Source organism: Myotis nattereri (assembly GCF_964212035.1).
Source record: "Myotis nattereri genome assembly, chromosome: 9".
In the NCBI taxonomy this organism is placed as follows: domain Eukaryota; kingdom Metazoa; phylum Chordata; class Mammalia; order Chiroptera; family Vespertilionidae; genus Myotis; species Myotis nattereri.
This window is the reverse complement of record NC_138084.1, coordinates 20,522,992-20,667,170: the sequence shown is the minus strand read 5'-3', so window position 1 is coordinate 20,667,170 and position 144,179 is coordinate 20,522,992. Positions and strand designations below refer to the sequence as shown.

At 38.6% G+C, this 144,179-nt stretch overlaps 4 protein-coding genes across 4 annotated transcripts in view; 1 reads left to right on the top strand and 3 right to left on the bottom strand.

The window, feature by feature from the left end:
* LOC308524027 (membrane-spanning 4-domains subfamily A member 8-like) overlaps positions 1–3,690 on the top strand; it is a gene marked incomplete at both ends in the record, with an annotated part of 13,683 nt that extends 9,993 nt beyond the window's left edge. Inside the window, 2 exons of the mRNA XM_081098164.1 lie at positions 3,300–3,413; positions 3,586–3,690. Coding sequence (XP_080954290.1) covers positions 3,300–3,413; positions 3,586–3,690 — 219 coding nt within the window. The remainder of the gene's footprint in view (positions 1–3,299; positions 3,414–3,585) is intronic.
* Positions 3,691–54,545: 50,855 nt separating this feature from the next.
* On the bottom strand, positions 54,546–87,657 carry MS4A13 (membrane spanning 4-domains A13; the record flags this gene model as incomplete). Its single annotated transcript, XM_081100230.1, has 7 exons — positions 54,546–54,712; positions 59,322–59,376; positions 73,017–73,112; positions 79,885–80,004; positions 84,405–84,461; positions 84,873–85,013; positions 87,604–87,657. The coding sequence occupies 7 exons, from the start codon at positions 87,655–87,657 to the stop codon at positions 54,546–54,548; spliced, it is 690 nt and encodes a 229-aa protein (XP_080956356.1).
* Positions 87,658–97,853: 10,196 nt separating this feature from the next.
* On the bottom strand, positions 97,854–112,741 carry MS4A1 (membrane spanning 4-domains A1). The gene is made up of 7 exons (XM_081098933.1): positions 112,540–112,741; positions 105,711–105,885; positions 105,160–105,279; positions 103,650–103,706; positions 101,885–102,112; positions 100,568–100,669; positions 97,854–99,669 (listed from the first exon to the last, which is right to left on the bottom strand). The coding sequence occupies exons 2-7, from the start codon at positions 105,867–105,869 to the stop codon at positions 99,448–99,450; spliced, it is 888 nt and encodes a 295-aa protein (XP_080955059.1). The 5' UTR covers positions 105,870–105,885; positions 112,540–112,741; the 3' UTR covers positions 97,854–99,447.
* Positions 112,742–118,829: 6,088 nt separating this feature from the next.
* Positions 118,830–127,164, bottom strand: LOC308525392 (membrane-spanning 4-domains subfamily A member 5-like; the record flags this gene model as incomplete). Its single annotated transcript, XM_081100229.1, has 5 exons — positions 126,896–127,164; positions 124,297–124,425; positions 121,928–121,984; positions 120,482–120,634; positions 118,830–118,940 (listed from the first exon to the last, which is right to left on the bottom strand). Exons 1-5 carry the CDS (start codon positions 127,046–127,048, stop codon positions 118,830–118,832), a joined length of 603 nt encoding a protein of 200 aa, XP_080956355.1. The 5' UTR covers positions 127,049–127,164.
* Between the last annotated feature and the right edge of the window lie 17,015 nt (positions 127,165–144,179).

Genomic DNA, 144,179 nt, shown 5'->3' with positions numbered 1-144,179 from the left:
GCAGCCATAGAAATGTATAAATGAATGTGCCATCCCATACCAGTGCTATAAAGTAGAAATGTAATGTAATCCTCGAATGTGACTTTACATTTTCTAGTCTCTGTATTAGAAAGTGAAAAAATAAGAGGTGAAATTAATCTTAATAATACATTTATTTGACCCAAAAAATCCAAAATGTCATTTTAATATGTATTAAAAACTATCAATTCAATATTTTGTGTTTTGGGGGCCACATCGTTGAAGTCCAGTGTGTATTTTACATTTACAATGCATCTCGAGTCCTCGGGAGCCACTTGGCTACTAGATGGGAGATTGCAGCTATAGATGAGTCTTCATGTAAAACCAGTGTCTCTTTCTGCACAGCAGCCCTGTCCTCTCTGCCCATCCACGGTTATTACTCCACGTGTTTCTCTCTTCTCCCTAATCCCCACCTCCCTTCTACATCATTGTGTGCCGTTTGCTACAGCTTTTCCATCAGCATCTGAATACACGTTTGTTTTCTTTCATCCTAAAAAACAAACCAACCTTCTCTCAGTTACTGTAGCTATCCTCCCATTTCTCTTTCCCTCTCTGCAGTAAAGTCCTTAAAACAATTATCTACCTCACAGTCTCCAATTCTCTCCTCTCATAATCTCTTAAACCCACTATTATTAATCTCTTAAACCCACTATAGGCATACTTTCAGCCTCACTTCTCCAAAAGCCTCCTCTGCTCAAAGTCCCCAATCATTCTTCCTCTTTGGTGGATTTCCCAGTGGCTTTCAGGCCCTGATGCTGTTGTTCCTGCACCCATACTGGTTGCTCTCTTCTCTGTCCCTTTTGCTGGTTTCCCCAATTTCTCACGCTCATTCCCCAATCTTCTTCTGTTTCTCTCTCTACTCCCTGCCCTGGCAGTGTCATTCAGTCTGGTGACTTAAAACACTTTCTCTATGACAATGACTTCAAATGCATAGTTTCCCGTAAAACATCTCTCACAAACTTCAGTCTCTTGTATCCAGTTGTCCACACACCATCTTGAAATTAACCTATCCAAAGCTAATCTCCAGATTTTACTTCCCAAACCTTCTCTCAGGTTGCCTTTTCCAGGTTGATGGCAACTGCATCCATGCAGTTGCTCAGGACAAAAACCTGGTGAAATCATTGACCCAATCTCTGTTTCCTGCATCTCCCAGGAAACTCTTCAGGGAATCCTGCTGGTTTCACCTTTGAGCATCCAGAATCCAGTCACTTTAACCAGTTTGTCAGTCACCAAACTGGCTAGAGCCACCACCACCTGACTTCTAATCTCAGTTCTGCCAATTTCTGATAGGAACTCTTCCATTCTGGCCACCCCCACACTTTTGGCCTCACTCCAGAAGAAGGAGGGCTGGACTTCAACATAGCTTAGCAAAAGATGACCCAAGGGACAGGGTGCTCGAAGATCTCAACAAGCGTTAATAATACTCTCCAAATAATAACTAAGCTGCTTGAGGAACCCTTCTTCCTCGTGGGAGGGTGTTTTTTATTTTATTTTTCAATTACTGTTGATATACAATACTATATTAGTTTCAGGTATACAGCATAAGGATTAGACAGATATAACTTATGAGGTGACTACATACTCTATATTGTACTTTAATTTACCTCCCTGTGACTATTTTTATAACTCCCTATTTGTGCTTATTAATAACCTTCACCATTTTCACCCATCCCCCCAGCCCTCCTCCTATTAGAAGCTTTCTTTATAAAACTGTTTTTGTTTAAAAAACAGATTTGAAAAGGACCAGCATCATTTGTAAAGGCTCCTCCTCCCCATGCTTCTGTGATTCCTTGACTAAGGCATCACCATCCTGCAGTTCCCTTTGCCTAGACACCAACCCCACATCATTGAATCTTCTACTGAGAATGAATCTGTGTCTCCTCGTGCCCCAAGGCACTATTTTTGGCTCTTTTCTAGCTCTTACTAAGTCTGATTTAAATTATGACTACCTCCATCTGTATCTGCCTCCCTCACCAGATTTTGCCTCTTGGGATGCTTTCTCAATCTTTCGTAGCAAGCAGATGTTTAATAAGTGCTTGATAAATTGAGAGGGAAGAGAAGGAAAGTGCTAAGGAGGGGTCTCTCCACGAGGGAGGATTCTCTGAGCAGGCAGCTATCACCAATGCCATTTTAAAAATCATAATTGACAAACATTTGTTTGGTGCCTACTGTGTGCCATACACTTTCACTTTCATATATATTTTTTTAATATATATTTTATTGATTTTTTCGCAGAGAGGAAGGGAGAGGGATAGAGAGTTAGAAGCATTGATGAGAGAGAAACATCGATCAGCTGCCTCCTGCACACTCCTCACTGGGGATGTGCCCGCAACCAAGGTACATGACCTTGACCGGAATCGAACCTGGGACCCCTTGGTCCGCAGGCCGATGCTCTATCCACTGAGCCAAACCGGTTAGGGCTCACTTTCATATTTATTCTCTCCTGTAGTTGGAATCCAAATGGTTATTGAGGTCATTCATCTCTTTTCCTTTCTTGATTAAGGTGGATTTCTACCTAAACTCACCCCCTGATACAGTGGAAGATCCCATTTTCCTGAGCATTGTTGGAGAACAGCAAAGGAAGGGCTTAGATGTCTCCTGGTGCTCACCTGAAATTGACTACTGCTGAATTAATTCCATTTAAGGATCTTTTTACTGACTGTTTACCCAAGTTAAAGACAGTCCCAATTGCTTCTCTCCTCCAAATGCCACAGTCACAAGCCAGGAAGATTGTTTTAGTAACTGACTTTCTCTACAGGTTCGGAGGAATAGTGGAGGTAACTACTGATGCCTGGAGGTTAGACATCCCTGCTTTGTAATGTGTTAATTTCTCATAAGATACCTTTCTTTGCAGATTCCACTTTCCCTTCATGTTTCTAAGTCCCGTCTTTCTCCTCTATTTCTTTGCTCTTTCTGAGGACTGCCCATACTCCCAAATTTCTATTCACTTCCTACACGAAACAGTTTCACTCTTTTACTACTTACTCCAGACCCCATCTTTAGTTCTTGTGCCCTGTACCTGAAAGAAATCATTAACGCGTTTCCCTAAACAATGACTATTCTTTTCCTTAGAACAACACAGGCAGTAAGTGTTAAAATAACTCTTTTACAAACACACTTGACCCTCACAAAACCTGGTGAGATCATTTCTCCATGAGGCTGAGATGAGGTTAGAGGTCTTCCTTAAAGCCCTAACCATGGTCCATTGCAGAGCCATGCTTTGAGCCAGACCTCACACTCCCGGGCAGCCCTCATGATGTCCGTGTTCCTCCTGGTTTCAGGTCTCTGGAGTAGCTACTTCTGCCGTGCTGTTCGTCTTTATCCTCCTGGAGTTCTGCATTGCCTGCATGTCTGCCCACTTTGGCTGCAAACTGGTCCACTATTCACATAACAACGTGAGTTTTTAGGATCCTCAGTGGGTGGAAAGATGCCCCAAAGAGTATGAGAACTAATGAGGTTGTCTGGCTACCCCTTCCCACGCAGGTGCACAGGGAATCCCAGAATGTCTAAAGGCCTTTGTGCATACATAGTTTGCACTAATGCACCTCCTGTGCCTGTCTTTTTCAGGGTACTGTGGTCTTCCAAACTGTCTACGTGACAAACCCAGCGGCCAATGCAGAACCAGTGAACTCACCACCGTCTTATTCCAGTGAGGTCCAGGATTCCAAATAAGCCAAAAGTTCTAGAAGCATCGTTCCCTGGAACCAAAATAGAACTCCCTTTCTGGGCTTCTGAAACTCACCTTCTTCCTTCCCTGACAAACTAAGTAAAATGTCTTTCCAGCTGTTGGCACCTTGGACTTCATTCATTTCAGCTTGGTTAATCATGCTGTTCCTCCATTTAAAAGGAGACAGGACTTTAAAGTGGATTTGAGCAAGAGGTCCTCCCTAGGACATCCACCTGTGGGAAGTCCAGTGCACATATTCATGTGCTTACCTGTGTGAGCTTATGAGCTAGTGAAATAAATGTCTAGACAACCCCAGCTTCATTCTCCCAATCATTCACTCACTGAATAAAAGTGCACTGAGCATTTGATATGTTCAAAACTCTATTCATGGCAGGAAGAGGGTGAACATGGAACATGCAAAGTCCTTGACTTCAAGGAACTTCTGCCTCACAAGAGAAGACTATGCAAGCAGTTTTCTTTAACAATAAAGGCAGAATGTGGGGATAGTACAGAGAGATCAGAGAGGGAAATGATTTATTCTGGCAGTGAAGGGGGAAGCAGAAAACAAGCCTGGTTGAGGAGGCAGCATTTGTTGGAACATTAAAGGAGGTAGTGTGGTTTTTATATTGTTGTTTTTTAGTGCAATAACAAACCACAATTTTGAGAAGAACTTTAGAGAGAGTCATCCACTAAAATTATTAGGGTTTTTTTATATGCTGTTAGCACCAGTGCAATGTTAATCAAGAATAAACATTGTCTTAAGTTATCTTCCAAAGTTATGAGGCTATTGTATCTTCATTAAGTAAAGGATAGTGACTCATTTAAAGAGAAATGGTTATATCTTTAACTTCTAAATTTGCACACTTTCATTTACATATTGTTATCCATAATGGCCAACTGGCTCCCTAAATGTTATGTGCAAATAATAGAAATAATCTCTCAATTCCAGGTGCCATCATATTTTCCTCTGCTACATAGCCTGGCAATGACTTATTATTTTATTACTAAATACAAACTTATTTTACTAAAAAGTATTTTTAGTCTCTGACTTTACCTAAGAAGTTTCCTCTCAATAGCTTGCTGTTCATAGCTCTGTCTTTTTCTGCACCTACATCTTTTCTGATTAGAGAGCCTTAGGCTGCCTATCATCTAGTCAGGAATGGCTGAGGTTCCAAGGCCTCCAGTGCATTTTCTAGAACTTAACAGGCCTTAGGAAATGACAGTCAACAAAAATGACAGATGGAGCAAGTAATAAGCTGATTTAGACCAGCCCTCCACCTATCTGTTTTGTAAGCTGAGCCCAATATTAGTACACTGAGCTCCCCATAAGGGGTTGGCTTATTTGGACCATTCATGGAAGGCTGGATTGTCTGAGTAAGTCTGGCCCTGTCTCCTATTGTTGCCTCTCACTGCCCCATCCAATTTGACATCTTCTCTCTCCGCAGATCTCCAATCCTCCATGTTGATCTTACACCCTTTGCTCAGAGCCTCCTTCCTGACTTTCTGACCTCTGAGTTAACATAGACACTCCAGATGTGTCTTACCTCCTACATGTGCATCATCTCAGAGAAAGCATCTTCTAACACACCTGGTGCTTCTCCAGAGAGGGATACCTCCCACCTGCGCTGCTGAAATCACCATGGGGCTAGCTGGAAAAGGGTCCCTTTCTTATCCTACTACCTACTCTATTAGTTCTGTGTAGTAGGCCCTTATCCCCAAAGGCTCATTCATCAACTTGAGGTGATAGCTCACTGCCTCCACCCAGTAGGCAATAAAATTGTGTGCTTGTTCTGCATCATCGCACAAGTCATTACTCTGCACACATCCCTTTACTCCAATTCTCTTTAAAACAATGACACATAAAAGCTAGAAGAGACCTTGGAGTTCTCTGGATAAATGCAAACCCCGAGGTACAGCGGGCAGAAATATTCCCAGGTTATCAAGCCAGCTAGGAGCACAGGCAAGACCAAAACTCCAGGAGGCCAGTCCAGGGCTCCTTGAAGAAGCAGAGACGTGGTGGGAAAAGCAATGTGATTAAGGTCAGAAGACAGGTTTTTGTTTTGTTTGTTTTGTTTTGTTTTGTGTGTTTTTTCACCTTAGCAAACACTACTCTCAATCTTACTTTCTCCAACACCTTCATTCCTCATTCCAAAGACAATGCCATCAATGCCACACACACACACACACACACACACACACACACACACACACACCCCAATGTTGCCAAGCTCAATGGTTCTTTTTCTTTCCTTATCTTTCTTGACCTCTGCAGGATTTGACCCAACAATCCACTCTTAATTTAAAACAGTCTCCTGATTCTGCTCCAGTGTCTCCACATGCCCTCCTCATTCTTCTACAATAGCTCCTCTTTCTCCTCTTGTGCCTCAAGCTTTGCTCCCCAATATGGCACTTCCCTTGGTCCTCTTCTAATTTTACATACTCATTTCTGGGGACTTGAGATTCAAATGTGCTAATCAGGGCACGAAAATACTGCAAAGTATCTATACCACTATCCAACTAGGCCTTGGTTCCCAGGACCCATCAACAACCAATTGGGATTTCTTATGAAAGAGGTTGTCCTATATCCTGCCTCATATGCTGCCACTCTTATTCACCAGTAGGAAGCCCTAGCCAAAGCAATCAGACAAGAAGAAAAAATAAAAGGTATTCAAATTGGGTTAGAAGGAGTAAAACTGTCCTTACTTGAGATAACATAGTACTCTATTAGAGAACCCTAAGGAATCCAACAAAAAACTACTAGAACTGATAAATGAATTCAGTAAAGTAGCAGGACATAAATATACAGAAATCAGTTGTATTTTTATACACCAATAGTGAACTGACAGAAAGGGAAATGAAGAAAACATTCCCATTCATAATTGATTAAAAAAGAATAAAAACCTAGAAATAAATTTAACCAAGGATGTAAAAGTTCTCTTTGCAAAATATTATAAGACACCAAAGAAATAAATTGAAGAAGATCCAAATAAGTGGAAACACATATCGTGTTCATGGATTGAAAGAATTAACATCATTAAAATGTCCATACTACCCAAAGCAATCTATAAATTTGATGCAATTCCTATAAAGACACCAATGTCTCACTGTACTAGAGGCTGGGAGTCCTAAATGAAGATGCTGGTGAGGTCATGCTCCCTCTAAAACCTATAGGAGAAAAAGCCTTCCTTTTGTCTTCCTAGCTTCTGTAAAGTTGCCCGCAATTTTTGGCATTTCTTGGCTAGTAGTTGTATCACTCCAGTCCTCCATCTTCATGTGATGTTTCTCCTACATGTCTCTACTCCATCTTCCCACTATATATGCCCCTCTCTGTATCTAAATTTCCCCTTTATTAGGACACCAGTCACATTAGAATACGGCCCACCTGTTTATCTAATTTTACCTCTATAAAGACTCCATGTCCAAATAAGGTCATATTCTGAGGTACTGGGGAATAGGACTCTAAAATATCCTTTTTAGGGGACCCAATTCTACCCATAACAGCACTCCGCAGAAAGCTCTCAAGTGATTTTTTTGAACTTAGAATGTTGGGCATATCTTCTGCTTTCAAAGGTGGACTCTCGTCAGCAGTTCTTAGAAAATAGGAAACAGTGCATCAGGCCTCCTATAGCATCATGCTACAGATATAATGATCAGAGTTAATAAGGGATAAATAATAATAACTTATTAAGGGATTACCATAAGCTAAGTGCTGTTCTAAGTCCTTTAAATGTAATATTGTCATTTAATCCTTGCATCCACTCTGTGGGCTAAGGACTATTACTTCTGTTTTGTAGGTGAAATAAAAGCACAGGGAGAGCAATAATCTTGCTATTGCTACATTGGCATTATGCCTGCTTCCAAACTCAGGGTATTTCCTTCTTTCAGATGGACCCCCTTCACTCAGGCCAATCTCCTCTCACTTGAAATAAAGTGGGCATTCAACTTGACCGTCCTGCGTTCCTCCAACTGACTGTATTTATCCATGTCAACTCAGAATAGCTTTGAAATAAAAGAGTCAATGTGTGGTCAAATTGCACTCTTTATTGAAGAAGTAGGAAAAAGGAGTGCCAGAAAGGACTTCATTAGAATGCATTTCTCATGAGGTAGCTTGAAAAAAATTACAATTCTTCACTAATTCACAATTAATCTTTTGTTCTTGAATGGAGTCACACTGGTTCTTTGTAAATTATGAAGTGGTGGAGGTGTGGCATTCCGACAGTGAGAAACCTGGAGTGAGGTAAGTGATAGAACATTGATCGTTATTACACTCTAAAATAAGAGCCTTGCCCTGAGCTTTTGAATCAAAACAAGATAAAGTAACAGCAACAAACAATTAAACAAACATGTAAACTTAGAATGTGACCAGTTGAAACCATAATGAAAAGATCGCACCTGCTCTGTCCTGGGGGAGCCAAAGGCCCATCAAATCTATAGCCCATCAGAAACCAGCGGTCTTGATAGATTACAATAACCATATTAAATTAAAATATTGCTCTACATAAAATGACTTTACATTTTGCTGGACTCTAGTGAGTCCAAAATTCCTCTTGGGTTCTCTAACTTCATGTTCTAGGTCAGAAGGAGAAATATCTGAACAACCATTGGAGTGGAGAGCTACCTGGCTCACATTTAAGATTTTGGGGCGTCATTGCAGAAGGCATTCTAATGGAAACAGTGTCATTTTCTTTTCCTGAGTAAAACTCTTGTGTTTTTTCTTTTCGTGTTTTGTTTTTAAGTTCATAGCTGAGCGTTAGCACAGACAGACACACACACACAAACCTGAATGTGCATAGACATTTTGAAGAATTTTATAATTAAGTGAAATACAGATCAGTATTTAAACCTAAGCTCAATAGTTATTGTATATGTATAGCAATATAGGGATTAGAAATAAAGGAGATGCAGTTTATGAAACTAATTTTAATGAAACTAAGACCTATGCTATCTAGCAACATCAAATGTGAAACTGATATATAAAACATCAGTAAACTTCCTAAATATCTTTCAAGTGTATCCTCTTCTCTTTATTTTTTGTTGTTCAAGTTTTAGGTACTCAGCACTAGGCTGTCATGTGGCCTGTTGGGGCAAACACCTAATTATCCTTATCTCTAGCCTTATTTTTCTCCAATTCTATCTCTATTTTGCTGAATCTTGGGGACACTATGATTGACTCTTTCAAAACTACTCTACTCCACATTTATCTAAATCCTCATGGCAGCCCTATCCCCTTTGCCATTATTCAGTTCAGAGATGGGCTAGTGTGAGGCAACTGGGCCAATGGGAGGTAAAGAGAGGCTTTCTTTTGGCTTCTGAGAAAGAGAAGCTAGTTTCTCCTGCTGGATGTGAACCAGGAGGTATGCTGTCCTAGCCATTTTATGATCTCCAGGTAATACAGCCTTATAAAGCTGAAAATAGCAGGGGAAAACAGAAAGAATTTATAACATCAGTCACCTTCTGAATCGGTTGAGCCAGAAATACCCCCTGCTTATAGACTTGCTGTTATAAGAGATGACATATTTTGATTATGTAATTTGCTGCAGAAAATATTCTAATGGAAACAACTACATAACCATAAAGTCTGATCAAGCAACATTGCTGTAAAAAACACTTCAACAGCACTCCTGGCATTTCCAGACTAAATTACAAATTCTTTAGTAAGGTGATTGAGCCTCAGTATGATTTGGCCTCAATTTGCTTCTCCAGCTTCATTTTCCATCACCCTCCTCTACATACTATTCTATAGGAATTCCACCAAACATACTATTCTTCTGGCTCCAGGCCTAGTTTTAGTTGACTTACCAATATTCACCCTTTTTTGGGGGGGGGGGCGATTAATAATTTTAAAATACTTTAAACAAACTGTATAGGTAAAGAAATAAGATTATCAGCCATTATAATCATAATCCTCTAAAGTCTTGGGGTTCATTCTTGGTGGTGTACATTGTATGGGTTTGGACAAATGTATAATGACATATATTCATTCTTATAGTATCACGAAGAGTATTTTCAGTGCCATAAAATTTTTCTGTTCTCTGTCTCTTCATATCTCCATCCTCTGGGAAACCACTGATTGTTTTATTCCAGAAAAAGTAAAAATCTCCATAGTTTTGTCTTTACCAGATATCACGTAACCGGAATCATACTGTATGTCCTTTTCCAATTGGTTTATTTCACTTAGTAATATGCATTTAAGGTTCCTCCTTGTCTTTTTATGGCCTGATAGCTGATTTATTTTTAGCACTGAATAATAGTCTATTGTCTGGATGGAGCACAATTTGTTTATCCATTCACCTACTGAATGACATCTTGTTGCTTCCAAGTTTTTGGCAGTTATGAATGAACTGCTATAAACATCCATGTGCAGGGTTTTGTGTAAACATAATTTTTCATTTCTTTTGCATAAATACCAAGGAGCACAATTGTAGATTGTATGTTAAGAGTATGGTTAGTTCTGTAAGAAACCCATCAAATTGTCTTCCAACGTGGTTGTACCATTTTCGTTCCCACCAGCAATGAATGAGAGTGCCTGTTGTTCTGTATCCTCTCCAGTTTTTGGTGTTGTCAGTGTTCCAGATTTTGACCTTTTCAAATTGTGGATGACAGTCATTTTATTTTTTAAAGACCAATTTGGCTATTTTGTGTCCTTTCCATTTTTGTATAAATACTAGGATAAGCTTATAAAAACATCAGCCGAGATTTGGTTGAGCTTGTCTGGAATTTTAGGTTAGTTTGGGACATATTATCAACCAGACATGAAGTCTTCTGATCCATAAACATGGGATGTTTTTCCATTTGTTTAAATCTTCTTTAAAATTTCTCTCAATAATGTCCCTTAGTTTCTGATGGACAAAACCATGTTGAAAAACATGGTTTTTTTTTAGTTTTTTTAGCACTCTTATAATAGTTGATTTAAAATCACTTTTTCTTAGTAAGTCCAACATCTAGACTTCCTCAGATACAAATTGTATTGGTTGCTTTTCCCCTGTGTTTAGGCCATCATTTTCTGTTTCTTTGCATATTTCATAATTTCTTTTGTTAAAAACTACATATTTAAACATATTTAAAAGAATATAATGTGGCACTGTTGAAAATCAGATCCTCCCAGGGATTGTTTTTTGTTGTTGTTTTTGTCATACTATTTAGTGGCTTTCCTGAACTAATTGTATAAAATCTTCACATTTGTCATGTGTGGGCATTGATGTCTCTGCTGTGTTAGCTTGGTCGTCATTACATAATTGGACATAAATTTCCTTAACTGCCTTGAACCAATAAGCTTCCCAGTTTTTGCTGAGAAGCTGTATGTGTGGTAAATCTTTAAAGCTCTGGAAGACAGTTTACACCTCTGCCTTAGCCATGGCTCCCTGCTTCCAGATAGCCTCAGGTCAGCCAGAGGTGGCAGATGAGGGCATTCTCAGGTTTTTATTGGGCATGCAAACATCCTTGCATATGCACATCACCTTTTTATTTCTAGGTATTGTCATAGTTTCAAAGTTCCCTACGGACATCCAGGGGAAAAGTTGTTCACAATGACTGAGCTCTGAGTGAGGTCAAATTAAGAAGAGCCTTGCCAGTAGGAATTTCCAGGGAGCTACCAGACAAATCAATACCAATTCTCTTGGAATAAGTTTTCTGTTGTTGTTTGTTTGTTTTTTTAGTGGAGGGGGTGGGGGGCACAACTCCAATTTCATCCCCTTTCCAATCCTCATGAGATTGTTAGGTTGGTATTTTTCACAGGTACTGTTGATTCATTTAAAGCAGCGGTTCTCAACCTGTGGGTCGCGACCCTTTTGGGGATCGAACGACCCTTTCACAGGAGTTGCCTAAGACCATCGGAAAACACATATATAATTACATATTGTTTTTGTGATTAATCACTATACTTTAATTATGTTCAATTTGTAACAATGAAATTGGGGGTCACCACAACATGAGGAACTGTATTAAAGGGTTGCGGCATTAGGAAGGTTGAGAACCACTGATTTAAAGGGAAAAGGGGAATGGGAGTGGAGAAAATTACAACACAAAAAAGCTCACTGTTCTTATCAAGAATCAGCCATTCTTTTTTCTCAAGTGCTCATTGGATTGTTGCAAGTCTTTGATTAATTTCCAGAGTCCTGAAAAAGTTGATTTTGACAACTTTTGCCAGTGTCCTCATTTACTTTATGAGGGAATGGATTCTATTCTTCTATTCCAGGAGTACTCTCCTAACGGCCCTCCAAAACTTTTATTTTCTGACGGCATCTGAAGATCTCAAACTTTGGAAACCAACATTCCATAACTAAATTTGAATTAGCATTCATTGTCCCCATATTACAGGTATGACCTGTGAAACTCCTCAGTCTCTGTACATTTCCTCTATTAATCTCCTAGGAAATGTAAGTTTAAAAGACATAATTCTTTCTTGTAGTTTTGCCTAGGTTGTTTGACTTCAGTTTTACACAGTATCAAGCAAGAAACATTTCCATACATTTTCAGGTTACTTTAGTTTAGAAGTAATACTTCTGTTCTCCAATTCTAGCCAAACTCTAGTCCCTCAGAGAAGGTTCTTAACAGAAACTGTTTTATCCTGATCTTAAAACCAGAAGCAAAATTACTCACTCTCGTCACAATATTCTGTATGGTGCAATGCTTTCACAATCCAGTTGATAAGTAAGCCTGCAATGATCATTTCTGAGATGGCGCTGAAGAGTAAAAACTGTAAAAGCATACTACCAGCCATCTGAATCAAAAAGGAAAGAAATATTCCTCATATAATTAACCATTTAAAAATTATACAAGAACCACATTTATTGAATATTTACATATATACCACGTATTATGTTAAGCACTTTGATTCTAGCAACGCCCTACAAATTGGATACTTTTAAGGAATAATAGGAAATGTTACACATGACAAGACTGAAAAGTACCGAAATAACCTATTATACCATGGGCTATTGGAAGTCTTCAGGATCTGGTACTGAGTGTTCATTATTTTTGTTTTGTTTTTCTGTTCTTTCTTTTGCTGATCAGAGGATGATTGCAGGTTCTATTTTCTTTTAACTTATGCATTATAAAGATTATTATACGTAATGGATGGAACCATTCTCTCTCTCTTTGCACATTTCTACCATGGCCCAAAGTAGGAGTTTCTGTTCTCTTAGAAAAGAATGGCTTTGGTGCTTCCCAAAGCTCTTCACTTACAGATCCTCAGGTGAGAAGCAGGGATTTTTCTAATTGGTGATTTTGAGAGAAGGAACCCATTCCTCTGGGTTCTCTTTTTTTCCAGAATGGTTTGTATTTATGACCTCAAGTTCTCCTTAACATCTGATAACTGTCTGGTCCTAGCATAGGGAGGCCGATGGTCTATCTGTAACTAGGTGGATGAGATTAATTCATGAGGGGCGGTACCAGCAAGCTCATTTGGCCAAAGATTTAAGACTTGTTCTCCAACTGTAATAATCAACAATAAAGCAGATAGTTTTATCTACATCTGCTTGATTCTTGTATTTTATCTCAGTTGGTTCTGAACATGGGAGAAGAGTGGATGGCTAGTTATTGGCCTCCTATACTAGTTTTCTAAGGCTGCTGTAATAAAATGTCACAACTGGGTGACTTAACACAACTGAAAGTTATTGTATCAAAGTTCTGGAGGGTAAAAGTCAAAAACCTTTAGAGGAGAAGTCTTGCTTGCCTCTTTCAACTTCTGGTAGTTATGGCTTGTAGAAGCAAGAACTCCAGTCTCTGCCTCTATGTGTACATGGCAATCTTCCTTCTGTGTCTGTGTCCAAATTTCCCTCTTCTTATCGGAACACCAGTTATACAGGATTAATGGCCTACCCTACCCAATATGACCTAATTTTAACTAATTACATCTTCAAAGATCCCAGTCCTAAATAATGACACCTTTTGAGGCACCATGGGTTAGGACATCCATATATCTTTTTGGGATATGCAAACTGAGTTTTAAATATCCCCATGGCAAATATTTGGAGGAAATTCAGTTTCTTCTTATATTTCTATGCCAAAGATGGTTTATAAGTTTGGTTGCCTTTTCCATATCTTGCTCACTACAACATACATCATTCACCATAGTTTTTTCATTTATATCTAAAATGTTTTGATCTAGTTATTATTAAACTTGGTACTTACATGTGACCAAACATAGTCATTACTTGTTGACTGGTAAGTTAAACATGCAATAGTTAATATAACCGTGCCAATTGCAGCAAAACAGAAACTTATGATGTTCATAATAATGGCAGCAACGAACTGTAATTGACATAAAAAGAAAAACAACGAATCATGAGCAACATAAACTTTTTTTCTTTTTTTAATCCTCACTTGAGGATATTTTTCCATTGATTTTTAGGTAGAGTAAAAGAGAGGAAGGGAGGGAGGGAGAGAAACATCAAAGTGAGAGAAAAACATCGATTGGTTGCCTACCGCATATACCTGCACCCCAACTGAGGCTGGGGGATGGAACCTGCAACCCAGGTACATGCCCTTGATGGGGAATCGAACCTGTGACCCTTTGGTGTTCAGGCTGACACTAACCACTAAGCAACACCAGCCAGGGCAGCATAAACAGTTTTGGTGAAGCAATCAGTCTGTTGTGTTGAATAGAATATTCAAGTTGAAATTTTTTATTTGATTTTCTAGAATCTTACTGTTAGGTTGGAGAGAGCCCAGGATCAGATACATACAGATGTGTGACGAAATAATGGACTCTCCCTGGAATTTCAAACAGATCAGCTTGCCAGACACAGATACCAGCTCCTCCCTGGTATCCACAACAACCCCCACACAGATACTGCCTCCTTCCTGAATACCCTGTCAACCCCCTGCGGCGGGAGCTTAATCAGCTCATGTCCCCGCCCCTCACTCAACCGCAGTATAAAACAGAGTGCCCCCCTCCCTGTTGGTGCGAATTCACTGGCTCCACCTTTGGGCTGGTGGGTCTTGCCCAGGGGACGCAGAATAAAACTTTCTCCTTTCCTATTCTCTGACCAGCTTGGTTCTCCTTATTCTCTGCACCACCTCCTGAGCCACCTAACACTTACTGTGGTTGATATCAGGATGTTGCCTGAACTCTAGCACCCAATAGGATAAAAACATTTTTTCACATAAAGTATTTCTTTATTTATTTGCCGGGCTGGCATGGCTTAGTGGTTGAGCTCAAAATATGAACCAGGTACCATTGATCAGGGTACCTGCCCGGGTTGCAGGCGCAATCCCCATTGTGGGGCATGCAGGAGGCAGTCAATCAATGATTCTCTCTCATCACTGGTGTTTCTATCTCCCTCTCCTTCTCCCTTCCTCTCTGAAATAAATAAAAATATATTTTAGAAAATAAAGTATCTATTTAACAAATAATTATACAGTGCCTACAACATGCTACACATTGTGCAAGGAATTAAGCTCAGCATCCTACTCAGAATCCTGCAATCTAATATGTGAGAAAAAATAACAAATTTAATTTAATAGCACTTAATAAATATTATATGGATAAGCTTCAAGTCTAAGATTTGTGTCATTCTTACTCCAGTAATGTCGCTTTACTAATTAATACTTTTCCATAATTTCCAACTGCCCAGAAAACAGCATCCACAGTCTTGAATGGCACTGAGTACTCACTGAGTACTGAGGGCCTTGCATAAGTTGCACACGGAGGCTGTGCCCCTTTGAGAAGAGGCAGCATGTATTTTGTATGTATGTGTGGGGGATAGTTACATTTTAAAGATTTTTTTTTTTTTGTAGTGGGAAGAAGGATATGATTTGATAGTGGTCAACCAAAGGAAAGGACTTATGTGGACATGTTAATTTTTGCTTGTCACTGGTCTAGTTTTTATAACAGAAGTTTATCAAGCTTCTACTGTAAATACAGAGGAGGGAAGTCCTCCCTCTCTTGAATCACTAAGAGCCAGGGCTAGGCCATGGTCAGTAAAAGAGGTCAATTCTCCTTCTAAGGATTGTGAACCTTGAGCAAGTACCTTAAACAAGGTGAAATTTAGTCCTAAAAGAGGCAGCTGTGATGCTATGCAATGGGAGCCTTGGGTGGTAGAGGGAAGCTATGATGTTTAGTGATGGTAACAATCTGGCCATATTCTCCTTATAGCTATTGTACTTCTTTGCTTTCTGTTTCTGGCTCACTGGAATTTCCTCAAATCCTATTTACTTCCTAAGCCTGGGCCTTCGCCTTTTGTAGATACTATGAGCCTAGCATCTTCCCAATAGATCTTTGACACATCCAGATTTAGTTCATAATGATGGACAAAATGGACAAAGTATACTATTCAAGAGAGAACAGTGTATACACGATCTCAGAAGCATGGGAAAGCACATCTTCAGGAAAATATCTGGTATTTGGTGGGGCTGAAATGTGAAGCATGAAGGAGAGTTGGATTGAATGTGGCTAGAGAAGTGGGTAGGGGATAAATTATAAAGAATCTAGAATGCTGTGCTAAGGATTTCAGTTTTATCTTTATGAATATGTAGATCTATGCTGTTGGGAGCATCAGCTAGAAAGACTCTTCCTCAATATAAAGTGAGGTTGTGGTAGGTTACAGAACATGCACACTGATAAAATGCCTCTGCACACTTACCCTAGGTCCATTTATGAGATGAGAGAGGCTTTTGAACCAGGATCATAAAGATATTTACATTTCCCCAAATCCTAATAAGAATTAATATAGCGTGTCCCCAAAAATCTATACACACTTTAACAGCTGATAACTTATATAATTTTCACTTCTTTTCAAGTTTAACTGATTTGAAATAATGGGTGAAATAATGGGTGAAGTCAGACTAAGCTTTGAACAAAGAAAATGTATCCGAATGTGCCATTAGACATTTTTTATGGGGATACATAAAAGATAAAGTTTATGGCACAAAACCAAACAGTTGATGAACTGAGGGCACACAAATATCAAACAAAATGATTCTTGATGTTTGTGATACCTTGATGTTTGCTTTGAATCATCAGCAGTGAGTGGACCAGAGCAGTCATCAGTTAGAAAACAAGCATTGACAAAAAAAAATAAATAAATAAAAATAAATTATTCATTTCTGTAGATTCTTTTAAATTTTGAAAATGAACTGTATGTTAATAAACACTGACTTTATAATCATTCAGAGTATGTGTACATTTTTTCTGGGACATCCTGTATACAACATTATTACTTTTGAAAGTTTTTCCTTCCAGCATGAGAGTATAAGCACTCTGTAGACCAACTCCCCAGCCAAACTTGTACAAATTTAAAAAAAAAACAAAAAACAAAAAACCAAAACAACAAAAAATTCCCAATTATTTAAAATCTCTGGAAACAGTCATAAGAGTATACAGGAAATGAAGAAACATTTATTCAAGTGATGTACCAAAACTCAGTAAAATCTGTTGGGAGTCTGAGGTATCTGAAACAAGATGTACTAGTAGACCCTCCAGCCCCCTGTCAATCCAACAAGGCCGGTCAGGTTGGTGCAGCCAAGAACACAAGGCTCCCTTTCCCCTCTGATCCTGCTTAGAGTGCTATCTTCCCTGGAGAGGAAGGTTGTCTAATTAGCATTTCTAATCTTGCTCCCAGCTACCTGTTGCTGAGGCTATATCCCAGTGAGTGCAGCTAAGAGAGGGGGCAAGGGACCTAAATAGATACTTTGTGAAAGAAGATATAAGGAAGGCCAAGAGACATATGAAAACATGTGCAAAGTGACTAATCATCTGAGAGATGCACATCAAAACGACAATGCGGTACCATCTCACACCTGTCAGAATGGCTATCATCAACAAATCAACAAAGGATAAGTGCTGGTGAGGACGTGGAGAAAAAGGAACCCTTGTGCACTGCTGGTGGGAATGCAGACTGGTAACAGCCATTGTGGAGAACAGTATGGAGTTTCCTCAAAAAACTAAAAATAGAACTCCCATTTGACCCAGTGATCCCACTTCTAGGAATATATGCCAAGAAACTAGAAACACCAATCAGAAAGTATATATGCATCCCTATGTTCATAGTAACACAATTCACTATAGCTAAGATTTGGAATCAGCCTAAGTGCCCATCAGTAGAGGAGTGGATTAAAAAACTGTGGTACATCTACACAATAGAATACTACGCTGAGGTAAAAAAAGAAGGAATTCTTATCATTTGCAACAGCATGGATGGAACTGGAGAGCATTATGCTAAGTGAAATAAGCCAGTCAGAGAAAGATAAATATCATATGATCTCACTCATTTATGAAATACAATGAACAACATAAACTGATGAACCAAAACAGATCCAGAGACAGAGAAGCATGGATCAAACCTCAGATAGAAGGTAGGGGAGGGTGGAGGTAAGAGGGAGAGATCAACCAAAAGACTTGTATACATGCATATAAGCATAAGCAATGGATGCAGACAACAGGAGGTGAGAGTGAGGGCAGGATTGGGGGGAGGGGAGCAATGGGGAAATAAAGACACCTATGTAATACCTTAATCAATAAAGAAAAAAAATAAGTTAAAAAAGAAAGTGACAATATAATACACAGAATAGAAAAATGTTTGCAAATCATATATCTGAGAGACTTGTATCTAGAATATGTAAAAACTCTTAAAACTGAATAATAAAAAAACAAATAACCATTAAAAGTAGGCAAAGCACTTGAATCAACATTTCTCCAAAGAAATAGAAATGGCTAATAAGCATATTAAAACGTACTTGCATATCACTAGCCATCAGCGATATGCACACCCATACCACAATAAAATGCCACTTTAAACTTCCTAGGATGGCTAAAGTCAAAGCTCAGATGATAACAAATGTTGTGAGGATATGGAGAAATAGGAAACCTCATATAAGTGCTGGTGGGAATATAAAATATTGTAGTCACTTTGGAAAAATAGTCTGTCATTTTCTCTAACAATTAAACAGTCACCACATTCCCCAGTAATTCAACCCTAGTTATATATCCCAAGTAATTGAAAACATATTCAAATAAAAATTGTATACAAATATTTATAGCAGCATCCTAACATATAAAAACCCTGGGTCTGTCACATCCACAATGACCAGAGACTCGACCTAATGCCCAGGCTATATGCGCAGCAGGCTCAGGTGGGTGAGGACTTGTGGTAGCAGATGCGGGGACAGGGAAGGTGGGGCTGGCACTCACACTCACTCACAACTGCATACACGCATAGACACCCACAGTGCCCACCAGCTCACAGCCTTTTCTCCCTTTCTTTTCCTCCCTCCCAGCTCACTCTTGGAGTCTTTCTCAGAATGAGTAAACAAAACAGACTGGACCTGAAGAGGCCTGGATGGAAGGAAGGGTGGGCAGAGGGTGGACTGGCCCCCACAGGCCCCGCCCCCGCCCAGCCAGGAAAGAGGAAGAGGGAGACAGGGAGGCAGGGAGGCCTAGAGGACTGCTGAGAACAACAAAAAGAGACAGAGACTGGGCAAGATCAGGCCGGCAGGGGAGGGCAGTTGGGGGCAACCAGGCCAGCAGGGGAAGGCATTTGAGGGCAGTTAGGGGTGATCAGACAGGCAGAGGCAGTTGGGGGGAGATCAGGCCAGCAGGGGAGAGCAGTTGGGGGCGAGATTAGGCCGGCAGGGGAGAGCAGTTAGGAGCCATCAGGCAGGCAGAGGCAGGTAGGGGTGATCAGGCAGGCAGGTGAGTGGTTAGGAGCCAGCGGTCCAGATTGTGAGAGGGATGTCTGACTGCCGGTTTAGGCCCGATCCTCCAAGGGGTCCCCGATTGGAGAGGGTGCAGGCTGAGCTGAGAGAACCCTCCCGCCCCCTGCATGAATTTCATGCACTTGGCCACTAGTTATTTATAATAGCCAAAGTTGGAATCAACCCAAATATCCATCAGCTGATGAATGGATAAGCAAAATGCAGTATAGCTGTACAATGGAATATTATTTAGCCCTAGAAAGGATGGGGTACTGATATATGTTACAATATGGATGGACCTTGAAAAAATTATGCTAAATAAAAGAAGCCATTTATGAAAAATTACATATTATATAATTCCTTTTCTATGAAATGTCCAGAAAGGGCAAATCTCTGGTGATAGAAAATAGATTAGTGGTTTTCTTGAGCTGGGAAGAATGGGAAGTTATAGTATGAGGTGTGATAGCTAAATGGTACAGGGTTGCTTCCTGAGTTACTGAAAATATTCTAAAATTAACTATGGTGATATTTGCACATATCTGTGAATATGCTAAAAATTAATGAACCGAACACTTAAATAAACAGAATTAAGGTAGTAAATTTTTACCTAGGTGGCAAAAGATTTCCCCAGTATAACATGAAAATAAATAGGTATGTTTTCAGGAAATAAAACTTGGTGAACTCAAATATTTTGACCCAAATAAGGGGCCAACTAATGTTTATTACTGTTAAGTTTTTTTTTAATTTAGTGTAAAAATCCCATACACCTTACATTTATTTTCTGCTTCAATTTGAAAACAGACACATTCATAAAATATAAATGACACTGTACTCTCAACACAATGTTAAGACAAAAAACTTTTCAACTAAAATAATTTTCTCCTCTTCTTCCTATTCTGCATGTTAGTATGCCCTCATTTTTGTTTCTCTTTTCTTCTTTCCTATTTCCCCTCCACTGAAGATATTGACAAATCTCATTGCTTTAAATATCACCTTCATGTCTAAGATTCTCAATTCAGTCCTTCCAGTTGCTCAAAACAAACGCTTTATTTTAATCCCTGACTCCTCTTTTTTTCACAACATGCACCCATTAAGAAGCCCTGTTGGCACTACTTTCAAATACATCCATAAACCAAGCATTTATCATTCCCTCCACTGCATCTACCCTGGCCCAAACCATCATCTTTTACCTACCTGACTATAATGGCCCTGTAACTGGCCTCCCTGCTTTTAACCTTGCCCCCCTTACAATTATCAGAGAATTTCAGTCAGAATGGTCCTATTAAAATGCACACTTCATCATGTCACTCCTCAAAATATTCTCCTACTTCCCTTAGAGCAAAAGCTGGTCTAAAAGCCCACACATGATCTGGTCCCCATAGCACAGGGACTTCATGTCCTACTATTGTTCCCTGAGCTACTCTACTATGGACACACTGACCTCCCTGCCAGAACATGCCAGACATGTTCTCACGTTAGGGCTTTTTAAATGGCTGATTCCTTTACTTGGACTGCTGTTCCCTCTGATATCTGCAGAGCTATCTTTCTCCCTCAAGCTTTGTTCAATAAGACAGACCATCAAACTTTAGGGAGGGGAGGGGAGGGTGGGAGGAGGGGTTAAGAGATCAACAAAAGGACTTGTATGTATGCATATAAGCATAACCAATGGACACAGACAGTAGGGGGGTGAGGGCCTGTGCTGGAGGTTGGAGTGGGCGGGGAGTGGAATGGGGGGAAAAGGAGACATATGTAATACTTTCAGCAATAAAGAATTTTTTTTAAAAAAAGACTGATTTGGATAATTTTAGTTCAACACATAGCCCACTAATGGCAGCCCCCTTTTCTTTCCTTTTTTCCCCATGGAAGCTATCATCTTCTGACACACTTTCATTTCCTTATTATCATCTTTACTTGTCTTAATACCCCTCTTAGAATATATGCTCCACAGCGGCAATAAATCTTTGTTTGCTCATTGACGTATCCTATGTGCCCAGAACATGCCTCAAACTCAAAAAATACTTTTTAAATGAAATTATTGGAATTTAGGTACATTGGATACAGCAGATACAATAGGGTACCTAAGTATAACAGAATATTATGCTGCCACTAGAATGATTTTTCTTAAGCATTTTTCATGACTTGGTAAATAATTATAATTGCTTTCATTTTGTGGACTTGAGCCACATTGGTTTGGAAATGTTCTGGACAAGCATCCTTGGTACAGATGAGTCTCTGTGTTTCTGTGAGGAAAGATGTCAAGTGTTTCTAGAGAAGAAAATAGAATTGCCTTGTGTGAAACAAGAAGAGGACTTTATTTTTCCTTCTTGAGGTGGTATGAGAAAAGGGAAAAGGAGGGCAGAAAATAGAGTGATGTTGGAGTTTGTGGAGAGAATTACAAGTGGAGCAAGATCATGTCCAGAACTTGGAAATTAGTTGTAATCTTCTACCATTCCTCAAGTATAAGACCAAACACTTTTTGAAAAGGGGCCAAGCTTATTCACACCTGTTTTCTTGGAAGTTGTGAAGGGAAATTGGGACAGTATGTGCAAATACGGAAACCAAACTATGAGACTGTTGGTTCCAGAAATTGGCAAAATCACAATGGGGCTTCATGACCTTAAAGGTCAACTGTATTTATATCTCTGGGGGAAAAGTAACACCAGGTAGCACCTGGGTTACATATACCCTATGTTTGTAAATATGTTGGAGAAACAAGCTTAGGAAAAGGACTAGAATAGAAAATGATGTCAACGGTGGCTGCGTAGGTGATGGTAGAAGTGAAAAAAAAAAAAAAAAGAAAGATATATAAACTGAATGCCCTTAATTATAGCCAGCAAGCTGCTGCTGAGTGAAATAGCTTTTTGTGTCTCTTTGATCCCATCCTTTTGAAAAAATAAAAACGTGGACCTTTTGCTGAATTATGAAACAAAATTTCTTCAGTTTCTTCTTTTACCCGTTCCTAAAAGTACCTTGTTTCTCTCAGTAGGTTTTGCTAAGCAGAACTCGCTGTGAGCCAGGGAGGATTCTTTGTGCTTGTTTACTCATTTAATCCAACAACCCTTGAGGTAGGTACTATTATTGACCACATTTTTTTTTTTTCATATGAGAAGAGTGAAGCACGGAGTAAAGTAATTTGCCCATGTTCACACAGCCAGAGGTTGGGGAGTCAGAATTTGAATCCAGGCAATCTACCCCCAAAGCTGTGATCCTAACCATAAGGGGAGAAGTTCTAAAAGAGAAAGTGACTGTCCTTTGTTGGATGTATTTTAATGATATATGACTTGTATTTTAATGATATTCTCTAGACCTGGGTGCTGAAGGCAATTCTCTTTTCAAATATTATTTTGTCTTATCCCCTTCCCCAGCTAAACACTGATATGCTAGGCTTACCCTACCTAATTCCCTTTCCATTGCTTTGACTCCAGGTCAGAATTTTGTGCAGTTATATATACCCCTTTAGATAGCTTAAAATGACTTATTCCATCAAAACCCTCACATCTGACACCTTATAAAATCTATTCCTCACACTGCGTCCTCAACACCCATTGACAAAGAATACACTGGAGTGCATCCTTATAAAAATTAAATGATTTTTTTAACCAACCACAACATTTAGAAAAGTCCCCCCACCACCACCACCACTCCCCCTCAAAAAAAGTGAGCTAAGAAGCAATAATTTCTTCTGCTCAGTTTGTGTGTAGTAATCTTTTTATCTTTGGCATTGCTCCAAACAGTCCACCATACCAAGCCTCGTGTAGGGTGCCTCTGTGCTTCCACGCTGGTAGATCCCGAGTTGATGAACTGTGGATAGAAACAGGCATTTGTAAACACCCATTCTTGTTGATGGTCCCCCAAACAAGTACTTTTCCTAGTGCCAGTGGCGTTCTTGAGATCTGAAGGATCAGTGAATTCTCTGAAGAAAATGGTTTTAATGATTTCAGTTCTCTGGCAACCACTAGTACGCTCTCTAAGAAATGGAGTCACCATTTCTTTGTCATGGAGATGAAAAAGGTTAAAGTCTCCAGTCCTTAATGAAACCTTTGGTGATTGGACTTAGGGCTATTTCACAGCGATTTTATGAGAAACACGCTATAGGTACTTCACTTGCTCTGATTATCATTTGTTAAGCTCATGGCCTAAATTATTAGAAAGTAATTCCTAGTGGCTAGTGGGGAGACTCTCACTTGCAAAACCTTTCCCCCCCATACTTTTGTAGAAAAAGAAATTCATCAATAGAAAACAGTTTTCAGAAAGTATGTGATCTGCAGAATGACAGGATGACTTCCACAAACATCATATCCTAAGTGCTATCACCAGTTGAAAGGATTGTTGTTTCTGGTATGTCAATAATGTAATTGTTTTCCCCAGATCTTATATCTTCAATCTGCTTACAGCACTAACAAAAGATGACTCATCTGAAGGACACTGAGAATCTTTTGGTCCAGGAAAACGAGATCCTGTCATGGAAACAGAAGTACTTTAGCCTGATTTTTTAAAATTCTGACACTTTGTTGCTGAGTCACTCTGTAAAAGTTACTAACATTTCCTAAGTCTTGGTTTCCTCATTTGTAAAATTGGGATCAATAACAGCTATCTCTTACACGCTCTCACCCCCTCCTTTTGTAAAAGTGGATTCCACAGTAAAATGAGTTCCTTAGAGTCAGAGATTGGGTCTTCAGCCTTTGCTTGATCTCTTGAGTAATCCACTTAATACATTAGGAAAAAAATAAATAAATGAATTGAAGTCAAGAATACCACAGTTTACTCACAAATGGCACTGTCGAAAATGTGTAAATGAGGGTAACAGGTACAGGGACATAACCAGTTTCTGGTATATTCTCTTCGAAAAACAGACGAAACCAGAGAAACCCCAGGGCACAGTGAATCAGGGCAATAATTATTTGCACAGCCTGTGAGAAGGGAAAACCATCATTATCACTCAAGTCAAGTCTATAACAGATCATGGAAAGGTCACGGGGATGTCCAGTTTACCATGGTATTTCTGAAGCAGTGATGCAAGAATTACATGCCAGGGAGGACCCAAGTTGGGTAATGAAAGGGTGGCTGCAATAGGGTGGCAGGGTCTCCACATTTATTTAAACAGGGAGTATTTGTTTTTGTTTCATAGTAACCTTCAGAGATAATATTTAATTTTCTAGTTGGTTCTAGTTAAGGAAAAAGCAGAGGCCTATTTGAGTGTTTGGCTTAGGGGAACAAATGACTAAAAAGAGAGCTGCTGGATCTGGGGATCCTGACACCCCCCTCTTTCCTGCAGTTGTTTCTATGAGGCCAACTCCCATTGGTGACTCAGTTCTTATTTCCTCCACCAAAGCAAACTAGGTACTTTTTCACCTTGCCTTCCTTTTCTCTCCCTCTCTCATCTGGCACTTAGATTTTGGTTCTCTTTTGCTATGCCCATTCCCACTCCCTGTGCTGACTTTTGTATCCAGTCTTGACCACAGTTGTAGGTTTTGTTAAAAAAAGCATCAAGGAAGGCTCTCTAATAACCTCTGGCATTCTATAACTCTCATGTGAAGTGTTCTCAGGGGCTACCCATGGAGCTGGGCTTCATTCTCCAGGTGGATAGGAGCCATATAAACACACCAGTGATAAGGGTACCAGCAACCACTGAAGCAGGCAGAGATCAGACTTTTGTTCTAGCCAGGCCTCCACATTATGGAGGGCAATCTGTCTTACTTGTGATTCAGTGATTTAAATATTAATCTCATCCAAAAACACCCAAAATAATGTAACCAAATTTACCTCGTGGCCCAGGTAAGTCGACGTAAAATTAACCATCACAGAAAGTCAAGAAGTGCCTTTTGGGTAATTACGCCTCTCCCTTGAAGACTATCCTGACCTTGAAGCAGCACAAAACCATGTATTTATTGGTGACTTCTGCCTCAATCTGGTACATAGGAGATGAAAATTTGGGATGGGATTGGATGGACTTGCCTGCTACTGCCACACTCTTCAGTTTTAGCTTCTTTTTAGGGCATTAATACACTAACATACTCTGAGTTCAGTGAAGGACTCAGGAAGGTTTTAGTAGGAGAAACTAACAGAAGATCCTTAAACCCTTCATCCTCTGTTAGGTGATAGATCTTACTGGATAGGTCATGCAGCGGTTCTCAACCTGTGGGTCGCGACCCCTTTGGCGGTCGAACGACCCTTTCACAGGGTTCACCTAAGACCATCCTGCATATCAGATATTTATTTTATGATTCATAACAGTAGCAACATTACAGTTATAAAGTAGCAACGAAAATAATTTTATGGTTGGGTCACAACATGAGGAACTGTATTTAAAGGACCAGAAGGTTGAGAAGCACTGGGCCAGTGGGTGGTCAGGGACAGGCCTATACCTTTTTACACATGTTGACATCACCACTCTCCAGGCCAGATAAGAAAATAAAAAGTTCCCTGGCTGGTTTGGCTCACTAGATAGAGCGTCAGCCTGGGGACTGAGGGTCCCAGGTTTGATTCCAGTCAAGGGCATGTACCTTGGTTGCGGGCGCATCCACAGTAGGAGATGTGCAGGAAGCAGCTGATTGATGCTTCTCTCTCATCGATGTTTCTAACTCTCTATCCCTCTCCCTTCCTCTCTGTAAAAAATCAATAAAATATATATATTTTTTAAAAAAGCAAGTAATCCAGTCCTAAAACACCATGGTAATAGGAGATGGGGTAGAGAAACCACTAGTCCCTTGCCCTTGCTATATATGAGGCCTTACTGCATTAAGGTATGCCCTGCATTCTGGCAGTGGTGATAATCATAAACTTGAAATGTTGGGAACTTTCCTAGTACAAGCTTTAATCTTTCTGGTTTAGATAAAAATATGAGCCAAGGTCCCACACATAGTGGTGGCTAATACAAAAGGGGATAGCATTCTAAGGTTGAGGAAAAGTGAGAGGGAGAACACTGATGCTGAATATTATCTCCTTGAGCTAAATAATGGGAGAGCTTGTTGAGAACACAATGTTACAAATGGCCACTGGCCACAGAGCCCCTGTGTCTACAACCACTCCTGGTCTTGGGCCCATTCTCTGCCTGACAACCTCATTTATGATCTATAAGCTTGTTTCAAACTGTTTACAAACAAAGGCAGAAAATGGATCTCCCATGCATAAGCAATCTCAGAGTGTATTTGCTAGAATCTTAGGTAGGTTGTGATGATGCTGAACTATTCAGTAATGGTTTGTGGATTTATAATTTGTGTCCAGTTTGCTCTAGCCTGACTGGCATCCCCTCAGAACACTTTCATCAACTTTCCTTCCTAAGAGCTCATTTGTAGATGTGGCCTCTTCTCTTTTATATTGGGAAGATGCAACACTCATCATTTATTAACCCAAGTAATACATAGTTCCTTACCCCCATTGCTCTGCCATCCTCTCTTAAGATGTATATTCTTGGCATTTTAATTCAGAAATTATACATAAAATATGAAGAATGAATGGACTCCTTTTCTGTAGAGAAATATAGAGAAAAGCAGTACTAATTATTTTTTAGATAAAGCATTTAATATTACAGCCTCTGCTACATAGCTATTAACTTCCTGTCAAAACCCAAGAGCTACTTCTCAGATTTTTATGCTTCCATCATGGTCATTAAATGAGACTGAGTAGATAATTTTTGATGTAGGTACCCCACTCCCATTATTTTCTCCTTATCTAGGAATTAACTTGCTTCCCTAGATCCTCAGGGACATCCATGTTTGATTTCCTGGTTGCCATGTGTGATCTTCATAAGAATGTCTCTCAATCTAGTCATAGTTGATTGGAGAAGGCATAGGTATCTGATTAACTGAACCAATCATATTTCCCATTGTATTTAGCACTAAGACAATACATTCCCAATCTGGGCTTGTCTCTCGAACAAGACGTAATAGCATTGCCACATTCCACCTTTTGGAAAGAAGAGTGGAGGAACACCCAGAGTAAAGAAGTGGGGGGAGAGCACTCCCTAAAAATTCTGGTGGTTTTCATTTCCCTGACTCTAATTGCTTTTTTAGGCCTGTCTATGAGACACACTGCATCTTTAAAATAAATTCCCCTTTATTTTGTTAGAACTCATGTAAGAGGAAGTACATAAAGTGAGAGGTTTCCTAGTGTTCCAGAATAATGACTGAGTTTTAAAGCCTGGGACAAAAGGCAGTGTTTTGCATCTTAAGTTCATAAAATTCCCAGAGGTTGTGGCTAGTGGCCCTCTCCAAGGGCTTATTGATAGGCGATGGTTCAGGGAAGTAGATATGGTCAATTGAATTACCGTCCCTAATTATTCTTTCCCCTTTGCCTGTTAGAAATTATACACTTTCACATGTTGCTTTGTGACTTGCAGTGTCCCCTTTCCACTCCATGGAAGGATAATTTCTCTACCATGCTGGTATAATTCTCACTGGAGGATATTTTTTACCATTAATTTCTATGGAGAGTGGAAGGAAGGAAGGGAGGGAGGGAGAGAGAGAGAGAGAGAGAGAGAGAGAGAGAGAGAGAGAGAGAGATCAATTAGCTTGCAACCGAGGTACTTGCCCTTGACTAGAAATCAAAGCTGTGACCCTTTGATCCGTAGGCTGATGCTCTAACCACAGAGCAAAACTGGCCAGGGCTGGATTTAGCCTTCTAACATGCTTTGACTGATACAATGTGAGAACATGACACATACCACGTCTGAACCAAAATCTTATGAGATATTGTAAATTTTTATCAATTTTCGTGCTCATTCCCCTCTGTTGTGAGAATATTACTTCCCAGGAAATTGCTATATTTTAGTATGGATTGCAGAATAAAGGCACATGGAGTAGACCCAAACTTGCCATAAAAAAGAAGAAAACCTTGCCATTTGTGACATGGATGAAACTGGAGATGCATTATGATAAATAAAATAAACTAGAGAGAAAAAGACAAATACTATATGGCAGGGGTCCTCAAACTACGGCCCGCGGACCACATGCAAATACAAATATTGTATTTGTTCCCGTTTTGTTTTTTTACTTCAAAATAAGATATGTGCAGTGTGCATAGGAATTTGTTCATAGTTTTTTTTAAAAACTATAGTCCGGCCCTCCAACGGTCTGAGGGACGGTGAACTGGCCCCCTGTTTAAAAAGTTTGAGGACCCCTGTTATATTGTATTACTTACATGTAGCACATTTTTTTAAAAGTCAAACTCATAGAAACCATGTAAAATGGTGGTTGCCAGGGGCTGTATTGATAGGGGAAATACATAGATGTTCATCAAAAGTTACAACTTTCAGTTATAAGATGAATACACTTTCAGATCTAATGTACAGCATGGTGATTGTAATTAATAAAACTGTATTATATACTTGAAATTTGCTAAGAAAGTAGAGCTTAAGTGTTCTTAAAATATCATTACTTGATAGCGGTAATCATTACACAAAATGAACCTATATAAAATCATTATATTGTACATTTTAAACATAATTGTATTCATCAGTTATATCTCAATAATGCTGGGGAAAAGTTTTTCGTTTTTTTAACATATTTTTATTGATTTCAGAGAAGGAGAGGAAGTGAGAGATAGAAATATCAATGATGAGAGAGAATCATTGATTGGCTGCCTCCTGCACACTGTCTACTGGGGATCAAGCCCGCAATCCAGGCATGTGCCCTTGACTAGAATCAAACCTGGGACCCTTGAGTCCACAGGCCAACACTCTATCCACTGAGCCAAATGGGCCAGGCAAGTTTTTTGTTTTTATGAAGGCCAGTATATGTCTTTTTTCTTTTGTTGCTTGTGCTTTTGGTGTTATATTTAAGAAACCTATGTCTAATTCAAGGTCATGAAGATTTATGCCTATGTTTTCTTTTAGGTATTTCATATTTTTAACTCTTACATTTTTAGGTCTTTGATCCAAATGGTGCAGTATGAATTGAAATGAATTCTCTTGCATATGAATATCCAGTTTTCTCAGCACTATTTTTTTGCCTCATTAAATGGTCTTGTCATTCATCTAAAATCAAACGACCATAGACTCCTGTACTTATTTTTGAACTCTCAATTCTGTTCTATTGACTTATATGTCTTTCTTTATGGCAGTACTACACTATTTTGATAGCTTTGTAGTATGTTTTAAAACTGGGAAGTATGAGTCCTTCACTTGGTATGTTGTTTTGGTTAATCAGCCTCCCTTGCCATCCATATGAATTTTAGGATTATTTTTGCCAAGTTCTGCAAGAAAAAGCAGTTGGGATTTTGATAGAGATTACATTTAATCTGTAGATCAATCTGGAAATAGTGCATCCTAACCATATTAAATTTTCCAATCCATTGAACACAGGAAATGTTTGAATTTATGCTAGTCTTCCTTTCTTTCAACAATTTTGTTTTTTTAAGTGTACAAGTCTTGCACCAATTTTATTAAATAAATTTATTCCTAAGTATTTTGTCCTTTTGGTTGTTAATGTAAATGTAATTGTTTTCTTAATGTCGTTTTTAGATTGTTCAATACCAGTGTATATCAATACAAGTGATTATTGTGCATTGATCTCACATCTGGAGAGCTTTTGAATGTATTTATTAACGTGTGTGTGTGTGTGTGTGTGTGTGTGTGTGTGTGTGAATTCTTTAGGGTTTTCTCTATATAAGATCATGTCGTATGCTACTAAAGATAGTATTACTTCTTACTTTCTGTATAAATGCATTATTGAACTCCCAGTAAATGTTAAATAGAAGTGAAGAGAGTGGACATCTTGTCTTGTTCCTGATCTTAGGAAGAAAACTTTCAGTCACTCACCTTTAAGTATAATGTTGTGGTTTGCCATACATATCATTTATCAGGTTGAGAAAGTCCCTTGCTATTCCTGGTATGTTGAACATTTTTATCATTTAAGGCTTATTAGATTTTCACAAATGCATTTTCTGCATATCAATATCAATTTAAATGATTGTGTGTTTCCCCCCCTTCGTTATCTTAATACAGTATATTACATGGACTGGTTTTCATATATCCAGCCACCTTTGCATTAGTGGGATTAATCTTGTTTGGTCATGGTGTATAACCCTTTTAATGCATTCCTAGACTTGGTTTGATATCCCAGCACTGGGATAGTTCTGAGTTAGGTGAGACAAAGGTGGGTCCTTTGAGCAGATCCTCCAGTAAACCACCAGACAGGTAAAAGAAATAGCCAAACTTTTCTGAGGATAGATTTGTTCTGCTTCCTATGGCATTTGGTACTAGGAATGTAGACTATTTTCAAGGCCATTGATAAGCTGGGGAATGGAGAATGGGAATAAGGTAAGCTAAAATTCTAAAAAAGGTGCTTAGCAAGATTCAGTTGTGTTTTCTTGGTTAAGTATTCCCTTCTTGTAAGTTTCCATTATTTTCCAGAATTGGGAGACAGTTGATTCTGACAGTTTTTGTCAGTTATTCGTGCTTGGTGTTCCCTACTGTGCCATTTTAAATGATGTCACATCTATCCATGTCTTTTTAAATTAGTCTCACTGCCATAAGATTCATATCCAGAAGTGAGCATCATGGGTTCCCATATGCTCACTGTATTTCAGCTTTCCTTTAATTTCTGTAAGCTCTCCATTTGCTGCACTGGGCTTTTGCCCTATTTTCAATGTAAACTGCTGTTTTTCAGTGGAATTAAAATGGTGTCTAGAAACCTGATAGATGCGTCATTAAACTTGGATATGCTCACTGCTTCCTTCCAACCTTCTCCCCTTTACCCTTCTTTCCTCAAAGCCAACCTAGCTTGACCACTCAACCAACCAACCAACCAACCAACCAACCAAAATATACAGAAGTTAAAAATGAAATCTGTGACTATGTTGAGGAGTAGGTGCAGAGGTGCAGCGCTAGAAATGAGCAAAAAGCTAAGAGATCAGTAGCTGAGTTGACGTGGGGTTCATTCTTTTGCTTGGATTATTGCAAAAGTCTGTAGTTTGATCTTCTTTCCTCCAACATTTCATTATTCCTTTCTTGGCCCTTTACCCCATTTCCTGTATTTCAGTCACAGCAATCTTTTAAATCTAATGATATGACTTAGGAGATTCCCCACTGTCTTTAAATAGTGTCTAAACATTCAGTAGCCTTTCATGATGTGCCCTTTGGTTTCCTTTGCAACCCAATTTCTCAAACCACACTCCAGCGATTTCTGATTAGTTTCAGTTCCACCAATGGGCCATATGTTGTTGGTTGTTTTTTTTGTTTTGTTTTGTTTTTGTATGTTTGTATCATATTTTTTATTGTAGACTTTAAACCCTGTGTATGGTATTTCATGGCATTTTAGGTAATAGATATGAATATATGGGTTCATGCCATTCATGAAATTAATATTAAAGAAAGAAAAAATTAGAAAAGTGTTTGGTATGTAGTAGTGAGCAGTGCATGTAGCCCTGGTTGAATTATTATTAGTACTGTCCTAAAGAGCAAGTTAAAACTCCAGGTAACTTTTCATTAAATTTGGATGGTATGTCTGGAATCGAGTGACTTAATCTAAACTATGGTGAATTAATAAAATTCCCTTTAGGGACCCAGGAGACACACCTCAATGTGATAAACAGTGATCATGTAAAATAGCTGAAACCCAGATTCAAGAGGATCTCATATGGAGATCTGAAGCATTAGGATGAAAAGAGAAAATAATCAGTGTCTCAAACAAGAACCCAGATTGGGTGTATACTGAAAACTGCAGGTCTTGGTTTATAATGTTACTCACAAGTCAACTCCCCAGCCCCTTTACTTAAAATAGAAGATTCTATCGGGCAATGCTTGTTAGCCGCGTAGCCTTTTGAATGGTGCTGAAATGCATAGGATGAGCATGGATCTTCTCAACTCAACTACTGTTATCAGTAAAACTTTCCGAGAGATAGAGGAACCCAGGACGATGAAGTCCCATGATGCCAGGGCCTGGCAACCTTTGATCTCAAGGCAACCGGTTCTGAGTCTTAGTGGCAATCCCTCCTAGGCTCCCTACCCTCATATCACGTCCTGAGCACCGGGCCAGAGGGGCGTGATCCTGCAGGTGGCACGGTCAGTTCAGGGCCGCCAGGCCAGAGGAGCCTGGTGGGATCTACTTCCTCGGTTGTACTCCTCATCCTGCCTCGTGCGATAACAACGCAGCGGTTGTGGTCTAGAGACTCTAGAGCGCAGCTGTGTGGGGCATTGCACGTGGAGACCCGCGTAGACGCATGCGCGAGGTGGAAACTGCTAGCTCCACTGAGCCTGCATGCTCACAGGATAAGGATAGGGAAGTGGGCGGGCAGAGATACCACCCTTCCCTAGGCTGTGTCAACATCCTTCATGCTGAAGCTGAGAGTCTACTTTTCATATTCAGTGTTTAACTGTCTCAACACAGGAACAAATGAATGACTACAAAATCTGATGAGTTGTTAAATTATTTGTATCACAGGGCTAATTATGAGTGGTAATTATGTTTGTTGAGCTCTTGTGTGTTTGGTGTTTTGCCAGTTAATTACTTCAATACATTATCATTGAGTGCCAGTGTGTGCCAGGCATTGTTCTCAAGGCTGGTGATTCAGCAGTGAAGCAAACACATGAAATACCCTGCCCATCTGGGGGCTTATATTAGAAAGGGGGAAATCAATAATAAACAAGAACCATAAAGAAAATGTATTGTATGTTAAGAGTGACAAAAGGAGAAAAATTAAGTATGGAAGGGGAAAGGGTATCTGAGTAGATGGAAATGGAAATGAGGACAGTCAGGAAAGTCCTCCCTGGAAAGAAGGCATTTGATCAACAAGAAGGTGAAGGAGAGAACCTTGTGGCTATCTGGGTAGAGGAGATGCAGGACAGTGCCTGAAGGTGCTGAAAGGAGGAGGGTGTGGAGGAAGTGGGAATGAGGAGAGGAAGCCAGACCATGTAAGGCCTTGTCAGGACTTTGACTGTACCTGTGAGATGAGATACTATTGAAAGTTTTATGTTTAACTTATCATGAAACATTTCCAACAGCAGAAAAAATATGATAGATCCCATGTAGACATCACTTAGTCTCATCGATTATGCTTTGCAATCTTCTTTCATCAATTATCCTCCTCCTTGATTATTTTTGACTGGATCAATGTATCATTTTACCTGTAAGTATTTTAGTATGTGTTCTAACAGCTTCATCAGTATTCTAAGAGAAGAGTTTTTTTAAACAATATCATTATTAAATGTAATAAAATTAACAATATTTTATTGATCTTATCTAATAACCCAATCCATATTCAAATTTCCTCTTGTCTCAGAAATGTCTTTTTGCAGTTGGTTGGTTGGAGTCACTATTCAAATAAGGTCCATTTACTACATTTGGTTGCTTTATGTACTAAGCGTTTAAAACACTTTGTTTTCTTCGTTTTTAGAATGTCATGTGTTTAGTGAGAAGAGTGTATAGGTCATTTGTCCCTTGTAATTTCCCACTTTCTGAAGTCACGAATTGCTTCTGTGTGGTATTAATTTGTTTCTCTATTTTCCATATTTCCTGCAAACTAGTGGTCATAATAGAAGCTTGATTAGATTTAGGTTCAGATTTTCTGGCAAAATGCTCCCATGGTCAGAACTGTATAATTCCTTTTGCATCACATCGGGAGGCACTTATTGACTGGTTTGCCTGTTTCAGTGATATTAAAACTGTACAGTGAATTTAGGTTTTGTCTTGATCTACCCATTACACACTTTCTCATGAACTTTTCTTCTCATGAATTTTAGAATCCATTGATGTTCTTTATTTAGATCCATGCCATTGGAGATTCCACATTTTGTGGTTTTCTTTTCATTTCTTTCTCTCTTTTTTTAATTAATCCCCACCCAAGGATTTCCATTGATTTTTAGAGAGAGTGGAAGGGAAAGGGAGAGGCAGAGAGAAACACCGATGTGAGAGAGACACATCGATTGGTTGCCTCCCGCATGCCCTCAACCAGAGCCGGGATCCTGTAACTGGGGTATGTGCCCTTGACTGGAATCAAACCTGGAACCCTTCAGTCCACAAGTTGACTCTCTATCCACTGAGCCAAACCGGCTAGGGCAGTGGTTGGCAAACTCATTAGTCAACAGAGCCAAATATCAACAGTTCAACGATTGAAATTTCTTTTGAGAACCAAATTTTTTAAACTTAAACTATATAGGTAGGTACATTGTTATTAACTTAATTAGGGTACTCCTAAGGCTTAGGAAGAGCCACACTCAAGGGACCAAAGAGCCGCATGTGGTTTTCTTAATACTATTTCTTCTTAATTTATTGTCTGGTATTCTTCTGAAAAGAATAACCTCCTTCCTCCCCCAATTATTTGATTCTCCAAAAATAGTTTGTGTAAAAAAAAACACAAAAGGGAAAAGCATTCTGGAATGGTAAAATAAAGACCACCAAAAATCTGCGCCTCCATTAAAAGCAATGAGGACATTGGGGGAAAAAATGTCAGTCAACTTTTTAGAATTCTATCCCTTAACCAGAAACTTGCAACAATCTGAGAAGTGTTCACACAAGAAAAATGGCTGACTTTTGGCAACAACCTTTGTGGTGTTTTAACTTGCCCTATTTCTACCCGACCCCCACCACATCATCCTAGCAGTCTTTGAAACCATAGCCTCAGAATGATGGTGACTGAAAACCAGTAGCATAGCAAGCAGCCACTGGAAGGCTCAGAACAGACTTAGAATTCCCCCCAAAAGGCTTCCTTTCAGAGAATTGTCATCGTTTGACCAGTATGTCAGCTCTTTGGAAAAGCCTTATTCTTTATTTGACCTGACTCAGAGCTCACTCACTGAGAAAAGCCCAATTACAGGGTGTTTGTGGAATCTGATAGGTGGGTTTTTAAAAATTGTAGCTGCCAGCTACCTAAGGAAGTAATATCAGTAGTAATGCCAGCAGAAAAGAGGCTGGACAAAAACCTTAAAGTGAAAATCTAGGGAATGATATATCCATTAGGGCTCTGTAAAGTTCAGACATATTCCTCGATATCTAGTAGATCTCAAACATGTGCACATGCCAAGGAAAGACCTGAGGAGACTCTGGTCTTAATCTCTGGCTGCCCGAGAGGTTCCAGAAGAAAAGCCTAAGGCAGAGTTTTAAACTTTGCAAATGTTAAAGGCCCTGACATACCTATAGCTCCTTTCAGCAAGGGGTAAGAAACTTGTAGGCTCAAGCCACTTATGTACAACTCACTCCAATTATTAGCTTAACACTAAGTTAAAGTGACTGCACATGACAAAGAATATAGATTTTTTTCAGATTAGTCCAGGGAAATCACTAAACAAACAGCAAAAACAAATGTTGGAATTCTAATAAAAACTGATTTCTAAAGTTGCCTCATTATATTATGTAGAATGTCCAGTTTTAATAAAAAAAAAATGTTAAGACATACAAAGAAACAGGATAATATATACAGGGGAAAAGGGACATTAATGGAAAATGTCCCAGAGGAAACTCAGATGATAAGCCTAGCAGACATTGACTTTAAATAAGCTATAACAGCTATATTGAAAATGCTAAAGAAAATTATACCTAAAGAATCAAAGAAAAAACATGAAAACAATATCTCGCTAAAGAGAAAATATTAAAGAGACTTAAATTATAAATATAGAACTAAATAGAAACTCTGAAGTATAATAACTAAAATAAAAAACTCACCAGTGGGGCTCAAGAGCCGATTTGAGCTGTCAGAAGAATTCAAAAACTCAAAGTTAGGCTAATTAAGATTATCCAGTTTGGTGAAAAGAAACAAAAGTAATGAAGAAAAATGAGCAGAATCTCAGTGATCTGTGGGATACTATCCAGCATAACAACAGAGTCATAATGAGAAAATGACAAGGACAGGAAAGGGGCATAAAGAGTACTTGAGAAAAACATAGACAATTTTTTTTAATTTGATAAAAAATATTAATCCAAGAAGCTAAACAAATTTCAAGTTAAATAAACTTAAAAGAATCCATATCCAGATACATTGAAGTTAAAATATGAAAAGCTACCTATAGAGAAAAATATCTATAAAGAGGAATAGAAAAGCAAGTTATATTCAAGGGATCCTCAGCAAGATTAACAGCTGATTTATCATAAAGTATTGAGGTCAAAAGACAATGGCATGATAGCTTTAAAGTGATGAAAAAGTATAAAAATCATTTTTGGACAGAGAGAAACCAACGTGGTGGCATAGGTAAACACCAGAAATTGCTGCCTTGCACAACCACTTCAAAAATACAACTAAAAGACAAAACGGACATCATCCAGAACCACAGGAAGGCTGGCTGAGTGGAAATTCTACAACTAGAAGGAAAGAGAAAAGCACACTGAGACTCAGAGGAGGTGCGTAAGTAAAATGCAGAGGTATAGAGGCGTGCGCAGAAAGGGCTGGCAACTGAGGACACGATTGTCTGTTTCAATCGGGAGGGAGTCTCAAGCTCCTGACTGCTCTGAACTCCAGTAGCGGGTGAGTCTCTGGGGACCCAGACTCACACGGGGAAAAACTGAACTGTCTGGCATCGGTCTGAACTTGAGGGTGGCTTTCTCTCAGAGGTTCTTGCAGCGATTACCGGGACACTGAGATGCAAGGCCTTTTAGGGTAGGACTGAGGAGCAGCCATAGCTGCTTGCTCCACCCTGTTGATCCCCTGAGACCCCGCCCCACCCACGCTGTGTGCAGAGGCTTTTGCATATGAAAGGTCTGGCCCTTTGCAATCTGAAAATTACCTAACAAACTGCAGCTGGGTCAGAGAGACCCAGAACTTCCAAAAGAAGGCCTAGGCCCCACAGCAGCTTGCCTTGCTTCATGGTTGGGCCTCATCTGGGCACCTCAAAACCACAAACAAAGAAGAGGAATCTGCAGATCTCTCCATAGCTCCTCCTGGGTAGCCTCAGGCAGAGGCTAAATTAGCACCTCCTTATAGATCCAAGAGCCAGTGTACCCAGTGGTCAGAGTGAGACCACCACCATTGCTGCGCTTGCCAGCTGTGAGTTCAGCTTCTGACTGAGCGGCACTCTCCCTGTGGGAACTCACTAACCACCAGGGGGCAGCACCTTCATTGAGCATCTACCCCATGGTGGTCAGTGAACATCATAGTGACTGGCCGTTCGGTTGATTTGCATATTAGGGTTTCATTATATAGGATGGAATAATTGTTCATGGAGTGAGGAAAGTGAGAGTTGAGTGTGGAGAGGGAAGAAAAAAAATTGAAAACAGAGAAGAGTCCTTACAAACATAACAAAGAATTTGTAACCAGACAATGTACCTAAAATGTTTTTAAAATTCACAATGTGAAAAATCATAGAGTAAAGTTGTGGGCAAAAATTTTGGGAATTGAACTTTCTAGAAAAACTAGAATACAGGAGACATTCATTCATATAGTCTCAATAGCATATTGATATTAAATATACCTTCTTCACTAGGCAAGCTATGCAAATTTTAACAATTTATATATATAAAATCCTAATTTGCAAATAGACCGAATGGCGGAACAACCGAACAACCAGTCGCTATAACATGCATTGACCACCAGGGGGCGTGTGTGGAACATGGCAGGTGTCGGCAGCAGGCGGCAGAGTGTGGAACATGGCAGGCATTGGCCTCTGCAGGATAATGGAGCAGGTGAGCAGGGGCGCCAGACCAAGGCCGTCATTAGGGCGAGCCTCTGGTGGTTACTGAAAATTCTTTGCTCCCGTGAGCCGCAGACCAGCCTGGCGCTCACACCTGCTGCAGCACTCGCACCTGCTGCCAGCGTTAGCCCCATTAACACCCGCTGCTGGCACCAGAGCGGCGGCTTCCCGACCCCAATTACCCCTCAGGGCTTCCCCACCTCCCCCTGCTCCTGAGGGGCAATTGGGGCAGCAGCCACTGCTTGCACCCGCTCCAATTGCTCCGCACTGTCAGTGAGTGTCAGGGGGCCAGTGCCATCAGCGGATGGGAGCAGGGCTCTTGGCAGACTGGGAATCAGGGGTGTGGCAGGAGGGGCTGGGCAGGGGTGTAGAGGATGGGCAGAGACCTGCCCCTTTGCCCACTGTGGCCCATAGTTCCTTTCAAGGTGCATGAATTCGTGCACTGGGCCCCTAGTATGTAAAAAGAAAGAAACATTAGAAATTGTGTTTAGAGCTAATCTGCAGAGAGGCCTCCACAGGCAATGGGACTGTTTATAATTTATGCTAATTTTCATGATTGCCTTGAGTCAGCATTTAGTATATCACCCTATCCATATTTAAATCTTAATCCCACTCCAAATATATGTGTACCCAAACTTAGAATTTCTCTTGAATGGAAGAATCCCTTAATTTAGGCTGACCAGATTTAACTTGAGAAAAATTAATGCTCACCTCCCCACACAGAAAATAATAACTATATTTATCCATTTAAATGTTTATTAATGAAATGAGGGAAAGGAAATACTGAGATGGACTTAATATGCATTTTTCACAGAAGCCTCTTGAACAAAGTGAAGTTCTTCATTTGCCACTAAACTTTCCCTTTTGAGTGAGGTCATGATGGTTCTTTCATATGTAGGAAAAGGATCACATTCTTCCGTGTACCTGAGGTAAGTTTGGTGTTAGTAAATAGATCATTAAAACACTCTAAAATAAAGAACTATAGGATTTTGGGTAGAATTTTGGAAAGATTGTTAATAGGAATATGTTCATCATTGCGATTTTAAAATTTAAGCCATGTGCTTTTGATATTTTATAGTTTCCTTTCTTTGCCCCTTCTCTCCCTTTCTTCCTCCCTCCCTGCCTCCCTCCCATTCTTCCTTCATCTCTCCCTCCCTCCCTCCCTCCTTCTTTCCCTCCCTCCCTCCTTTCCTTTCCTTCCTTCCTTCCTCCCTCCCTCCCTCCCTCCCTCCCTCCCTTCCTTCCTTCCTTCCTTCCTTCCTTCCTTCCTTCCTTCCTTCCTTCCTTCTTTCCTCCTTGAGTTGAAAGCCAAAGACAATGCTATATGAATAGATAGATCCCAAATCACAGATTGATCATATGAGAACATATGGTTTTCACTTAGCGTAATTCCTTCCTTCCTTCCTCCCTCCCTCCCTCCCTCCCTCCCTCCCTCCCTCCCTCCCTTCCTTCCTTCCTTCCTTCCTTCCTTCCTTCCTTCCTTCCTTCCTTCCTTCTTTCCTCCTTGAGTTGAAAGCCAAAGACAATGCTATATGAATAGATAGATCCCAAATCACAGATTGATCATATGAGAACATATGGTTTTCACTTAGCGTAATGTTCTTCAGGTCCATCCGTGTTGTCATAGAGTAAAATTTTCTTCTTTTTTTTGGCCGAGTAGTATTCCATTGTGTAAGTGTACCATAGCTGTTTTACCTGCTCACCTACTGATGGGCACACACTTGGGTTGCTTCCAAATCTTGACTATTATAAATAATGCTACAATAAATGTAAGGTTCATATGTTCTTTCAAATTAGTGCTTTGGGTTTCTTCAGATAAATTCCCAGAAGTGGAATCACTGGGACCTGAATACCCTGGCCAGGGAGCTGAGAAGTGCTTTGAAATGGGAAAAATCTGACAATCCTTTAGATATACTCTAAATGTATTTAAATTATGTTCTTGTTTTCTCCATCTCCACAATTAAAGTTTATATAGGCAACATTTACAGCATGAAAGCCTGAAATTAGAGCATGACATTCATTTATGCAATAATTTAGTCTTAATCTAGTTTCTTAACCCCCATTTCCGTCACTCATCCCCCACAGCTCATTAATTTACTTACCATTCCATAAATATGCCTTGTTTAGTTCACCATCTTAATCTCTAGATTGCTTTGCTTAAATACTCTCTATTTTTAATTAATTTGATAAAATTAATATTGGAGAAGGAATTTCAGAAAATTTTTTCCTTTGGATTGTCTACTTTCTCTTGATACTCAGAAAATGCATCTCCATTTGTACTGAAAAAGGCATTTCCTTTTAAAAATGTGCATGCTAGATATAATTCCTGAGAAATTAAGGTATTGAAAGCTTGATATCTGGATCACTTATTGCCTTTCTATAAATTTTCTGATTTTTTTCTCTCCATTGCTAGTTTGTTGTTGTTGTTAATCCTCACCAGAGGTCCTATTTTTCCTTGTGTGTTTTTTTTAAAATTAAATTTTTATTGTTGAAAGTATTACATATGTCCTCCTTTTCCCTCCATTGACCCCTTATAGCCCACCCCTGCCTCTTGCCCCCTGCCCCGGGCCTTTACCCATCCTATTGTCTGTGTCCATGGGTTATGTGTGTATGCATACAAGTTCTTTGATTGATCTCTTCTCACCCACCTCCACCTTCCCTCTGAGATTCCACAATCAGAGTGTAGAATCCATTGCTTTTTTAGAGAGAGTGGAAGGGGGGGAGGAAGAATGGGGAAGAGAGAGAAAGAAACATCCACATTGAGAGACACATCCACTGGTTGCCTTCCACATGCACTCCTACCAGGAGGCTGGGGAGTGAACCTGCAACCCAGGTATGTGCCCTTGGCTGGGAATTGAACCTAGGACCCTTTGGTCCATAGGCTGATGATCTAACCATTGAGCAACCAGGCAGGGCTCCATTGCTAGTTTTTGAGATCCTAAGAAACACATCATTTGAGGAAGCTTTTCTATATTCTGGTGTATAATTTCTATCACCTTACATTTGAAAAAATCACATTTTGCTAGGGATAAAATCTGACAGTCTTGGGTTTTACATGCTAGGACTTATCCATATCAGTTTTGCCTCACCTCATAGCTTAGACCCAAAGTTTCCTTTGGTCTCTTCCATTTCTTCACATTATTTAAGCATTTTGCTCTTATTTCCATTCTCCTATCAGAGCAATGGTTGACTTCATCTCAGTCATCTGTAGTTTAGTATGAATGAGTTTCAGTGCCTATTCCTAATAGATGCTTGAAGTGGAGGAAAATATCAGGATAGCGATGGCTTCATCCAAGTACGTATGAAGTTCTAGAACCAGCAATATTTGAGAATAGGATTTGTCAGCAGCTCCTTCCCTCTTTTCTCTCAACTTTCCTTTTCCTTTTCCTACTCTAAGACTCCTAGGCATTCTTATTCTTTCCTAAATCTCCCTCTGTATCTGGTGTGGGCTATACGGACAAGTCACTCTCTGCTTCATGTTAATTTTATACTCCTAAGCAGTTCTTCTGATTATACTAATTCTTAAAGCGGAGGCTGTTTTGTGGGTACTGGGGAGGAAAATGCAGATGTATTTTTCATCAAAGTTTTCTGCTTCAATGATGTTGAGGTCAATTGGAGATAAAGTTTTTTGAAGTAGGAGGAAGGGAAAATAACTTTATTGAAATGATTTTTACCATCTTTCCAACTTCTTAGTTACCTATTCAAAAATCTTGGTTTCTGAAAATGCCAAATGTCCCAAATTTTTGATGTTCAACTTGTTCTCTCAAAATTTGACAATTAAAGGTATGAGACTTCAGCATTTCCATATTCCTGTGCCTTTTAACAACCTCTATAGTTGTTTCCCCCTCAGGGGAATTATCTGTTGAATTGAACAGGCCTGTGCCAGAAAGTCATATATCTTCTATTTTATTCTCTCATGAGGTGTAAACATAAAAATATCCTGTAATATAAAACACCTTTGTCTAGGGCAAATCACTTACCTTCAATTGTATAGAAATTATTGTAGTGCACAATAGCTAGTGCAGAGTGTTTTTAGCTACTTCTAATCAGAGCTTACAGACGACTTTATACTTAATTCTTATAAAAACCTAATTCTTCAAACAGGGTTCATAATAGAACATAATATCTTCTGATTCCCCAAGGGAGATATGAGTTACTCACCACATCTTTATTATCTTCCATATCTTGCTCTGCATGCCCAATTGGTCACGATACATGAGACAATCAACTCCAAGGTGATGAATATGAACAAATACTGTGAAAGCATTTTACCACTTCTCTGTTTCCAAAAATAAAATGTACATTCCTTATATCTTTATATGTTAACACTTTAAAAATAAAGGTATGTAAAATTGCAGGAAGGTAAAAAAAAAATAGAAAAGAAAAAAATTGCCCAATGTATTTCCCACCCTCAACAACTATGGTTACTTATATATATTTCTGTTGATAATAATGTTAACTAACAATTATTGAGGAAGGTTATAAACTGATAAATTTCTGCCAAATGGTTAATGAACGTCATTGTCTGTGTTTTCTTATTGTGGATAAGGTCAGCAAATTTTCTTTGAGTCCAATGAACCTCTGAAGAAGATGGAATGGAGATACTCTTGAGGTTCAGTGTTATAGAACTTACTACTTAACAGAGAGATGTTCAAACTTAAGTCTGTTGTCAGAAAAGAACCCAAAGGGGAATTCACATCGAAGGAAGAGGAAGTTTGAGTCTGTGCCCTAGGTTTATGTGTCCTGAGGGTAGGTGGTTTCCTCTCAGGATTGCCCCAATAGACACATATCCTTGCAGGATCCTTGGCGTGGGAATAAGAATACAAAATCTGCAATATTTGGAAACCCAACCCTGAAGGACCAAAGCACTTTTGTGACAAGGCCACCATAGACTCTCTGGATCAGTTTTCAATATTGATATCACTTAATAGAAACTGAAGCCAGGGCAATGGAAGTTATGGGCATGTTGGTGGACCGTTGAGATGCTCCAGGGTTATATCAACTAGAGATTTTATTTTTTATTTTTTAAAAATCATCATCCAAGGATACCTTTCCATTGATTTTTTAGAGAGAGTGGAAGAGAGGGAAAGATGGAGAGAAATATCGATGTGAGAGAAACACATTGATTGGTTGACTCCTGCATGTTCCCTGACCAGGGCCCAGGCTGGGGAGGAGCCTGCAACCAAGGTACATGCTCTTGACCAGAATCAAACCTGGGACCCTTCAGTTCACAGGCCGAAGCTCTATCCACTGAGCCAAACCAGTTAGGGCTCAACTGCAGATTTGAAGTCAATGCTGAACCTTTGATTCTCAATGTTCCTGAATAAATGATAGGTTTAACAGGAAAAGGGCCTCAAGATGAAGATCTTGAATTTCTTGCTAATATGAACATTGGTGGTTCAAGAGATGAATTGGATAAATGAAAGAGTTAAGACTATAATTATACTCCAATTCAGTAAAAGGTGACATTCCTGTTGTACAAATATAATTTTAAGTAATATCTAATATATGTATTTAAGATTTCACTTAAAGGTGTCCTTCAGGGTATGTGACATAAAATATTAGCACCCCTACAGCAAAAAGATGGTTCTTTGAAGTGCCATTTAATTGATTTCTGTTTGATTTTAATTTTGTGTAGTGAAATAACTTGGAATTTGGACCATGCTCAATTAGGATAAATGTTCTGTGTAGTCCTATGAATCCTGAGCAAGTAGCTTAACATTTTTAAGCTTATTCATTTAATTGAATCAGAGATATAAATTATTCCCTGAGTAAATTTGCAATCCCACTTGCTGTAAAATCCTATGCAAAGCTATGCAGAAAGAAGAAAATTCAGCAAAATGCAAACCAACATATTGAAGTAAAAAAAGCTTTCTGATTTAGGCGAGGAACTTAGATACAGGTGACATCCTCAATTCAGAAAAGTTGGTTTTTAGGTCTTGATTTGAGACCAGCTATTTTGACCTCTGGCAAGCCATGGGAAGATGGGATCTAAGAAGTGGAATCCATAGAAAAGGCTTTGGAACCTATGGCTTTAATTCCTACCCAACTTGCTTAGCACTGACTGTCATCTCCTTGCCCTTCTGGTTCCTTCTCTCTGTACCAACAAATCTATATAGATAGGTGCACATATGTCCACAGTCCCACATTCACAGAAACACAGGTGTACACACATACTGAAGCATAAACATAAGTACACTTAAACAGACTCACATAGACCTGCTGATAGACAAGCACCCAAAGCAGGGGGTGCAAAAACATCCACCGTCATGTGCATACAGAACTGAGTACACATGCATTCCAAGTTACATCCATGTACAGAGTTCAGCTTTATTTTGCCTGCAGACTATATCTCTGACATTGAACATAAATCCCTGGGTACCACAAGTACATAAGGATACTATTTCCTTTTTTAAAGATCTAATCTTGCTATAATAAACTTGATCTTTTAAGGCCTGGGAAAACTGGCTTCAGACATATAGGTACCTGGAAACAATGGAACTATTATAAAAATATCTTGGTTAACTGGTGGGCTAGATTTGAATCTAATGCTAACTCACTCAAAATACATCTTTTAATATTTATAATATACTCCATTTGGGTACTTGAGGTTTTGGGTGATCCTAGCTTTAGGAATGTAACCTGTGGTTTGAACTACATTTGTAGTAGGTGCATGTGCCAAAGAGTAAACGAATGATGAAGTTCATTGGCATATCTTGCATAATACTTAAATATTTTGATCACTCATTTAAAATGTAATTCTAAATTTGAGCCCTCTCAGTGTGGCTTAACAGTTGAGGATCAACCTAAGAAAGAAGAGGTTCAATTGGTTTGATTATTGGTCAGGGCACATGCCCAGCTTGTGAGCTTGATCCCCAGTAGGGGTGCATGCATGTTCCTCTCTCATTGGTGTTTCTGTCTTTCTATCCCTCTCCCTTCCTCTCTAAATATCACTGAAAAAATATTTTAAAAATTGTGATGAAATTCTCATAGAAATCTGGTGTTTACCTGAGGCCAAATAACAGCATCTGAATTTAAATTGGATGTGATAAACTCAAATGATAGTAAAAGTAGACCAATCACTGCAATGCTGGCACTCATGATATTCGCTGCTATAGCATAGGACACCTGGAATAGAACAAAAGAACCACCTGGTCACTGAAAGTTACCCACATGCATCACTGGCAAATATATTCCAGTAGAAGATTTACATAAATTCTGATCATTTCAAAATTGTAAGGTCAACTGTCAGAACTGCCGGATTCCAACAGGACTGAACAATTTTGGAGAAAATAAAACTTTTGATGTAGCACGCATGTCTTTTGTCTTTCACCGACAAATAATCATTAAAAGTCTATTCTGTACCATGCAAACTATGTTCTGCATTATTAGATAAGGAGGCAGAAAAGAAATGGACTCTGCACTCAAGGGGCTTTCAGACTATTGATGAGAACAAATAAATGTTTATTAAAAGTAAATACAGTTTTAAAAATGTTAACATTATAGGCAAATTCATAGTGCCATTCATGGTTAGCATACCAGAGTGCTAATATCCCAGAAGTTTACTATGGTTCATTTTAGAGTGCAAGGAGGAGATTGTAGGGAATATTTTTGGGGGGGGAGAGATAGGTGCTATCTAGATAGATATTTAGGATTTTATCTTAAAGGCGGTGGGGATTTACTGTTGCTGGAGGTGCCGACTCTGTTTCCAGGCCACTCTTGTCAGGCTATATACTCCAGACAAATGTGTACATATAATGTTACTGCATAATCACACTTCGTCCATATGAGGTCAGAGAGGTGGTAAGTCCTATGATATTGCTATTGGAAAAATCCTTTCCTTATACTTCCTTGTTGTCATTTGCACTGATGAAATTCTATCTTATATGAATTAGATAATAAATATGAAAAATTCAACTACTGGATTCTGAAACCTACCTCACTGGATACATCCTATGTTTATCTAAATTGTTATTCATTGTTGTACAGTAATCTCAGCTTATTCTTTTGGGACAAATATCCCTTAAAGAAAGACAATCCCATTAACATAAAATGTTCATTAATTCACTCTTATAACCTAAACATCCAACAGTATTGTTTAGTAAGTTATAGTATATAAATGTAATGCAATCTTTAAAATGATGAATTTCCAATTACATGTACAAATGATTATACCATAATAAATTTTTATTTCAAAGAAGAGCCACCTTTATTGAGGAAATGAACCCATAAGGCCACTTGCAACAGTTCTTCTGTGCAGCATCGAGTTTTATTGGCAAACTCTTTTCTGAATACGACAAGCAGAGCACTTATTCTGGTTCCTGGTCTAGGCTGGGGTGTGTTGGAGTGCAGTTTATGAGTAAAAGTGTGGAGGAACTGGAACACTCATAAACTGTGGGTACACTGCTTTGCAAACAATTTGATAGGTTCTCAAGAAGTTAAGCATACATATGACTCAGGTATTTATTGAAGAAAAATAAAAGCATATGTCTATACTAAAACTAGTAGGAGAATGTTCATGGTAGCTTTATTTGTAAGAGCTCAAAACTGGAAACATTGCAAATTCCATCAACAGGTGACTAGATAAACAAATTGTGGCATATGCATACAATGGCATATGACTCAGAAATAAGCAGGAATTATTGGTATGCATGGATTAATCTTGAAATAATCATGCTGAATAAAAGAAGTCAGATAAAAAAAAGAGTGTATACTTCTGTGTGATTCTATTTATTTAAAATGCTAGGAAATGTATAATTACATTAATATAAAATTCTAAAAAAATACAAACTAATTTATAGTGACAAGAAACAGATAAGTGTTGCCTGGATTATCAAGGGCACAAGGAAACTTTGAGAGTGATGGTTATTTCACGATTGATGATCGTTATTTGATTGTGTTAATGATGTATCAGATAGTATACTTGAAATTTTTTAAGCCTGTTGTTTATTGTATATCAATTATGCCTCAATAAGGCCATTAAAAATTTAAAAAAAACATGAAGAGCACTTTGTAAAAGCCAGATATGGTGGTAAAAAAGTGTGAAGCATGGCATCAACTTCTCCCTGCCATCTACTACAAAGTTATTTTTTTAGTAATGTTTAAAAGTAGAGAATATATAAATATTATTTTAAGAAATAATACTTGTTACTTTATTATATTCACTGTAAAGTATTAACTATTAATCTTTATTAAGAGTTCTAGGCTTTTTTCTAAAAGAATTAAAAAGTTCAGATAATGGTTTCTGAACATTTAGTCTAATTTTAGTATACATATATGATACACACACAATAGTATTGTCAGCTATCTGTGTCCTTCTCCCTCTCAAACTCTAGTACTTCTGATATTGTTCTTTTGATGGTGTCCTATTGATCACATAGGTTTAGTTTCCTTTTTTTCTTTGTTTTCCTTTGACTTAGGTATTTAAAAATTCCTAGCCTCTAACTCACTGATTTTATCTTCTGTTTGGTAGATATGGTTGTTGATGTTCTCTTGCATTTTTCATTTCATCTCGTCGATTCTTCAGCTTTTCTTTTGGGTTCTTTTTTTATGATTTATATGTCTTTGTTTAATTTCTCATTTTGAGGAAATTTCTCATTCCTGATTTTATTGAGTTGCCTTTCTGTGTTTTCTTTTGGCTCATTGAATTTCCTCAACAAAACAACTATCTTGAATTCTTTATCAGGTAAATCACAGAATCCCATATTTTTTGGTTAAGTTACTGGAAGTCTATTGTGAGATTTTAATGATGTTACATTTCCTTAATTCTTCATGTTCCTTGAAGTTTTGCGTTGTTATTTTCACATTTGGAAAAGCACTCATCTCTTCCAATCTTTACTAGTTGTTTTCAGATAGGAGATCCTTTTTCATTTGTCCTGTTTATAGCTGGGGCTTTCTCCTACTTCGTATAGGTACACTTGTTCCATGCTTCTTGCTCCCTCTTGTGGCCAAATTCTTTAGCTTGTATGTCTTCTCTCTTTTTGTGTGTGTTAATCCTCACCTGAGTATATTTTTCCATTGGTTTTTAGGGAGAGGAGCAAAGAGAGGAAAAGACAGAGAGAAACATCGATGTGAGAGAAACATCAATTGGTTGTCTCCTGCACGAGCCCTAATCAGGGCCCGAGCCAGAGAGGAGCCTGCAACCAAGGTACATGCCCTAGACTGGAATTGAACCCTTTGGTCTACAGGACACCACTCTATCCATTGAGCCACCTGCTAGGGCTTGTATGTCTTCTCTTGATCTTGCAACTCACCAGGTAGGCTGCTGGAAACCTTTCTTTCTTTCTTCTTTAAAATATTTATTTATTTATTTTTATTTATTGATTTGAGAGATAGAGAGGAAGAGATTTAGATAGATGATAGATAGATGATAGATAGATAGATAGATAGATAGATAGATAGATAGATAGACAGACATTGATTTGTTGTTCCACTTATTTGTGTATTCATTGGTTGATTCTTGCATGTGCCCTGACCAGAGATCAAACTCCCAAAGGTGATGCTATATCTCAAGTTTATGATTTCTCCCTTCTGTAAACCATGGCCTGTTTTCTGTTGGCATTCCCTGTCTACTGAAGCTCAATCTTTCACTACCCTTAGGCACACAAGGAGCAAGCCTCAGGGTGGAGTAGGTATGGGTTTGGCACTTTGGATGTTGAGGTAGCTGTGGACCAGATTAGGGGATCTTTCTGTGAAGTTTGGTTAATTTCCAGTGTTCCAAAATCATGAATTTTAGTTATTTTGATGATATTTCCCTTGCTTTGTGGAAGGATGAGCCCATGGAGTTGCTTACTCTGCCATTCTAAAAATCAATCTTCTAGCATTAATGTTCAAAATTACTCTAATTACTTATTCTTCCACTTTACTACCTCTCAACATAAAACTCAATGGGAAACAACATAATATCTACAATATCTCACACCCATTGCCCACAATACAATCAAAAGTTTCTAGACATATGAAGAAGGAAGAAAGAAGGTAATAACGGATGCTGGGTCATTTTAAGATATCCAAATTTACATGTCATAACCAACATTTTAATTTGCATTAAATAATATAACATCTAGAAATTTAACTCCATGATTAACTTCATACATCCTGAATGATTTTTATGGCTCATAAAATATAACAAAGATTTCAGTAATTGGAGTGTATTCTTTTTGGGGTGAAAAAAATGCAGTCGAAACTTAAATTTCTTATATTTTAAAAATTTACCCTCCAAAAATTTGATTAAATTTCTAGTGACCAAGAGATAATACTACCTCCTTATTAACTCTGTTTCTTTTGGCAAATAAAACTTATCTCTAGAGTTGCTACAAACATTCTGACTTACCAAGATCTTTGACCGATTCTTCTCTAACATTATTGTCAAGAGTCCTGAGAGAAGAAACTGGAAATAAAATTCATATTGATTAATACCATGCATTACATTTATAAGAATGGATAAAGAATAAGAGAATTCTGGAATATTGTAATATGAAGAATATCATCTTAATGCTTTAGCAGGATCATGGAGAAAATCATCTAAGAAATAATTCAATGGTTCTCTAGTACAGAGATAGGAAAAGGCATGAAAGCTCTGATCACTAATATAACAGATGTATTGGAAATGAAACCTAGGGAAACCTTGAGGTCACTTTGTGGGACAAAAGGAGTGTCAAATTATAATTAATTTTTGTTGATTATAATTTATTTAGCCCATATGTGAATGATAAGAAAATATATCCAGTTAATAAATTTACTCCTAGACAATGTTATATTTTGCTGATTTCACATGTGAAGACTTTTAATATAATGTTAAAATATTTTATTAAAATAAAACATTCAGAAAACTTTTCAGCTTCCTCTTGCATATTTAAATATAAGAACCACATGTCTTCCATGAGTAGCTTGTTCTGAGACCTCCAACATTTCCTAAAACTTGTAGAAAGATGGCAGCCATGGTGTATTATAAATTTCTTTTTTCACTGATGCAATTTTTATGCATGCATGGACTACCCACAGCATTAAAAAAAATAACTATTTTTTAGTAGTAGAAAGAAGGAATGTTCTATACTCAGAAAAGTGGGGCCAACACTAAGTAGCATTTTGGGATCAGAAGGATCTGAATTTGAATTCTTTGCACTTTGTGTTTTATGGGGCTCTAAGGGAAATTACTTAAGCTATGTTTTAGTTTTGCTTTTTTCATTGGTAAAGTGGGGGTTAATATTTTCTATGTAGTTGTATTACTGTGTTGCTGTTGTAACAGTTACATATAAAGCAATTCCCTGAATTATTTACAGTCAACTCCTACCTAAGGCTCAGAACTATGTTTACCAGAATTTCTTTCCTTGGATGGTTCCTAGTTATAACTGTCCAAGAGAAAATCTCAAGCAATATTTGGAAAGGAGAAGGGAAGCCTAAACTATTACTCTCAGAAAGTCATAGCAGTCAGACAAACCCTGATTTTATGGGGTACAACAGATTTATTATATTCCAGTCTTTTTATTCAAACATTTATATTTGTCAGGCAAGGGTTAGTGATATGTAAAAGAACACATGGGAGCCATTTTCAATAGGATCAAAGGAGACCTCTTAAGAAAGTAACATGAAAGCTAAGCTCATAGGACAAGAGTGACCTGAGTCTTTAAAACTGAAGGAAAGAGTTGCCCAGAAAGAGAAAATGCAAGCATTCACAGAGGAGAAATCTTTATTTTTTCAAGGACCAGTGTACCTGAATGTATGTTTTATTTTATTTTATTAAAATATATTTTATTGATTTTTTTACAGAGAGAAAGGGAGAGGATTAGAGAGCTAGAAACACCGATAAGGGAGAAACATCGATCAGCTGCCTCCTGTACACCCCCTACTGGGGATGTGCCTGCAACCAAGGTACATGCCCTTGACCGGAATTGAACCTGGGACCCTTCAGTCCGCAGGCCAATGCTCTATCCACTGAGCCAAACCATTTAGGCCTGGGTGTATGTTTTATTTAACCATTAGAAATAAAAATAGAATAACAAGAACCTCTAACTCACTAGATAATTTAAAGAATTAATATAGAAGCTAACATACCAAATTCGATTCACTGTCAGCAATTTTCTTCTGGAATTGTCTAATGCTAAGTAGCAAAACTTAGAATTTTGTCTTAAAGTAAAATTTTGATTTGATCTTTTAATTACCCCATGCAAGGATTACAGATTATAATGTTTTACTTACTGTTCATGTTGGAAATAGGTACACACATTATATTGACAACATAAGAACCAGAGCTAACGTTTCTATGAAGGTCCCATAAAAATAATTGAAAACACAGAAGGTATTTTGAAGGGTTGAGAAATGAAAGCAGAGTAATTAAAACATTCTTTTTTTTTAATCCTCACCTGAGGTCATGCTTAGACAAAGAAAGAGGGGGAAAGAGTTGCAGGCTTGATCCCCAACCCGGTGCATGTAGGAGATAACCAATTGATGTATCCCTCTCACATTGATGTTTCTCTTCCCACCTCGCTTCCACTCTATCTAAAAGTAATAGAAAAATATCCTCAGGTGAGGATTAAAAAAAGAAGAAGAAGAAGAAGGTTTCCTAGTCTGAACTGTAAATTTGTTGATATTAAGTAACATATTAATTGCTTTTAATTCTCACATCTAGAAAAATGATAACACAGATTAAATAATAAATAAATGTTGCTTGAATAAAATTAAAACATATATTAACAGAGGAAATACTAGTCTCCAAAAATTATTTGAGTTAAAAAAATCTCAAATAATTTCAAATATGACTTGATCATATCAAAAATATAAATATATGTGATAATTTTTACAATGGTAACCTGGTTTTTAACCAGACTATTATTTAAGATACTAGAACAGTGATGGCGAACCTTTTGAGCTCAGCGTGTCAGCATTTTGAAAAACCCTAACTTAACTCTGGTGCCATGTCACATATAGAAATTTTTTGATATTTGTAACCATAGTAAAACAAAGATGTATTTTTTGATATTTATTTTATATATTTAAATGCCATTTAACAAAGAAAAATAAACCAAAAAAATGAGTTTGTCACCTCTGACACGTGTCATAGGTTCGCCATCACTGTACTAGAAGCTCAGTGCACAAAATTTGTGCATGAGAGGGGGTCCTTCTCACCCTCTTGTAATCTGGGACTCCTTGGGGGTTGTCCACCTGCCACTTTAGGCCCAACCCCACAGCAGGATCGGGCCTAAACTGGCAGTCGGACATCCTTCTAGCAATCCAGGACCACTGGCTCCTAACCACTCGCCTGCCTGCCTGCCTGATCACCCCTAACCACTCTGCCTGCCTGATCACCCCTAACCACTCACCTACCTGATTGCCCCTAACTGCTTTGCCTGCCTGCCTGATCACCCCTAACTGCCTCTGCCTCGGCCCCCGCTGCTGCAGCTTTGTCCAAAAGGACATCTGGATGGTGTTCAGAAGGTCGTTCAGCTGTCTGGTCTAATTAGCATATTACACTTTTATTATTATAGATTAATACAATGGACTCATCTGTTCTTCACTTAATTATTTGAATTAAGGTTCTCATTTTTCTTGTCTGAACTGCAGAGGCCTCCCAGTTGTCTCAAATTTAATCTCTTAGTACTCATAAAATTATGGTATTAAAACTATCTAACCATGGGTCTGTCCTTAGTCAAATACTATTGTTTAAGGCTGTTCAATAGAAATATAATGTAAGGAATATGTGCAATTTTAAGCTTTTCAGCACCACATTAAGAAAATTAACAAGAAATATGTGAAGCTGATTTTGATGCTATATTTTACATAATCCTCTATAACCAAAACATTATCATTTCAATATAGAATCAATATAAAATTATATTTTACATTCATTTTATTCATATTAAGTTTTTGAAATCTGGTATGCATTGTACATTTATAGCATTTCTCAGTGTGGGTTAGCTATATTTTGAATGCTCAATAGTTACATGTGACTAGAGGCTATTGGACAGTGTAGCTCTAGTCCTTGACCACCTTCTTTTTCACTTGCTTCTTTGGTGATCTCATCCAGTCTCATGGCTTTCAAATATCTACCTGTCAGTGACTCTCAAACTTACATCGTAAGCCTAACTTTCTCTTATAAACTCTAGATTCTACATCCAACTGGCTACTGGACATCTCCAGTTGAATTTTAGATATTTCAAGCTCAACATGCTCAGAACACACTCATTATGTTCCCTGATAATCTACTCACAGTTTTCTCTGTATCCATTGATGACAAGTCATCCCTCCTATTAGTGTAAACCCAAATCTTAGCATTATATTTTTCTCTCTTTCTCTTACATTCCACACCCAATCCATCGGGATAATGAATTAACTCTAACTCAACATATACCTCAAATCATGTTACTTTTTACCACCTTTACCAGCCTTTTTTGAGTTTCACCTGGATTCCTCCAGAAGCTTTCTAAAAGTTCCCTTGATCCCCTTTATTAACTTTTCAATACAGCAGCCTACACTAATTCTATATATCCCATGACTTCCTTGGCTTTTATGCTGTCTCATCTCGCTTACTCCACTGGCAAAATAAAATACCATACAAGTAGCTGAATAATCACCAAACATTTCCTGTTTTTCCAAAATGCCCCTTTGACTTCTTTCATTTTTTATTAGATCCAGGGGGCATGCAAAAAGTGGATTCTTATTATGAAAGACTATTACTGATAAGAATCTAGGAGTAGATATCAACTGGATATAAGGATGAGTTCCTTGAGAACAGGGATCGTGCATTTTAGTGTTCTATCCCGGGCACACTGCTCAGCTCAGAAACAGTTATTAAATGTATTGAATAAATTAATGAATAGCAATCAGAGAGTACATTTTTTTACTCACAGTCAGAGATGCCCAGTATGGGTATCCTGTCAATGCTAGCAGAGGCAGATAGGCTTTTCCAAATGCAATCTCTTGTGTGACAAGCAAATATGTCCAGATTACTCCCAGCCAGTTACAAATCAGACCAGTCACCATTTGTATGGCCTCGGAGAAAAGAACACTATTAATTACTTACTACTATTCCAATCCAGTCATTGAAAAGAACACACACCAAGAAAAGCCAAGGTAGAGAAGTAAGGTGATGATCTAACAGAATTTGAGGATTCTTAACCTTCAACTCAGATGAGGAAGATTTGTTATTATTTCAGAGTCATTGCAAAAACAATGACTATCTAGATTTCTAACTAAATTGTACTAGGAGCCTGTTTGTCTACTTGACTCAAGAGGTTATGTGACATTATCCCTGGAGCCCTGAAAAAAATTGCTATTCCTCAGTACTGTGCAGTTAACAACCCTAACCTGCAGATACAGCTCTTATGTTATATAGGCTAGTGGACGTGGTACTTCTGATCATTCTTGCCCTTCTCTCATCCTCTCAAAACTGGGATTTGGACTTTGATTCCTTTCATTCTGCCCACCCCTGTGCCCACCTGTAACTGTGGTTTATATCAGAACCCCAGGGATCTTTATAAACAGGAGTTTAAAAAGATGGTGAACCTTTGTAATACCTTGTTTTCTATAGCTTTTCCTAGGGACTATTAGCTGGATGGGAATTGTCGATGATTTCTGCCCACTGAAGCCAGGTCAGCTTAGAATAGTTTCTGAGCCAGTGGAGAAGTAAAAATCTGATCTTGCTATTTAGAGCCCTATAATATCTCACTGTGAGGTCTTTCAGTTGGTTTTCAGGTACTGATTATCCTTTTGTTCATAGCTCCTCTTAAATAGGGTAACTTCAACTTGAAATTTGCAATAGGCTTCTGTTTTTGGTATGTGATTATGAGGAGAGCCAATAAGTGGATAACTGCTGTACTTCTCTGACTTGGAGAGCACTTTGACTTCTAGACAACACAAAACTTTGTACTTAGTGTCACTTCTGACAGGCTGTGCAGAGGGAAGAGGCAGGGGACATTGGGGCAGATAGGACTTTTCTCATTTCTGCAAAAGTGTAAATTTCAGCTCCTTGCTGGTCTTGGGATACACTGACTTTCTCTGAAGTCTGAGTTTAGTGCAGGATGCTGGATTTTTTTTTTTAACTTTTTATTTTTAAATAAGTATAGATGCATAGGAATTTGCAAAAATAGTACAGAGAGGTCCTGTGTACCTTGAATCTGGATTCTCCAACTGGTTACAACTTACACAACCATAGTACAATATCAGAATGAGAAAACCAACTTTGATATAATGTGTGCTTAGAGTTATATGTCATTTCCTCACATGTGTACATTTGTGAACCCACCACCATAGTCAAGACACAGAACTATTCCATCGCCACAAAAATACTCCTCATGCTACACCTTTATAGTCATGCTCCCTTCAACTTCCTTATTCCTAAGCAGTCACTAATGTTTTCCTTTACTAACTTTTGCCATTTTGAGGCTTTTATATAAAATAAATACTTCTGTATGTACCTTTGGAGATTGGCTTTCTGATTTAGCCCTTTTTTTTATTTAATACCCTTGAGATCCATCCAACTTGTGGCATGTATCAATGCAATTCATTCCTTTTTATTTCTGAGTATTCCATGGTATGGATGCTTGTAGTTCAACTACTCATGTATTGAGGAATTTTTGATAGTTTTCAGGAGGTTTCAGATAGTTTGGGAGCAGGGGGCATCACAAATAAAGATGCTATGAAGGCTTGTGTGTAAGTTCTGCAGGTATTATCTTTCAGTTCTCCTGGATATATCCCAGGAGTATACCTGCTGGGTTTAATGGCCAGTGTAAGTTTAGTATTTAAAGAAACTGTTGAAACTGTTAAACTATTTCCCAGAGTGACTGTACTATTTTTATATTTATACTAGTAATGCAGGAGAGATCCAGTTTCTTTGCATCATCACCAGCTTTTCGTAATGTTACTATTTTTACATTGGTGGTTCTAATAGGTGCGTTGCAATTACCTCGTTATAATCTTAGTTTGTATCTCTCTAATGGCTAATAATGTTGAATATCTTTACATATGTGTATTTTCTATCTGTACATACTCTTCAGTAAACTATGTCATGTCTTTTGCCCATGTTAAATTGGATCATTTGTTTTTTTATTATTGAGCTTTGAGAATTTAAAAAAATATATTATAGATATAAATCTTTGTCAGATATGTGGTTTGCAAGTATTTCTTCCGACTCTGTAGCTTGTCATTTCACCTTCTTAACAGGGTCTTTCCCAGAAAAAAATTTTAAATTTTGCTGAAGTCTCATTTATTGACCTTCCCCTCCTTCCATGGATCTTGCTTTTGGTGTCATGTCTAAGAACTTTTTGATGACCCTAGGAACCAAACATTTTCTCATATGCTTATAGTTTTACAATTTATATTTAAATCTATGATCCATTTTTAATTAATCCTATATAATACAAGGCTAATATGCAAATCGACCGAACGGCAAAACGACCCGTTGCTATGATGCACACTGACCACCAGGGGCAGATGCTCAATGCGGGAGCTGCCCCCTGGTGGTCAGTGTGCTCCCACAGGGGGAGTGCCGCTCAGCCAGAAGCCAGGCTCAAGGATGGCGAGTGCAGTGGTGGTGGCAGGAGCCTCTCCCACCTCCGTGGCAGTTGGACATCCCCTGAGGGCTCCCAGACTGCAAGAGGGCGCAGGCTGGGCTGAGGGACCCTCCCCCCAGTGCACGAATTTTGTGCACCATGCCACTAGTTTTCATATAAGGAGGCAGAGTTAGGTTGAAGTTCTTTTAGTTTTGTTTTGCTATGGCTATCCAATTGTTCCAGCAATATTTGTTGAGAAGACTCTCCCTCCTCTATTGAATACCTTTATCAAAAAAATCTGTCAGCTGTACTTGGGTGGATCTGTTTCTGGATTGTGTGCCCTGTTCTACTGATCTATGTATCTGTTATTGTGCCAATACCACAATCTTGATTACTGTAGCTATATAAAGTCAGGCAGTGTGATTCTTCCTACTTTTTCAAAATTGTCATCTACTCTAGTTCCTTTGCTTTTCCATATACATTTTAGAATGATCTTGTGAGAGTTAGGGCAATCACTGTGTCCCTTGATTCTATACCTTTATGGCATTGTGTGTCTCAGCAAAACAACTTGATTATTAAGTAGCCGTCCTTCCTTTTAGAAAGCTCTGGGTAACCTAAAAATCTGTGAGTAACCCCTTTTCTCCCTTCCCATGCAAATTCCTGCTATTATGCTTTAAATTCACCAATGAAGAGTAAACCCCTGAAATTCTAGACACTACTTTGCTCTTTGGCCAAGAGGTCCATGCTTTATCTCCTATCTCTGCACCCACAACCTCACTGTGTGACTCTTGGGTATGCAGTGTATCTTCCAGGATCTGTGAGTAATAAATCTTGTTCTTAAAAGTACCCCAATGTTTTCTTACTGAAATGTACCCTGTGTTCATAATAAGAATCACAAGGTCTGGCCCACCCACAATGTGGGCCCTGGTGGGAGTGGGGTGGGAAATGTCCATAGGGCTTGCTGAGTCAGGCAACTGCTTCAGGCATTGCTAACATCACTATCATCAATAGGCTGGGACAACACAACAAACACTTAGTAGAAGAAAATCTGAGAAAAGTTTCATGACATTGTATTTGGCAATGATTTTTTAAAATATGAGACTAAAGCACAGGCAACAGGAAAAAATTTAAATTGAACTACATCAAATTTAAAAACTCCTGTGCATCAAAGGACACCATCAATAGAGTGAAAAGGCAACCCACAGAATGACAGAAAGTTTTTTAAGATTGTATATCTGAGGAGTAAATGTCCAGAAAATATGAAGACTTTCTACCACTCAACAACAAAAAACATACAACCCAACTAAGAACTGGGCAGAGGACTTGACATTTCTCTAAAGAAGACATACCATTGACCAAGAAGCACATGAAAAGATGCTGAAAGTCACTAATCATTAGGAATATGCTAAGAAAAACTATAATGAGATATTCCTTTACACCATTAATATGGCTACTATTAGAAAAAGCAGAAAATGGATAGTGTTGGAGAGGATGTGGAAAAATTAGTGCACTGTTGTAAACTGCTGCTGCTACTGCTGCTGCTATGGAAACCGCTTGGCAGTTTCCCAAAGGTTAAATATAGAACTATTATATGACCCAGGTATACATATAAAAGAATTGAAAGCAAGTATTTAGATACATATTCATATACTTAGGTTCATAGCAGCATTATTCACAATAGCTAAAAGGTGGAAGCAATCTACATATCCATTGATGGATGACTGGATAAACACAATTTGGTTATACATACAATGGAGTATTATTCAGCCTTGAAAAGGAAGGAAATTTGGATACACACATACATACAACATGGATGGAATTTGAAGACATCATGCTAAGTTAAATAAGCTAGTTACAGGACAAGTGTTGTATGGTTCCACTTCTGAGGTACTAGAGTAGTCAAATTCATAGAGACAAAGTAGAATGATTATTGCTAGGGACTGCGGGGGAAATGGTGTTATTGTTTAATAGGTATAGAGTTTCAGCTTTACAAGATGAAAAAGGTTCTGTGGGCCTGACTGGTATGGCTTGGTGGTTAAGCATCGACTCATGAACCAAGAGGTTGCTGACTTAATACCCGGTAGGGGCATATGCCCAGGTTGCGGGCTTGATCCCCAGTGGGAGGCATGTGAGACGTTCCAGTTGATGCTTCTCTCTCATTGGTGTTCTATCTCTCTCCCTCTCCATTCTCTCTCTCTCTCTTAAAAAAAAAATCAATAGAAACATTTAAAAAATAGAGTTCTGTTGATGGATGGTGATGATGGTAATATAACAATGTGGATATCATGCCCCTGAACCGTATAGTTAAAAATGTCTTTGATGATAAAATTTATGTTATGTGTATCTTCGTATAATTTTGAAAAATATTGCTTAAACTTGTTTCAGCAGATCTTCACTGACATAGTGCTGGCAAGAGCATGGGGGTACAGCTTTGTTACTGCTAGGCAGGAGTTAAATTTGCCAGGCAGCCTCCATTGACACTAGGGGGAGGACACTGGGTCTGGGGAAGATGTAAAAAAAGATAATGCTATTATGACCATTGCCCACAAAGCTCTATGGTCTGAAACCTCTCCTGAATATAGTTTTCACAATCTGACCATCTCTTTGGAGCCATGTCATCATCAGATTAAATAATTTATAGATGCCAAAAAAAAGGATTTTCTACTTTTTACAAACTAAGAGTATATTTTGTAAGAGTATGACTAAGTCATAATGGTATGGAATTATTTAAATTTAGTTGATAGATTCATAATTTCTGCTTTATTTAACTTTAGCCTTATATACAATTTATATGTTCAGGATGCATATGAAAAATGCAGATATTGCATAACTATTTCAGGACACTTTCATTAATTCTCCTCTATTTGGGGAGTTCATAATAGAATTGGTAAAGTCTCCTCTTTTTTATATTTAGAAATTGTAACACTACAGTTATTTATTCACTCAAGTAACATTTAATTCTTACCCCCAATATTCTTGTTTCCTTTTTCATCCTCAGTTGATTTCTTGGCATATTTCCACTAGAATACAATAGAAAAATGAGAGGATAAGTGTGTTTCTTTTCTGCATGAAATATGGGAACATATTCATAGTAATTATTTTCCTGGGTAAGATACTTAAAATTGAGAGGGAAACTTAATGCTAGAGCTGCTAATTTTTCACTGCTTTTTAGTCTCTTGAGAGATGTTTTTCATCAAACCATCAATATTACTGTCTTAAAAAGAATCCAATAATTCTTTTTCAAGTAGTTTTGTTCATTTGCCAAACTTAAATTGGACTGTATTAATTAGTATGTGGTGTGCACTCCCACCCACCAATCCCACTAGAAATTACCCATATCCCACCTTCACAGGGTCAGGAAAATTGGACTTTTGCTTGCTATGACTTATAGTTTTATACCATGTTATTTCCTTCCAAATTAAAGTCTGATGCAGGGGTGCCTGACTGGCAGGACCCAAATCACATGCCCACATCAGCTGCAGAGGAAGCTGAAAAATATTCTCCTTAGGGAAGATGTCAATAGATAAGACAAATGAAACTCACAAATAGCTATCATTAAAATTTTGGATAATCTTTGGGATTTTTGTATAACTCATATCAGTCCTCCTAGACTCCATATTTAATATCCATAAGAATTTTTCCTTGAGCCTAGCTGACTGGAACAAAGGTGGGCATCTAACTTAAGCTGGGCCTATAATCTACTCTTCCTATGGCTATTTGGGCTGGTCTCTTGATATGGAGATCTTTAGGAGCAATGGTATTATTGTGGTCTATCCTAATAGAGTAGTAGAGAAAGTGATTTTTGAGAATGAGAAGAATCAAGAGAACACCTGAAGAAAAACAGAGACAAGAAGGAATAGATCTTTCCAAGTTTCTGATGGTTTTCAATTTTCTAGTTCTAACTTCTTTTTGAAACGTGGCTAACTTCTTGCCCTTACATTATGTGAACATAACTGTTCATGTATTACAGTACTATATCTTCATTTTACTAAAACTAGAAAGATAGGTTTTTTTTCGTGCAACCAAAATGTTTTGTTGTGTGTGAGTTTTTTTAAATCACCTTGTCTTCTAACTTTTCTCACATGACTTTGGCAATCTACTCTCCAAAATTGCAATGTCTGATGGGTCGTCTTTTTTTCTTCAACCTCTTATCCAGAACCATACCTGAAGTCTGTAACCTTGTCTTCAGATTCCTCACTTACAAACTTTTCTTCCATTTACGTAAACCACAAACTCTTAGGGTCTGAGTTGCCCCTGAGATGGCCTACTGACGCTTGAAAGTGAGAAAATGTAGAAAGATATAGTGGAAAGTAAAACTTGAGTTCACATTTGCCCTTACCAGTTACTATGTGACCTTGCCCATATCCTTTATTCTTTCAAAGGCTGTGTCCTCAGCAACAAAAAGCCTGTAGGAGGGAGGCCGATGGGAGAAACTGGTTCAAAACGGAATCAAAAACCAGTGTTGGGAACGCCCCGCCCTCAGGATGGTCCTTACCAGCTACAGGTCTCTACATAGGCGTGATCACAGGGCTACAGGGCATGATCTAGCAGGTGGCGCCCTTACTTCAGGACCTTTTTGCTCCAGGAGTCCTGGCAGCAGTACTTGCTGAGTTGGCCCTGGCTGTTTCCTCAATGATGGTGCCCCTCATCCCTCCCACGGTTCCAACGCCCACGGTTGTGGGCCAAGAGAAGGGCTTGGAGGGCGGGAGTGGGGGTAGGGGTGGGCCCTTGCGCTCGAGGGCCCCTGTGCGCTCGAGGACGCTCGCGCCTGCACCTCTGTGGTGGGGGCCTCAGAGCTCTGCTGCGTCTGTAGGCTCCCAGGACCAGGACAGGAATGATTTGTGGGGGAGACAGCTGACACAGAGTTGGGCATACATGGGTGGGCAAAAGTAGGTTTTACATTCGTTGGTATGGAAAAGACATGCAGATTATTACAATAGCTTGATTAACTCAAGAGAATGTCTCAATGGTACAATATTGTACCTAAGTGCATTGTGCCAGTCTTTTGAATTAATAAAGCTATTCAAATTATCTATTTTATATGAGCGAGTTGTGGTAGCTTGTACTTTTCAAGGAGTTGGTCCATTTCATGTAAGTTGTCAAAATTTTGCATGTAGACTTGTTTGTAAGGTTTCCTTATTGTCCTTTCTATGTCTGCGGAGTCTATAGTAATATCTCTTGTTTTAAAACTTAGGTTAGTAATGTGTCTCTTCCGGCAGTCTTGGTAAAATTTTGTCAGTCCACTTCATTTCTTTTTCCAAAAACCAGCTTTTTGTTTTTATTTTCTTTTTAGTTTCATTGATTTCTTTTTGATTTTTGCTTCATATTTGTTTTGCTCTTTTTCTAGATGCTTAAAGTCAGAGCTTAAATTACTGATGTAAGGCTTTTTCTGTTTTCTAATATAAGCATTAAATGGTATAAATCTCACTTAGCTGTTTCACAAAATTTGATATGTTGCATTTTTATTATCATGTAGTTCAATACATTAAAAAAAAATCCCCTTGGACTTCCTCTTTGACCTATGGATTACTTAGAAGTATGGTGTTTAATTCCTCCCCTTTCCTCTGAAAAGTTACCACTATCTTGACTTCCAACAGGAATTTTACTTGTTTTTGACATTTAAGGATGTTGAATCCTGAATATGTAATACTTGGTGTTTGATATTTTTGTTCAACATTAAATTCGTGAATCCATTCTACTATTGATGAGCATTTGGATTTGAAACTTTAGATTTTTCTCCTGTTGGGGTTTGGAATACTGATTTTGTGATTATTCTACAAATATTCTTTTATTTTGTTGAACATATGCACTAATTCTTTAGGCTATGAACCTAAGAATAGAGTTTCTAGTATAGCATATTCTCAACTGTCATTCAAAGTTGTTTTATAAAACAACTGTTATAAATTAGGGCTGTTATGAATTAGTTCTTTACTGCTTTCCAGACAAAGCAAGGACCCTAAAACACTATAACTTCACCTGCCCTGTGCTATTTCGGTTCTTTTTATATATATTTTAGTATGCCTAGGAATTATTGTCATTAAATTTGTGAAATCCATTCTACTCAGAAACTTGTCTTTGTTCATTTTACCTTTATTTTTTTTTCCTGCTTCTTCAAGTTTCCATTTGGGATCATTTCTTTTTTGTCTGAAGAACACTTACTAAAATTTCATTTCATTTCATTATTGATAAGCTTTGGCTTTTACTGTTTTTCTAAACAAGTTAGCGGTTCTTTTTATTGTTGTTCTTTGAAACTAAAATGTCTTTTCTCCTTGTCTACCTTTAAGACCTTTCTTGTGGCTGGTTTTATACAGTTTTATTATGATGTATTTAGATGTGAATTTCCTTGTATTTAGTTTAGGATTGTAACCCTTCTTGAATCTATAATGTCATTTTTTTTATCAAGTTGGGAAAATTCCCATGTACAATATCTTCTAATATTACTTATTTGCTTTTATCTCTATTCTCTTTTGAAATTTCAATATATGGTATTGGAACTTTTCATCAGTACAATATGTCTCTTACTCTCTGTCCAGCTTCTGCGTTGCATTTTCTATCATTTAGTCAATGCTTCAGTCTGATTTTCCCTTCTTTTTCTTCTAGATCATGGATTTTTCTCACCACTTATGCTTAATTGCTGTTACATTTATATATTTAGATCTTAATTTCAGTCACTGTTATTTCTCATGTCCATTTGATTTTTATAATTTTTATTTCTCTGCTAAAATCTTGTTAAGATTTTATCATTTTGTTATGGTATCTATCATGGACCTGTGTTTTGGTTTTGGTTTTGGTTTTTGAATTTCAGTTCTTTCTTGTTTAAATTTTATTGAATCCCAGATATTGTGTATAAAGATGGTATTGATAACTTGATACTTGGGATAATGTTATCTTCCCCTTGAAATGATTTATTTTGCTTTGGTAGAATGTTAGGTTTGGGGAAGCTCACTTTAATACAACCTGTAACTGAGCTGATTTGGATCTGAACATCAGTCTATGAGAGTGATGGCCCAATTTTGCTTACCTTTACTAATATCCCTTCTAAGAATCACAACTGAAAGTCCTAGGTATTTAAGAGGGTCTTGCTGCTTGGTGAGCCTGAGCTCTAGTTATTGTCTTACAACACTATAAGAATACTAGAAACTCATATTTTTAACCTCTCATCTGTGGTTTGTGTTCAGAAAATGTATCTAGGGGAAAATCTGTATCAAAGGCTGGATCATCTCTTGTTTTCAACTCTTTTTCTTGGCTTCTTAAATCCTAGCTCCCCTAAATTCTAGATCTTCAATATCTTCTAATAGATGGTATTTTAAAATTTTTTGTTGCTTTTGTTGTGTTCTTTGTAGGAAATTTGGGCTGTAATAACCTAATTCTTAGTTTCTGAAAATGGAAACTACCTAATATTTTAATTATCATAAAATCAATCTCTCTGTATATAGCTCACATTTCTCCAACCCCCAGATATGTATTTTGAACTGCCTAATAGACATCTCAACTTTAATTTCTCATAGTTATCTCAAACTCAACCTATTCAAAACAGAATTTATTATTTTATTCAATTCCACTGTGTCTTCTACATTTTGTATCACTGCAGGCAAAACCCAAACCAGAAACTGGGTTGTTATAGATTTTTTCCTTCATACCTTATGTTTAGTCAGTCAACAAAGCTAAAACTTACCTTTTTTACTGCTTGTCTGAATCATTGCAATAGTTATCCATTACTCTCTTCCATAGTCTAGTTGTTATTAAGTTTATCCTTCCTAATACATTTACCCCTATTTAAAATGTTTTCTCAAATGTATTATTTACCTACTTAAAAACTCTACAATGACTTACCACTGTCTGCAAGATATGATTAAAGTTCAATACTTTAATCATAAATCTTTGATGATTTGACTTCTTTATCATCTAGCTTCTAATTACCTCACCAACGTTCACACTTGACCTACTCCTATTGTTTTCATAATATACTAGAGGCCCAATGCACGAAATTCGTGCAAGAGTAGGCCTTCCTTCCTCCGCCTGCCAGCACCGGCTTCCCTCCAGCCGCCGGCAGGCACCCAGGGCCCGGGCTTCCTCATAGCCCCAGCTTCATCCTGAAGGATGTCCAGTCTAATTATCATATTATGCTTTTATTATTATAGATACTTATTTTATCCAATGAAATATACCAAAATCTTTCTCACATTTCTGTTTTTGCATGAGCTAATCTATTTGAAATGTCCTCCCACATTTCATTCTGCTTGGTAAATAATGATTAATCCCCAGTTCAGAAGCCATAACCTTCATTAACTTTATTCCCTTCCTTTTCCCAACGGAAGGATTATTTTCTCTTCTATGCTTTCTTCATACGTCTGTTAATACATGGATCACACTGCTTAGTCTTAATTTGTTACTTGTTTCCTCTCCTAAAATAAACTCTTTGTGGTGAGGTACCTTATTAAGGTTTGATATTCTATAGTTCAATATAGTTTAATATATTCATTGGTGCACAGTAGACAATCAATGTGTAGAATTGATAGACATGAGCTGAGAACTGGAATTCTAAGAAGCATGAAAACTGAATTTATTATACAAAGATAACAACTGATGAAGCTTCTTGAGAGGCAAGGCAGAAAGCAAACAAATAAAAAACAGCAGCATATTTAAAAGAGAGCTATATGTTCTTATTGGCATAATTAACATTGTTGAGCAAGGCTTACTGAGGTTCTATTCCATATCAGAAGAGAAGGTGACTCTGAATTCACAACTTACACTTGGGAAATTTCATTGTGAAAAAGTAGCCTGTTTGCTTTGAAAAGCAATTGAATAGATGATTCAAGCAATGATAAGATATAAACAAGGGGAATGAAAGGGAAGAAAGACAGCAGAGACCTTCAGGACAGAAAAAAACTTTAATGAGGAGAGAAGTCAAAGAACAATGAAGGAACTATGAATAGGATGCCTTTTGATTCATACTTTGTTCAGATAAAAGTTAGTTCAGGTAGAAGAACTTAGACTGAAATGTACTCTTTACTTGTAGGGGCATAAATTATTTTAAAATTTCCTGAGAATTATACAACATCGTGCTCTGAAGTCTTTATAGCCTTCACTCTGGAGACAAGCAGATTTTTTATGGTGTTTTACAAAAGTTCCATTAGGGGGAGCTGAAAACTCTTCAGAGAACATAAATTACACAGGTAATTACATAGGTTCTAGAAAATAAATTCTTCCATGTCATTAAATCAGATAAATAAGAAAAAACTGTTTTCTTGGGGTATATTCCTAGAAGTGGGATTACTGGGTCAAATGGAAGTTCCACTTTTAATTTTTTGAGAAAACGCCATTCTGTTTTCCAGAGTGGCTGTACCAGTCTGTATTCCGCATCCTCTCCGGCACTTGTCATTTGTTGATTTGGTGATGCTAGCCATTCTGACAGGTTTGCAACAGCATGGATGGAACTGGAGAGCACTATGCTAAGCGAAATAAGCCAGTCAGAGAAAGATAAATATCACATGATCTCACTCATTTTTGGAATATAATGAACCACATAAACTGATGAACAAAAATAGAACCAGAGTCATAGAAGCATTGAACAGACTGTCCAACCTATGAAGGAAGGCAGGGGGTGAGGGGGTAACAGATAAACCGAAGGACTTGTATGCATGTTTATGAGCATAACCAATGGACACAAACCTGGGGGAGGGGGCTGCTTGAGGGCATGTGCTTGGGGTGGGGGCCACCGGGGAGAGGTCAATGGGGAAAAAAAGGAGACTATTGCCAAACCGGTTTGGCTCAGTGGATAAAGCGTCAGCCTGTGGACTGAAGGGTCCCGGGTTCGATACCGGTCAAGGGCATGTACCTTGGCTGCAGGCACATCCCCAGTGGGGGGTGTGCAGGAGGCAGCTGGTCAATGTTTCTCTCTCATCAATGTTTCTAGCTCTCTGTCCCTCTCTCTTCCTCTCTGTGGAAAATTATTAAAATATATTTTTTTATAAAAGGAGACTATGTAATACTTTAAACAATAAAGAATTAATCTAAGTTAAAAATATATATATCAGTTGACCTAAAAATTTTGGCAATAAAAGAAGTAATTAAACAAAAATAAATAAGAAAAAGCTTTCCACTTGAGCCTACAAAAATATGTGCAGAGAAATGTTTTGAATACTGTGAAGAAGAAAATCCACTTTTGTATTATATTTTATTTTGCACAAAAACAGTGGGCTTTGTAGCAACTTTATTGTACAGAGATATCATTAGGACCCACATTAGGTCTGGGGATCAGGAAAATTCTCACATTTCCAAGGCTTCTACAAAGTGCTCTCAGCTTCCACTGTAATAGTTGCACGACTACGGCTCTCCTCACCCTGAAAAAAAAAATTAGCCTCTTAATAAATCATGTTTCTTAAAATAATACATGCAATAAATACTTAGTTTTAAAAAATACAAGCAATCTTGATGTTTATAAAATAAAACTAGAGGCCCAGTGCATGAAATTCATGCACTTGTGGGGGGTATCCCTCAGCCCAGGCTACACCCTCTCCAATCTGGGATCCCTCTCACAATATGGGATTGCTGGCTCCCAACTGCTCACCTGCCTGCCAGCCTGATCACCCCCTAACCACTCCCCTGCCAGCCTGATCAACACCTAACTGTTCCCCTGATGGCCCAATCACCCACAACTGCCCTCCCCTGCCGGCCCAATCACCCACAACTGCCCTCCCCTGCAGGCCCAGTAACCCTCAACTGCCCTCCGCTGCAGGCCTGGTTGCTCCCAACTGCACTCCTCTGCTGACCTGGTCACCCTTAACTGCCCTCTTTTGCAGGCCCAGTAACCCTCAACTGCCCTCTCTTGCAGGCCTGGTCACTCCCAACTACCCTCCCCTGCAGGCCCGGTTGCCCCTAACTGTCCTCCCCTGCAGGCCTGGTCATCACTAACTGCCCTCCTCTACAGGCCTGGTCATCCACAACTGCCCTCCTCTGCTGGCCATCTTATGGCGGCCATCTTGTGACCACATGGGGGCAGCCATCTTGTGTGAGGGCATGATGGTCAATTTGCATATTACCTCTTTATTATATAGGATGTTAAAGTTGTCCTCTTTCTGTCTGATCTCTACCACAATCCACTCTTTTTTTTTTTTAATATATTTTATTGATTTTTTACAGAGAGGAAGGGAGAGAGATAGAGAGTTAGAAACATCGATGAGAGAGAAACATCGATCAGCTGCCTCCTGCACATCTCCCACTGGGGATATGCCCGCAACCCAGGCACGTGCCCTTTACCGGAATCAAACCTGGGGCCCCTCAGTCCGCAGGCCGACGCTCTATCCACTGAGCCAAACCAGTTTTGGCACAATCCACTCTCTTAATTCCTATTGAACTACTCATAACTTTTAGTTTACTTCCAGACTTTTATAATAAAAAATGGTCTTCCCAAAAATGAACAGTTGCCAGAATCTCAAAGGTCACCTTGTCTAAAACTTCCCAATTGGTACCTAATCTTTCTCTCCAAAAATAGCTGTCATTTTGGATTTAATTTTATTTCCTTTATTTCTAGTTTTAAAAATTAGCTTGCATCCATTCCTAAAAATTATAGTTTAGTTCTGCCTGGCTTCATATTTCATATGAATGGAATCATAAAGTATGCATTCTTTTGAGTCTGCCTTCCTATACTCAACATTAAATGAGATTCATCCATGCTATTAAATGTAGGTATAGTTCATTTTAACTAATATGTAGAATTTCATTAGAGTAATATACCTCAATATATTCACCATGCATCCAGTTGCATTTTTTCACCCTAGGGCTATTATGAACAATGCTGATATATATGTATATATATATATTTCCTGGAAGAATATCTTGGTAATATGGGCACAGATTTCTGTTGGGTGTATATGAAGGACTGAAATTACTGATAGGGTGTGCACATCATAATTTTTGGTAAATAATACCCCAAAGTTTTTCAAAGTTGTTGCAATAATTTATAATCCAACTGGGAGAGTGTAAGAGATTTCTTTTATCCAGTCATTACCATCACTTATATTTTAAAATTTAGTCATTCTCTTAGGTATTTATTTTATTTTTTAAAATATATTTTTATTGATTCCAGAGAGGAAGGGAGATAGGAAGATAGAAACATCAATGATGACAGAGAATCATTGATTGGCTGCCTCCTGCATGCCCCCTACTGGGGTTTGAGCCTGCAACCTGGGAATGTGCCGTTAGCTAGAATCGAACCAGGGACTCTTCAGTCTGCAGGCTGACACTCTATCCACTGAGCCAAACCAGGTAGGGCTTTCTTAGGTATTTAATATTTCATTGTAATTTCATTTTAATATTATTGAAATGATTAAATTTATGTCTAATAACTTCTATTTGTTTCCTATATGTCTCGTATTTTGTTCTTCCTTTATCTCTTTTTAAAAATTAAATACTTTTTGTGTATCATCTTAATTTCTTTGTTAATTTTTACTATAATTTTTTGTTTTCTTAGTCATTGGTCTAGGAATTACAATATGCACCTTAATTTCTCATAATTTGCTTCAACTGAATGCTAGTTTAATTCCAGTAAAATACAGAAATTTTGTTGTCATGTAGCTCTATTCCTTCCCCCTTCCTTTGTGCTATTATTGTAATATGTATTATGCCTACATATGTTATACACACAAAATATTGTTGTAGTTTCTGCTTTTATAATCTTATCTCTTTGAAAATTTCATAGGAAAAAAAATCTATAGAATAGGGGCTGGCAAACTATGGCATCTGGACCAAATTTGGGCCACCACCTGTTTGGTAGAGTCTTATTGGAACAAATATATCCATTCATTTATGTATTGCATATGGCTGTTTTCATGCTACAAGGTAGAGTTGGGTAGGTGTGGTAGATGAATTAAGGTGATAATAACATGATTTTAAAATTAGGAGATTATCTGGGTAGGCCCAGTGCAATTTATGCAGTTGTCATTTAAATCAGTTAAGGAAAGAAAGCACAAAATATATAATTACACTACTTTTATAGTCATTTACATAATTACCTTTATGATGCACTTTATTTCTTTATGCATATTTCTGTTTCATCTGATATCACTTCCTTTCAGTTTAAAGAACTTTTTTTAGTGTTTCTTGTAAAGATCTTCTGCTAGTCACACAGTCTTTGTCTTTTTTCATCCTTGTATATCTTTATTTCACCTTCATTATTTAAGGATAGTTTTTTCCTCCAACACTTTTATATGCTATCCCACTATCTTTAGGCCTCCATTTTTCCTGATGAAAAATTAGCTGTGAATCTTATTGTGGTTACATGAAGAGTCATTTTTCTCTTGCTTTCAAAAATCTCTCCCTCAGATATCTTTCATTGGTTTGGCTCTGATTTGTCTAGGAGTGAATCTCTTTGTGTTTAATCTAATTCAGTGGTTCTCAACCTTCCTAATGCCGTGGCCCTTTAATACAGTTCCTCATGTTGTGGTGACCCCCAACCATAAAATTATTTTCATTGCTACTTCATAACTGTAATTTTGCTACTGTTATGAATCATAATGTAAATATCAGATATGCAGGATGGTCTTAGGCGACCCCTGTGAAAGGGTTGTTTGACCCCCAAAGGGGTCGCAACACACAGGTTGAGAACTGCTGATCTAATTGGAGAGTATTGAGTTTCTTATATGTGCAGAACAATATTTTTCATTAAATTTCGGAAATTTTTGGCCATTATTACTTCAAGTTTTTTTCTGTTTGTCCAATTTCTGAGATTCTCATTATGCATATGTAGCTGCACTAGATGGTGTCCCAAAGATCTCTGAAGTTTTGTTTATTTTTCTTCTTCTTTTTTCCCCCGTTTTTCACACTGGAAGATTTGTATTGTTCTATCATGTTTTCTGATATTTGTCTTCTTGTCAGCTTAAATCTATTCTTCAACCCCTCTAATAATTTTTCATTTCAGCCACTCTATTTTTAAACTCCAAGATTTCCATTTGGTCTTTTAAAATAATTTCTATGCCTTTTATTTATATTCTTATTTTTTTAAATTAAGCAGCTTTATTGAGGCATAACTTATATACAAATAACTGCACATATTTAATGTGTACAATTTGATAAATTCAGATATCTGCAAACACTGCGATACCATTGCCACAATCAAGGTAATAGACATTGATATTCTTATTTGATGAGTCATTATCATCTGTTAATTCTTTAAATATATATTTTTTAGTTCTTTGAAATCTTTCTTTGTCAAGTTAAACATTTATCTTCCCATCACACCAAACGACTGCTTTTTTTTCACTCTTTCCTGTTTATAGCATGTCATATTTTGCTGTTGGTGTTGTTGAAAAAAATGGATATTTTAGATAATATATTGCAGCAACTTTGGATTCTGATTGCCTCATCTTCCCTCAGGAATGGTTGTTACCTCTATCTTTTGTGATTTGTCTATACTAATTTGTAGAGTCTGTGTCCCTTGCAGTGGTGACAGCTGACTTCCTCCTTTGTCAATGAAACAGTGAAGCTTAAGGAATACTTACATATATTCAAAGGTTAGGCTATTTGTAAATCTGTTTTTATTGTGTTTGAAATATCTCTTATTCAGCCAGGTGTGATTGGCTTGCTAGGACCTTCTCCAGTGTCTTTAATGCATATATAACCAAGTGCACATTTATAACCTTCCATACCACATGGATAAGTAGGATATCATCAAGGACCACTTTGACTCTCTTGTTCTCAGAATCTCCCTTTAAGTTTCTGGCTGGTTGCCAATTTCTTGACACAAGTATTGTGATCTCAGTTTGGCTAGGTGTTATATTGGCTTTTCCAGATTGTTTGCCATTGAGATCACTATCCTATATAATAAAGTGGTAAAATACAAATTGACCCTTACACCATGACGCCGTCACAAGATGGCAGTGTGCACAGCGGGGGGTGGGGGGGTTGGCAGCCGCTCCATGTGGCTTCTGCCGGGGTTCCTGCGGCCCCACAGGGGTGCGGGGGTCCAGGCATCCACTTTACGTGGCTACTGCCAGGGTTTCCTTGGAGTGGGACTCCAGGGCTCAGGGCAGTCCCATGGCACAGGGGGGTGGGAGGGAGGAGAGGAGGGGTCCCAGGTCTTACACGATTTCACACAAAGGGTCACTAGTTATTATAATGACACCTCTAGTCATAGAATTTTCTGTGCTCTGCTAAAAATAAAATCAGCCCTCTCTAGGAGTGAGGCTGCTCGTCCTCATGGTCTGACTCATCCAGGTAAACTCCTGCAAAATGGAACCTGGAGTGGGAGTGGGAGGTTGGGAAAATTGGAGCAGCACCAAGCTAAAATGTCACAGACACCACTATTCTTATTGAGGTTTAGTAAATTTTCTTAAAAACTTCTCAGTGTGTTGTAGTCTCTGGTAAATGTCACAAATTAGAAGATCTTTTATTGATAATTCTCTCCAGTTTTATTTATTTTTAAGGACATTTGCCATATCCTCACTCAGGAATTCTGGAAGCCCCATTGTTCTCTATTTTTGAAAAACTCTTCCTCCATGTAGTCTCATAGTTACTTCTGCACTGCATTTAGTCCCTGCTTAGCATGCCTTTTCCTTGATTTACTTTATAAAATCATATTTGCTTTATCTCACTACTCTGTTTTATTTTACTTCATAACACTTTTCCATTTCCTAAAATTACTGTGTGTGTGTGTGTGTGTGTGTGTGTGTTATTTATTGTTTTTCTCCCCCACTGGAATTCAAGCTCCCTGAGGATAGGGATGCTATCTTGGTAGTCACTGCATCCTTAGTGACTATTATAATGTCTAGTATATAGTAGGTCCTCCATAAATATTTGTGGGGAAAAAATGAACGAATGGTAGATATCTAGCCTTTTTAGGCTGTGAGAAAATAATCATTCTCATTAACTGTGTTGTTCAATGGTCACCTGTACACCTCTAGAAATCACCTACAGAAATACTAGTCTTATATGCAACTTTATATGTACCAAGCTGTTCACTACATCATTACCTTATAATTCAAAAAATTATAAAATAGTTAACTATGCAGCAATAAAGGAATGTTAAAATGAATTCAAGGGAAAGTATGACACCATTAAAAGGCATTACTTAAATACGTTTTATAATGAAAATATTTTTATGACAGTTGAGTAAAATGGATGTGACCAAACAATATCAGTATGATCACATAGTAACAAAGAAAACTGTGTGTTTGTTTATTTTTTTGTGTAGATCTGCATGTATGAGTATGACAATTACATTAAGAAGACAGTAACATTTTTTGATCCTTACTCAAGGATATGTTTATTGATTTGAGAGAGAGGGAGGGAGGGGGGAGAGAGAGACTGATTGGTTGCCTTCCATATGTGCCTAACTGGAGACTGAGCCCACAACCTAGGTATATGCACTGACTGAGAATCGAAACCATACCTTTTGGTGTATAGGAGTACGATCCAACCAATTGAGCCATACTGGCCAGAGCAAGAGGACAGTACATTTTTTTTTTTACTTTTTAATTTACAGTTTTATTATTCCTTTTATAATTTTATAAAACATAAAATAAAGAAAAATTTAAAAGGAAATATTATATATCCCATTTTTATTCATTTCAAACATATTGTATCAATGCACTTCTTCTCCTCATAGGATGTGCTTATTAAAATCAACATCTCTCGATATGCCAAAGAGTAGATAAACACTTACCAAATCAATACAGCCAAAGATCGAGTATGTAAATGCAACAACTAATTCCAAGAGGTAGGAGAACAGTAAAATACGTGAAACTTCCCTCCCAAGTTTCTGAAACCAGAATAGGGAGAAACCTTGCATTATTATCTAATCTAATAAAAGAGAAACATGCAAATTGACCACACCTCTGCTATGCCCAAGCCACGCCCACCAGCCAATCAGAGCAACTATATGCAAATTAACCCAATCAAGATGGCGGCCAGCAGCCATGGAGCTAGAGCAAGCAGGAGGCTTGGTTGCCCCAGTGATGGAGGAAGCCAAACTTCCCGCCTGCCCTGGCTGGCTGTGGCCTCCACTCAAGGCAACAAAGTTTCAATTACAGAAGCTAAATAAATCCCAGATACCTGCTTCCAGCCATCCTCCACTGGGAGCTTGGGTGGTTGGGGGCTGTAGCCAGCCTGCAAACAGCCATCAGCCCCTCACCCAGACTGGCCAGGCACCCCAGCAGGACCCCCCACCCTGAATGGGGTGTGGCCAGCTTGAAAACAGTCCTCAGCCCCTCACCCAGGCTGGCCACACCCTCATGGGGTGAGGGTCCCCACTGGGGGGCTTTGCCAGCCTGCAAACAGCCATCCTCCACTCACCCAGACTGGCCAGGCACCCCAGCAAGACCACCCACCCTGGAGGGGGTGTGACCAGCCTGAAAATGGCCCTCAGTCCCTCACCCAGGCTGGCCAGGTACCCTAGTGGGGACCCCTACCCTGAAGGGGCTGTGGCCAGTCTGAAAATAGCCATCAGCCACTCACCCAGACTGGCCAGGCACCCCAGCAAGACCACCCACCCTGAAGGGGGTGTGACCAGCCTGAAAATGGCCCTCAGTCCCTCACCCAGGCTGATCAGGCACCCCAGCGGGACCCCACCCTTATCTGAGACACTCTTCAGGGCAAACCAGCCTGCCCACACCCATGCACCAGGCCTCTATTCTATATAATAAAAGGGTAATATACAAATTGACCCAAACAGCAGAATGACTAGGAATGACTGGTCACTATGACACACACTGACCACCAGGGGGCAGATGCTCAATGCAGAAGCTGCCCCTGGTGGTCAGTGTGCTCCCACAGGGGGAGGTCTGCTCAGCCACAAGCCAGGCTGCCAGCTGCCTGTATAGCAGTGATGGTGGGAGCCTCTCCCGCCTCCTCAGCAGAGCTAAGGATGTCCAACTACAGCTTAGTCCTGCTACCAGCTGGCAAGTGGACATCCCTCAAGGGCTCCCAGGTTGCCAGAGGGATGTCTGATTGCCATCTTAGGCCCAATCCCCCAAGGAGTGGGCCTAAGCCAGCAGGTGGACATCCCCCAAGGGGTCCCAGACTGAGAGAGGGCACAGGCCGGGCTGAAGGACCCCCTCCCCTCCAAGTGCACAAATTTTGTGCACCAGGCCTCTAGTTTTTAATAAGAGCAGCTGTGTTCAAGGAAGGAGCTCCTAATATGAGAGGAAAATAGGAAGAATAAATAAGCCCCTCTCACCATTTGACTTCCCTAGGCACTTCTACTCCATTACCTTCTACTCCACTCTTCCTAACTTTAACTTTCATTTGCCCAATTCCTTGCCTACAGCTTTCAATTTTGATCTTTATTGCTCACTATTCTTGTCACACTTCTTCCAACTCTTCATTTTCATTATTCTCTGCACTATAGAGTCCTAGAAGCCCACTATACAAACTCTTCCTAAATCCAATGATAAGGTGGCTACTAAGAGATCTTATCAAGCAGTCCTCAGGTATTAAAACAGCTATTATTAACTGCAAACTTACTTAAATGTACATGTGTGGTAATAAAAATCACAAAGAAATTGTTGTCATATATGCAAGGATGAGTAAATTAAGAGTTCAAAGAACACTATTGCATTGGAAAGTATAAGGGAACTGTGGTTGCTGGGATAAATAAAGCAGACCCCTTCTATTGCTATCTGACAGATCATTTCAACCACATATCAGGATGAATGATATCGGTACTAATCCTGAAAATAATTGTACTTTTTGTACTGGATATAAGAAGATAAAAATGATATTTAGACCTAGAAAGAATAATATCATAATTCTTTCCTTCAATTTATTCTCTTCTTTTTTGTTGGGTTTATTTAATAACTTTTATATGAACTAAACTATAAAGTAGTAGAATTAGATGGCAAGAATGAAGTGAAAAAATATTCCTATTTTCTCAAGGTTTATATTCAAGTAGAAAAGACAGAAAGATAATATAAGCGAACCTATGATAAAGTTAACTATGTCAAAATGAATACTCACTCAGTAATTATAGGGGACAGGATGTACACCCTAAGTCATGTACATCTGGGAGGGTTTCATAAAGAGGCAGGACCTTTGAAATAAGAGGACTGAGAAAAGTGAAGTTGGGAAGCAACAATCTAGGTAGCTTTAATTTACTTGCTTCTTTGTAACCTTTCTTGTTCCAGAAAGAATTTAGTAACATAAATTAAAACTGTGACTAAATAATTAAGTGAAGACAACATAGAACCAACAATAAAGCTAAAATACATACCACATGACCTATGATTTGATAATGAGAGCAAAAAACTGAATGTAAGAATGAATATAGAGGAAACCAAGATGGCGGCATAGGTAAACACCTGAAATTGCTGCCTTGCACAACCACTTCAAAAATACAACTAAAAGACAAAATGGACATCATCCAGAACCACAGGAAGGCTGGCTGAGTGGAAATTCTACAACTAGAAGGAAAGAGAAAAGCACACTGAGACTCAGAGGAGGTGCGAAAGTAAAGTGCAGAGGTATAGAAGCGCGCGCAGAAAGGGCTGGCAACTGAGGACACAGTTGTCTTTTTCAATCAGGAGGGAGACACACACTCCTGCTCTGAACTCCAGTTCTGGGCTAGTCTCTGGGGACCCAGACACATACAGGGAGAAACTGGACTGTCTGGCATCAGACAGAACTCAAGGGCGGCTTTCTCTCAGAGGTGTTTGCAGCAATTACCGCAGGACAATGAGACCCGGGGCCTCTTAGAGCAGGACTAAGGATCAGCCATAGTTGTTTGCTTCACCCTGTTGATTCCCTGAGACCCCGCCCCACCCACGCTGTGCACAGAGGCTTTTGCATATGAATGACCTGGCCCTTTGCAATCTAAAATTACCTAACAAACTGCAGCTGGGTCAGAGAGACCCAGAACTTCCAAAAGAAGGCCCAAGGCCCCACAGCAGCTTGCATTGCTTCAGAGCTGGGACTCATCTGGCACCTCCAAATCCCAAACAAAGAAGAGGAATCTGCAGATCTCTTCGTAGCTCCTGCTGGGTAACCTCAGGCAGAGGCTAAATTAGCACCTCCTTATAGATCCAAGAGCCAGTGTACCCAGTGGTCAGAGTAGGACCATCCAGTTTGCAGCTCCATGGAACCATAAAGGACACACTCGGGGGGCAGACTCAGTGAGCACCAAAGCCCCACTGAAGCAAGTCTTGCCCCAGAAGGGTGTCTCCAGCACAGAAGTTCTCCCACTGCACACACAGCTGATTCTCACAGCCAATTGGCCTGGAGGTCAATTCCTCCCAGTGATATCTACAACAATCAAGGCTTAACTACAACAAGACTGTGCACAAAGCCCACAGAGGGGTGCACCAAGAGTGTCCACCTCAGGTAATTGGGGAGGCTGAACCACTGGGCCCTAGAGGACACTCAGCACAGAAAACCACTTTAGCAACACAGGGAAGCATAAAAAATTTGGAGACAAAGAAAAAGGACACAAATGACAGAAATGGAGGAAAGCAAACTGCTGGATATGGAGTTCAGAACCACACTTTTAAGGTTTTTAAGAATTTTCTAGAAACTGCCGACAAACTTAATGAGATCTACAAGAAATCTAATGAGACCCTCGATGTTGTGATAAAGGACCAACTAGAAATTAAGCATACACTGACTGAAATAAAGAATATTATACAGACTCCCAACAGCAGACTAGAGGATTGCAAGAATCAAGTCAACGATTTGAAATGCGAGGAAGCAAAAAACACCCAACCAGAAAAGCAAAATGAAAAAGGAATCCAAAAATACGAAGATAGTGTAAGGAGACTCTGGGACAGCTTCAAGTGTACCAACATCTGAATTACAGGGGTGCCAGAAGATGAGAGAGAGCAAGATATTGAAAACCTATTTGAAGAAATAATGACAGAAAACTTCCCCTACCTGGTGAAAGAAATAGACTTACAAGTCCAGGAAGCACAGAGAACCCCAAACAAAAGGAATCCAAAGAGGACCACACCAAGACACATCATAATTAAAATGCCAAGAGCAAAAGACAAAGAGAGAATCTTAAAAGCAGCAAGAGAAAGAAACTCAGTTACCTGCACGGGAATACCCATATGACTGTCAGCTGATTTCTCAACAGAAACCATGAAGGCCAGAAGGGAGTGACAAGAAATATTCAAAGTGATGAATAGCAAGAACCTACAACCAAGATTACTTTACCCAGCAAAGCTATCATTCAGAATTGAAGGTCAGATAAAGAGCTTCGCATATAAGAAAAAGCTAAAGGAGTTCATCACCACCAAACCAGCATCATATGAAATGCTGAAAGGTATCCTTTAAGAAGAGGAAGAAGAAGAAAAGGGTAAAGATAAAAATTATGAACAAGTACATATCTATCAATAAGTGAATCTAAAAATCAAGTGAATAAAAAATCTGATGAACAGAATAAACTGGTGAATATAATAGAATCAAGGGCATAGAAAGGGAATGGACTGACAATTCTCAGGGGGAAAGGGGTGTATGGGGTTCAGGAAGAGACTGGACAAAAATCATACACCTATGGATGAGGACAGTGGGGAGGCGGGGGGTAAGGACAGAGGGTGCGGTGGGAACCAGGTGGAGGGGAGCTATGGGGGGGAAAAGAGGAACAACTGTAATAATCTGAACAATAAAGATTTAATTTAAATAAAAAGAATGAATATAACATGTTGAGAAATGATAAAATAAATTTAACTCAGATATAGTATGCACTCATGTCTGACATTGCCAGCAAACTAAAGAAGACTTAGAGGGGTTGAAATGGCAAGATAAAGATTTCTGATTTAATTTTGCTGGCAGAAACATAATTGTAACATTTGAGCTGGAAAGTACTTGTGACCCCTTATCCAGAAAGATTGTAAAGAGTCATTGTGTTCATATTTCTTAATTTACTAGTATATGTTAGTGTTATTCTTAAGCTCCCTCCCTGAAAGTGGCAAGATGTTGCCCCCAGAAGTTCCAGCAGGAAAACAACACAGTGACTGAGTGCTCCACACATGCTTGAAGCTTCTGAATCATCCCTTTTTTGATTACATCATTTTGGGTTGTATTTCCTGTCATTTACAACCAATAGAGTCCTGATTAATAAAAATGTAAGTAATAAATGATACTTGGTAATTGGGAAGACAGTGGCTAGAAAAAGGTGAAGGGTTACAGAAAAGTTTTGAGCCTATGTGATTGAAATACAGTAGTTTTGCAGTACAGTATTTTTGAGGAGGTAAATATTTTCCATTTTATATCTGTTGAGTTTGAGATGATGATGCTAGAAGCATATCCTAATAGAAAAACCAAACTTTCTACAAGAACAACAGGACTGGAGTTTGGGAGACAAAGTAGTTAACTAATAGGTTGTGTTAGGATTTTCTTTCTCCGTTTACACATAGACAAACTAAGGAACAAAAAAGTTAAGAAACTAGTCCAAGGGGTCATACACAGTGAGTACTGAGGATGGTGTTTGAATAAAGGTAGTCTGGTTCGATTCCAGTCAATGTTATGTACTTCAGTTGCAGGCTCCTTCCTGGCCTGGGCCCTGGTTGGGGCTCATGCAGGAGGCAACCAATTGATGTGCTTCTCTCACATTAATATTTATGCCTATTCCTCTCTCTTCCACTCTCTCAAAATCAATGGAAAAAAATTTCCTCGGGTGAGGATGAAAAATAAATAAATAAATTTTTAAAAACACCTTTCAAATTGTTATTTGTTGTGCTCTTTTTCTCAGTAATAAAGGGGAGCTCCACTCCAATCTGTTATAACTTTAAATGGAAGGTTTTTATAAATATTGCAACACTAATAATCCGTGATTCTGAATTTAAAGCCAACACAATTAGAATAAAATCTATTGTGATATTGGTTAAGACATTCACATTTATTTAGTATTTAAGAACTAAAGCAAAATTCATATGAAATACAAAAATAGGCTGTGCACAAAATGCTACATGTTAAACCAGAAATTACTAGGTGTCTACAATTCCAAATATATGCATCAATAGCAGTTGATTATGGGAATGGTTTTAAAGTCTAGAATTATACTTTTCTTTTTTTTAAGAGAATCATCAATGACCCAATGCCTAATGCAGATACACTTACCATTGGGTCCTTCAAATTATTTACTTGCTTTATTTTAATTGGGCATGCCAAGATCTCAAATATTCCAGTAGTATTTACAAAAAAAAAAAAATCATGCTACAATTATTTTTGAGTTAGAACTTTCAGTCAAGAGCTTACAATCTGCCCTACCCAGTTTGGCTTGGTGGATAGAGCGTCGGCCTGTGGACTGAAGGGTCCCAGGTTTGATTCCAGTCAAGGACACATGCTCGCGTTGCGGGCTCAATCCCCAGTGCAGGACATGCAGGAGGCAGCCAGTCAATGATTCTCGCTCATCATTGATGTTTATATCTCTCTCTCTTCCTTCCTCTCTTAAATCAATAAAAATATATTTTAAAAAGAGCTTACAATTGAATCAGAGAATTTTGTGAGGACCAATAAAAACCTTATTTTTCCTCCTAGGGCTTCAAAACCTCTGAAAAGAATCATTTTGAAGTTAAGATGCTCCTATGGAACTGGTGACTTACTGCTTGTCCATAATTCCTATATGACACAGAATGAAAACTAGACAACTCCACTATTGTTAAAATTACTGCGATAATTACAGTAATTATGCAGGTGATGTTCAAGATCAAAGCGACTGTAACCTGAAAAGAAGATATAGTGAAAATTTATTATAATCGGAACAAACACATTGGTTAGACAGTATGCTGGAAAAAAATCATCTAGTTAAAACTTTGATCTAGTTTCTGAAGCTTTAGAAGTGTTGGTATGCTTGCCATTAGAGTAAAATATTTTTCTGGCTGACATGAAACCCAGTTAATCTGGAGAAAACACTAAAATATGATCACACCAATAAGCATAAATCTTTCATTTAAGTCTAAACAATATTGCATTTTACAATCTTCTGAATTAGTTGGAAGAAAGCAATATAAGATGTGATTTGAACAAAAGCAGTTCCATTGCAAAAAGGAAAAAAAAGTAAAGATGGAAAAGAACTGCTTGTAGAAATAAGCCAAATAGGAATCAATGACTTTTAATGCTGGGTTTTAATTCTCTAGGAAAACTCCATAAATACCTTTGGATATCTGTACACTTATGTACAGTTTTTTATCTACACAATCAGAGATAAGATGAATTAATTTCTAAGGTATTGTTTAGCTATAAGATTTTCTCTTTCAACCTACACCATAGATGGATCTTTATTCTAGACATTAGTGGCCCGTTGCATGAAGATTCGCGCAATAGGCCTTCCTTCCCCTGGCTGCCGGCACCGGTTTTTCTCCTGCACCCGGGACCCAGGCCTTTGGTCCAGCCGCAGCAGCGAAGCTTGGCTTCTCTGCTTTGGCTACTCCCAGCCCCTCCTCTTTTTTTTTTTTTTTTTTTTTAGCTCCTCCAGGGGAGGCCAGGGCTGACTGGAAGCCTAGGTCGCCCCCCAGCCACTCCTTGAGTGGAGCCCAGGCCCCCAGCCGCTCCTTGAACAGAGCCCAGGGTGGTCTGGAAGCCTGGGTTGCCCCCAGTGACCCAGGCCCCCAGCCACTCCTTGAGCAGAGTCCAGGGCCCGCAGGAAGCTTGGCTTCTTCCATCGCCAAGAGCAACCCAAGCCTCCTGCTCGCTCCAGCTCTGTGACCACCGCGATCTTCAGTCGTCTTCAATCTTCACTCCGCCTAGGTATGCAAATTAACCACCATCTTTGTTGGGTTAATTTGCATAGTTGCTCTGATTGGCTGGTTGGTGTAGCAGAGTGATGGAGTGACAAAAGTGATGGTTAATTTGCATGTTTCTCTTTTATTATAAAAGATACCCTCTATTTTGTTACAAGATACAATTCTATTCCTAAACTAAATTAAGAAAATTGACTTTTTTAGCAGTATTATGTCTGTATATAAAGACATTCAGTCCTATTACATTTTTCTAATAGTACAGTTTATACACTTGAAAAAAAAGGTAGAATACAAATTAAAAAAACCCTCTATATTTAAATTTGGAAACCTGTAATCATGTTTCTAACTAATATAGCGTGTTTGTGTACATTAAAGTATGTGCTTTTGGACTGTCACTTAATTCCTTCGTTTATTTTACAGGTAGGGTAGATTCCTTCATTGTTTAGATACTATCTTTTCTTAAAACCTTTGTGACAAGTGACATCTAGGATACCCTAAACATTTCAACTTACCAGGCCAGGAGATGGATGCTTTGCTAATTTTATTAAGACAGCTCCTGAAATGATAAACTGGATATAAAAACATATATTTATAAATATTCATTGATAATGCTCAGCAACTTAAAATGTATTTTTAACAAGTTCTCTTCTAAGTCAATTATGTTTATAATTCTAAGAGTAACAAAATATAAAAAGTTTTAGTTGAAGGAGTGAGGACATATATGAATTGAAAGGCAATAGTAATAGTAGGGTCACTAATAACAGAAATATACAGGGGATGGTGGGTTGTGTCAAAAATGACTTAAGTGGTCCTGAATCAGGGACCAAACTTGTTTTTATCTCTGTATGCTTTCTAAACTCATTCAATTATTACTTCCAAGGCTATTCTTCCTCATGAAATGATGCCACTAATTAAAATCACTGTATACACATCCAGATATGAAAAAGTGGCCCATGAATCTATTCCAAAGTGTGTTTCTTCAAAATATATCTTAACTAAAACTATGGCAGTATTAAGTAACAGCTGCTATTCATATTTTTGTCTTTTTCAAAAAGAGGTTCCTTTATTTCATTCAAGGCTACGTGGTCTATTTCCCAGAAGTATAAAGTGATGCCATATTGTTTCAAGGTGGGCTGAACAATTCCCTTGAAATAGTCCTTTCATCTTATCTGAAGGTAAGAGCTAATTCAGAATATAAAGTGAAAATACGCTGTGAATTTTAAACTGGAATGCTCTCTAATTTAAACTACCAAACCATTTGCTTTACAAATTGCCGTTAGAAGTTTATGACCTAAATAAGAAATTTTGCATTTGTTTAAATGGAATATAAATTTTAGATAATTTATTCTAGGAGTTAAATATGCTATTTTTATATAAATGATTGAACACTGAGGGACATGTATCATTTATCTGGATTTTGTTTGGAAATTCAGTTTTTCTCCTATTGTTTTCCAATGCAGTGCTTTGACACTTGTGAGCCAGTGTATAAAGGCAGAGTATATCCTAGACCAGCGGTTCTCAACTTGTGGGTCGCGACCCCTTTGGCGGTCGAACAACCCTTTCACAGGGGCCGCCTAAGACCATCCTGCATATCAGATATTTACATTACGATTCATAATAGTAGCAACATTACAGTTATGAAGTAGCAACGAAAATAATTTTATGGTTGGGTCACAACATGAGGAATTATATTTAAAGGGCCAGAAGGTTGAGAACCACTGTCCTAGACCTACAGGCTGCTGCTTCGATTATAGCCTTCTCAAGTAGTGGCCATCTTATCTCCAATAGTCCTTATACCATTGGTTGTAACCATGAGGTAAATGGTCTCCTTGCTCCTTATTGCTACTTCCAACCATTCTCTCTCCTTCAGCTTTGAATCAAATATCATCAGATCCTATGACCAACTATCCCTCCTGGTTAAAGTCATGTGTTGATCCCTTGGTTACTCTTCTCTTTCTAGGTAATTTTAATTCTTGTATTTAAGTTTCTTTCTAACATATCTTAATCCTTTGTATTTTCAATATACACATATATAATCCTTTATAATACCTGGGCTTAAATTTATGTCTTTCAATCCTTTAACTCCATCCTAACTCAGTCACTCACTCCTATATCCATTCTTTTGCCCTTGTTTCTGCCAATAAGTGTAACATCTTTCAAATCTCAATTTGATGTATCCTACTCTCACCATCAATTTCTATCTTTCTATCTCATGCCCTGTAGAATTACAATTCTAACAATCCTTTGACTCCATCTAGATCTATAATCTGAGCCCCTCAACTCCCTGTTACATTTTCCCCTTCACTATCTTGAATTCCATGGTAAAACTCTACAAACACTCATTTATATGCACTCTCAGCTCTTTGCACCTTTCTTGTTCAATCACAGTTGCATGCTTACATCACAATCCTGATTAAATTCAGTCTTTCTTAGTGCATGCCTGCACCTGTGGAGCCAATCTTGGCCTAAGAAAGACAGGCAACCATCTTGACCCATTTCGCTATAAGCTTAAGTGAGCCCTTACTACTGCATGAAAGGCAAACTACTTTTCCATAATACACATGCACTCTCTCACTTTTCCTAGATGACTATTTCATGCCCTCTCTCCTCAAACAACCAATCTACTCTCTCATTCGCACTCTCAGCTCATGATCTTGTTTCTAAATCATTGAGATATTTGAAGCCATTGGAAGAAAAGTTCTATAACCTTCCAACCCATCTACCTACTTATCAAAATGCTTCTCCTATCTCTGTTCCTCTACCTTTCTCCTGTTACCTACATTGACACTATTTACATTAAACATGGGTAATCCTTTGCTGTAGGTGCTGTCGTATGCATTGTAGGATGTTCATCAGCATCTGTGGTCTCTGCCTACTAGATGCATACCCCCAGCTTTGGAAACCAAAATTGTCTCCAGACATTACCAAATGTCTTCTGAGGAGCAAAATCACCTCTAGTTGAGAACCACTGCTAAAGATTAACTGTCCGTGCTCTTAGCCATTTATGTATTAAAATTCATTATCTCTTGCCTACACAAGTACATGATGCTAATGATCCCCCTTCCCACCATTTATCTCATATAAATTTTCTCTTCTGGTTCAATTCCTTCAATAAAAGACATGACACTGCCAACTTGCTGAAACTAGCAAACCCTCTCTCCACCCACATTTTTCCCAGCTACTATCGCATTTCCCTATACCACATTATACCAAAGTCCTTAGAGGACTTGCCTGTATTTTCTGTCAATAGCTCCTCATCTCCCCTTATTTTTTAAACAAACTCTAGGCAGGTTTTTACCTCACTATTCTATTGAAACTACTTATCAGGTTTACTACTGGCCTCCATATTGTTAATTCCAAAGGTCAGCCAGCCCTTATCTTACTTTATCTTTTCCTATTTCTTTGATTACTTGGTTTCCAGGATGCCATACTCCAGAAGGCTATGTAGAAATCACAGAAGAGTACAGTTAATGACAAATTTAGAAAATGTGTGAGTATAGGTTCATTGTGTGGGGAAGCTAAGGTAATGACCCTAACTATAAAAATTAACCATCATAATGGATATTATGGTTAACATTCTTTCTCTTTCACATATCTAAGGACAATCAAACCTATGGTTGTCATTGTGTATTTACTCCTGTATCCATATCTCTCATAACAGCACTGGTAAATTAATAGTGTTCAAAAAAATATTTGTTGAAAAAAGAATTTTATTTTGAATGAATTACCAAACCTAGATTTTGTTACATAATTCTTCTGAAAACTTCATTTAGAAACTGCTCCATATCTACTATTAGTGGCATGCACATTATTTTCTGAATGATTAAATTATATAAATGCATTCTACTCACAAAAATTCCCCATAAAGTACATCCTACTCTGTATGTTATAGGTTCATATGTCCCAAAGACTCCTCGAATCTGTCCCATATATAAAATTAATAGGAAATACCACATGAGAACATGAAAGATGCCAAGCAAAATCTGGATAGTCTGTGAAAAGAAAATACTATTAGTTCTGAAATCATGTAACTTATAACACAATTCCAATAACTGTTAATTATAAGAAACATACAACACTTTTATAAAAGATAAAAGTAAAATAGCAATTCTACACTTAACCATGTATTTAATGGATTGGTTCACACAAAAAGAAGGCCCTAACTAGGAAATACTGAGGTTAACCAAATAGGAATCAGCCATACTTAGGAACAGATTGTTGTATAATAACTCTGGCCAATTCTCCCATAAGAAAGTTGACAATATGACTCTATTACTGGCTATTTACCCTATCTACCAAGTAATGGCATGAGAGGAGAATACTGAGGGTACTTGAGAGAAAATGTGGTTCCTAACTTAGTTGGATGAAGATAGCCACATATTCAATATTTTCTTGTTCATTAATAATTTATTAAGTATGAATCACTTTGAATCTTATAAAAGTTTGATATGTATTTTCCTTCAAGGCATACTTGATATGGATCTTTTTCACTAGTATGCCAGGGTGAGGTACACAGAGATACAAAGAATATCCAAAGTAGATTTGCTTGTACAATGTCTTCCTATTGAATAGGGATGGGTTAGGTTAGGGGAGAACTGCTCCTCAACTTTAATTTGTAAGAATATAATTATAATCTTAGTAAATAAGTCCCAGTAAATTTATTTCTAAATTTATATGTAAACTAATATTTCATATTTTGAACCACATTTTTAATTATTCTTTAAATATTTCAGAGCTTATATTATTTTCATTTTATGTAAACTTTAATAGAAAGCTATTTAATGTTTAATTTTAATAGTTCCAGCTCTTTGTAAAGCAGGTACTCTATGAAACACATAAATCCAATTGGCTGGTATAAAAAATACATTTTAGAGAAGTAGGGGGGTTTTTTGTATAGAAAGGCCACTCTGGGGAGTAACAATCTCATTGCCTTTTGTAGATTTAGAATTTAAGATTTCCTCTGCATCAAATATGGAAGAATGGCTTTTTTTTTAGAAGCCCTTTGGATTTTATTGGGAGACAATCCTCTACTAGATCACAAAATTCTCAAGGACCTGGACTTCAGCTGTCTCACTGCTGTCATCAGCCTCTAATATGGTGCCTAGAGCAGAGAGGCACCCAGAAATCACCTCTTGTATAAGCACATCAGTATCAAGAACATAAATTTCATGTGACTTTCCAACTGTTAAAAGGAGTAACTAGGCTTTGAAAATGCAGAGACGGCATTAGGGATTGCGTTGACTTGATTATGAACTGCAGATGAGTTGTCAAAAGCTTTACTGAAAATGTTCTAACACTGTTCCCTGGTTGTTCTTTCTACTTTATATGACTGGCAATTGTTCTATATAAAACTGTGAAATGATATTATTATAAATTATATAATCTATTATTTTGCAACCACACCCCCATTTAGCCAAAGCTTATGATTAACTCTACAAGAAAACAAGGCTGCTAGAGTGTGGAAAAGGACAAGATGGGCTTTCTTGTTTTTAAAATGGTCTTGGGCCGAAACCGGTTTGGCTCAGTGGATAGAGCGTTGGCCTGCTGACTGAAAGGTCCCAGGTTCGATTCCGGCCTGGGTTGCGGGCACATCCCCAGTAGGAGATATGCAGGAGGCAGCTGACTGATGTTTCTAACTCTTTATCCCTCTCCCTTCCTCTCTGTAAAAAATCAATAAAATATATTTAAAAAAAATAATATTTTTTTTTAAAAAATGGTCTTGGCCCTGGCCAAGTAGCTCAGTGGATTAGAGCGTTATCCTGATATGCCAAGGTTTCAGGTTCAATGCCTGGTCAGGGCACATAAAAGAATAAACCAATGAATGCATATATATGTGGAACAACAAACAGATGTTTCTCTCTCTTCTCCATTCTCTGTTTAAAATCAATACATTTTTAAAAATGCTTCTTAACCTAAAAGCCAATGAATGGGTTCCAGGAAGACATAGGCCTCCCACAGAAAACAAAAATGAGTGTGAAGGACCATGGTATGTACATGAGTCTGAGAAGATGCAGAGCTTTCTTCCTGTGTCTAAAGGGTCTATGACTCCAAAGAGGTTAAGAACCAGTCAGGTAGGGGACTTAGACAGTGAGTCTACAGTAGTCAAATTCAAAGGAAAAGTTCACATCCCGTGGAAAAGCTTTTTCCCCTTCAGATGTGAAAGAGCATGATCTTCATAATTCTTTGGTGTTTTTATTAAGGGAGATAGATAAACTCTCTGTTGATAGCTAAAGAGACAGATTAATAATCATCCTACTGCATTGATATTAATTCAGTAATTAAAAGGGATCAGCAATAGATCTCTCTCACAGTTAAAAAAACACACACTCTCTTTTATTATTACTGTTTTGTATTGTATCTATTACTCTGTGTGTATTCATTTAGTCAGTATATTTAAAATTAACAAATACTTGTTTATGAAGGGGCATGGGATCATTTAAAATTTGTAGAACACAGCATCAAACAAACAATTTTCACCCTTTTGACTTAATCAAATCTGACCCTTTCCAGATCCAAAAGTATTCCCTATTAAATTGAGATAGTACATGATCTCAGAGTTAGTCAAAGTGAAGTTGTACTTACCCCTAACACAAGTGTATCTGCTGTAGAGATTTTTGAACATGCACATGGAGCCATATTAACAGCATTTCTTCTAGATGACCGTGTCTCTAATCTTTGGTGATATCTTTATTTGCACACTTCTACAAAATAATACAAAACGCACATACATACTTTACTCAAAAGGAAATACTTCAGTTTAATTCTTTCCTTATTGTTTCGCAACTACCACTCCCTAAACTCAGAAGCAACAGCTTTTCTTTCCATGCCTTCATTTTTAGCAGCATCCACTTACATCCACCTGTTCTGAATAAGTTTCCATAACTGGAAAGCCTCTCTGTGACTAAAAGATATTGGTATATTTCAGATATTTTCTGTGAGTAGTAAACAGTGTCTCTGATGATAAAGTAGAAAGAACACCTAGGGAACAGTGTTAGAACATTTTCAGTAAAGCTTTTAACAACTCATCTGCAGTTCATAATCAAGTCAACGCAATTCCTAAGGCCGTCTCTGCATTTTCAAAACCAAGTTCTTACATATAAGTTTATCACAGGCTTGTGATTCTTTTCCCTGACACATACCTGCTCCCTAGTTCCTCTTTCTGTGTGAAAGAACTTTTTCTTTCATCAGACAACTTAACAAAGTTGCTTCCACAATTCTAAAGGCTTCTAGTGTTTTCCACACCCTCTATATTCCTGCATTTCTTCCTGGTATTTAGATCTTCTTTCCATTAAAACAAAAAGCTGGCTAATAATTGCATCCCCTAAAGGGATTTTATCCTCTGTGGATCAGAAATTACACTGTCCTACATTTTCTAACATGTTATATTATGTCAACAGCATGAGTGATGCCACTTAGCTGACGGATGATCTTAAAACTTGAGCCCTTGTCTTTTCAAAAGGAGGAAGTTTGACTAAATGACCTTTCATCCCCTGCAACCTTAAAAACTCATGGCTTGGTTATCTTAATGAGTCTTCAGTTTCTAAAACTGGTTTTCTGAATGTCTCTTAATTCTATAAAGAATAGAGACAAAAAGAAAAACTAGGCAAGGACACAACAACTAGTGATAGAGAATAGAGAAAACAGTATGTTAATAACTGAAATATAAATAGTGAGCTTCATATATTCAAACACAACCTCTGAGAAATATCAAAGGGTATAGGCCTATGGGCAACCAAGATTAATCACTCTGTCATGCTTAAATAAAAGGGATGGGATTATAAAATTTATATGGAAAGAATAATGAGGGAAAACCATATCTAGATTGCTATTTATTTCACTTTTTAGGTAAAAGGAAAATAATAAAAATAATAAGCCCTTTTTTGTATCTGTAATCTCTATCAGGCCCCCACCAAAACCACCCAAAATGAGGTGTTCGTTAAAGTACTAAGAAAAAGAAGGATGTGTGTGTGTTTAAAACCCTCAGCTTAACATGGTCGCATTCATTTGTGGAATATAATGAACAACATAAACTGATGAACAAAATAGATCCAGAGACATAAAAGCATCTAACAGATGGTCAAACCTCAGAGGGAAGGGAGGGGAAGGTGAGGGGTGGTAAGAGATCAACCAAAGGACTTGTATCCATGCATAGGAACATGGCCAATGGACACAGACAATAGGGGGTGGGGGCAGGTGCTGAGTGCAGAGCAGGCGGGGAGAGGTCAAGGGGTGGGGGGAAGGAGACATGTAAAACTTTCAACAATAAAGAATTAAAAAACAAACAAACCCTCAGCTTAATTGGTGACAGTAAGAAACTAAGAAATACTACAGTATATTCCTGGAATAAATGATGGTTAGAACAACAAACAAAAAAAACCCATTCTATGTGCAGTTACTGTACAACCCAGTAAAGTATCCCATTTTGTATAAATAAATGAAATTAATCATTTATTGTTTAGTAGTTTCTACAGAACAAGCCCCTAGTCCTTATTGCTGACCCCCAAAACTTGTCTCACAAATTCTGGAACAGCCACAAGAGAGCTCATTTCTAGAAATCACTTGTCCATCTTTAGCGTCTTTAGTAGCGATGCAACCTCACTGTCTTCCAATTTTTTTTTTAAATATATTTTATTCATTTTTTTACAGAGAAGAAGGGAGAGAGATAGAGAGTTAGAAACATCGATGAGAGAGAAACATCGATCAGCTGCCTCCTGCACATCTCCCACTGGGGATATGCCCGCAACCCAGGTACATGCCCTTGACCGGAATCGAACCTGGGACCCCTCAGTCCGCAGGCCGACGCTCTATCCACTGAGCCAAACCGGTTTCGGCATGTCTTCCAATTCTTTAGCGGGCATATGAAGGCCTTCACGAATTGCTCCCTGCCCACCTTCTCAGCCTCAACCCGGCCACCTGCTCGGTTTCAGCCCTCAACAGCTCGAACAGTGTCCTTCTTGGGGAAGGGAAGCCTCCTCTCCTGGTCCCCCAACCTTCTGAACATGCATGCCTCCTATCACAGTGTAAACTTTCGGCTTTCAGCACTGGCTCCGAAGTTAGTGTGAGCTCCCAGAAGTCAAGGAATTCATTTCTGAATGTTCAGGGCCAGTCCTGGGCTGCAACCCAGAGGCTCAGGCTGGGTGAGCCCAACCTCTTGAGGGTGAGTGGGGGTTAGGGGGTGTGGCACCGAACTCTGTCTCCGTGCCCGTTATGGTTTTTAACACTTAAGAAATCCCATAAGCAAAAAGACATCATTACCCCTCATTTTACTTGTTCAAGGTCCCAAGGATCGAGTGTCTCCCTCTCAAGCCCAGGCCAAGGTGTTCTCCGCGTGGTCCTGGCTTAAGAGGCAGATCTCAGCTGGCGGCGCCCTCAGAGCCAGGTTGCCAGACCCTGCCCAGAGGTCATCACTTAGGTAGCAAGGAGCCCAGGACCAGCTGGCCCTCAGGCTCCTCACTCCCGCTGCTTGAGCCTCCAACGGTGGGCAGCGGCGTGGTCCTTGGCGCCTGCGTGCCCACTCCTGGTGGGCGGGGCGGGAGAGCTTGTGCGCAGACTCACTAGGGCCGGCTGGGCCATGCAGTCTGACCCCCGCCAACCACCACTTGGGGATCTCTAGAAGCGGCTTCTCCAAACATCCACATCAGACATTGGCCCTTCTGGTGCATTTCTTGTACACACATCAGCGGCAAAGCGACCAACATCACCGGTAGCATTTTCTGCTCTCAAATATTGGCCACAAATGCACTTTAGATTCGACGGTGGAGATAATGAAAAGGCAAGTAGCTGAGTCAATGACTCACTTAAAAAAAAAAAAAAAAAAAAAGTAGCCAAGTAAGGAAATTGATGAATGGAATATTTAGCAAGACACCAGAATGACTTTTTCATCCACCTGGTGAGGTGAGTTTACCTTTCAGATTATACCTGGCATCAGTTTTATTTCTGATGTAGACAGTGGTCAAAACAATGTTTAGGAAGAGATGAAGCCTGACAAAGGCTTGGAAACTCTTTGTGGTATCTGAGCTTGACTAGCAGCCTCTGGTGGCAAGCGTGGTCCAGAGAAGCAAGCCATTGTGATATGATGGTGACAGATTTTACCACCAGATGTCCTCCATGGTTAATCTTTGCCTTTCTAAAATTTCATGTATGTTTGGGGCAATTACACTTTTATTCTCTTTCTGGGATAGTGTAAGAAAGAGAAACAAATAAATAAATGATGGAGACACCAGACGACCGTGACAAGTGGTGCCTGGCAGAGAATTCGGATAAAGAGGGGAGAGGGGGAGGGAGGAAGTGTCTAAAGAGCAAGGTGCAACTGGGTGGTCAGAAAGGGCCTGTTTTGTGTTGTTGGTTTTTCTAGTCGTTTTTCCAAATTCTGAAATATTGTCTTTACAATTCAAAAATATATTTCAGAAGCTATTTAAAGTGATATTAGTTTATCTAAATTACTTTTTCTTAAGTGTTTGGATTTCATAGAAGGAATTTAGAATAGTGGTCCTTAAACTGATGCATATTAGAATCACTGTGAGAAGTTTTTTTAAAAAAATTCTTGTGCCCAAGCTGAAGCCAGGACAATTGGTAGAGTCTCTGGACTGGCACTCAAGGGTCAGGGGTGATTAAAAACTCCCCAGATGATTCCAATTATGACTGAAAAACAGCAGAATAAAAAATGTCATATATCCTAGCTTCTTTTCATGATAAAATGCCTGCGTAAAACTCATTTCAGCTTAAATCTACTCCTTGCATTCCCCCAGTCAGTGATACCGGTTTCCAAATTTGTCTATCTCAGAAATTTCCTAATGGTAAAATTTTCAAGAGGGCTTAGGAAAAAGAAAGTGTTTAAAAGAATCTGTTGCCATTCCACATTGGCAAACAAAAGGTCTGTAAATGATACATCCTGGATGCAGCTCAGCTTGTTATTTTGACAAGCACCTAATTCACGTTTACTTAAAAGAAAAAATGTATGTGCGTTTTGTATAACTTTTAATAAAGTTTTCTACCATCTTGTGACTTGGATTGTTCCTGTCATAAGCTTAGATTTACTGCAGCTGTTTCCTGCACAATCCAAAAGCATAACTTTTACAAGTTTCATTTCCTGTAAAGATAAAAGCACAGCGAGTTGTGAATAGATCTCTGGGCAGCTCTTTTACTGAAGCTGGTGGAAAATGGTGTCAGAGTTATTGACATAGTGAGAACTTTTTACCACTTTGGGACCAGCCCCTTCTCTGTTGCTTCATCTCATCTGGTTCCTAGAGTAATATCGCTCTCACATTGATGCTGCAGCCCACAAATTTGTTTCTCTAGTATTGGCTGTGGTGGCTGCTCCTGTCAAAGCTGGGAAAATACTGGTTAGATGACCAAGAACATTGTAAAAGTCACACACAGTTGTCAGTGAGTTGTTAGAATGCCAGTAAGTTTGAAGTGATACAACAAACCCTAGCTCTTCAGTGAACAAGAGTGGCCAAACTTGCAACATCCTCTTTACTCGTGACTGCAGATTGATGCATCTGAATGATGTAAACTTCACAAAGGCAGGGATTTTTGTCTGTGTTGTTCACTCTGTTATACAGAGTGGGGCAAAAGTAGGTTTACAGTTGTTTGTTGTGCAGAGCCAGCTCAGCCAAGAGTTCCACAAGCCTGAGTGAGGGCAGCAAATGAATGAAGAAATGGCAGAGAGAATAAGCTGGGTCTAGATGGATCTCCTACGCCTGGCTGATGCCACACAGAGAGAGATCCAGAGGCAAGCGGAGCCTTTATTTTATAGCCAGAGGTAAAAAAGGTAGTGGTCACCATAGTTATAATGTTCTTGTGAGTTTCACTTGTTTTGGCAGCACTTGCTACCTCTCCCCCAGCCCATTAGCTTCCCAGATAAGATCTAGGGAGCATCATAAGGTCAAGCCTAATTATGCTAAAAGTACTGTGCCCTCTAAGCTGGGACTTGTTTTTGGCTTTGCCAACAGGTCAGTCCGAGGCTTAATGCTGTAGCCGCGCCTTACAGTTTGTATGACAAATAATGCAATAATTGACAAGAATAAACTTTTGCATGCTCACAACTGTAAGTCTACTTTTGCCCGACCCTGTATACTCATCACTCAGAACAGTACCAAGCCAAGGAAGGTGCTCACTGCATATTTGGATTTCTTACATGAATGTAGCCTTGCAGCTATTTGTGCCAGCAAGTTTTAGACCACCCACCATGCTGGATAATTCCGTGTTCTGCTTCTCACTCAAACCACTGAGTCATCTCTCTTTCCTTTTATGACCAAATATCCCCAAAGCAGAATCTGTTTTCACAGCTCAAACACTTTCATGTTACATTTATTTTTCATTGAATTGCAGTCTGTCTTCTCGCTATAGTACTTTTCTAAAATTGTTTCCCTTAATGCTGCCAGCTACTCCTAATGCCTCCATCCAATGACCTATACTGGACTCTCATTCTTTGGAATTTCTTAACAACACTGATTGCCTGCTTCCTTGCCCTTTGACACACTCATCCTTCCTTAGCTTTGAAGACAGACCACCCTCTAAGACCTTCTCCTACTTTATTAGACATCCTCAATTTCATCTTCACTAACATCACTTTCTCAGACAAGTAAATGCGGTCATTCCTTACAAAATGTCGCCTTCCCCTGGGAGTTCTCATTCATTCTTATAACTATCAATTTTAGGTCAATACTTCATGCAATTACATTTTCAATCCTGTTCTCTAATCTGATTTTCAAACTGTCATTTCCAGATATCTGTAATACACATCATAATGAATCTTAAATCCAGTGTAAAAATATCTGAGCTCATGATCCAGTTCCCATGCTTCTCCTTTCCCAGCTTCCTCTCCTGCCCCACTCCCCATTATCCAAACTCAAAACTGAGAGATATCTTTGATTTCTTTCTTTTTCCTTCTTTAAATATTATAAAGCCCTTCACATCCATTAAGCCCAAAATATCTCTAAAATATGACCCTCTTCTTTCTAGTCTTTAATTCAGATCTAGTTTCTTGTTTACACTTTCTGTCTCACTTATATTCTACTCATTTTTTCAATATGTTTTCTTTTGTTTTGAAATTGAAACCTTGAAATGAAGTGGTTTGTGCCTGTTAATTATAAAGGCTTTACTTCCCTACTCAGACACCTCCATTGATTCCCTGATGTTTATGGATTAAAGACCAGATGTGCCCTAGCTGGTTTGGTTCAGTGGATGGAGTGTTGGCCTGTGGACAGAAGGGTCCCAGGTTTGATTCCAGTTAAGGACACATACCTCGGTTACAGGCTTCTCCCAGGCCTGGGCCATGGTCTGGTCAGGGTGTGTGCAGGAGGCAACCAATCGATGTGTTTCTCTCACCTTGATATTTCTCTCTGTCTTTCCTTCTCTCTTCCACTCTCTCTGAAAATCAATGCAAAAATATCCTCAGGAGAGGAATAAATAAATACATATATACATACATACATACCAGATGCTGTAGGCATTGAAGAACCTGCATAGTGTGGTCCCAGACTTTCTCTACTGACTTAAGTCTGATTACACTCTGATTCATCCAGGTTATTCTGTTGGTGCCCCTGAATACAAGCAGAATGTTTCTGTTTTCGTCCTATATAGGTATTGCTGCCCTTAACCTGAAATATTCTTTCCTTTTTCTTTTATGCCTATTCTCTAAGGTTCAATTCAAATGCCCCCTATTCCATGAGATTTTCCCATAATACTCTAGCCTTCATTGAGCTCATTCCTATCCTATAATATTATTGAACAACTAGAGTCCCAGTGCACAAATTCATGCACGGGTGGGGTCCGGCTGGCCCTGATTGAGGTGGGGGTGGGGGGAGGGCAATCAGGACAGTTGGCTGCCACAGTGCATGTCATAGTGACCGGTCATTTCGTTGTTCTGGTTGCTTGGCTTTCATATATATATATATATATATATATATATATATATATATATAGATAGATAGATTATTTGGTGCTAAGAACTAGGGCATTTTACTGTTATTTAATCCTTCCTGGCTATCTTATAACACTGGTTTTCTCTTTTTAAATTATTTTTATTGAAATTTAATTCACATACATTAAAACCTACCCTTTTAAAATCTTTTTAATATATTTGCAATGTTATGCAACCATCACCATTTTATAATTCCAGAACATTTTCATCACCCCCAAAGGAAAACTGAATTAATTACCAGTCACTCTCCACTCTCCTTCCCACCCCACCAGCCTCTGGTAACTGGTAATCTACTTTCTATTTCTATGTATTTGCTTACTATGGTCATTTTATATCAATGGAATCATGTACTATATGGGTTTTTGTATCTGGCTCTTATACTTAACATGATGTCTTCAAGTTGTGACATGTAGTAGTTCATCATTCCTTTTGATGGCTGAATAATTGTTCATTATATGGATATACCACACTGATTTATCTACTCATCAGTCAATACGCTTTTGCGTTATTTTACTTTTGGGCCATTATGGATAATGCTCCTATGAACATTTGTAGAAAAGATTCTGTGTGATCCTATATTTTCAATTTTCTTGAGTATATATACCTACTAGTAAGCTACTGGGTCTTATAGTAACTTATGTTTAGCTTTTTGAGAAACTGACAGTTTTTCAAAGTAGCTACAGCATCTTACATTACCACTAGCAGTGTGTGAGATTCCAATTTCTTCAAATCCTCACCAACAGTCATTACTTTATTTTTTATTATAGCCATCCCGAGTGTGAAGTGGTATCTCATTGTGGTTTTGATATACATTTCCTTAGTGACTTGAGCATTTTTCATGTGCTTATTGACCATTTGTACATTTGGAGAAATATATATCCAAAAATTTTGCCAAGTTTTTTTTAAGTGGCTTATTTGTCTTTTTATTGTTGACCTGTAAACTTTCTTTATACATTCTGAATACTAGACCATTATCAGATACATAATGTTCAAATATTTTCTCCCCTTCAATGGGTTTTATTTTTACTTTCTTTATAGTGCCCTTTGACACACATAGGTTTTTAATTTTGGTAATATTAAATTTATTTTTTTCTTTCTTTGCTTATGATTTTGGTGTCATATCTAAAACATCATTGCCTAATCCAAGACTTCAAACTTTATACCATGTTTTCTTTTAAGGATTCTATAGTTTTAGCTCTTAGATTTAGGCCTCTGACAGACTTTGACAAGGCTTGAAGTGTTAAGCCACATTTTGAATAATGAGAAGAGGAAATACTTTTTTTTCTCAAGGTTTCTGCAGCTCCAAAAGTGATTTGCAAAAAAAATAAAATAAAAATGGAAATACCCTAAGTAACCAATTATAGAAGAGTGGTGAATTCTATCTTGATTTAATGGAGGGCTAAATTGCAACTAAAAATTGTACTTGTGAAAATTATATATCAATAAGGAAAATATTTATGAAAATAGTAAGTATAAAAGCAGATTATATTATACAGTGACTATAAGTGGGTAAAATTCTTTTTTTTTATTGTTTTATTGCTTAAAGTATTACAAAGAGTATTACATATGTCTCCTTTTTTTTCCCGCCCTTGACAATCCCCGGGCCTCCCCTAACCCCCAGTGTCTTATGTCCATTGGTTATGCTTCTATGCATGCATACAAGTCCTTCGGTTGATCTCTTACCCGCCTCCCTCCTGCCCCCCAAACCTCCCCGGCCTTCCCTCTGCAGTTTGACAATCTGTTTGAGGCAGCTCTGCCTCTGTATCTATTATTGTTCATAAGTTTATAATGGTCTTTATTATCCATGAATGAGTGATATCATGTGGTATTTTTCCTTCATTGACTGGCTTATTTCACTTAGCATAATGCTCTCCAGTTCCATCCATGCCGTTGCAAGTGGTAAGAGTTCCTTCTTTTTTACAGCAGCATAGTATTGCATCGTGTAGATGTACCACAGTTTTCTAATCCATTCATCTACTGATGGGCACTTAGGCTTTTTCCAGATCTTAGCTATGGTGAATTGTGCTGCTATGAACATATGGGTGCATATATCCTTTCTGATTGGTGTTTCTGGTTTCTTGGGATATATTCCTAGAAGTGGGATCACAGGGTCAAATGGGAGTTCCATTTTTAGTTTTTTGAGGAAACTCCATACTGTCTTCCATAGTGGCTGCACAAGTCTGCATTCATAAGTGGGTAAAATTCTGTATTATTATGAATAAGGGTGATCAATCACCCTGGTTTGCCTTGGATTATCTGGGTTTTAGCACTGAAAGTGCTGCATCCCAGGAAACTTCTCAGTCCTGAATAATCTGGGGTGGTCAGTCACCCTATAATGAAAAAAATTGTCCAAGGGATAATTGGGGAGACGGTCATAGCAAGGATATTCATCCTTTTTTAACAGTAGACATTATCAGTGTCTCATACTATAAGTGGTTATGTGAGGTGGGTAAAAACTAATTATTTGAGATCATAAAATGAATAAAATAAATTCTTAAGGAAACCACAGATTTGGAAGGGGAACCTCATATGTATTTCAGAAATGGAGAAAAGAAGAAATAAGAGATTGTCGTTTTTTATGGTTTTCTCTCTTTTTTTTTCCATTGAGTCTAGCATTGCCATGCCCTCTTCCCTTTCCTCTAGTTCAATGCAGGAGTGCCTGCCATATAATTCAGTCAAATTCTAAAGTGCTGAGAGTGAGGAACACATTATTAATGACCTGTCCCACGAAAATTTTCTTTGGGAAAGTGTATATGTAAGAATATACCGATATTAATAGTCAATATCCTGATACTTCACAATTCACACCCAGATTAGGATTGTGTGAATATGAATTTACGGTTTTAGGAGCCTCCCATGGTCTGATATTATAGGAATAAAGAAGACTTGGGGAAATCATTTATTTCAGATAAGAACACAAATATAGTTTTATTTATTTAAAGCTAATTTTGAGGACTTTACATAGAGAAATATCCTACCTCCTTTTTCTTTCTAATCAGAGGAAATATCTTCCATTGGTGGCCCCTAACAAAATGGAAATATCACAGGGAGTGGAAATTACATTGTCTATACACCTGCCAGAATCTGACAGCACTCAACATGTAGCAAATGCTCAAATGTAGTTGATAGATGATAGTGGCCTTTTAGGTTAAGATTCTTTCTTCATAGGGTACTAGTTTCTCTGAATATGAACAAGAATCAATAAGTAGGATAGCTGTTGCCTGAGATTAGGCATTGTAACTATTTATATAATTTTCATGCATGATCTTCTTTCTCACAATGTCTGTAGCACTTAGTCTGTAGCATTGATAACTTAGTATCTACATTATGTAATCTAACAACCAATTATACATCAGTGATGTAAGTAGTTTTTAAAAGGTTGTGAATGTCTAAGTCTTTTTATCCCCACATGGTAAAATTTGATTTCTGACTCTTTTGTGTGTCTCTCTCAACACCTGTTTCATGCTGGTCAGAGAGTAGGTGCTTGATAAAACCTTTTGACTTAACTCTAGTAGTTTATGTGGGCATTGGATAGGTAATTTGGTTATTTCAAACATTACAGGATTTGAGTAAGAAGATTTAGCAATGAAAGAGGCTCTCAAAATTATTAGCTGTAAATTACCTTTACTTATTTACAAATTACTTAGCCTCTTTGAAACATTTGTAAAATAGGGATAGGGATTCTTTTTTATCAGGGATGATCAAATGCAATTATTTGATAAAATATTTTGTTGACTAGAAAATATTCTACAAATACAAGTGCTGGTTATTATTTGAGATATGGCTACTCCTGGTATTTTTCTTTCATTCTTTCTTCTCTTGCCTAAAGACTACAAGTAGGTAGACAGTGGAGCCAAGAGCCTAGGGCAGGGGTTAGAGAAAGTTAAGACAGATAGAGACATGGCCATTTATAAGCTGTGTTGTTCGTACAAAGAAGGGATTGGGTGATGGTCTCTCAGAGTTTCCCTGAAGGGCTGTGGAGGCTCAGTGTGCGTCAGTGTCAGCCCCATAGAAAAATAGATGGAATAGGCTTCTTATTGCACCTCATTATTATCATTTTTATTTTCCTTAAAACAGTTGTGAAAAAGGACTGCACTCAAAATGTAGATGTGGTAGGAATTAGAGATAGTTTATGGATGGCATGCAGCAGTCATTTATCTTTTTCATCCGGTGCAGAATCTTCCTGTTGAGAAGGGAAGAAATGGAAAAAAAAAAACCAACAAAAAAAACACTAAAACACTACTACTACTTATCCAAGGCAAAGGAGAGAGAGAGGAGAGAGAGAGAGAGAGAGAGAGAGAGAGAGAGAGAGAGAGAGAGAGAGAGAGAGAGAGAGAGAATGAGAATGCGCACATGCTGTGGTCACTTCATGCAAAGACCAGAGAGATATGTGGAGTGTCTCAAGTCTCAAGAAATGGGGGGAATATGTCTCTTGGAAGCTATGAACACTAATGCTTAGAAAAAGGAAACAGAAACCGCCCCCCCCAAAAAAAAATAGTTTAAGGGACACTATCATCTTCTGTTGGTGAGGATTCCTGGTCTTGGGGAGGTTCTGGAAAGTTTACTTCTCTTTCTTCTTCTTCTTCTTCTAGGACTGGAATAATTTCAATGTCTTCTTCAATTTTTGGTTGGGCAGATATTTCAGTTAGCTCTACCACATCTTCTTTTATTTCAATTGCCTTTTCTTTTTTTTCTTCAGCTGACAGGAGAAGAACTACATCCTAGAATACAAAATTCAACAAACTTTTCTTGACTTTTATCATTGCCATATTTCTCAATAATCTCTTTGAATATTTATCAAATAACTCCTTGTTTTTATGCTATTTATTTTATTTCCCATGTTCCTCCAAGTGCCAGGATTGGTTTCCTAGATGCTCATATTCTTACCCAATCACTTATTAAGATTCATCCTCAATGCCAACAGTTTTTGCCCTCTTTTCTGGAATGATCACACAATATTTGGGAAAGAACATTGCAATATAATAGAGGAATTTATATTTTCATTTTGATTTGCCTTTATTCGAGATAATTTTGGAAATATAATTTTCGGTCTCTAATCCTAATTTTATCATCTGCAAAATGAAATCATTAGTGCTGATTCCTAAATTCTGTACTAAATCTGACATTCTATGGTTCTGAAGCAGTTAATAATAGATATTTTCTGGTTGTGGAGCTTTGAACATCTTGTTTTGGAAGAGGGATCAGATGGATGAAAAGGTGGTGGGTGGAATTAGGGAATACTGAGAAATCAAGTGGAAGAACTATTGTCTTCAATCAACCTTCAACCATCTGCACACATGACACATGGAATCAAATTGGATGCTTGAGTCAAGCAGAAGTCAAGATTAGTAAGAGGGTGCATATATTATAGAACTGTTTCATCTCTCTAACCTTTAGATTTATTTTCAAATTTCAATTCCATCATTATTGGAATTTTCTGCTTCCCAGTAATATGCCAAGGCCATTTTTTATGAAGCTCCCAGGCTCAAAGTCTCATTGGATTACATTCTCTATATAAAGGATCCTTTTTTTTTTCTTTCATTCTTTCTTTCTTTCCTTTTTTTTTGTAAGACATTATTTTCTTAGAGGGAGGTTGAGGACAGAATGGCTACTACTTACAGCTTTGGGTCTAGAGCACAGCTTTTTCCATTCACTCTCAACTGTGCCAGCTGTCACAAGTTTTTGGAAGAAGGCAAAGATCAGCATCACTGCAAAAAGGCTCTGTAAAACAAGGAAAAGATGAGGATGAAATGTAATAATAAAAAGCATAAGAATAGGGTAAGGGCTCAGTAAATAACTGTTGACTAAAATTAGGTGATTAGCCAAAACCGGTTTGGCTCAGTGGATAGAGCGTCAGCCTGCGGACTGAAAGGTCCCAGGTTCGATTCCGGTCAAGGGCATGTACCAGGGTTGCGGGCATATCCCCAGTAGGAGATGTGCAGGAGGCAGCTGATCGATGTTTCTCTCTCATCGATGTTTCTAACTATCTCTCTACCTTCTTCTCTGTAAAAAATCAATAAAATATATTAAAAAAAATAAATAAATAAATAAAATTAGGTGATTAAAAAACAAATTCTTTAGGTGAGTAACTACTATCTGTAAGAACTACCAGTATCTTTATAACCCTAAGCCTTAGCACAAAAAATTAGCACCGAAGAAATTGTTAATCCATGTTGCTGATAGAAAGTGAGTAATAATTGGTTGAAGAATCAATTCTATGTAGGAAAGAATAATTACTGAGTCACAAATTAATTGTATCCAGCTTTATTTAGATGGTATCACACCAAGGAAACCTCTTCACATTTGGGATATGCACCTTTCCCCCTTTAAACTCTACACTAAAAACTCCTTGAGGCAGCCCTAGCTGGTTTGCCTCAGTGGCTAGTGTTGGCCTGGGAACTGAAGGGTCCCGGGTTCAATTCTGGTCAAGGGCACATGCCCGGGTGGTGGGCTTGATCCCCAGTAGGAGGCATGCAGGAGGCAGCCAATCAATGATTCTCTGTCATCATTGATATTTCTATCTTTCTCTCTGAAATCAATAAAAATATATTTAAAAATAAAACAAAAAACTGCTTAAGGCAAAAGTTATTCATAACAACTTAGGTAGCTCTTCAATGTTCATCTTAATAATAATAATAAATGTAAATACCATTAACAATATTAATGTTAAAACAAACACATACATAGCACTTTCTGTGTACCAGACACTGTTCTAAATGTTTTGCATATATTGACTCATCCTTCAAAACAGGGGTGTAAGTAAGTACTGTTATCTTCTCCATTTCATGATTAAAACTGAGACAGAATGTGGTTAAAATTCTTGCCCAAAGGCATGAGGCAATAAGCACCAGATGCAGACAGTCTGGATCTAGAGTTGATGCTCATAATAAAAATCCCACACTTCCTCTCTGAAAAGGAATCATATTTCACACTTACCAAGAACACTGTTCGAATTCTGTAACAATATTGTACATATAAAGGGTTTTTCTCAGCTGTCTCACAGTTGTGTATGTTAATAGATAGCACAGAAGCCTTAATAAAGTTCAGACTCTCCACTTTAAAAAAGTTGGAAATTGTAATATTAAATATGTCCATGATCAAAAGAATTATCCCAGAAATGGCAGCAAAGAGGCTCAATGAGTTCATTATCATTTTCCCTTTGACCTGAAATGAAGACATAAAGAGTCATTAATTGGGTTTGATTTCCATTTGGAGAATTTAAGCTAGGAATGTATTCCAGATCTCATTCCTCTGACTCACAGAGGTACTACTAAATCATCCTATACCACACTTCCCTCAGTTGTTTTTAGTTTTCTGTTACTGTAAAATAAAAACCTTCATCTCTCAATTTTGTTCCTTTCTCCGTATTTCCCATCTCATTTTATGCCATCACCATCCAATCAGTTTTTTCCAGAAATAATTGTAGGAATAATCCTTCATTCTTATAAATTTTCCCCTTGCACTTCCTTTCACTACCATTGTTACCATCCTAGTAGGTATTTAATAAATTTTTATTGGGTAAATGAAAATAAATAGTATTCAGAGCATATCTGTCTGTGTAAGAAGGTAGAAGGGAGAGAAAAAAGAAGGTTCTTCCACCTAATAAAGTGGGTATATGTAGGGAAAGAGCAGATAGAACCCTCTGAGTCTGGACCATCAAGTGAAAAGCAAGAACAGCAAGATTACTAACACCACTTTCTCCCTACTGACATCGATTGCAGTCAGCCATCTTTAGGGCTGATGTCTCCGGTAGCACAGGCAAGAGGATGTCAGTGGGAGTGTTCTAACTTGCAAGGATAATAAAAGGTCAAAACAGGAAAATATATGTGACCAGTACCATAAAGATATGAAATTACTGATGATTACTTTACGACACACATATTTCATCCATGACTATATGATCTACAGATGGCAAGTCAGTAGCACTGGCTGTATTTGGAGAATAAAACAACGTGACCTTCATAAACAGTTTCTCCCCACCCTCCACCTCCCAACCCCCCCCCCCCCACACACACACACACACACAAACTGAGTTTGTCAGACCACCTCTAGAGTAGAGCATTTCAATTCACTCGATCCCTCACTGACTTTGGAAGTGACTCAAGTCAGCAATAGCTTAATAGGTGTAAAAAAAATTGGGGGAGAAAACCTGGTGAGCTCGTGACCCATACAATATGGGAGCTCTTCCGGGGTGAAAGTGCCTCCGGAGCACTTTCCTTTATACTACTCCATTTCATCCTAATGACAATGTCATGTGGTAGCAAGTACTGTTACCTTCATTTTACAGGTGAAAACTCAGAGGTACATGGAGATAAACTGAGCTCAAAATTGCAGCTCAGCATCAACTAGGACTTGAGTCAATCATAGCACTGATTAGATAGCTGTCTTAAATGGCAGCCTGAGAGAAACGACATAACTTTTAAGGAGATTTGTTAGTCTCACACAGCATTTATCAGTCATAAAATCATAAGCATGCTCTTCATCTGCCTTTAAATTGTTTCCATGGATGCATTTCAGGTAGATCTCATTTTCAAGTTTTTCTTAAAAAAATCACAATCGTATTGTAAAGGATCTTTTGCTTTTAAGGGTTGAGAGAACTCAATGCTATTGTGATTCCAAAGGTCTTTAAGGGTCCTTGTTTTCAACTGAGAAATCAAATAATCCTCTGATGGGTGGGAGAGAAGAACATATGATTACTTGCCAAACTTTTCCTGGAGTTTGTCTTGGCTGCTGCCAGGAGTGATCCAGAAATGATGTACTATGAAAAGAGAAGTGGTAGGTGGGGAAGGGTGTAGAGATGGGAGAATTGGCAGAGGGGGAGAGAAGCAGAGAGAGTGATTACTTTTTAACAGTGAGAACTGGGTTGTAAAAAAGCTATCCACACTTTCAACCACTTTCACTAATTTACTTATCCATTTTTATTGGATTCATTTATTTTTCAGTTGGTCATATTTCCCCTTTATTCAAGTTCAACTACATTCAATCCATGCCTCTTATTCAACCAACTGAGGAGCTGTGACTAGGAATATAATAAAACCAAAGATGCCTTGGCCAACATGGCTCAGTGGTTTGAGTGTAGACCTGCTCACCAGAGGGTCTCAGGTTTGATCCCAGGTCAAGGGCATGTATCTGGGTTTCAGGTCTACTCTCTGCCCCCTGGTCCGAGTGTGTGTGTGGGTGCAACCAATCATGGTGTCTGTCACATTGATGTTTCTCTCTCTCTTGCCTCCACCCCCTCCCTTCCACTGTCTCTAAAAATCAATGGAAAAAAATATCTTCACTCCTCCGCTGAGGGTTAAAAAATAATAATAATTAAAAAAACACAAAGAGGCAGAATTTGCATTTCCATGTCAATTAGTAGTCAGACTGTGAATTTAAAAGTTTTGCTTTTCTTTTAAAAATTTTTTGTATAATTGCTCTTAGTAGTTACCAATAATTTACATGACTAATGTTAATGAAGAGTGAATCAATGTAGGAAATATTTGGCCTAAATGTCATAGGCACCCCATTAAAATGTTGGCTGCTACAGGAAGTGATGATAATTATTTCTCATTTTCCTTTTCTACTGTCCAAGCTGTAAAAATAGAGAAAATTCTTAATCTATCTCCCCTTGTTCAGAAAATCTTGGGCTCATCTTTATCATAGCAACTATTAAAATGTGATGGCGATATAAACACCACTGCCCCATACCACACCCAGACAGGCTTACAAGCTTGAAAAACATGTACATGAAATAGCCATAAGGAATGCTGCTCTCCTGATAATCTACAGGAGATTCATTTGGGATGGGACTAATTTCACCATGTGCAATAGTAACTAAACAGAATTGTAAGGAAGAAGGACCAGTTGGAAGTGAGATGGTCCTACCCCCTTTTGCTTTCCGAAACACCATGTTATATAGTCCAAATGTTTAGTGCTCCTTTGCCTGCCCAACTTGACTTTGGATAAGTCATGCTTTGAACACCCTTCCTTCCCTTTGCAGATTCATGTAGGATATCTTTCTCTGACTTCACATGAAGCATGATGACTAACTCTCAACCATGGCATTCATACTCAATTTAGTCAAGTTTCTTTCCACAAATTACTTTAATCAGACAAGCTATCTCCTACTCAACTTTCCTCAGCACAGAACTAATCTGGTATATTCCTGTGGAGTCTTTTTTAAATTTTTGTCTGCATCACTCCCCAAATGGTTGTGAATTTTTACTCACCATTATGCCTCCCCAGAGAGGGTACCACACAGTTACACAGATAGGTACATAGACCTCCAGGTGGATTATCAGGAGACCACCAAGAGCAATGTGGAAGAGCCCATTCATAATCTGGACAGCCTGTGGAGAAAATAGGGGCACTGGTGAGTGAATTTAAATCATCTTCAAGTCAGAAAGCAAAGGTAAAGCTGGAAGCCCTGTCTTGGGCCTGTGTAAAATGCCTAAAAGAAGTGGTGAAGATGCTAAGACCTATGTCTTGTTTGGATTCATTTTCTTCACCGCCTGGGTGAAGAAAATGGGTCATTTCCAAGGTAGGTATGCCTAGGATGTTGGTGATGAACTGGGTTATCATATGTAAGTCTCAAAATCAAAAGATTACTGTGATAACTTCTCTGTACATCTTTGATTTGACCCACCATTTCAGACATAAAGAACACTTCAGGTTGGATCAGATACCTTCAAATTGGATTGAATCCTGTACCTGGTCTACAGCATCTACTTCTATAAGCGAGAGAATCCCTAGGATATGGAATGGAGGGTAACTGACTCACCCCCAAAGCCTTGGATTCCCTCATGAAGAAGCTTTGTGTGGGGCCAATCACAGGAGATACCTTCCTGGGAATTATTTTTTTAACAGGTTGCATGGCAATAGGGCCTTTCGTAGGATCTGCTGGGAAAGCTCCACTCATTGAATTTCTGGGTGTCGTCATTTCACCCTCAAAAATCCTAAAAATAAAACAAATAATAAAATGAGAAGAGAGAGAACAGGATTTCAGTAGTCTTTTATCTTGTGTCATTTGATCTGAATACTTTTTTTCAGTATTTTTTCCCATGGGTGTCTTTGAGGGTAAACATGGCCTCTTCCTTGTGACTTTGGATCTGAGGCAAGTCCTACTGGATTAGGAGGGGGCATCTCAGGCAACGACATATGGGCCCAGGGTTTGCTGCCAGTATTCTTGACAGCTATATTTGGGGCATAATTTATCTTGTAAACACCATGCTCATATATCTGTATGTTCTGTTTGTCTCTCAACCCTGGATGCTTTTCTTATGCTTTAATATTGGAAAATGCATTTTGTATGGACTTGCCCTTATTCCTATGCTTATTTGCTTTTGTCCATTGTGGTGGACCAGAGGCATCATGACAGAATATGATGATGTCTGTCCTTGGAGTCAGGAAGAGCTGATTCTAGTCTGCCTTCTACTACTAACTCTGTGACCTTGAGTTAATCACTTCAAGGAGGCTCTCTAAGGTTGTATGTAAGACCAGGGCCTCCTGATTCAGATTGCCTAGGTTTAAATCATGAGTCTTCTTTTTGCTGTGAACCTTGGGAAAATTTTTAAAAAGTCTCTGGGCCTCAAGTTGAACTATTGTTATGGAAGATAATAATAATTCTTTTCTCATAGGGTTGCTATAAGGTTTAAATGAGCTGATGGTCTGTGGATGGCTGGTATCTTTTTACTCAGATGGAGCTCAAATGTCAGATTCTCAGAGAAGCCTTCCCTGAACCCTCAATCCATGATTCAACCTTCTAGTTATTCTCTCCCACAACACCCCATTATATTTAGTTGCTTGTTTATAAATTCCATCAAAGCAGAGACCTTGTTCTCTCTAATCCAGTATTTTAGTAGTTTCCTAGTAAGTATGATTGAAGAAATACATGTATGTAAGATATTTATGTCTGAATGATTATTAGCTGTTTTTGTTGCTGTTGTTGTTTTTAGCATTATTACCTTTTGAGCATTACTTTCTCTTGTTTCTATCTGAAAAATGAGCACAATACCCCTTTCACAGACATTTGTGAGAAGTTAACATGTGAAAGTGCCTAGTACATAGTGAGAAAGTAGTAAATACTAGTTGTTCTTAGAATTCATAATTTACTCATTTCTGAAGTTAGACAGTGCCTATTATCAAGGTCCTTCCCAGTGCTAATATTTCAAGACTGCTCAGCCCTCTTTACCTTGGGCTTTCTTCTGGTATTCATTTGTTTATGTCAATTTCTTACATGAATTCTATTTGGTCTCTCCTGGGCTCTGGAAATCTCTCTTTTGGGACACATCTTTGTTCTTGTCTTTATTGACTGCAAGTTGTGTAAGGAGACTTGGAGGCCAAGACTGTCTGTCCACATTGCTTATCTTACTGAAGTCACACAGAGCCAGGCAACTACAGGTGTGCCATGAGACAGGTAATTGGATGCTTCCTGGGCCCCACCTTTGTACCTGCTTTATAGTGACAAAGAGATTTTTCACATCTGGCATCTCATGTGAGCCTCACAGAGTAGATTAGGGATAAGTCATTGTCCCTACTTTGTACAGAAGGTAACAAGGGCATAGAAAAGTTAGGTAACTGTTCAAAGTTTCATGACTAGTAGAGATTTAAAATGTGGACTTGGACCTCTGCAATGAGGTACCTATGGCATCAGACTGCTTTGTACCCTGTAGGGAATAGGAATTCAGTCTATTTTACTAATGAACCTCTTTCTTCTCCTTCAAATTGGGTGATTACAAATCAACTGAGGAAAGAATACCTGTCTGAGCTGAAGGGAAGAGAGGAGGATTTGACTGAATGCTTTGCACTTGATTTTGCTCAAATTCTAGATTATCATATGTCATGTGGTCTTGGGGATCTGTTTTGTACCAACCAAAAGGAATATATCAGTGTAGCCCACTACAGAGTTTACAAACTGGTCACCGGACAGGATTTTTAAAGCTACTCAGGGGGAACCTCAGAAACCATTCTGTTCATTTGACAAATGAGGAAATGGCGGCCCAGGGATGGGACATGCCTTGTTAAAGACTTTGCTCCCAGTGATCAAGCCAAACCAGAAGGCAGTCACCATGGCCCTGAGACTGGTGCTCTTTCTGCCACACAGCAAGCTATACCACATACAGTTATTCACTGAGCACCTACTATGAGCCAGGACTAGTGTATATGCATCTAGTTCCAACTCTCCCAACACCTTCTTTACTAAGTAGGCGTTTTGTCTTATTGCAAACAGAAATGGAGGTTCAGAGAGGTTAATTTTCCCATGCCAAGTGTGGAATGAGCTGGGAGTCACCACACTCCTCTCCAGAGGGCTCATTTTAGTGAGGATGACTTAAAGAGCAAAAGTCATCAATTATCTAGATGATTGGACTTCTGTTGTTTTTAATTTCTCCATATTTTTTCAATGGCCTAAGGTTTTATCTGTATTATTGATGAGATAAGCCATTTATGTAAGCAAGTTCTACTTAGGCTATGTCTGCAGTGGCTAATGGAAGTAATGACCATTAGGGAAAACTATATTTTCTCTATTAAAATAATGTCTTGCTATGGAAATTTCTACAAAGCTTTCAAAAATATTAAGATTAAAATGGTAGTAGATAAACAAAAGCATACCTGTTTCTATATGCTACTTCATTTCTTATGCAAATATGCTCTCATGTATATATACTTATGTGTGTGATTATGTTATGTTATGTTATGTTATGTTATGTTATGTTATGTTATTATATTATACTAGAGGCCCAGTGCACAAAATTCATGCATGGGGGTAGGGGGGGTCTCTCAGCCCGACCTGCACCCTCTCCAATCTGGTACCCCTCAGGGGATGTCCAACTGCCGGTTTAGGCCCGATCTCACATCCCTCTCACAATCCAGGACCACTGGCTCCTAACCTCACGCCTGCCTGATCACCCCTAACCACTCTGCCTGCCTGTCTGCCTGATTGCCCTAACTTCTCCCCTGCTGGCCTGATTGCCCCTAACTGCTCCCCTGCTGGTCTGATCTCCCCTAACTGTTCCCCTGCCTGATTGCCCCTAACCACCTCTGCCTGCCTGCCTGATTGCCCCTAATCGCCTGTGCCTGCCTGCCTGATCACCCCTAACTGATCCCCTGCCTGCCTGATTGTCCCTAACTGCCTCTGCCTCGGCCCCCGCCAACATGGCTTTATCCAGAAGGAAGTCTGGAAGATGTCTGGTCTATCCTGTCTAATTAGCATATTATCCTTTTATTAGTATAGATTATATTATATTATCCTAGAGGCTTGTAGCACAGATTTGTGCACTGGTGGGGTCCCTCGGCCCTGCCTGCACCCTCTTGCAGTCCAGGACCCCTCCGGGGATGTCGAAGAGCCGGTTTCAGCCTGATCCCCACAGGCCAGGCCAAGGGACCCCACCAGTGTGCGAATCCATGCACCAGGCCTCTAGTATGCATATAAGATCTTTGGTTAATCTCTTCCTGCCCTACTCCCTCCCCTCTTCCCTCTAAGATTCATCAGTCTGATCCATGTTTTCATGCCTGTGCATTGAGTGTCTGCCCCCTGGTGGTCAGTGCATGTCATAAGTACTGGTCAAATGGTTGAATGGTCACTTAGGCTTTATAAATATATAGATAGATAGATAGATTATATTATTCCAGGGCATTATAGAATGACTGGATAATGAAAGCTTCATTCTATGGGAATATATAAAAGTAGACCACATACTCCTAAGGATATTGTAGATTCCTGAAGCTTTGCCCTATTCAAAAAAAATTGTTCATAATTACTTACACGGTGCCCTACATGGTATGCCCAAAGACTGATTGGTACATTAATAATTCATAACCAATGTGGGTTACTGACCACATTGGTCAAAATATGGTAATAATAGTATATTATTTTCACTAAACTATATCAAAATAAGGACTCGGTTTACCAGACACTGCCCCATTTTATGGCAAATCTCTTTTGATTTTTAAAAGATACCACTGTTTCTCTCCACCCACTGAAGGAGAGCTCACAGCTTTCATGGGTTTTGGTTTGAGTTATGACTTTTAGGCCCAATAACTGCATCATTTACTGAGAAGTTCAAAGCTTTTGTTACCTCAACTTCCCCCTTCGTTACCTCAACTTCCTCCTTTGCCACTCAAAATACTTCTGCCTTTTTATCCTTTCTGGCCTCCTGTGTACTTACCTCTTAGGAAGAATGTTCTTGCTTCCATTCCCTCTGCCTGTGCATCTCAGCCTATCCCCATCCACCAAGATTTTAGTCCTTCAAGGAGTCGGTTGTTGCATCATCAGTCTCACTGTTCCCAATACCCATGTAGCTGGAGCTAGTCCCAGCTCTGTTGCTTGCTACTTTTGTTATCTCTTGATTCAAAGTATTGTTTTGAGAACATGAGATACCTTGCAATTTACAAAATATGTAATATTTAAAGAAAATTGTAGGCACCAGACCTTTTTTTAAAATAGTAAAATGTGCCTTGGTGTCCCCCCATCCCAAAGCCCTTTCTTTAATATAGCAGTGTCCCTCAACACTGCCCAGTGTCCCTGTCCTTTACCCAAAGCTTCTTAAAAGCTTATGGTTCCACTCTCTTGCTCCACTTCCTCTCTGCCCCCTCACTCATCCATGCTTCACAGCCAGTTGTAGGGGAGTCACTCAACTGGAACTGTTCTCTGCAGGGACCATGCTGCAGAGTCCCCAGCCTTTCCTCAGGCATCATCCCTCAGATTGCTTTATTTCTGTTTCCCCTGTCACCCAGGCATAAAAAGTTGGAGCCATCTGTCACTGGGCTCCTTTGTCTCCCATGTTCACTCAATGGCCAGGTCATGCTGTATGGGCCTCTGTATTGTACCTTATCTTGCAGGTGAACCTTTTTCTACTTCCACTATCACCTCATGCATTCAATTCTCATTTCCTCTCTTGATTTGAGCACAAAAATCTTGCTTTTCTGCCTTCAGTCTTTCTCTTTTCTAATCCACCCTCTCTCCTTTTTTTTTTCTTTGTTGTTGTTTTTGCTAGTCCTCACCCGAAGATATTTTTCCATTGATATTTAGGAAGAGTGAAAATTGAGAAAAGACAGGGAGAAACATTGATGTGAGAGAAACACATCGGCATGAGCCCGACCAATGCCCAGGCCTCGGAGGAGCCTGCAACCAAGGTACATGCCCTTGACCAGGATATAGCTGATGCTATATCCACTGAGCCAAACTGGCTAGGGCTACCCTCCCTCCTTCCGTGATGGATTTGAAGCAGGATTTGGTGTCCACCACCCTGCTCCAGAAATGTTATCTTGTGATCCAATGCCCTAAATTACTATTTAGGTCATGCCCTTCCTGAGCTTGAACTCTCTCTCCAAACCGTCATTGCCTGTGAAGAAGCCCTTCACATTTCAGCTCTACCCAACTTCTTAAGCTCCATCCCATTGTTTCCCGCTGTTTTCCACAGGAGCCAGAGCCACTGGTCTGGACTAGCCTCTTTCTTTCTCCTCTCAATCCTCTCCTCTGTGAAATGCTCCTCCTGCCCCTGCATTTTCAGCCAAATTCCCCATGAGACACACACATGACCCGAGGTTGTTCCTGCCCTTCTCACTGATGGCATTGACTTCTCTTTCAAAGTCACAGCTCTTTGCATTTCTTACTATTTTCTTTATATACCATATTGTAGCTTCTCTAATGGGATGTAAATCCTGCAAGGAAGTTTCCTACTAGTATTACACAGAGAACTCATTTTCTCCATACTACGAGGTCAGTAAACGTTAGAATGAACATTAAACTGAACTGCCTCTTCAGAGCAGGTTTACAAAATGCACAGGGCATCGGACAAAAAGGCAATCTGATCAGTGAGATCAAATTATCTTACGGGAAACAGAAAAAGGAGTCACATTATATACTGGTTTTAGAAAATAGTTATGACATGGTTAAATTTTATTTTTGTCCTCTTTCATTAGAGCTTCCTCTCATCTCCAGTGCCCACTTTTACTCTAAGCTTCTGTGATGGATTTGAGGTTCATTTTGCTGTCCACCAACCCCCTTCAGAAATGTTAGCCTGTGAGGCTTAGTAACATCTAAGGATATTTCCATTTCATGGGCTATCTTTTGAAGGGAAAAAAATTAAAGTAATGGGAATAGAGTTATTTTCATTATAGCCACAACTAGTTACTTTCTTGTTTCGTACTACACAACTGGTTCTAAGATCTTCAAGATTTTAGCTCATTTAATCTTTATAATGCAATTGGTGTTGCTATTGCCACCATTTTATAGAAGAGGGAACTGAGAGCACAGGGGCTTAGTAGCTTGTCCTGACGTTATGTGGCTTGTAAGTGGTAGAGTACAGGTCTGAGCCCAGCAGGTTGGCAATTGTGTTTTAATCTGCATGCTGTAATCTGACTCAGAGTTGATCTGCCAGAATTGAGAAAGAGAGGGAGGCAGAAAGAGAGAGAGACAAAAAGGGAAATATTAAGAGTGGGTGGGCAGCAAGCTTTGATATGACTCCTCCTCAAATCATGACACTGTCAGAAAACCTGACCAGGAAAGTGCTAGAATTAAAGCAAAAATCTCCACTCTCCAAAACTATCCTATACCTCCCCCATCAATTACTCCCTTTTAGTAATTGAAACGTAGAAAATTGATTCCTTACCTGAGTCTCCAAGACCTTAGGGCTCAAGGGCTGATTTGATGCTTGCTGCTGAGTTCACTTGACTGCTACTTTCTCAAGTGCACAGGGGTGAGTGAGTTAGGCCAGACCTAGGATCGCTGATAGATACCAGGTGACAGGAAATCAGTGACTTCTGCTACCTTGGACATCACCCCAATTACTTCGGTTTAATATACACTTATTAGAGCTGAAGGACATAGAAATAAGTTTCTGCCTTACAGGAGGTTTCACTTCTTGAAAAGGACCCCAGGGGACTGCCTGACGTACTTTGCACAACCTTAATTAGAAGAACTTTGCAGCCCCCACCCTGTAAGCAGGTGTGGATATTGGGTCCCCAAGGGCAAGAAGGGCTCTAGAAATTTTGCAAAGATGGGCTGTGAACACTTTTAACTTTTTACTTCACTTTTAGGAGTGGGTAGGTAGGAAGGAGGCATCCATGCAGAGAGAATTGAGAATCATTAAGCCCTTACACTTGAGAGATTCTGTGTATCTGTCTCCAAATATTGTCTCATTGGCCCACACTTAGGGTTCTAGTGGGACCACGTTGTGTCTTGTGTCGGATTTAGTAGAAATGGCCTAAAAATATACTCTGGTGCTGTAGACCACATCCCCAAAAGCTTGAGACAAGAGTTTCATGTTTGGGGATATAAATTGAAATAGTACTTTTACCTGACCACCTACCTTTTCCTCCACCCACCTTTTCCTCCATCTGTTTAGTTCCCTTGTGTCCCTTCTCTTTTAATTCTGGGCTGGAGCTAGAGCTATCAAGCCCAGTGCCAGATCAAATGAGGGAATGGAGGAAGCTGGTAGCGAGGAGTGTTCAACCATTTAAGAGATGAACCAAAGTTTTGCCCCCAAATACCGAACCCCCTACCCCCGCTATATACAGCTTCTACAGTAGTCTCCCCTTGTTTGTGGTTTCACTTTCATGGGTTTTAGTTACCCACAGTCAATTTTGGCCTGAAAATATTAAATGAAAAATTCTAGAAATAAACAATTCATATTTATAAATTGTGTGTCATTCTGAGTAGTGTCCTGCTCTGGCCTTATGCTGTCCTGCTCTGGCCCACCCCAGACATGAATCATCTCTTTGTCCAGTATCTCCACACTGTATATGCTTCTTCCCACTGGCACTAAGTAGCTGTCTAGGTTAGCAGATCAGCTGTGGTGGTATCTCAGTGCTTGTGTTCAACTGACTCTTATTTTACTTAATAATGGCTCCAAATCGCAAGAGTAGTGATCCTGGCAACTTGGATATAACAAAGAGAGGCTGTGACGTGCTATGTGTAGGAAAAAATATAATACATACAGGGTTCAGTACTGTCTGTGGTTTCAGGCATCCACTGGGGGTCTTAAAATAGATTGCTTATGGACAATGAGGACTACCGTATTTCACCTGTTGGATTTTTCATTATTTTTAAAATGACCTTCCCTGTGGAAAACTGTTTATTGCCTTCACTATCTGATAAGCATAGACAGAGAACCCCCCCCCCCAAGGCTGGGTGCCTTTGAAGCCCTCCCAAAGGTCGGAGCTAGGCGCCACCTCTGTTTGTCCAGACAGTGGTAGCTGAAACTACTCCCCCATTTATTATTATGTAAATCCTTGCTGATGGGCTAGTCTGCCTGTTGCAGGGGGTCACCTGCCTAGGGCTATGCTATGGGTGCATCCCAGATCAATAAAAGCTTGGTGAGGCCTGAGCACGGAAGGGAAGTCCTTCCTCTTGAGTTGGACTCTCTCACCTGGTCCCCCAATATTCCCAAATTATCTTGTGTCTTTTCTTTTTCATTTGTTGTGCAGCTCCTCTTCCAGACCTGAACCCTGAACCACGCAGGACGTGGAGGGAAACACTTACAACACTTCCCCATTGCTTTATTTCATTAGAGACCCAGGGTTGTAGTTAGGTAATTGTTTGCCTATTCTAAAGGGCTGAAATATGGTAGCTCTTGCTGAATCTAAGGTTAATTCATATTTAATCTCCTCTTTTCTCTCCTCTCCTCTTCTTCTTCCTTTGCCTCTCTTTTCTTTAGGGTGGTTTGGAATCAAAGGGCAAAAACCAGTGATTAATAGTAGGTCTGGAGAGGCTACTTTTGATGCAACATGTAAGAAAATGCCACCTCATTTGTTTCATTTTGCTCTTATTTCCCTTGCCTTTGGGATTAATCTTAATAACCAATCTCACTCCAATAAATTTATTTTAAAAAAATTAAAAATGCTATCTCCCCATCCAGTAGTAGTTCATCAGCGGAATAGGCTACCACTTGAATGGAGAACTTACTGTCATCAAGTATACACAGGTAAGCCTTGCAGTCACCTCTCATAAAAGCCATAGGGAGGAGAGGAGTGGAAGCATAAGCTTTGTCACCCATGCATTCTATATTCTGGTTATGGATCTATGGGTATCTGCTTAAGTGCTTGAGTAATTGGTGACAGGGACAGTAATTTCATAGGGTCTGAGTTGTGGATGACTGTGAGGCCAGAGGTTTGGGTCCAGGATGTTGAGTGGCTATAGAGACGTGCCTTCATTTCAGTGAGCTTGGGAGCAGGGTCAGACTTGGCAAATATCTGGCGTCAGTGAGGCTCAAATTGGGGTTGCACACCTGATTCTTCATATCCTTGTCTCTGTGTAGGCCCTGCTTTTCCCAACTCTTCCTTGGAGTGTTTGCTACTCTGTTTTTTGGTGTGTGTTTTTCAAACTTAGGTGGCTACAAGTGTGATTGCTCCTAAATAAACTTGAATTTAAACTTATATAAACTTTCACGTAGCCTTTGCAGGTTTGGCTAGATTGACCTGTAGGTGCTTGAGTGTGTTGAAATCCACTGCAGTTTGTGTTTGTCAGTAGCACTTTATTTGTCCCGTTTTTTTTCTCTGTTATGTTTGAGGATGTTTTATGAGATCAATTATACATTTAAAAATTTTTTCTCTGAAGTAAACCTCTTGTCATTACGTATTGGCCTCCTTACTTCCATATAATGATCTTTCTTGAACTCTGCACAGACTTTTATCAATTCCACTCTTATTTTGTCAGCATTTGCCTGATAGGAATTTTTCTTCCTTTTATTTTCCCTACCTCCTAATACCCCTATTTATTTTTATCCTGGAAACATTTGCCTCTCTTATGAAAAGTACATTTCGCAATGTAGTTTCTCCATTTCTCAATGCCATTACGATGTACCGTCATCATTATTTGTAGGCTTTGACTTGTGTGTCCCTTGCAAGCAGTAATTTCATAGGGTCTGATTGCCTTGTTCTCTGCAGTGCTGTGAAAGATGACAGTTCTGCTTGGGTACTGCCTCTCATGTCAGTGATCAGCAGCCATCTCCACTCTCAGGAAGCTACCTGGTGCTGGAGGGTTTGGTTTCAGAGAATTGGTTAGAGAGATTCAGGGTCCCTCAGAGGTGAAATCAAAGACCTTACTATGAATACTTTTTTAAATTAAATTTATGGGGATAACATTGGCTAAGATTACATGGGTTTCAAGTGTACAATTCTATGGTACATCATCTGTATATTGCTTTGGGTGCCCACCGCTCAAAGTCAGATCTTCTTCCATCACCATGTATTTGTCGCCCTTTACCCGTTACTCCACCCCCAACCCTACCAAGTTGCAAACAGAACTTGGTTACAAGTTGGAAAGTCCCAATGTTATACTTATAAATAATTAAAACTCAGGAAAATGTAAATTTGAGTACTTAAGAGCTTTGTAGTTTAAGAGGTCTTCTTTCTGTTTTGGGGGACTACTTTACATTTTTGACAGTTAGGAAAGTTACATCAGTTGAATACCTATTTATATGCCAAGCATTGTTGATATAACACTATAATTTGATTCTGTTTTATAATCAGTGGAAATGAATGTTCAGGAAGTGGGGGAAACTGACCCATAGTCATAGAGTAAGTGATAAAATGTGATTTTTGGAAAGCAAGAAAACCTCAATTATAAATTTAAAAGAAAACGTACCATTTCCTAAGTTATTTTTAAATCCCAGGCACTGATAAAACCAGTTTACATGGTTCACTTAAGGCTCATGGAAACCCCCCAAGGAGGTATTATTATATTTTAATCTAGAAATTTAAAGCTCATGCAGGTTAATTTGTTCAAGTCAATTAGCTGTAAATTGCAAAACTGACATTTAAAACTAGGTCTGACTTAAAAGCCCTGACCATGAGGTGAAAGCTTTTCACCCTTAAATATATCTCAAACCTCACACATTTGAACTTCACTGAGCCACCACCAAATATTTTTTCATCAGAACCTCACTCCACTGTAAATAAATATTTAAAAAACATATTTTTCATCAGAACTTCATTTCCCCATCCCCTGCCTTTATATATACACCTATAGGCTGATCTCCTTCCATCTCACAGCAGAAATGAAAGTCAGATAGCTTATTTCTTTGAATATGCCAAGTACTTTTATGCCAATAGAAGCATAGGACAATGGGATTTGGAGTTGGGGCTCTTGCTTCAAATCCTGGTTCTAATTCCCCTTTGTAGTCTCAGAAAAGTTAACCATGTTGAGTTTCAGTTTTCATGACTGTGACATAGGTCAGTCATACCTCTCAGGGGGCTGTCATGACAATTAAATGAGATGGCAGAAGAGCTCTAATACTGAGCAGGTAGTCTGTCAATGGATACAATATAAGGCAGCTGTCCTTAAAGTGTGGCCTGGGGAACTTCTGAAGTCCTTGAGGCACTTTTAGATGGGTTGGGGGGTGGGGGGCGGTCTGTGAATTCAAAACAATTTTCATAATAATACTAAGACCTATTTATCCCTTTCCATGAGTTTGCAGTGGTATTCTCCACAGCCCACAGAAGATGAGATGTCACAATAGGTTGAATTCAAAACAAGAGAATCTGCTTGTCTCCCATTAAGATGGAAAGAAATGGTGATTCCTAACATTTGCATTGGAGTCACCTGGAGATCTTTGAAAAATATTGGTGCCCAGCTCTCATCATATTCTGATTTCACTGGTATGTGGTAGTATGTGGTGCATTGGGTTTATAAAAGTTCTTCAGGTGATGTGAATAGACAGTAAAATTACATGGGGATTTGTTTTTCAATGGGCATAAAGTGTTTTTTTTTATGAGGATGAGTATGTTTTAGGAATCTTCTGTACAACAGGGCACTTACAATTAATAATACAGTATTGTGCGCTGTAAAATATTCTGAGGATAGATTTCATGTTATGTTCGTACCAAAAACAAAAGCAAAATAAAAACTTAAAAGAATACAAGGAAATTTTTGGAGGTGATGGATGTGTTTAGTATCTTGGTTATGGTGATGATATTGTGAGTATGCATACATTAAATGTAAAACATTTTGTATACAAACTATGACTCAATAAAGCTTTTAAAAATGAGAAAAGAATGTTAAGTAACCTATAAAAAGGGATTTGCAAAAATTCCTGTCGTTGCCATTCTCCACACTATTTTTTTTTCTATTTTGAAAAATATAGTTATGTTAATAAAAGGTTTGTTTGTAGCATTATGTAATGAGTCTTCAATAGTTTTTTAAAGTATAAGAGGGGTTCTGAGACCAAAAGTTTCAAAGATGTTGGTATATGTATTAAGACCTTGGGCCCTGGAAACACACTGTCTGTTGATAGCATGGCTTTGCCCTTGCAACTGACCTTGGGTACATAACTTACCTTCTCTGTGCATCAGCTTCCTTGTTCATAAAATGAATTTCATAATAAAATTCGCCTCTTAGAATTTTTTGTGAGATTAAATGAGTCATATACATAAAACACTTTATACAGTGCTTGGAACATTGTACTGGCTTTTACCAATTATTTCCCCCTCATTATTGTTACTATTGTAGTTGTTATAAGTTGATAATATTGATCCTGCATGATCCATGTAAAATTTGTGGGCCAAGACATTCTTCCCACTAACTCATCTGTCTACAGGACAATGAGGTAGGAGCCTCTTGGAGACAGAGCCTCCTGGAGAAATCAGTAGGACCTGGTCACTGCACACCCTGGACTTTGATTCCTTTATCTATTTGTGGCAGCGGCAACACCACACTGCTTCAATGAATGCATGACTGACACCAAAGTGACCATGTGATTCTGGGAGAGGAGGCGATGACATTGCAAAGAGGCAGGATGTGTTTTATCAGCCAAAATTTTCCCCAGCCCCATTCCCCTGAGTCCCTCTCCTTTGCTTCAAAGAGTTGCCAGCTTTAACATCCTATGTTCCTGTTGGCTGTTCCTCACAAATATAATTCATCTTGCCATGATATTATCTCACTTCTTTATTTGCACAGTGATTTTCAACACCATTCCTCACAATCACAGCAGTCAAAGGATCTGCTAAAAATTGAGTAAGACATAGCAATGAGTAGTTCAATAGTGCTGAAGGCTGTCAGCATAATCAAAAGTCCCTGTAACAGAAGAAAAAAGTAAAAGAATCATGGTATTAGCACAATAATGGTTTTTCAGATGATAATGAGGTAACAATGCCCAGATAAGAAAGTTCCCCCACATATCAAATGTAGCTAATGCTTACAAAGCAAATTAGTAGAGGCTCGTTGCAATATACAGATATTTTAGCACAGTACTACATAGCACAGCACAGTGTGGTACCCTACAGCAGAGCACAAAATTGCACAGGCCTTCATTTCTTTCTTCTTCAATTGCATTTAGACTGGAATCAGATTCCAAATGGGCAACATTGGCAAATTTTCTTGAGGTGTAAGTAGCATTATTGCTCTTTGGCATTCCATTGACAGATTTCAGATTAGGCTTTCACCTAAAAAAATTGATCTAGGTGGTCTAGGTGATTTAGCAGCTCTTCAGGGCTTTTAAATTGTTTTAAAAAGTGTTTGTTTGTTTGTTTGTTTCTTTAATGTAGCATTTTTCTTTGTTTCCAGACTAGGATCAATTGACACATCCCATTTTACTATTACCAAAATTAAACTATTCTCTTCTCCCCTGTTTTCTGTGGTCCTGCTACATTCTGTTCCTTCGAATCTTCCATATGAAATATTATGGATCCCCTACTATCAGGATCCCCTTTTCCTTAGATGATTAGTTTTTAAATTTCTCAGCAATTTTTTTATTGGCTATTAGCTGTTTTCTCTCTCCATGCAGATTCATATCTTTTACGTGCCTTTACACTAAGTTCAGAAAAGCAGAAATAAATGCCTGTTTTCAATCTATCATGTTTTATCAGAAACCTAGTCTGAATAGTAAAACCAAAACCATAAAAACGCTCCACTCATGATTCTAATGTACATCCAGAGCTATAACTACTACAATACTGCTGTACCTGCTTTTTCTTCTAATATATCACTTTTTTATATATTATTCTCATTGATGTACATGTTTTATCTCCTGTGCTCATCTGTGAATTGCTCAGGTTAGGGGTAATAATACATTTATTTTTGTTCTATTCTACAATGCCTGGTTGAATGCCTATTAGATACTATGATTTCTGTACATGTTTGTGAGTTAAAAATACATTTGTGTGCAACATTATTTGGATGGTGCTGATTAGGTTCTAATAAATCTTTATGGTATATGTATTAAGACCTTGGGCCCTGGGGTCACACTGTCTGTTGATAGCATGGCTCTGCCCTTGCAACTGACCTTAGGTACATAACTTACCTTCTCTGTGCATCAGCTTCCTTGTTCATAAAATGAGTTTCATAATAAAATTCGCCTCTTAGAATTTTTTGTGAGATTAAATGAGTCATATACATAAAACACTTTATACAGTGCCTGGAACATTGCACTGGCTTTTACCAATATTTTCCCTCATTATTGTTACTATTGTAGTTGTTATAAGTTGATAATATTGATCCTGCATGATCCATGTAAAATTTGTGGGCCAAGACATTCTTCCCACTAACTCATCTGTCTACAGGACAATGGGGTAGGAGCCTCTTGGAAACTCCTCACCCTAAAAATGCAGCATACTTACAATGAATAGGGTGTTAACAGCCTTACACTGACTAACTTCTCCAGAATAGCCACAAAGGTAGTTTTGATCTAGAATGAAACCAAATACAAGGAGAATGATTCCAACTGTTGCTGCCAGAACACTAAAACAATTGATTGTTTGGCTCATCCTCATCTGAAAGAGAGTAAAAACATAACACAATGACCAGGTCCTATCTGAGTCTATAGACAAAACAATGGGTGAGGAGACAAAACAATGGGCAGCAGGATTTTGGTCTCAGCACTACAATGCCATGAAGCAGCCAAATCATCTTATGAATGTCCCTTCACCTAACTGGGCTTTAGTTTCCTCATCTACAGAATAAGGGGAACCAGTGAACTTTTCATAACCCTTACATCCCCCATAATCAGTGCCTAATTTAAATCCTATTTAATTAAAGGGAGGGGTACACACTGGACAATATAAGTTCTTAGGGATAGCCACATTGCATTTTGATGCTCTGATCAAAGTCATGACCTATTTATGACTATGTTTAATATATATTATATTAATACATATATACACCTATAGCTTTAGTATGTATTAGTATATACTATATATTATATATATTATATAATATATAATATATATATATATACACACATACATACATATACATATACTTGCAACTTTTTTTCTTACCAAAACTGCAAATCTATAGGTGGCATTCTTTGCTGAAAATAATTTATTGGCTTATTGATGTCTCATAGCTTTGATTCTTTGAGAAAAGTAAAAATATGCTGCTTATAGTTTATCTGTAAGTTAAAGTTTGGCATTCATTAACACTTATTATTTATCTTCTGATTCTGCATATCAGGTTAAATTATATCATTTACAAAGAGTCAAATGACTGCCTGTCAAAGTGTCTGGCGCTCAGCAGGCACCAGAAATACTTATGTTGGCCCACAGGCCAAAGGGTCTTGAGTTCGATTCTGGTCAAGGGCGCATATTTCGGTTGCAGGCTGGGGAGCATGTGGGAGGCAACCAATCAGTGTGAGAGGGTTCTCTATATCTGTCTCTCCCCCTCCCTTCCACTCTCTCTAAAATTACTCTCTCTAAAAATCAATGGAAAAATATCCTCGGGTGAGTATTAGCAATAATAATAATTTTTTAAAAAAAGAATGAATGAGGTACTTTAATAATGCCATTCTGCCACAGGCTGAGGAACTTGGACAAGTCATTTAATCTATGCCTCAGTGTCTATATGTAAAATTAGAATTAAACTGGATGACCTAGGAAACTTGCTTTTGGCCTTAATGTTTTATGATTCTATGGGAAAAAAAAGAAGCAAATAGCATTGATTGGTATCAGTAATTGACAGTTTTTGGAGTTATAGTGGCTTAATGATTTTCCAAATTCATTTTCAGGACTCAAAGGAATTATTTCAAAGTTATAGATACTTTTTAATAAAGGGGAAATATAACTCACCAAAGTTTGTGTGCCTTTTTTTTCCAATGCAACTAGGCAGGCTCCAGAATAAATGAACTGTTAGAAAGAATACATATCTTAGTGATGGACATAAAGAGTTCTCAGAGGATAGACTTCTACATGTCCCTTTCACAGAACCTCCTTGTACTTCACACAGTCCTCAGGGGAGTGAGAAAGGTGAGATGCCTTGTATGGGTTGTCCATAAATGAATAGTGGACAAAATACTGGACTGGAAGTTTGCTTTAGCTGTAACTATTTATTTGAACATGAGAATGTTTTAAAACTTTACTGGGATTTCATTTTTCTCATCCATCTTCTTTTTATAGCTATTGCAGACATCGTAACATACTGGTGTCAATTCAGTTTACAACCAATAAGATCAGATTCCATCATTCCTGTAGGAAACATCCTTCCTACCTATGTGCAGTCTGATGTGTTCTCTTGGATGGAAACATAAGCAGAGTTACAGGTAATATTCTGGGAGTTACATAAAATACGAAAGTTTTCATTGTGATGAGTCATAGTGGTGAGATCATTGTCTAAAAGAAATTTCAAATCTGAACACAGTTCATCCATTTTTAAATTTCTAGTTCATTGTGTGGTATTTCTTCAGCCTCATCCCTTCCCGCCTTATTCTCTGCACTGAACTCTTACAGTTCTCAGAATAAAAGGTGTTCCTCCATACTTTAAGCTTTTTTTTTATGTTTTTCATGTTTCTTCCTTGACATACAGCAAGACATCCCACCTCTTACACCCAACCATCCCCCACTCCCTTCCTCCATATGTGTCTTCATCTGATTAAAGTTCTTTAAAACTTGGTCAAGCTGGAAATACCTCTGGGAAACCTCCCCTCCATTTTGTAAGTGCCTTTCCTATAGAGAAACTTGTGTGTCCTCTGTCACCATTCATCACACTACAGGGTAATTTTTTCCATGTATTATTATTTTTGTTTGGTTGTTTTTGTTTTCCCCCAGTTTTATTATGAAATAATTGGAATACATCACTGTATAAGTTTAAGGGGTGCAGCATAATGATCTAACATCTATCATAAAATGATCACCATCATAACTTCAGTTAGCATCCATCTTCTCATTTAGATACAAAACAAAAAGGAAAAAGAAAGAAAATATATATTTTTCCTGTGATGAGGACTTTTAGGAGGTACCCTCTTTAAAATCTCATATATATTATACAACAGTGTTAACTATAGTCATCATGTACTTTTTAATCTTATAATTGGAAGTTGATGCCTTTTGACACCACCCCTGCCTTTGGTAATGTCAAGTCTGATCTCTTTTGTTTTAATTAAAAATTTAGGGATGATGTTGGTTAATAAAATTAGAAAGGTTTCAGCTCATCTGACGTGGATCAGTGGTTGAGCATTGACCTATGAAGTAGGAGGTCACAGTTCAATTCCTAGTCAAGGCACATGCCTGGGTTGCGAACTCAATCCCTGGCGTGGGGCATGCAGGAAGCAGGCAATCAATAATTCTCTTTTCATCATTCATGTGTTTGTGACTCTCCCCTCTCCCTTCCTCTCTGAAGTAAATAAAAAACATATTTTTTTTAATTATATAGGTTTCAGTTCTATGACATCATCTGTAAATTGTTTTGTGTGCCCACCACCCAAATTTAAATATTCTCCCATCATTGTATATTTGACCCTGTTTAATCCTTTCTACCCTCACCCCTTTTTGATTCCACATATAAATGAGATCATACAGTATTTCTATTTATCTAGCTTATTTTGCTTAGCATAATGCTCTTAAATTTCATTTATGTTGTCACAATTAGCAGGATATCCTCATTTTTATGACAGAATATTCCAGTGTGTGTGTGTGCAAACTTCTTTACCCATTTGTCTGTAGAACACAACTTTTTTCCATGTCTTGGCTGTTGTAAATATGCTGCTATGAATTTGGGGGTATAGATATCTCTTTGACATAGTGTTTTTATTTCCTTTGGATATATTCCCAGAAGTGAAATTGCTGGATCACATAATAATTCTTGTTTTAATTTTTTGGAGGAATAGCCACACTGCTTTTCATAATCAGGGCCCATGTATTCTTAACCTTTGAATCCTGATTGCCTTCTTCTGTGTATCTGGCTCAGATGGTAACTCATTTGAATGAATGAATGGACAAATAACCTCAAGACCCAAAGAAATATTCCCGAAGGAACTTCAAGACACAATGATGGAATATCAGTAACTGATGAATTAATGGGGAAATAATTTCAACAAGGCTTATTTTCATTTTGACATTTCAAGGCCTATCATACAACTGTATATAGCTCATTTTTGAAACTAAGAATTCTCTAATATCCCTGTTGACATGGCTTCACATTGAACTTGATTGACTATACTCACCAAAATGGAGCTCCAGAATGGATATCCTGTAATAAATATAAAGGGGAACCTTGGGTACGGTTCTTCAAACATGAAAAAGAAAATTACCCCAAAAGAAAAGTTCATCAGTCCAAGCAGGATCTGGATAGTCTGTAAAGAGAGGAAAAGGACACAGTTAGGAAAAAGCAAAATGGTGGGTTCCCCTTAGAAAATTTAGATCTCCTTTTGATAAAAGGATTTGGCAATTATACTCTTTTATAAATAAGGGAAGGGTAGTAGAAGCCACTTTATTATGTACCCAGGTATTTTTGGATCCCTCTACCTGGTATTTGGTAATAAGAAAAATGATTTAAATTAATGCTCCTGAAGATGTAATCCATGAATTGGCAGCCATAGGATCACCTGCAAATTATCATGCTCAATCCTATACTTACTGAATAAAATCCCCTGGCTAAAATTCAAAATAGAGCTACCATATGGTCCAGCAGTCCCACTTCTGGGTATATATATATATCCTAAGGAAACGTAATCACTATCGCAAAGAAATATTTGTGCTATCCTGTTTATCACAGCATTATTCACAATGGGTAAGACATGGAAACAATCTAGGTAGATAAAGAAAATGAAATATTATCTATATATATAAAAGGTTAAATGACCGTCTGACCATCTGACCAATAGCTATGATGCGCAATGAGCACCAGGGGGCAGATGCTCAATGCAGAAGCTGCTGAGCTGCGGTGACTTGGTGACGCACCCAGAACCAGAGAGGAAGGAGCCTGAATTCTGGATGTGTCACCTGAGAACTGCCTTCTCTCAATCCAGGACCCCTTTGGGGATGTTGAAGAGCTAGTTTCAGCCTGATCCCCGCAGGTCAGGCCGAGGGACCCCACCTGCCAGAGGGATCCCGCTCACTCCACAGATGGCCTTCGAGCCCCAGCGCCACCCCAGGTGCAGCCCACTGGGGAGGGACCATCGGAGGTTGGCTCCAGGGTGTGTCTGGCCCGTCTCACCCAGTCCTGCCCCACCGGCCACCTTCAAATTCATTTCCTTTCAATGTGCATGAATCTATGCACTGGGCACTAGTTCAGTATAAAAAAAGAAAATTCTGCCATTTGCAATAACATGGACGGAGCTTGAGGAAATTATGCTAAGTGGAGTAAGAGAAAGACAAGTATTTTGTATGTGGAATCTAAAGACATTGAACTCACAGAATCAGAGAGTAGAATAGTGGTTGTTAGAGGCTCAGAGGTTGGGAGAATATGGAGATGTTGGTCAAAGGGTACAAACTTCCAGTTAAGTTCCAGGGCCTAAGGTACAACATGGTGACTACAATTAACAACATTGTATTGTATACTTGAAAGTTGCTATGAGAGTTGAGTTTTAATGTTCTCACCATACAACAACAAAAATGACAATTATGTGAAAGATGTGATAACTAACCTTATTGTGGTAAACATTTTGCAATATACATGCATATCAAATCATCAGATTATACACCTTAAACTTTACAAAGTTATATGTCAATTACCTCTCAACAAAGCTGGGGGGGGAAACCACCAAGTCTGTGGCATATAAATGCTAAAGTTTGAAAAGTACTGAATTCTAAATCACCATGCAGGCCTGGCCTCAAATAGAAATGGACTGTCAGAAACACTTCTGTCAATGACCCATCCTTTGAGCCTATGGAGGTATTGTCATGTCCCAGGGTTCACAGCACTCCCCATCTTTTCTATTTTTTTACTCTATGCCACACTTGTGATGCACTACCACACCAAGCAGTGGTTTGACGAATGCTGGGAAAGATTTATGAGAATGACATGAAGAATGGAAGGTATACAATATAAGAGTCTGTGTCCTCTGCCCTCTTTTATTCCCATCCACCTTCTCCATCTGAGGAATCGCATTTACTCCCATTGCAACTATTACCTTAATGTAGTTGAGTTGTAAACAATATCATTTCCCTTAACTCCAGACTCACATTTTTAGCTCTTGTCAGACATCCCCACTTGAATATCCCATGGGTAACACCACCTCATATTCAATATATCCAGTCAAGTTCACTCTCTAAGAAGATGGAGCCTTTCTCTACAGCTCTCCTCTTTACTTTGTGAGCTCTCACGAAAATTGCCTTTACCAGTTCCTTCAGGGCAATCTCAGCTTCTTCTAGCAGGCACTTCAAAACTCTTCAAGCCTCTGCCCATTACCCATCTCCAAAGCTGCTTTCACATTTTAAAATATTTGTTATATCTGCAGCCCACTTTTTGGTACCAATTTCTGTCTTAGTCAACTTGGGCTGCTATAACAAAGTATCATAGATCCGGTGACTTATAAACAACAGAAACTTATTTCTCACAGTTCTGAAGACTGAAAGTCTGTGATCAGGGTATCAGAACGATCCAATTCTGGCTTATAGCCTACAGACTTCTCTGTTGTATCCTCACAAAGAAACCTAGCACTCTGACCCCTACTTATTAATGAAATAATTACCCCCCAAAGTCCCTGCCTCTAGCTACCATCACGTTGGGATTATGGTTTCAAATAGGAATTTGGGGGAACACCTATATTAAATTCCTAACACACCTTCATTAGCATTTATATTGGGGCAAATCTTACTTACCCCAAAGATTTTTATTTTTGTAGTACATAATTTGAAAAAAGGCATGGTAGATTCATAGCTTGTGGTTATATTTTTCATTGACTGAAATTCTGAAGCAGTGACTTCTGGAGGAAATACCATAAACACAGGACGGTGTGCAGTGTTTGAATCCATGATGGTATAGTTGATATTTTGAAGTGTAAAATTATTTAGTTGGTACTTCAATCTAGACCATGCTCTTATTGTGTCCCAAGGCTGTCTGGAACACTGGCATTGTTGGGCTTTGTCTTGGAATTCTAGAACCATAAAGTCACAAAGTCATGGAATCTTAGGTCAAGATCTCAAGAAGGTGAGTGAGTGAAAGACCCAAGACTGGGGGGATCAGAGGGCCTGACTGGTAGTCCTGGTTCACGTTGGGATTATGGTTCAGTCAGAAACTCCCTGTGACCTTGGGAAGGTCATATCCCCCTCTCTTGGTTTCAGCCTCTTTATATGTACATTGATCAGGTTGGACTAGAAATCTATAAAGACATTTCAATTTCCAAATAAGAGTATTTTGAACATTTATTTTAAGGCAGGTAAAGGGAAAAACCCCTCTTGCCATAAAATTAATTAGCCACTGCTTAAAGTAGACAATTATTATTACCATTTAAATCACAGTGGCCAGGTGTTTTGCTCTTGCTTTATGTCCACATTATTTCCAAAGCTCATTTTGGTTGGCTCTTTATCAGCTAAATGTCTTATGTATCTTTATGAGCTTAGCTATAAAAACATTGGCAATGTCACACTGAGTTATTCCAGAAGTTGTTTTACCTCATTTCTCCATTTCAACATGGTTGTGGAACTTCACAGTCTTCTGCTAATCAATCTACTAGGCCCATTAGTACACAGATAATGTGTATTTGTGCACTACTTTTTCTTTCCATAGCCTTAGATTTCTTCTTATTTCCTAATCTGACAAAACCTACTCTCTTTATAGGATTAGGCCTCTCCTTCTCACTTCTTCTGCTCTGATTCTCCTGCTAGATAATTCCAAGGAAGGTTCTCTGTGCTCTTCCTCTTATTAGTCTCCTATTGCCACTGAAGCTCAATTTTATTTGTTTTTAAGAATCTAATCTTCATCTCTACTGCAAAATCTCCCCATTTGGGGAGATCCATATTCACACTCTAGAGAATTCTACAGAAGCAGTCAATTAGTGTGACCAGATATCCCCTACGTAAGGGTTTCCAAGTCCTTTCATTTTCTCTTGACTTTTAATTCATAAATGATAATAGCTCCAGATCTTATCCATGAATAATGATAAAACCCAGTGTCTCTCCCAGATACATCTTAGCAGAAGCAAGTAGAAATGAGGAAAGCAATTTGGGCTCCTATATTTCCTGCTGATCGTAGGCTTTTGATTTTCTGCTTCTGTTGAGTCCTTAATTTTCACTGTGTGTCTGGGTCTCTGTGGATGGGTCTCCTTCAGGGCTCACAACTTCTAAGTTGTCTAGCCATTTATGTGGTGGTGGAGCTAGGAATTTGAATTCCTGAGCTTAGCATTTTCTCTCACCATCTAGTCCAGTGACCAATAGGAGTGATCTGTCAATCTCATTAACTGGTTTTCCAAAAAATGTTCAAAAGCAGTCTATGGAGTTACCTAGCTCCTCGTTTTTTGTAAGTGGTTGACAGGATTATTCAATAACTGTGTATCTCTATTTCCATAGACTGTCAGTGTTCTCCTTACCATTGGAAATAGAGTCATTGGCATCTTTAAATCTAATGAGATTACAGAGCCAATTCCAGGAACCTCAGAACCAATTAAGAAAATCCATCCTTGCCCTAACTGGTTTGGCTCAGTGGATAGAGCATCAGCCTGCGGACTAAAGGGTCCCAGGTTCGATTCCGATCAAGGACATGTACCTTGGTTGCCGGCACATTCCCAGTAGGGAGTGTGCAGGAGGCAGCTGATCAATGTTTCTCTCTCATTGATGTTTCTAACTATCCCTCTCCCTTCCTCTCTGTAAAAAATCAATAAAATATATTTTAGAAAATTCATCCTTAAAATTCTATTCCTCAAGGTACCACTTTTCATAAAATCTGTATTAGGGTTCTCCAGAAAAGCAGACCAATTGGTATATATATATTAGAGGCCCAGTGCATGAAATTCATCCACTGCGGGGGGAGGGGGGTGTCCCTCAGTCCGGCGGAGAGGCTCACACCACCGCTGCTTCACTTGCCAGCAGGGAGCCCAGCTTCTGGCTGAGTGGCGCTCCCCCTGTGGGAGTGCACTGACCACCAGGGGGCAGCTCCTGCATTGAGTGTCTGCCCCCTGATGGTCAGAGCACATCATAGCGACCAGTCGTTCTGCCATTAGGTCAATTTGCATATTAGCTTTTTATTATATAGGAAGGAGGATATACCAATAAGATATATATACCAATAAGATCTATATACAAATAAAATACATATATATATATATATATATATATATATATATATATATATATATCTCATACAGAGAAAGTGAAAACTCTGATAGATAAAGAACTATTGACACACACAGAAATATGGATGGGCCTCAAGAAAATTATACTTAGTGAATAAACTCAGTCTCAAGAACTTAAATATTGTATGATTTCATTTCAATAATCTTGAAATGGAAAAAATAATGGGGAGGGAGGACAAATGAGTGGTTACCAGGAGACAGAGATAGGGTTGGTGGTGAGGTGTTACTATGAGGAGGTAGCATGAAAGAGTTTTATGTGGTTATGAAACTGTTCTGTCTCTTGATTATGGTAATGGTTACAGAAACATATACATAGGATAAAGTTGTATGCAACTAAATACACAAATAAATGCAGAATAAAATATGAAAAACACTAAAAAAGGTCTGTGGTTTAATTAACTATAATGTTCCACTGTCAATTTCCTGGTTTTGATATTGTGCTCCATCTGCACAGACTTAACCATTGGGCAGTTGGATGAAGGATACATCAGCCTCTATCTTTGCAGCTTCAAGGAATTTTGAGTGAATCTATAGTTACTTCAAAATATAAAAACAAGAAAACTTTACAGGGCTTGAAAAGTTAAAAAATACATATTGAAGTGTTAAACAAGATAAATTATATTTATATATTCATTTCTATGTTTAAAAATTATCCAGAAAACAGTTATTGGGAACATGAAAATCAATAAATGTGTTACATCCATGCATGGAGAACGAGGGGAGAAAGCTACTGGAGTATTTATTTTATTTTTCATATCAAGGGAGCACAGCGAGAGAGAGAAATAAATTATGTCTAAAGTAAAAGAAACCATGAAAAAATTCTAAGGTGATGAAAAAGAAGAAGGGGTCCTTGAGTTGACAACTCTGTACAGCAATGGAGGGTGATTAGGCTGGGCATCTCCAGACTCCTTCAAAATGATAAACTGGAATATGAATCAATGTGTTTAAGAGATTTAGAAAACTAGTGGAGAGTATGGGATTAAAATCAAACAAAACCAAAAGAAGAATAAAAAAGACACAATTTGGGGGGGGGGGGCAAATTATTAAATGGCTCAGTTCTGATAGCATACATAGTCATAAAAATACAAATAAGTACATGTCTCTCTGCCCCAAATTATGAGCTTTAATAGAGAGAATGGATAAGGGAAATGTTCATGTGTGTGGTGATTGGGTGTTGGAAAAGGGAAGGTTAAATCTCTATCTTCCATAGTAATATCAGTGTTTCTCAACTTTTTTCACATAAAGGCACTCAGAAAATATGTGTCTGGGACATTGCTAAATTAGAGGCATTTAGAGTTCCAAATGGGGTTATTTGCTACTCAAGATAATTTTGTATAACTAGTTAATTTTTTAAACCATGTGAACTATGATTATTGAAACCTTAAAAACTGTCTACAGCAGACCTTTGGACAACAGGGGGGTAGGGATGCCAATAATAATGCAATAAAAAATCCACATGTAACTTTTGACTCCCCCAAAACTTTTGTCATCCTTCAGTATCTACAGGGGACTGGTTCTAGAACCCACCACACACAGATAGCAAAATCCTCAAGTGATAAAGTCCCTTATGTAAAATGCCACAGAACAATGGATACAATTGGCCCTCCACATTGTGGATTCCCAACTGCAAATGGAAAATACTGTTTTTCATCTGCAGCTAATCAAATCCACAGATGTGAAACTCAGTGATACAGAGGGATGACTGTATATTTATTGAAAAAAATATGTATAAGTGAACCTGCACAGTTCAAAGCCATGTTGTTCAAGGGTTTACTGCACTTTTGTTTTCTATGTGACAAGGTAAGTTAATATATTAAAAGGAAAAATAATGCATCAACATATATTAAATAATATTTCTTCTCCCTTTATCATTCATCAGGTATGTGATAGGAAGAAGTATGGTCTCCAAGAAAAGTCCATCCCCTTATTCTCAGGACTGTGAATATGATATCATACCTATGACTATATTATCTTAAATGGCAAGAGAAACTTTATAGATAAAATTAGTAAATTTACTTTAAAATAGGGAGGTTATTCTGGAATATTTGAGTGGGTACAATATAATCACAGGACACCTTAAAAGTAGAAGTTTGAGAAGGACTTAACCAGCGCTGGATTAAAGATGAAGGGGACCACATGAGAAGAAATGCAGGCGGTTCTAGAAGCAGAGAATACCACCCCACCCCACCAGCTGACAGAGGGCAAAGAAACCTACAGCTGTAAGAAACTGAATTCTTCCAACAATGAATGAGCTTAAGGAGGATCCCAAGCCTCAGAACCACAGATCTGGCCAGCTCTATGATTTTAGCTAAGTGAGACTCAGCAAATAATCTAACCAGGTTGTCCAGTACTTCTGACCTACAGAAACTGAAATAATAAATTTGTGGTGTTTTAAGCAGCTACATTTTTGGTAATTTGTTGTATATCGATAAATAATACAAGATTGAGCAAGATTTGAAGTTTTTTGCCTTAGTTACTATTATTCAGATTAGGGTAACTTCTATGATAAACAATTTCATGTTTTCCTTGGACTAGTACCATAGGTCACAATCCAATGGAATGATCAGCAATGGATATAATCTCTGCAATTATTTATGGGCCAGGTTTAATTCTCTAAACATTTGAGCACCTTTGGGTCCTGGATTCTCTGCATCTGGTCAGGGCCTGAGAAATTATGAGAACAATGCAGAGGGTTTAGGGATCAAACCTGGAAGTGGTGAGCATCACTTCAGCAGCACTTCACCTTCTCACCAACTTAGATGCAAAGGGGATGGAAAGTGTAATCTAGCTATGGGATATGTAATTCAGCAAATGGAAGTGCCTATGTGAATAATGAGCTCATTTCTCCCATGTGCTCTTGGGAATTGTAGGTGTAAGGTGGTAGCATTGGAAAATAATTCTTCCCAATTTTACCAAAATCAAAAGCCTAATAGATTTTAGGAAAGACCTATTATGTTCAGAATAAGACAGTTTTTAAAAAGTACATTACTTTTAAGTAAATCATGAATGCTCTGGCTCCCTATAGCCTTTCTCACCTGGTCTTATAAACAGCTACTTCACACATTGTATTCCCTTGTTGGTTCCTAAATATCTGATTTTGTCAACTCTGGACCCAAACTCATTGACAGGACTGTATTAGATATCTCAGAAAGAGGAGGTAAGGGAAAGAATGCCTGAAAAGTAGAGAGAGAAAAATGGAATTCTTGCAGATTGGAAAGGCGACTATGGGTCTAAAAGGCATGAGGGGCTTCTGACTTTCTCCCTAGCATCATTCACAGTGGGATGAAAAAACTCAGAAATTATTTTTTTAAATATTCTTACATTTTCACATTGTAAGTTTATACCTTAGGAGGCACTGTATTCTTAACAATAATAAAAGAAAAACCCTATCTTCCAAGTGTGATACAGAAGCATCAAGTTGATAGGACAATGCCAACTGTGACAATGAGTTTCTCAGTGGTAAATGGTGTGGATGCCTTAGTGATGACAGGAATCATCTCTCCAATGACTTTGTACTATTTAAGACCCCAGAACCCTTGTGCATGTGTGCATAAATGTGTGTGTGTGTGTGTGTGTGTGTGTGTGTGTGTGTGTGTGTGTTGGATGGGTATGGTGATGAATGGACAGGAATGAGTACATGGGTTGGATTCTTAAAGAATTTGATTAAAAATTGAAAATATTTATTTCCTGAACACCTATGTGTGTAGATCAAAAGTTAAAGCCATTAATTACACAAGCACCATGCAAATGTGTGCTAATCTAGCAGAAGCAAAAAGGGGAATTATCAGTATTATTTAGGGGAATTGGAATACAAAGTGGCAACCATTCACAAACTGGAGGCAACTCATGTAGGGCTCTTACCAAGATGGAACCACCTTGGGAAGCTCAGAAGACTAATCCTTACTACAGTGACAAAGACAGGGGACATATAACCAGTCTCTCTAACTCTATGCCTCATTATTTTGCTACACATAACTTCACTGATCTCTAGGTGGAGGGTTCAGTCTCCCATTTATGCTTTTAAAAATGATTTATCGAATGCTTGCTGGAAGCAAGCCTTTGTGCAGAATTCTGTAGAAGACAGATATGACAGTTGGGGCTTATTCACAAGAACATAAGAGAACTACAAGAGTGTATATGATTTCAGAAAAGAAGGAAGTTGGTGAGAGGTCCCCTGGAAATACTTATTTTAGACTTTTTGAAACAGGGAGAGAAAAAACAAGCCAACAAGGGTAATGAAGGTCACAGAGAGGAGGATGATTAACAATTCCAAATGTATCAAAGTGATCAAGGACAATGAGGATTGGAAAATGTAATTGGGCTTGGAAGATGGACGGTAACTGATGGCTTTTGTTCACACAATTTTCTCTGACTACTGAGGATGAAATTATATGTCATGAGGGTTGAGAAGTTAGAAGCAGTGAGTGCAGGCATATGGAAAGGATCTAGAGTTTCACTCATTACAGTCTTTCATACTTGGATGGCATCTGCATTCTCTATCCTTCTCTACCTCCTACTTCCCCATCTCTAGGTGTGTTTTATTCTCTCCCTATGCCACATTATGTCCTCATTACCATGTTATCCCATTAATAATTAAACAAACTTAGAGTATATACCTCAACATAGATTTGGGGAGGAGGGATTAAATTGGGTAATTGGGAACAGCAAAATAGAGGAATGGTGGAATTGATTTTTGTTCTTTGCTGACTCTTTTGGTTCTTTAGCCCTTAGAGCCTGCATAGACTTCCTCCTGGTTGATGTGCTAAGCCCCTATAATACATAGAGGAAAAGGCAAAAAATATCGACACCATAGAAAAATAGGTCCACTAAATATTAAGTTGTAAAATGAATTGCTGATCATAAATTGAAACACTAACATTGATAACAAAGAATTTAAATGTGAATTATTCCTTTACCCCCAGAAAGTTCTGAAATAGTATTAATATTTGTTGACATTTTTTTATTTAAGGACAAATCCTTTGAGTGTTCTGCATGCCCTACATTTTCTGGTGAGTGAATAAGCTAGCAACACCACTTGAGAATACAGGAGGTGACTATATTGTTTTCCCCCAATTTGGTTCCATATTTGGGAGCAGTGTGGTATTCGGGTAGATTCTGCAAGTTAGTCAGAGTCTTCAGATTGCTGTTGATCCTTTGGATAACATGAGGTTAAGGTTGGATCTTCTTTGTATGAAGTTGAACTAATTGAAGTATTTTGTTGCACATCTTGTTCTGAGCCTTCACAGGTGGAAGTTTCATCTTGTACTGAGCTTTGGCAGGAGGAATGATGAAATTCTGGCTTCATATCTTCTGATAGTGCATCACTTGAATTTTGGCATAGACTTTTCATTTCTACCAATCTGATGTCTTTTGTTTGTATAGTGCTTATTTGCATATTGTCTTTTGTTGGTCTAGTGTTTATTTGCATATCTTCTTTTTTGATAGCTGTGCATCGAAAGTTCTGTTGGTGATGTTGAGGTACGGTGTGCAAAGCTTTGGTCTCTTTGAATATAACTTTCTGCATTAGGAATTCTTTCTCTAATATATCTTGGGTTTGCGTGGAGTGGGATTCCCAATTTATGGAACGTTTCATTTCAAAATTGCTTTCTTGTGCTTTATGATCTTTGTTTATCCATTCTTGAGTTTCCCAGTCTTGGGATTGTTGGCCTAAAGATTGCCAGTCTTGTTGTTTCTGAATTTGGGATTGCAGATGTTCACCTAGCTGCTTTGAGGATTTCTCCTCTTGAATCTGCAGGTCTTGAGTTTGTTGAAATTGGATTTGTTTTTTAAGGGATTTCTCCTCTTTGCCGTGCTGGTTTTCACCTTGCAAGTTTTGGTATTGTTGCTTTAGGGATTGCTTTCCTTGGGTCAGCTGGTCTTCAGTTTGCTGATCTGAGAATTGCTTAACTTGAACTTGCTTATCTTGCTTATCTATGGAGTGTCTCTTTGGGGATAGCCAGCCTTTGATTTGCTGGTCTAAGGATTTCTTCCTTGGGGGTTGCTGGTCTTGGATTGGTAAGTCCATAGATTTCTTTCTTGAATGTTTGTTATGCAGGTTGAAGGAAATCTGCTTGGAGGATTTCCTGATTTGGTGGTGTTTCTCTTTAAATTTCCATTCTTCGGTCAGTAACTTGACTTCTGATTGAAGGTCTTGATATGATACTCTTGTAAATTGCTGGTCTTGATGTTGGATATTTTGTAGTTGAAGATCCAGGGATTGCTGTTCTAGGTGTTGTACATTAACGGCCTGCATAGCATGGAATGTTTGGGCTTCAATTTGCATGGTTTCGGATAACAGGTCTTGTGTGACATGGAATGTTGGGGCTTCATATAGCATGGATTGTGGCAGAACTTGTACTCGGGAAAGCATATCTTGGGAAGGCATGTTTTGAGATTGTATGTCCTTGGATTGTGTGTTTTGGGGTGACATATCTTCGGATACCAAGTCATGAGACAAGAATGTTGGGGCTTCATATAGTATGGCTTGTGGCAGAACTTGTACTTGGGAAAGCTTATCTTGGGAAGGAGAAAAGAATGTTGGGACTTCATATAGCATGGATTGTGGCAGAACTTGTACTCGGGAAAGCCTGTCTTGGGAAGGCATGTTTTGAGATTGTATGTCCTTGGATTGTGTGTTTGGGGATTGTATGTTTGGGGGTGACATCTCTTCAGATACCAAATCATAAGACAAGAATGTTGGGGCTTCATATAGCATGGATTGTGGCAGAACTTGTACTCGGGAAAGCATATCTTGGGAAGGCATGTTTTGAGATTGTATGTCCTTGGATTGTGTGTTTTGGGGTGACATATCTTCGGATTCCAAGTCATGAGACACGAATGTTGGGGCTTCATATAGTATGGCTTGTGGCAGAACTTGTACTTGGGAAAGCTTATCTTGGGAAGGAGAAAAGAATGTTGGGACTTCATATAGCATGGATTGTGGCAGAACTTGTACTCGGGAAAGCATATCTTGGGAAGGCATGTTTTGAGATTGTATGTCCTTGGATTGTGTGTTTTGAGGTGACATATCTTCAGATACCAAATCATGAGACAAGAATGTTGGGGCTTCATATAGCATGGATTGTGGCAGAACTTGTACTCGGGAAAGCTTATCTTGGGAAGGAGAAAAGAATGTTGGGGCTTCATATAGCATGGATTGTGGCAGAACTTGTACTCGGGAAAGCCTATCTTGGGAAGGCATGTTTTGAGATTGTATGTCCTTAGATTGTGTTTTTGGGGATTGTATGTTTTGGGGTGCTATATCTTCGGATACCAAATCATAAGATAAGAATGTTGGGGCTTCATATAGCATGGATTGTGGCAGAACTTGTACTCTGGAAAGCATATCTTGGGAAGGCATATTTTGAGATTGTACGTCCTTGGATTGTGTGCTTTGGGGTATCATATCTTCAGATACCAAGTCATGAGATGAGAATGTTGGGGCTTCAAATAGCACGGCTTGTAGTGGCGGCAGAACTTGTACTTGGGAAAGCTTTTCTTGGGAAGACATGTTTTGTAATTGTATATCTTGGTATGGCATATCTTGGGAAGACATGTCTTGGGATGGTGTGTTTGAAGATGGTATCTCTTGGGATGGCATATCTTCAGTTTCTGTGTCATGAGACTGTGTAACATGGGATGGTGGGGTTTCAGGTAGTGGGGCTTTTACTAACAGAACTTGAGATGACAAGTCAGGTTGTGGTAATGCTTCAAGACTTTTTACAGAATCGGATGGAAAATCTTGGGGTGTCAAGGAGTTAGCCTGCATTGATTGTGTTTGCATTTCTGGAGGTTGTTCGATAGCAAAATGTAGGTCTTCATCATTTATGTGTTCATTGTGTCCAATTTCTTCTGAGGGCCTTTTCTCTAATATGACAGACAAAGGTTGCTGCTCAGTATCAGTCTCATAAGGTCTTAAAGAAGGAAGGATATTTTTCTGTTGTTCATCTGACTCAGATAAAGAAGTTGTGTAGCAATTATTACTGCCTCTCTTTTCTGAATGATGGATGGTTAAGGGATTTCTTGAGACTCTTAATTTGAAGAAAGTATAGCCTCCAAAGAAAACAGGTTGCATCTTTGCTATTGATTCATCCTTGAAACACTCTTCTTGAAGGTCAAATTGTATTATAGCATCTTCTTCTGTTGTAGATAATTCATTCTTTTGAGTAACATCCAAAGGCAAGAAAAAGACAATCTATAAAACCAAGGGGTGGGGTAAACATTAATTTAACAATCGTCTTTGATGTTTTCCTTTTTGTATACCCAAATTATTTTCATCTCTGCCTTAAGACAGACAGGGACTAACAACTACATGAGGAATAAGAAAATGAATACCAGTACTGTCTTTACCATCAACTGATTGGTTTTATTTTGGACAAGTTATAACCATCTATTATCTCAAATATTGAATAGGAGAATTTGATTAAGATAATCTGAAAGTCTTCCCATAACTTAACATTATAAATCCTATAAAGCATTTTAATTTATCCAGTCAATATTCATATATTCTGGTTTATTTATTTATTGATCACCGAGATGCTGGAGATCAAAAATAATTAGATGTGGGTTTTCCCATAAGGTGCTCACAATTATAGGTAGACCAACATATAAATAGATAACAATATAGTTTAGCAAATACTATTATGTAAATAGCTACTAAGTGCTTTATGGGAACGCAGAAGATAATCTAATTCTGAGAGAGCCAGGAAATGCTTCATAGAAGAGGTGGTATTTGATCTATATTTTGATAAGTAAAAATTTGTCAGGGAAATAACAAAACATGAAATAAGATAGGAGTCAAAATCCACATTGAGCAAACAATGGGTACAAAATCATATGTAGCATATGACTTGTGATGTAGCATAGTGTGATGGCAGATGGTAAATATTTAGATGGTATAGTAGATATAAACTAAATGTTTCTATGTGTCATAATGGATATATGGCAAATAAAAATTTTAAATACCATGTAAATGACAATAAAAATCATGAAATGCTTAGGGAAAACTTTAACAAAATATGCACAAGACTTATCCACTGAAAACTACAAAATATTGCTGAGAGAAATAAAACATGTAATAAAATGTAGACATATTCAACAGACATGAATAAGAAGACTAAAAGGTCTCAATAAATAAATTTCCCCTAAATTATGTATAGGTTCAATGCAACTCCAATAATAATCCCAGCAACATTTTTTGTGTTTTATGGTACAGAGTTTGTATTGGAATGATGAAAAAGTTTGGGGCATAGATAATGGTGATGATTATATTCATTATGAATGTATTTAATTCCACTGAATTGTAAAGTTAAATGGTTAAAATGATAAATAGTATATTTATTTTATCACAATGAGAAGGAATTACTCTAAAGTTTCAGAAATTAAGAGAGTGTGGAATATGTGGAAGAATACATAGATCAATGAAAAAAATAAAAGTGTTCAAAGAGACCTATAAATAAGAGGTCAATTCATTTTTACAAAGGTGACAGGGTAATGGGGGAAAGCATTGCATTTTCAACAAACAGTGCTGGAACTCTCCATGGTGGTAAATGTGTGTTTGTGTGTGTGTGGCGGGGGGCCAGGGGGGGGGGGGGGGTGCATGAATGTCTAACCTTACCTCACAACTATACATAAAATTTAACCAAGTCAGCAATGGAAGAAATGTTAAAAGGACTGCTGTAAAAAATAAGAAATAGAAAAGGAAGAAGAAACATAGGCATAAAGAATAAAAATGGCAACAAACAAGTACCTATCAATAATAAATTTAAATGTAAATGGATTAAATGCTCCAATCAAAAGACATAGAGTGGCTGAATAGATAAGAAAACATGACCCATATATATGTTGTCTACAAGAGACCCCACCTCATAACAAAGGATGCACACAGACTGAAAGTGAAGGGATGGGAAAAAAATTTTAGGCAAAGAGAAAGGAAAAAGAAAGCTGGGGTAGCAATACTTATATCTGACAAATTAGACCTCAAAGTGAAGGCTGTAACAAGAAGGAAGGCCACTTCATAATACTAAAGGGACTGATACAACAAGAGGAAATAACTGATAAACATACATGCACCCAATGCAGAAGCACCTGAATACATAAATCAACTTCTGAAAGATATCAAGGGAGAGATTGGCAGCAATAGAATCATAGTAAGGGTCTTTAATACCTCATTGACATCACTGGATAAATCTTCTAGACAAAAAAAATCAACAACAGCAATCCTAAACAACTCACTAGATCAGATGGAGCTAATTGACATCATCAGAACATTTCACCTGAAAGAAATACACATTCTTCTCAAATGCACATGGGACATTTTCAAAGATAGACCACATATTAGGACACAAATAAGTCTCTTCAAATTCAAGAGGATAGAAGTCATATCAAGCATCTTCTCATATCTCAATGGCATAAAATTAGAAATCAATTATAATAAAAATAATTTTTTTAAAAAAATCAAACACTTAGAAGCTAAACAGTATGCTATTAAACAATGATTGGGTTACCAAAGAGGTTAAAAAAGAAATAAGAGCATCCTGGAAACAAATAACAATGAAAACGCAACAATCCAAAATCTATGAGACACAGTGAAAGCAGTCCTGAGAGGGAAGTTCATCACTCCACAGGCCTACCTCAAAAAACAAGAAACACTGGTAATAAATTATCTAACCCTACAACTTAAAGAATTAGAAAGAGAGCAACAAGAAAAGCCCAGAGTAAGCAGAAGGAAGGAAATAATAAAGACCAGAGCAGATATAAATGACATAGAGACAAAAAAAAAGTTCAAAAGACCAATAAAACCAAGGATAAACAAGATGGATGGACCTCTAGCCAGGCTCACCAGGAAACAGAGAGAGAACACAAGTAAACAAAATCAGAAATGAAAGACCCCACAAACATACAAAGGACTGTAGAAAAAAAATACTACAAACAACTCTACTCCGACAAACTGGACAACAAACAAAATGGACATATTCCTAGAAAAATACCATCTTCCAAAACTCAATCAAGAAGAAGCAAAAAACCTGAATAGGCTGATAACTACAGATGAAATTGAAGCAGTATTCAAAAAACTTCCAGCAAACAAAAGCCCTGGGCCAGGCGGCTTCACAGAGGAGTTTTACCAAAGATTCAAAGAACTAATACCTATCCTCCTCACTCTATTCCAAAAAATTCTAGAGGAAGGCACACGCCCAAGCTCTTTCTATGAGGCCAGCATAACCCTAATCCCAAAACCAGATAAAGACACTACAGAGAAAGAGAATTCCAGGCCAATATTGTAATGAATATAAATGCTAAAATCCTCAACAAAATTCTAGCAAATTAGATCCAGCATTATTTGAGAAAGATCATACACCAGCCTTTCAGGTGATGACAAGCTCCCCATGACAATATGCCTGTGAGTTCCTTGGTGCAGGTTTCAGCAGAGATCTTGCTCTTCTGTCCACATGCTTCCTTCACACTGGTTTCAGATTGCAGAGGGCCTCACTTGCCCTCCGAATTGCCTAGGTCACCGTGGTCGGCAAACTGCGGCTCGCGAGCCACATGTGGCTCTTTGGCCCCTTGAGTGTGGCTCTTACTAAGCCTTAGGAGTACCCTAATTAAGTTAATAACAATGTACCTACCTATATAGTTTAAGTTTAAACAATTTGGCTCTCAAATAAATTTCAATCATTGTACTGTTGATATTTGGCTCTGTTTGCTAATGAGTTTGCTGACCACTGGCCCTAGGACATTAACCACAGGGACTGCAGAGGCCTGCAGAGGTGGGAGGCGGGGGGTGCATAGATGGGAGCTAAGAGGAGATAAGATGGCAGTCCAGTTGCACAAACACCAGGCCCAGCCAGGGGCAAGCTCTCCCAGCTCGGAAAGGATCTCCTCCATCCCTCTCCAGAAGAGGAGAAGAGGAAACACAAGTAGTACCTGGTACAGAGTCCCAATTCTTACTTCATGGATGTAAAATGCCCGGGATGCTGTAAAATCACCACCATCTTTAGCCATGCACAAACAGTAGTTTTGATTGCTACTGTGTTGATTGCTCCACTGTTCTCTGTCAGCCAACAGGAGGAAAAGCAAGGCTTACAGAAGGATGCTCCTTCAGAAGGAAGCAGCACCAAAATCAGCTCAAATCAAGATGAGTTGGAAACCATCCCAATAAACACATTTTGGATACAAAAAGAAGAAGGAGAAGGAGAAGGAGAAGGAGAAAGATCATACACCATGATCAAGTGGGATTTATTCCAGGGATGCAAGGTTGGTACAATATCCTCGAATCACTAAACATTATACATCACATAAACAAATTGAAAGACAAAAATCACATAATCAGAAGAGAAAGATGGCAGCTGGCAGGACAGAGGTGAGGGATAGGAAGTGACTGAGTGAGGGGATGGAAGGAGAGTGTGTGGATGTGTGTGGTGTGTGTGTGAGTGAGGGAGGGACAGTTAAATCTGGCAGAAGCAGCAGAGGCTGGCAGACCAAGCTCTCTTGGACAGGGAGAGACTACCACCACTGCAGGCACTCCCCAGATTGCAGGACTCAGGCACGGAGCCATCTTGAAGAGGAGAGTGGCCTCTCCTAGGAACTCATCAGCACCACCACCCAGACAGGCCTTGGACACTGCCCGCGACCCAGCAGCCACTCCAGCCAAAATCCTGCTGCCCCACCCACAGACCCGTGGACCCTGGGACATCCACCTCCAAAGGTGCACCACTCCCACAGCAATAAGTGCAACTTCCCCCCTCCCTGGCGGCAGAATGCCAGACACCACATTTTTGCATTTTCAATATTCTCGCGTTTCCAACATCCACGCTTTTCCAGCGCGCAGACTTCCAGGGCACACCACTACATAGGCAGTTCTTGGATGGCGCTGTGAACCCCTGCTGGGTGTGATTTTGAACAGACAAGGGCCCGCTGCCCCGCAGTAGAAATTCTGAATTCCCTCTTCCTGAATAAATGCTCACAGACAACCTACCTACGCATCTTTAGCACCAGGGCCCCTCAGAGTGTGTCAGAGCTCTGCGCTGGCAAACTCACTGCCACAGTCATGCATTTCCAATGAGTAGGCACCCAGAGTCCATTTATCCACAGGGCGCTTGGGAGCCCCTGCCAGCCCCTGCTAGGTGCAATCTTGAACAAACAGGGACGCACTCCCCCCAGCAGTAGAAATTCTGAACTCACTCACCCTGGATACCTGCCCACAGATGCCTCAATTATGTGGCTTCAGTGCCAGGGCCCTTCAGAGTGCTTCAGTAAGCTTTGCTGGCAAATGCACTGCTGGTGCCCCTGTGAGCCGCCACTGGGAGCGTGTGCCTATCCACCACAGGCGCAGCAGGAAAAACTGAGTCTGCCCACCCCACAGATGCAGAACTCTGGACACTACAGTTGCATGCTTTTCTAGTGCCACTATGAGTCCCCACTGGGCATGTACAACTTCAACCAAGGACATAAGACAGCAAAAATTGGGACAAACCCCTCCATGGCTGCTGCTGACTTCTTTTTTTTTTTTTTTTTAAATATATTTTATTGATTTTTTACAGAGAGGAAGGGAGAGAGAGATAGAGAGTTAGAAACATCGATGGGAGAGAAACATCGATCAGCCGCCTCCTGCACATCTCCTACTGGGGATGTGCCCGCAACCCAGGTACATGCCCCTGACCGGAATCGAACCTGGGACCCCCCAGTCCGCAGGCCGACGCTCTATCCACTGAGCCAAACCGGTTTCGGCGTGCTGCTGACTTCTAGACACCACAGTTGCACATTTCCAGCTCACAGGCCTACATCAAGAGAACCCAAATAGCTCACGTAGAGAGCTACGCTAGATTACCAAGCCCAGGAAACCTGAGAGATCACACTAGTAGCACTATCCCCAAAAGAACCTGGGTAGCAAAGCAATCGGATCTACAATAAAAACATTACAGCAAAACATGGGAAGACAAAAAAGCAATCCCCAAAGGAAAGAAAAAAAAATCACCATAAAGGGAGTTAAATGAAACTGAGGCTAGCAACATATCAGAGTAATAGAATTCAGAGTAATGGTTATAAGGATGCTCAAACAGCTGGATGACAAATACACACAACTCAATGAGAATTATAAGGAGCTGAATGAGAATGTCACCAACATGAAAAGGAACCAAGAGGAAATGAAGAACGACATAGCTGCAATAAAGAACACAATGGAAGGCTTAAACAGCAGACTAGAAGAGGCTGAGGACCACATCAATGAATTAGAAGACAAGGTAGGAAAAAACACACAAACACAGGAGCAACTGGAAAAAAAACTTAAAAAGCAAGAGGAGAGCCTAAAGGAGCTTTGGGACAATGCAAAACAAAACAATATTCACTTAATAAGGATACCAGAAGGAGAGGAAGAAAAGCAAGGAATAGAAAACCTATTTGAAGAAATAATGACAGAAAACTTCCCTGATACTGGCAAGAAAAAAAACTACACAAGTCCAAGAAGCACATAGAGCCCCAAACAAGATGAACCCCAAAAGACCGACACCAAGATACATCATAATTAAATTGGCAAGCTCCAATGACAAAATAAGAATCTTAAAGGCTGTCAGAGAGAGACAGAAAGTTGCTTACAAGGGAGCTCCTATTAGACTATCAGCTGATTTTTCAACAGAAACACACCAGGCCAGAAGGAAATGGAATGAAATATATGAAGTGATGCAAAGCAAGGGACTGAATTCAAGAATACTATACCCTGCAAGTCTATCATTCAAAATTGAAGGTGGAATCAGGAGCTTCACAGACAAAAAAGGACTAAGAGAGTTTATTACCAAGCCAGCAATGCAAAAATGCCAAAGGGT

Coding starts and splice junctions, on each gene's coding strand:
- MS4A1 (XM_081098933.1), bottom strand. CDS start 105,869: ATGACGACACCCAGAAATTCAATGAGTGGAGCTTTCCCAGCAGATCCT. Junction 103,707..105,159: donor CTCTCTGGGGAGGCATAATG/GTGAGTAAAAAT, acceptor CTCTTTTCATAG/TACATCATTTCTGGATCACT. Junction 99,670..100,567: donor TGTGCTCTAGACCCAAAGCT/GTAAGTAGTAGC, acceptor TTTGTATTCTAG/GATGTAGTTCTTCTCCTGTC.